The 144,179-nt window shown below is 38.8% G+C and overlaps 2 protein-coding genes across 6 annotated transcripts; both read right to left on the bottom strand.

Moving 5' to 3' along the window:
- Window positions 1-20,502: 20,502 nt before the first annotated feature.
- Window positions 20,503-61,767, bottom strand: LOC145994098 (actin-binding protein IPP). 5 transcript variants are annotated; one of them, XM_083130185.1, is made up of 9 exons: window positions 61,740-61,767; window positions 58,275-58,462; window positions 42,474-42,618; window positions 39,414-39,552; window positions 36,435-36,600; window positions 30,281-30,968; window positions 28,736-28,956; window positions 26,565-26,838; window positions 20,503-25,344 (listed from the first exon to the last, which is right to left on the bottom strand). In XM_083130185.1, the coding sequence occupies exons 2-8, from the start codon at window positions 58,434-58,436 to the stop codon at window positions 26,608-26,610; spliced, it is 1,752 nt and encodes a 583-aa protein (XP_082986311.1). In that variant the 5' UTR covers window positions 58,437-58,462; window positions 61,740-61,767; the 3' UTR covers window positions 20,503-25,344; window positions 26,565-26,607. The 5 variants fall into 5 exon arrangements, with proteins under 5 accessions (XP_082986311.1, XP_082986324.1, XP_082986314.1 ...); XM_083130198.1 differs by having other exon boundaries at window positions 20,503-25,341; XM_083130188.1 differs by lacking the exon at window positions 61,740-61,767 and adding an exon at window positions 61,562-61,730.
- Window positions 61,768-89,478: 27,711 nt separating this feature from the next.
- Window positions 89,479-140,117, bottom strand: LOC145989205 (uncharacterized). The gene is made up of 12 exons (XM_083124545.1): window positions 139,664-140,117; window positions 137,343-137,441; window positions 127,485-127,703; window positions 124,698-124,895; window positions 122,474-122,611; window positions 118,273-118,431; window positions 106,938-107,119; window positions 95,277-98,097; window positions 93,955-94,080; window positions 93,002-93,312; window positions 91,779-91,926; window positions 89,479-89,995 (listed from the first exon to the last, which is right to left on the bottom strand). The coding sequence occupies exons 1-12, from the start codon at window positions 139,853-139,855 to the stop codon at window positions 89,732-89,734; spliced, it is 4,857 nt and encodes a 1,618-aa protein (XP_082980671.1). The 5' UTR covers window positions 139,856-140,117; the 3' UTR covers window positions 89,479-89,731.
- Window positions 140,118-144,179: the final 4,062 nt, after the last annotated feature.

Below are 144,179 nucleotides of genomic sequence, written 5' to 3'. Positions count from 1 at the left end.
GACTGTAATGCACTGGGTAATATTTAGTTCTTCTAATGAAAGCTATTTTTGTAAATCTTGTAAACCAGATTTTGATCTTTTTTTGTTAAAGTCTTATACAAGTACAGTGAATCCAAACTTGGACAAGATTATTGCTGCATTTCAAGTTACGGTTACCCAAAGTTTGCAGCAAAATAATGAAAATCTTCAAGAAAAGTTGCAACAGAACATTCGCTGTGAATTACAACAAAATAATGAAATGTTGCAAAAGGAGTTGCAAAGGGAGTTGCAAAAGGATATGCAACAAAATAATGAAATGTTGCAAAAGGAGTTGCAAAAGGATATGCAACAAAATAATGAAATGTTGCAAAAGGAGTTGCAAAGGGATATGCAACAAAATAATGAAATGTTGCAAAAGGAGTTGCAAAAGGATATGCAACAAAATAATGAAATGTTGCAAAAGGAGTTGCAAAGGGAGTTGCAAAAGGATATGCAACAAAATAATGAAATGTTGCAAAAGGAGTTACAAAGGGAATTGCAACAAAATAATGAAAATCTGGAAGAGACGTTTCAAGCCATTCGAAATGAATTACAGCAGCATAATGTTAGGTTTAACGGCCGGCTTGATCATATTGAACATTCGTTACAAGATGTTGCCCAAACTTGTCAAAATGTTAGCAGTGAGTTGAGGTGTAAATTGGATGAAGGTATTAGTACAATGCATGTCGAAGTTTCAGTTATTCAAGAACAAATGAAGAGTCTTGACGGAAAGTTGGCAAGGTTGGAAGTCTGCAATGAGGAAATTATGGAGAAATTTACTCAACATGAGGTTAGGTTTGAAACATTAAATGCGGAATTAGATAGAATGAAGGTATTTCAGACTGCTACATGTAGCTCTGAAACCTTGGTAAATGACCTTAGAGATAGGGTTATTTCTTTGGAGCAAGGCAATGCCATCAGCAACAGTGTTGCTAACGAAACTTTGAATGGAAGACGAGAACTGAGCGAAGAGGATGGAAATAGTAAACAAACTGAGCATGTGGCTTGTCAAACAAATAACGCAAATTCAAATCGAAGATCACGAAATGTTAAATTTCGGGATAGTGCTCGAAGTGACAAACGTGGTGTTGGTTCTTCCGGTTATGATTCATCTGATATTGATGTACCTGTAATTACTAAACGTAAATCAGGTCAGAACGCTTCTTTAGGAACTGATTTTACCTACAGGCTTTCCAATACATCTTATTTGTGGGATCCTCCATCACGTGACGAATCACCTGCTCATTTCACTACACATCCGTTGGCCAATAGGGACGTCGCACTTTCGGAGAATACAAATAGAGTGCATTACAATGAACCTTGTTCTACTAACCATTATGGTTATGGAAGTCCTCTGAATGCCAGTTTTCATAATGAAACTCAGTGTTGTACAACGAAAGCTTATTCAAATAATCCAATTTCACAAATGTGTTTTCAGCATACACCTTCATGTGAGAAGCCATTATATACTGTGGCTGGTAATACAAATGCTACAACTTCAATGAGTCCGATGTTTTGTAATCAAAATTACATTCCCAGAAATGACATTTTGAATGATCCAATTAACATTGCTTCTAAGAATTATCAGTCTCCAAATTTTGAATCAAACCAGTTTTGTAAACCTGCGCGTGCAGAATGTAATACAAATATTTCTGCAAGAAACCCATTTGGAGAATGCCCGGGTAAAGTTATTCGTGTAAATGAGCTAAGCCAGTTACCACGTTTTGGAGGTGACGTCTCGAAACAATCAGCTAGGGAGTTTATAGACCAGCTGACAACAATGTTAAATTTGATTGGTGTATCTTCTCAATATCGCCTGCAAGTTATTCACAAATGTTTCTACAATACTGCAGCGTATTGGTTCAATAGTGAAAGACGGAATTTCTCATCATATGATGATTTTGTGTGCAAGTTTCTTGAACAATTTGCTTCGAATGATTTGTTAGAAAGCCAACTGACAGTTTTGCGTTCTCGTAAATACAACCCATCTTCTGGTTTATCATTAGAAGCGTACGCATTGAAGGTATATTCATCTTATTGCAACCTTGTAGAAAAGCCTAAACAAGCTGAGATAATAAGAGTAATTCTGAAGCAATTGCCAGAAACAGTTTCTAAGAATGTGGGTTGCCACGAAATTTCCAACCTTAAACAATTAACACAAAAACTCAGGGCAATAGACTTATATTCTAGTGATAAAACCAAATCTTTGTCACTACCTGGTGATTATATAAGTGGGGAGTACAACTCGAATAGGTTCGAAAAATCTAGGCATTTTGTAAGGCAAGTGTCTATGGAAAATAAGTCATGCAGCGATTCATCTACCCAAACAGTAGCTTCAGAGAGACTTATGGGCCAACCAGCTGCTAGGAATCCCAGAAACAACTATAGGCAATCTGGAGCTAATCAAGAGAGCTATAGGCGACAAGGTAACGATCGAAATTTGTACTTTCATAATAATAATCGAAGAACAAACACTCAAAGGAACGCTAGTAATGGCAATAATACAGATGCACCTAGATACAACAGGAATAGAAGATTTCAAAGTCCGACCAATACAGAATTGCGAGGTGACTCCATTAACATAACTCAGAGATTTCAGCAAGGAACAATGGAAATTTCCGAAATGGAATGAATTGCAATGACATTAGTTTAAATCAAGAATGTTCCTCAGTAACTAATGCTACTAGTGGGAGCCCTCCGAGAACATTAAACAACTAAGGCGGGGAAATGCGCTCCAATTCGCCCTGCCAAAGGATGACCACATGGAGCTTACTTGTAATTATGATCCTTACCTTTTGCATGTTAAGTCTTGTCTCGGTGACTTTAATAGAGTTAAATATTTAGGCGTTGATAAAGAAGATGTTTTACCTGTTGCATTTTTGCTGGAGTGGTTTGATTCAGAGCCTGAGTGGACTGTTACAGATAAAGGGACTCCTACACCTTTACTTGAAGCACCAGAAATACAGGGAAGAATTTGTGACTTGTTTCTTAATTGTTTAATTGACACTGGTAGTCAATGTAATTTGTTGGATTACAAGGTTTGGATCACTCTAAGTTCTTTATTACCAAGTATAAAGCTGGAACCAATAGAAGGAATTCAGTTGGCTTGTTTCGCCGGTGAGCAACGTATAAAAGTTGTGGGTTTTAAATATGTCATTATGCAGTTGGGAGATGAATTTTTCCACGTGGGTTTATATGTAGTTAAACAATTACATGCCGATTTGATCTTGGGAGCACCATTTTTGTGGCAGTATAAGGCTATAATTAATTATCGTATGTCTACTGTTGAACTAATTCATTCAAGTGGTAAGGAAGTATCAGCTCCTTTTGTTCCGAGTTCCACAAATAATACTTGCTCGCTAAATTCCGTAATTGAATCTTATAAAACTTTGACATTTGAATCTTCTCATGTGGATGATTGTGTTTATGTAGCTTCTAAAGAAGATATTCATAAGAAAGTTTATGGCAACGAATATTGTGAAGCTGAAGTTGATTTATTTAATTTATTGCTCAAATACCAAATGTATAATTTAATATTTGGGTTACTTACAAATATTGCTTTGCTTAAAGGAAGTTAAGAACAATTTTGTGAACTTGGCGTCTTTAGTAGGACCAAAGATAAAATGTAGACATAATTTACAAAATATCAAACCCTTCCACTGTTCATTGGAGAAGAAACACGAGCTGTTGTTGAATGTTAACAAATAAGTGCGCAAGGGTAACAACGTAGTTTTGAATTGATTGTCATTCTTTGAAAGATTTGTTATAGTATTAAATGTTGTTTTGAATGTTGAATATTTTAAAGTTATGTAACTGTTCGATGTGTATATTTAAAATCTTGTATCTTTTTAAGCCATCAAAGTATGATGTCTATATTTTCTTCACCCCAGGAGGGGAGATTATTGTGACTGTCATCTTTTTATAACATTCACAATTAAGTTGCATTAATGATAAAAATCTTTGATAAGAAGAAAGACATTTCATTATCACTGTTACTGTTCTAATTATGTATTATGGGATATAGTGTAATATACATCAATTCGTAAGTAGATTTCAGTATTTTTCTTTCTTAAAACAAATAATATATTTGTTTTAGTTGCTAATACAAAACTAACAGCAACATGTGTTACACAGAAAGGTGTCCGTGTTCTCATTTAGCATTTCATCATTTTCTAAATCGTATTATATTTTTTTTTAAAAAAAGTCACCTGTTGAAGAAGAATTATATACATAAAACAGTTAAAAAGAAATAATTGATTGATAGATTTAGTTTATTTTACTTGGCTTTCTGCCATTTTTGGCTAATTGGGAAGATGAGAATAAGTGATATGATGATAACATTGACGAAGGGACACTCACAAAGAACACCTATGCCCAGCTGGGGATTCGAACCTGAGGCCCTTGTCGTAGCATGCTGTTATAACCAATCTGCCACGGAGGTCAGCATTAAAAAGAAATAAACGCTAAGTGACGATTAAGTGATCCATTTCTTTAATGCAAGAAACATTTACAATACTGTTATTGAAGTAGGAAATAATTTTTACGAGCAGCTTTAATCTAACAAATGTAAGACGGCTGGGCCTCACAGAACGGCTTTTTCATTGGGTGACGCGTGGTCAGAACATCGAGTCCCATCGTCACTGTTTTCTGACCTTCAAGACAGAAGCGCCTTTATTCTCGGATATCTAATCGAGACTAGATTAAAGTAGAATCTGAACCAAAGCCTCCAGGGGGAATCGAACCTTCTACTTCTTGATTATAAGGGGAGAGCGTTAATCACTAGCTTATCCTTTACAATCACTATCCCGACTTTTTCGAACAGTAGTAGACGAGATTCAGGCAATATGTTATCTTTTATTTTCTAGGGGCTATATTTTAACATACTACTGTTAAAAAAAATCACATCTTCCCCTCCCCCCAATCCCTGCTCCGTCCTGTGCCTACCCTTTCAGAGACAGCATGCTTCGCCACTGCTCAATCCTACCACCAAAATTTCCATGCCAATTTTCGACTTACTGTTAATATTGAAGAGTGGACATTGCCTCCTACAAAAAAATAATTATCAGTCTCCACACCAGAATTTCTGCAACAGTCTAAGACAATAGTAATACACAAGAATTGGATACCCCTTTAATTTAATGCTCAATCCCCCTCTAACTAAAATATTCACCATAATCTAAGACCTAGAGTTGGATACTGTCCCCCCCAAAGTTTAATTCAGAATCCCCATCAGAACCCACGTGTCAATTAAGGCCTAATACAGAGTGTCCGAAAAGTCACACAACCCGGTGTTTACGACCGTATAACGGAATAGCGAAACGGAATTAGAAGAAACGCTTTCTGCCAAGAGAATGCCCTGTATATTGGGAAAATTTAGAGAGACAAACATATGTAAGAACATGCATGTTTTAATAACAAATAAGCAAAGTGTTGCCAAAGGCGGAAAAAAAATATTTGCAAATCGTGTGTATTGATGCACAGAACTCACTGAGGTAAATTATTGCAACATTTCACAATACCAACGAACGATTTGGATGGCCATCTATTGAATTTGACAGAAAAAGAACTTTGACGAAGTTTCAAAAACATTGCAGAAGGGAATAAATGGGCTGTTCCAAAAATCGATGTTTTCACAATATTACGCAGGACACTGGCAACACTGTTGGTGTCACGTGTCACTAACAGACGTGTTTCACCTCAGGCTATCACACTAAGGCACTTTTAACGACAAAGGAGAAAGTTGGTTATTCTGGAACATATGCAATAAATTACATACACCTTGCAACCCTGAAATGTGGGTACAGAAGAACGTGTATCAATGTTATGTTTTCTGTGCCTTAGGTGGTTGCTGTTTGCCGCGAACGGCATTCCAGATTGTGTCTACTTATGCTGACGTCGTGTGTGTGTTTTTGATTTGATTTGATTTGATTTAGTTTATTTTACTTCGCGTTTTGTGCCTCTTGGCTAATTTGCGAAGATGGGGATGAGTGATGAAATGATGAAATTGATGAATGGACATTCACAAACAACCAAGCCCGACCGGGATTCGAACCCGGGACCCTTGGCGTCGCAGCGCGATGTGCTAACCACTCGGCCACAGGGTCGGGCGTGTGTGTGTTTTTAAAATGCCATATTCTACACAGGAAAGAGTGTTTATTGTTGAAGAATATATCCGAACATTGTCATATTCTTGGGTAAGAGAAGCATTAAGGGATACCCACATTTCAGGGTTGCAAGGTGTATGTAATTTATTGCATATGTTCGAGAATAACCAACTTTCTCCTTTGTCGTTAAAAGTGCCTTAGTGTGATAGCCTGAGGTGAAACACGTCTGTTAGTGACACGTGACACCAACAGTGTTGCCAGTGTCCTGCGTAATATTGTGAAAACATCGATTTTTGGAACAGCCCATTTATTCCCTTCTGCAATGTTTTTGAAACTTCGTCAAAGTTCTTTTTCTGTCAAATTCAATAGATGGCCATCCAAATCGTTCGTTGGTATTGTGAAATGTTGCAATAATTTACCTCAGTGAGTTCTGTGCATCAATACACACGATTTGCAAATATTTTTTTTCCGCCTTTGGCAACACTTTGCTTATTTGTTATTAAAACATGCATGTTCTTACATATGTTTGTCTCTCTAAATTTTCCCAATATACAGGGCATTCTCTTGGCAGAAAGCGTTTCTTCTAATTCCGTTTCGCTATTCCGTTATACGGTCGTAAACACCGGGTTGCGTGACTTTTCGGACACTCTGTATATAGGAGTTCGATACACCCTCCTTTGATAATACCCTAAACACTTTCATTTCTTCATCTAATGGATTAAATATGGTACATTTAAGGTGTAAAATCTTTACATATATTTTGGAAAAGATATAAATGTTGAATTTTATATTATTTGAAGGGAAAATATCCCCCAAAAATCTCAATGGTGCAATCTGCACCATAACAACCCCTTGTGGGCACCCCTGCCAGGATTTATCAACAAAAAAATCACGATAGCAACAGGTTAAACTTGGCAAATTTATCAACAAAAAAAATCACACAAAGAAAGGATTTCTGTTTGTTGCTTTAATTTTGGACTCTTTCATGCTAAGTAATTTTACTGCCATATGGTAATGATAAGCAGTGTTATAATTAGGTGAACCTAAATTCTTATTCTTATTTGTGTGTGCTTCTTATAAATTGTCACCTTATATTAAGCAAATTATAACATAGATTACAATTATCATTTACTCTGGCTGAAAACTTTTAACCAGATTACTGGTTTGGAGTGATAATCGCGCCGAAACATTGCCACAAAGATAATACAATAACTGCTTAAGTGTAAATTGAGTACTTATTAATTTAAAATACCCAAGAAGGGTAGGGTGAGACTTTTAAAATTATTTACCTACTTAGCACATAATGAACATGGTATGTTATATGTTTAATTGCATAATAGTTAGAAGGTATAGACTCAGAAAAAAGCACAAAAACTTATATTTATGATAATAGATTAAATAAATAAATGAATTTCAGTTCATTACAACTTCAGGAATGTAACTAAAGGTACAAATGAGTTAACTTGAAAAAGTAGACTAAAATACAGGAACCAGGTCAAACTGATTTTTTTTTGTATTCAATTTAATACGAGTAAATGATTATGAAAAATGCAATAATCTGCTTGTCTTATGAGAATCATATTTACTAAGAGTCAACTAGCTTCATCCGATGCTACATTATGAACTGCATTCGACTCAGAAATTTCAGCCAAAAATGCAGGCCTGACCAGGACTCGAACCTGTCTCTTTAGCATGGAGACTGAGGCACAGAGCAAGCTCTGGTTTCGTCCGACATTATAGTGTGGTGGGTTCTTTAATATTGATGAAATGCATCCCCAAATCTATTTGTAGTAGTGAAAAATTGCCTCGCTTTAGCCCTCCTCACACAACGTGACCAATCGCCACATGTTGTCTGTTAAGTTCCAAAGTGGGCTTTGGTGACTAGGAGCCAAAGCAATCATTAGCTGGAGTGAGCAACTGTTCATAACTTTCTGTCACACTAACTGTTGTTCTTAACATTATTTACTCTTCAGCTGCTTTATGCACGCCTTTCTATAAGTCTGTTTTGATAAATGGAGGCCCGGAGCATCTTTTAATAAGTTGTAAATGGTTTGTAGACCACAGAGAAGTGATCTTTGTTCTAAAGATAGCCTTGAAGATTTAATGTAAAAGAAGTTGTTGCATCTACTGTTGGGACGTGGGATTTTACTATTGAGAAGAGGCAAGAGTTCGCTGGTGAAAAGTTGTCCATTCATGATTCTGAAAAGAAATGTTAAATCTGAAAGTTTTCGGCGAAGAGAAAGGTAATGAATTTGTAGTGTGGATAGAATTTCATGTTTGGAGGAGTTTGCAAGCGTTGGACATCTGTGTTTGACTATTCTGACGAAAAATTTTATATTGCTTTCACATGCCATTGACCAAAATATAGGAACCATATTCAAGGATAAGAACAACACACATTGTAAAGTAGGTTTTGAGGGCAGAAATGCGTGTCATGGCTGTAAATCTGTAGATTAGTTAAAGTGTTTTCATCGCTTTCGAAGTTATATAGTCTATGTGATGGTTGAAAGTCAGTTTGCTATCAAAAATGACACCAAGATCCTTGTGCTGTCATACGAACGGAATAACATGGTTGCATAATTTGTAGGATGGTGCTGTGCTATTGGATTTGGGGTAAATCTCATGACAACAGATTTTTCTGGATTTAATTTGAGATTCCAGTCTTCGACACAAGCATTCAATGTGTTTGAGATTGTCTTGGATATAACATGTGTCTTGAAGTGAGGTAATTTTGATTGACTTGGTGTTTTAAGTCCACTTTATGCACAGTAAGGCTAATCGGGACTGAATCTACAGTTTAAAATGGGATCCGAACCACTATGTGCCTCCACCGGGTATCGAACCTGGGACCCCTTGATTACAAGGCAACGACACTACCACTGCGCCATCGGGAGGCCCTGAAGTGAGGTAATGTTTCGAAATAATTTGCAGTCATTAGCATACAATAATAATGAACATTCGGAATAAATATATTTGTGAATGTCATCCATGAAAAGAGTGACACAGGGGCCCTAGAGAACTTACTTGAGGCACACCGGAAAATACAGGAAGCCACGATGAAGAGCAACCAAATATGATAATCTTTTGCTTTCTATTGTGCAAGTAGTTTGAAAAGAGGTCCGTGAATATTGAATCCATTTGATAATTTGTGGATGAGTTGCGTGTGAGAGAGAGAGTCAAAGGCTTTGGAAAAGTCTAAGTATACGATATCCCCGTTTTGCTTGGCATTCAGGCAGTGAACCACTTTGGTAAGCAAGCAAGCAAGGTTTGTGTTTGAGGGAGAAAACTGTGTTGAGTGGGAGAGAGAAACTGAGAAACATGTGCAAGGATACAATTAGAAATCATTTTTTCGGCTAGCAGTGCAAGTGCAGGAAGTAAGGAAATCGGGCGATAGGAAATAACATGAGTTTTGTTTCTGTGTTTGAGGATAGGGACTATATTTGCTTGCTTCCATGGACTAGGAAACACACCTTCGGAAAAACATTTATTAAATATTATGCTCATTGGTTTGGATAAAATATGGGCTAAATGTTTCAGAAATATCACAGGAATATCATTAGGAGTGGTAGCTTTGGAACTTGAAACAGATCTTAATAATTCTTGGACTTCATTGCAATTATTTGAAATTTCAGTTTGTGTGTAGGGAATAATGGACCTTTGAGATTTGAGTGTGTGTGTAGGGAATAATGGACCTGACTTCCGGTAGTGTGGTAGCCGTGTTTTTTGTAAAGTTACTGTGAAAGTACGAGTTAAAAAGCGATGAACGCTCATCCTTTGTAGCAGACTTCCCGTTCCAGGAGACTTGAAGGGGAATACAGTCATGTTTTCGACGGGAGTTAATTAGCATCCAGAATGTTTTGGGGGTTTTTAGCAGCACTTTCTGTTATACTTTGAATGTAATTACTGTAGTCTCTTTGAATTAAGTTTTTGCTATGCTTCCTTAAGAGTGGCCTGGAGGTTGGCATGAAAAGAGTTTTCCTGCCCCGGCGCGATACAGAGACACCTAGCGACATATCAGGGAACTAGCAACTTCTCGCTTGTGTCCTAAACTACTAGAGGAAGAGCACAGGCCGGGGGGCAGAGGACCTCCCCCCTGCCTTCACCAACCCCTCTCCTTTGTGACCGCTGCGAAAGGGCACCACCTGTTTCATTTCATTCTGGTTCTCGCTTCTTTCCAGATTTCTCCACTGGCAAAATATTTACTGCAAGGGAAGTGGAAACGGCAAACAGTCAGGACCTTCACAAATGAGATTTGGATTGAATAAATGTTGTTGATTACAGTGGCTGCTATAATTATGTGGAATTTCTCTTTGTGCGGTTGAGATTATAAATTGATAGTAAAGAAGGAGGTAGAGATTATCAGTTGAAAGTAACGACGAATCAAGTAAGAATAACTAATTGAAAGTACGCTGTGTAAATGTATAGCATACCAGTGGCAGTGATAACAAGGCAGAGGCATACTAGTCGCCATTTTTTTTGTAGGGGGTTTCGTGTTGATACAAAATTTGTATCTAATAGTAATAAGCACAAAAAATAGTAACAGTTATTATTTTAACTACTACGAACAGTGCTGATAATAATTCGAGATGGACGGAAGCGAGACTATTTCGAATTTAAAGGAAAAAGTCTCGGATATGTGGAATGACCTAGGGATAATCAGAAGACTCGAAAGACAAACCAATGGAACAAAATGTACAACTACAGTAGTAGCAATGATGTAAGGTAACGAATAGGTAAACATTGAACTTACAGTTTATGTATTACCCATCTTAAAAACAGCTCAAACGTATTTGAAACTTTCTACATGTTATCATTTTGTATCATTATGACACGTGCTTTCCCTCGAACTAATATTTATTGTTGTTAATTTCCTTTCTCGTTGCACAAATGTTTATTGCTCTTTTAAATTCTAGAAATATTTTTAATGTTATTCGTAATACCTTTAATTTGCTGCGTGATTTTTGTGTTAGTTAATATTAAGACCTATTACTGATGATGTCACAGAATAGTGACTCACCTGTATGTATATATCTTGTAAGACCTGATGCTATGGTAATTATGGACTGTGTTTAGTTTTTAGCTTTGGCTTTCGCACCCCTCAGGATAAGTCACGTATCATATCTGGTCATCTTGCTCCGAAATAACTACAAGTATTACGGTCACAATGGCAGTCTTACGGATGACGTCAAGATGGAATGTTTACTGGAATCCGAACAATTGAAATGTAACACCACCGAGAGTGTAAATACGTTGATTGATTGGTTGATTATTTTTCGTCGCTTTCTGTCACTTTTGGCTAATCACGACATAAAATGGTGATTACATGGAATTGATGAAGGGATACTCGCAAAGAACATCCGTGCCCTGGCAACTTATAATCCCCACCTCCCCACTTCTTTCAATTGATAATACGCACCTCTCCATTACTATCATGAGTGAATATATTTTACAGTATTTTTCAATAGTTGTTAACTCGACATAAATCTTCTTTACTGATTTGAGTTGATTTTTGTTATTTAGCGTCGCTTTCCCGTCACTTTTGGCTAATCGCGACGAGTTTAAAATCCTTTTTACACCACAGTAAACCATCTTATGAACATGGACGTCCGCAGGATCTTTTCCAGGGCGCGGGGGGGGGGGCAAAGAAGGCAGATTTTCCCCATGATAGTGATGCCCGCTCAAAATAACATTATTTCAGTCTGAAATTATCACGCTCCTTAAACACAATTATAATGAGTAACATAAATTACTGTGATGGAAATTAAATTATCTGTGAAAGATATATATATAATTATTATGTTTACATTCATTCTCCCGTAGGGGGGACATGACCCCTCTTGCCCTCCCTTACGGACTCCCATGCTTATGAAGGCACAGGAACTTTTTTCCTAAAGAGAAAATAAACTGAATAAATAACAAGCAATAGCTCTGTCATTGACAGCTAGCACTAAGTTCCTCTGCTTGAATGAGAAATGGATATTTCTTGCATGCTTTAGTGTATTAAATTTTATATGTATGTAAAGCAGAGGAAATATACCATCTTGCGTGAATAATATATTGTTAATTTCATACAGAGTTTATCCTCTGCATATGTTTCTAATTATACATTTTCGTAGTTGAAAATTACACGTTTGATACGTCTGTATTTGTATTTTATTTTCTGCTTCTGCCACATTTGACAATTAGCGACGAGGAGGATGAATGAAGACACGCACGCACGCACGCACTCACTCACTCACTCACTCCCTCTCTCTCTCTCACACACTCTCTCCCTCTCTCTCTCTTACACTCTAACACTCTATGTCCAGGCTGATGTCACGGCTGGAACGTGGAACCTTCCATGGTCAGACCATCGGTCAACTGCTGAGCGCGCTCGGCCACAATTCGCGAAGATGGGAGGGAATGAGTGATGATATGAAATTGATGAAAGAAAGAACACCCCCCCCCCCCAATGCCCAGGCCTGGATTCGATTGATTGGTTTCAAACTGAAATTTCAGTCCAAGTAACGATAGTATGATCTTCGAGATGAGCACTATACGTGTTACAAAGTACTCTTAAAGAATCCCCAGTGAATTGGTCAAAATAAATTGACAGAATTTCGAGGAGAGGTCGAGCCGCTGTAAGACCACACCTTACGCCAATATACATAAGTAAACCCGTGGCGCAACAGCCCGTGAAGGCAAGGGCCTACTCACTCACAAGGGCCGGCCTCACTCGCACACCAATCAGTTACAGGGTGACGTGTGGTCAGCACGACGAACCCCCCAATCGTTGTTGGTTTCCCCAATCTCCTCAACAGGTCCTATAGACCAGCCATGTCAAACTCAATTCGTGAGTAGGGCCGCATAACGATAATGTCAAAACTTTCCGGGTCACACATCTAGAACCCCAACACCTTGAAGTCCAGAAGTAAGTGGTTCGACCCAACGGTGCCGGGATTCCAGTGATTATTATTGCAGCATCGATATGTTAGTCTTGTCCTTCTACATTTTATGTCACTTTTGTTATTGTTATGGAGAATTCAAATTAATAATTTGTCTTTAAATCTCAAGTTAGCAAGTCAGCCAAAATTATGTTTTTATACTAAATTTTAGATTAATTGAAGATTTGCAAAGAAACAGCAGACCTTTTCATGATCCTTCCACTCCAAAAACAAATGTTTTGTAAGAGTCACATCAAGTTTATGTTTGGAAATAGTGAAGTTCTAGGAACTACACACACACACATATATGTAAGCAACATCGATAGTAGGCTATTGTAATTTGGAGAGGATATGATTTGTGAGCGGAACAAGCATGGGAATTTAACGAAGTTCCTTTGCGAATCATCAATTATGTGTGTGTGTGTGTACACGTATTTCCTATCTGCACCGTTGACTCACAAAGTACTACATGTGAGGTAAAACTATCGAAATGTAAAAAGAGGAAGCGCTACCACCCTCCCCGCCTTTTCTACATTTTATTCAAATCGAACACCAGGCAGGTATCGAGATATATATTTTGGAGGTGCGTCCTAACGTAATGTCTCAAAATAATAATATTAATAATGTTAAATTAAAATAAGTATAATTATATTAAATTAATTAATATACGTATTTTTATTACATTAATAGATAAGAAAGCGATATAACAACAGTGATACAGTATAACATCACGTATTCATTATCTAGCTTACGTGTAGTTAAGGTCGGCAAAATTTGTAAATAAATAGAAACTGCCCTGGCAAGGAAATTAATGCCAAATAGATAAAGAATATAATATTTGTTGAGTATGAAAAAAAGATGTTAGATCCAGTTGACGAAAGTAAAATTCCTGGTAATATTTTGCATGTTATTATAAGTAGTAATAATTCTTGCATAAATCTTCTTTGGTACTGTCATTCGAAGTCGTATTGCTTTCCAATATTTTTGCGGAAATAAACAAATTGCGATTAGACAACAACCTTATTTTCATTACTTAATTGAAGTTATTTTATGATCTCATTATTTAATTTTTGTACTTGGTAAGTCTTTCGGGGGGAGGTTGGGACTCCTGGACCCCCCTGAATACTTCCTTCGCGGTAGGGATCGAGATAAATTTACTGTGTCACTGGTTCCAATTCACGGTAAATATGCTCTGCTTCTCTACACTCAAACATACACAAACTCATGGCCTTCCTGCTTTCTTGGTTTCTTGACTGGGAAAGAGGCAATAAATCAAGCTGTGACAGCTACGGGACCTTCTGAGGAGGGGACGGAACCCAGCTGTGCAGAGGATTCAAACACCCGCGCGAAATAGCCCTCCCCGTCCCCTGGGGGCAATTTTCGAAGAGAGACATCTAGTGGTCAAGTGGCGAACTATGATGAATGAAATTCGGCTGAAGCGGCCGTATCTTTCGCCGTCGATAATACATGACATTTTTAAACAATCATTTTGGGCCGTGCAAGTGACTTTTGAAAGAAAAGCCCTCCCTAGCTTAGTCATAGAAGGATTGAGCATTACGTTAGTATGCATTATAATGGCCATTTTCGTTGGTGCTACCCACAAATCCTATAACCATTCTGTGCTTATTTACGTATTTCCTTATGGGAAATTGAAAAAAAATAATGGAATTTGTGCACATTTAACGAACTGAAATTGCATAAATGTGTCATGTACTCAAAGTTTCATAAACTAAGTTCACATCCACTGCGTGTTTTCCGGCAAATTTTTGCCCTAAAACGTTATATTCAACAAAATGCAAAAAAGCCCATGTTAAATTTAAGCGCTTTCCACGGCGACCTTCGCCAAACTCCACCTCCCTCTTAAGGGAAACTGTTCTGTGTGTGAATGTTCGGAATTTGTTTTTTTGTTCTTCAGCGTAAGTTTCGTCTCTTCACTATACCACAGTGGGAATCGGGATGTTTGCTTTCCTTAGGGGCACGTGATCTTTAATTACAGCCTGCACACAGTCGATGAGGAACTCCACTGCTTCTTCCGTGGGGAGCAGGTCCATCATTGTCCAAGGAATGAGGCTGGTGAAAAGAGAAAGCTGCTCCCAATCGACATTTTTTTCTAGTTGTAGACTGGTCTGGAGGAGGGAGGGGGCCTGGGTTCTTTCCAGGGGCTTGGAATTCGGCATTCACAGGGGGTGTGGTCCAAGGCGACGAAGTGCTAACCTGGCATGGTGGCCTTGACCTGTGTGTGCGAGGACAGCAACAGGTCGAGAGTTTGTGTGTCATGTGGGGAAATCTACAAATTGATGAAGTCCAATTGCTTTGATATAATGATCAAACCACCTGTCATCATTGTCTGTGCAGAGGCCAGAGTTTGACGATTACCATTTTATGTGAAGGTTAAAATCACCCATAAGAATAATGTCAGTTTCCTTCATAGCATTCAGTACAGAATCTAATAATGCTGACAAGGTTGCAGTGTCAGATTTAGGGGGTCTATAAAAACAGCTGATTAAAAGTTTATTTCAGCCTATATTTACCTGAGCCCATATTAACTCGCATGGCGTTTCGAGATCCAGACAACTGATGCAGGGCCACTTGTTGTTTACTAGTAACATTACTCCACCTATACGTGAACCTCTTATCGTTGCGAAATACCTGAAATTCCTTCAGGAATATTTCAATATCGTCGATCATCTCACTGAAACCAACCATATCGTATTTGTTAAACTCACTATAGAACAGTTGTATTTGCAGCTTCCTCAAACTGTCCACACGAGGCTCCGATCCGAACTCATGGCCGAGAAAGAAAATTGCCTGTAACTGAGCAACCAGTCCTCCACACACTTGCAGTTGTCCAGCATTTCATTTCTCGCAATATTACGAGTCCACGTCACAAATAACACAAACACAACAGCACACAAACAACCCCAAAACAGTCGAAATTCCGGAGCAGTAAATGCGCGTGTATGAGGCTTCAGCGTCATCTTTGTTAAAAATGTTGCACAAAAAATGATGTGACAATCGGTCAAGACAATAGATCCCCTTGACTGGAAAGAGGCTTTGACTTTTTGAGCAGCGGAACTGAAACCCTGCTAAACCTTTAGTGGACAGATGGTACATACATGTGAACCTTTGAGGGCAACACATTATATTTTCAAAAACTACATGTGATACTTCAGTTCTGTTTTTCTTGTTCATTTATATCCATATGAAGATATGACATACTCGAATTACAATGCTATACACGTATTGTGCCTTCCTCAAAAGATGTTTTTATTTTCTAATCAATGCAAATTTTAAAGAGTGGACTTTTCAAATATGCAGATATATTTTTAAAATCATAGAACTATTTGCTGTAGAGCAGCGTTTCTAACCCGGGACCTGGCATTAATTATACCAGGCTGTGAAAGGTTCATTAGATCCAGTGGTTGACAACTAACTTAATTCTAATTTTATGTTTGTCAACAAGCCTAGACATAATCAAACTTTACACTTCATTTGTTTCATTTTTCATTTGATTTAGTTTATTTTACTTCGCGTTTTGTGCCTCTTGGCTAATTTGCGAAGATGGGGATGAGTGATGAAATGATGAAATTGATGAATGGACATTCACAAACAACCAAGCCCGACCGGGAATCGAACCCGCGACCCTTGGCGTCGCAGCGCGATGTGCTAACCACTCGGCCACAGGGTCGGGCTTTACACTTCATAACTATGCCGTAATTCATTAATATTTAATTTCAGGTTTGTATATAACTTTTTGAAAAATTAGAAACGTATTTACCAGCAAAGTTGTCAGCATCAGGGCATCAACTTTTCAAAAAATAATTTAGAATGCTGCAGTATAATAAAGGTTGAGAATCACTGTTGTAGAGTGGAAGTTGTTCATTTGGATGGAATGGCCATTGCTTTCACACAAAGGGAATTATTGGCATTCTACCTTGATACACGTGCAATTTAAGAAGAAACAAGGGTAATTTACTCCAGAACTTCCATTATGGGAAGCTGGCCCTCCACAATAAACAAAAGTGAAAGAAAAATTTCAAAATTTAGCACACTGCTATATACCTACAATGTGATGTGTGTAGTTGAAAAGTGTCCCATGATTTATCATTAAAAAATAATTAAAATGTATTATTTCATCTGCTCCTGTTTGACCCCTACTTTCATGGGATCATGTATTATGCACTAACAAAAAAGTAATGTTGCCAACTATCCTCAAATAGGCTATTGGTTCTAGCAGTGTGCTATGTAACCTGGAAACTTGAATTATATAGCACAAAATACCACTGTGAGAAAATATTTTATCTTTTATTTTCTTTGGAAAACATTGCACAAAGTAGAAAATAACTAGCTCCCCAATGTATTTTTTATAACTTTTGTCTGTTCATTTTACCTCTACTGCAGTGGCGGCTGCTTAATACGTGCTACCGTGCTATAGCACGTTGCTAAATTTGTTAAAATGGAAAGAAGAAAAAAGCAAATCTCACAGATGCAAGAAGTTTAATGAAGCCCCAAAGTGAAATGAAACTTCTCATGTTAAGAGCCTCAACATTTACCAGCGGCGCCACGTATTTCCCTCACGATGGCTATAAGGAATAGCGTACCGTGCTAAAATCTCAACAGCACGTTTTCGCCCCTTTTTCATCCCTCCGCGCATGAATACTGTACACCCCCACTCCTCGATTTGTACGGGGGATAGGGTCCCCGCTCGAGAAAAATCGTCTGCTAGCATGCTACAGGAGGAATCAGCACGGTAAGTGTGCCATCTCAGGATAAGAAGAAAGTCTACGACAACCTATTGCCTCTGTCAGAACAACGTTTCTTAATGTCATTTTCAAACGTTCTGTACGTTATCAGTGTAGAGTTATGTAACGTTTGTAGCATGTCGTATACATTTGCAGCACCTGCAAAATAGTTGGAACGCGAATCGACACTACCCCTTAGCCTTTAATCTATTTCGGTGGTAAGTTGTAAAGATTGCAACTCTGAAACTATAGTCCGTGCCTTTTTTGCTTTCGAAAGTGGATTCTGCTACGTAATTTATGTTCAGGAAATTCTAATTTTATATTTTATCTAAATTGCCTGTTTTTAAATGCTAGATATTTCCTTGTTTATGTAGCACTTCAATAGTCAAGAAACAAACTTACAGAGTACCGTCATTTTTTCCCGGCTTCCAGACCCGAAAATTTTCCGCGCGGTTCATTGTGTTAAAATCGCGTGGCACGTGAAGTGGTAGTCATTGTTGTGAAGGATTAGCTTTTTGTTGTTGTTAGAAGTGAAAGTGTGTGTGTGTTAGTGTACCATGAATTTGGTGGATTCTTTGTTACAGCGACCTTTCTCTTCAAGAACACTTGAAGAAAAGTTGGAAATAAAAGCGTTAGGATGGCCGTTGCCAGATTTGGATCTATCGCAAAATCCAAAGGGAGGTAAGAACGCTACGCATAAAAGGCGATTTAATAGAAAACTGTAATATAGTGTAATATAGCTTTGTGGGTGTCAAATTCGAAATGCATTATTCTGTTTTCCTTGCATACTTTTTGGAAGTAATGATTCGTGGTCTGAAGGAGGGGTAAGAGATAAAAGATCTAGGACCTTTATGTGAATATATGAGAAAGCATAGTGAAAGCAAAAAGCAAATGAATAATGAGTTAAATTTTGTCTCTCTCGGAACTTTCAACATAGCAACGCAGTTAAGCCACGTTTATCTAGAATCTCATAATGCACAAGTTGAAAAAAATCGCCACGTCTTGTCAAAAATCATAGACTGCATCAAGTTCTGGGAGCTTTTGAGTTGTCCCTGCGTGGCCGGCCACGATGAAACAGATTCCTCCGCAAAACCTGGGATATTTTTTAGGGCTCCTTGATTTTGTCAGTAGTTTAGACAATACTGTTAAAGAACATCTTGACAACAGCACTGTATTTAAAGGCACTCGATCTCGCCATCGAAGTTCCGGGTTGAAATCTCGGCCCGGGTATGGGTATTCTTTGTAATACTTTGTAATAATGAAATTAATGAAGGGGCATTCACAAACAATACCCATACCCGGGCCGAGACTCCAACCCGGAACTTCGATAGCGAGATCGAAAGTCGACCACTTAATGTTCATGGCCACACAGCCGGCACGTATGTGTGTGTGTGGGGGTGGGGGATAGGGTGCATTATAAGTACATGAAAAACAGCATCAGTTGTAGCACACATCTTTGAAAAGTCACGAGCCGCCGCTGCTCTACTGACATGGCAAGGATTACTTTTAATCCAACAACATGTACCTATCACACAGATAAACAACAAAAATTACCAGCACGAATCATGTTTGTGTTTTTCTGTATTGCACAGTACAAATAAATATTTTCTTAACAATAAAATATTAAATGATTTTCGACACATCATCTTAGAATTTTTTTTATTCACTTTGGCTTATTGTGGAGCCACAGGAACTCTTCCAAAAGGAATTTCTGACTAAAATTTAAATTGTCTTCTTCTTTGTTCTAAATGTGTGTTGGTAAGTGGATACTAAAATTTCCTTTGTAATTTTTTTTTTTTTTTAAAAAAAAAAAACTGTCTAGTTATCATTCCATCCTGATAGGCTTACAGGTTTTAACTCTGAGAATTTAACTTGTTATCAATTTGCATGCAAATGTTGTAAGAATTATTTCTTAGTAAATCTTTCTCTCTCCTCAGTCTTTGAAATTCTACCCGAACACATTAAGTGCGTTCTCAGGTAGAAGTCTCGACCTGGGCATGGTATCTTTTTTACAAAATCCTTACTCTAGGACTGATATACTTTTTTCTTAAATGTGTTTAAACCTTTCCTTAATTTGAGATAAATATGGACTTATCAGAATAAAATTGTCCTTTGCTGTATAGTGAAAGGAATATTATTTGAAAAACATTTAAAATGAGATAAATTCCTATTCTTCTGAAATATTAGTATTTTTATTATTTCTAGTGCTCAGCCATTACCAATGCCGATGTATCATTCTTGGTCGATACCAGTGGTATCGGTTGGAATTTATTTACCGATACTTTTCTGGCATTTTTGGTCTTTGATGGACTTCGCAAAAATGCTGCTAGGCACTTTATCCTGGAAATTAGTCAAAATTCAGTTTCTTTTTATTGTGCACCAATTTTGCATGAAAAAAACTGATTTCTGTAATAACATTTAGTAATCTGACATAATTCATGAATGTCTTTAAAGTGGAATACAAATATTAACCAATATTTTGAACAACTTTAAATTTCTAAAGTATCGGTATGGTAGACATTGGTGTGATTATCGGTATCGGCTCAGCCCTAATTATTTCCTTTGGGTTTAACTGATGTGGAGGGTCACTCTACATGTTTGACGTTCTGCAATCATTATCTAACCATTCAAGACCACACTGCCATTTATAAATTCTGCCTACACTTCACTAGTCGATATTGCAAGGTACAACAATGAAAAAAATATATATAAAGTCTCACATTATTTTATATGTGAATAATAAATTACAGTATTAACAAGTAAGTTAAAGCATAAATAGATAAAAGTAAATGTGAACATAATTATACAATATATAAAAACTGGATAAAAGAAGTAATATTTGTAACAGAATACAATGACTAGTCAACACCAGACTTTCTATAACTTAATTGCAACTACATTAAATGTAAATGCATACATGAAAATAAACACACTACAAAAGAAAAATGTCAGAAATTAGAACATCGTATACAACAAATGCATTGCACAGTTACATAACATCATGGGATTATTTAAAATGTTAATACAAAAAGTTATTCATATCACACATCTACATTAGCATCAAGTCATGTTCCCCTGAAAAAAAAATGCTGCATAAGCAGAAAGCTGCCTAAAACTGTCCTTTGGATTTTTTTTTTACTTCAGCTTCCATAATCAGCCATACACATAAATATAATTTCAGCAAAGCAAAATTTTCCCAGTAATTTTAAAAATTCTTTCTTACAAGATAAATATTCATGTAACTATGACCTATGTTACTAAAAGGTGGAAAAAAAACAATCAAGTATAAATCATTCACACAAAAAAATATATAATAGAGACAGATCTTATTTAAACCCTGTATAGTATATATTGTAAATATTTTTGACCTCCCTGATGGTGTAGTGGTAATGTCGTTGCCTTGTAATCAAGAGATTGTGGGTTCAATACCTGGTTGAGGCACGTAGTGGTTCGGATCCCACTTGAAACTGTAGGTCGAGTCCCGATTAGTCTATCTGTGCATAAGGTTGACTTAAAACAGCAACTCAACAACAACAATTGTAAATATTTCTTTTACTGGTAGTTATTGATTTTACAGTATGTAGTTATAAAAGTAATAATGAAAGACGAATATGAATAATATGATATGGAAATACAATTACTATTAAAGTTACTAATCACTAATTACGTACCAATCTGAAATATAATATTAAACATTCTTGGTTTGCAACTCACTCAGTTTCCTCGATCAATCCTAGTTCTGCACCTCTCAATGTTCACTCTAAAACTGCCCACAGACCTTTATTGTCACAGATTTTACTAAGCAATGTAGAGTCAGTCACCTGTATCCTCTACCTGGGTTTCACCTGTTTATGCCTTTGGTGACCCAGTAAAGCTTAGGTAATATCTGACACTGCATTCCTTATTGACAAGTTTGGCCAGTGTCTGGGATTTTGAGCTGTTTTTAATCTAATGTATTTTCAATATTTGAGGATATATATATTGATTTCATTTTGCCTGTATGTGCATTAGAATAGTAACAGGATTTCTAATACAGTGCCCGGTTCGATACCTGGTGGAGGCACAAGTGGTTTGGATCACACTTGAAACACAAAGTCAATCAATCTAATACAGTGGACCATTTTTAATTAAAACTCCCAAGGGGACATGAAAAAGTTCCAATTATCCCAAATTTGAATTAACAAACACATTATGCCATTAAAGATGGTTTCAACGGGAATAAACTTCTGTTCAAATTGCCTAGTAATTTAAATTAAAGATAGTCCACTGTATTTCAAATAAATAAAATAAGGGGGTATATGTGTCACAATAAATTGGTACCATCCTTACAATATTGATAAGAGTGGCATTTATATTACAATAAAAATGTATACAAAAGATTCCATCTATACATATAGATTTCAATACTACAACCAGTTGTAAGGCAAGTACTAATTCCTACTATGTATTTGTATCCAAAGATTACACAAAATAAGCACAAAGTTCATGGCCAATGTTTGGTGATACACATAAAACATTATTATACTATTGTGATATTTTATAACATTTTGTCTTTGTTGTCGAGGTCTAGTTATACACTAAACGTATTCTTAAATAATAATTAATATATTATTTTAAAGGAAGTCAAGGACAATAACTGAGCCTTACGAATATTAAATCGCTGACACCTCAGTGACAATAGAAATAATATAATTTTATTTCCTTTAAAATATTAACATTGCTGATTTGCAGAAGATAAAAAAATATATTTTAATACTGAAGAGTATATTGTACATTTCAGCTCACAAATGAGAGTTCAGTTTTCTTCTTGGGAGCTGAAACTTGATAATGTACAATATATATGTATTCTTGGCTTAAAACTTTTGCAGTAAAAATGTCCAGCTGTTAAACAGATCATAGAATACAAAATCATACAAAATAACATTTGTAATATTATTATTACATTTCACAGGCAAATGTTAACTAGAAAAACAGAGTAGCACGGACAAGTATTGTATGTACACAGAAATAATGGGCTTACTGCAGCCCAACAATGGTACAGTTTCAATAGTTATAATTTAATTGTTACTAACTGATTTACTATTAATTTTAAATTGTTACCAATAAAATTTTCTCCTTATCCAATTTGAAGAGGCCCATATTCAGTGCTCTATTCTTCTTTGGTGAAGAAAGGTTGCGGTTCGGTACTCTTCAAGTTGGTTTCTTATTATTACCATCACAAGAATTATCGTGGTATGTTCATAAATGCTTTACTTACATAACTAATCCCTCTCTCTCTCACACACACATACACACAATCATTCACTCTCTCTCTTCTATCGTTAAAATAAAATGATAGTTTTATTTACATCTACATCAGAAAAAAACAATTTCTATATTAATTATAATAACCATAACAATATTATTTTTATATTCAACTTTATTAAGGCTAGGGTTTTACTTTTGTGGGCATGTGTGTGTGTGATGTTAATATAACTTTCAAAATCTTTGCAACCAATGTAGTGTTTGGATTAATTTCAAGATGCTGATTATTTGATTACACAATTAGTGCAAATGTTTACTAAACCAATGTAAGGGTTTTTGGAACTGTTAAAGCCTCCCATTATAAATGGCCATGCAGATGATAGAAGTTGAGACGAAAAAGTAGTAAATGTGAAGATATGCAGTGTTGGTATAAATTGTTTTGTTGTTATGCATTTTGTAACATGAATTATAATAAATCATGTTGAAGGGTAAAATTTCAAATTCCTACTGTTATAATGGTATTAATTTGTATTGTGTAATGATTCCAATGTACTTTGCTTTAGAAGAATTTTTTCTTAATGGCGAGGCACAGACTATTGCATCCCGAGTCCTTCAGTGTCAGCAAGAGAGGATACTCATTGAAGAAGCGGAGGTCACCCCTAGAAACTTTGCAATCTGCATATTTTACAGCAGAGGAAGATACAAAAGATTGAATCAAATTTCGGAAGAGGATTACGAGGATCAGTTTGACTTGTAAGTACAGTGTAACCCCAATTTTACATTCCCGGATATTACATTTTCCTGCATTATACATTCAATCTTGATCGTCCCAAAATAGGAAAATCTTATAAAATTTTCCTAATTTTACATTTTTTCAGCCTGGTCCCTTGAAAAACGTAAAATCGAGGTTCCACTGCAAGTTACGAAACTCCATAAATGACATAATGAATAACAAAACATAATCTATACCAACGCAGCAAGCGACACAGTCTATCATTATATTTACTTCTTCTTTTCTGTTAAATGGGAAAATACTGTATGTTAAGGTCGAAGCTCACAGAACTGGATTTCCAGAAGGAATGCCCTAGTTGGTGCTGGACTGAAATAATGGCTGATAGACTGGTTTTGACGACTAGACCACGTTCTAATTGCAACTGACTTTTTCTGCTAGATTCTGTAGAAGAGCAAATCAGAGCGAAAGTTTAGTCATTTGAAGATAATCTGTTAGTTTGGCAAGGGAAAGTTTTTTGTCTGTGGTTTCTGAGTGTTGGTTGCTTTGTTTTTGTTCGGTGCTTGATGAAAGAAAGAGTTTAACAGAGATGATGTACATTCCTGTTTGTTATTATCTTTTTAATAAATAATACACAAAAATCTATTTAAAGCGATGAGATTTGTACATGACAAATGTGCTTAGCTGATAATGAAAATCCTTATTATTACCAGTGTATTAAATGTTTGACATATTTAGTTCAACAAAATATTTTTTTTTATGAATGAATCCTGTGAATCTCGTGTATCACAGTACATTAAAAAGCTTGTTGAGTACATCTTAATTACCATATTTTCTTTCAAGCAAATTTCTAGCCCATACTTTTCTTTTAATTCTAATTTTTAATAACAGCAGTAGCTACTATTCTCCTACAGTGTTCTTCTAATCACTCGTCCATCTTTGAACTTGTCTGCTCTGCACCTTGTGGGAACAAAAGTATACCAGCAAATATGGTAACAAGTATTGTGTGAGGCAAAAACTAGCAGGTGAGCCAGTACGACTAGTTCAAATCCAACTGGACCCAGCAGAAAATCTAGCCTCGTGAGATTCAGGATAAAGCCAGTCACAAACAAGTGAACATGCTAAAAATAGTTGGCACATAGCATGAGTTATTCTTTATGGAAAGTTTTGGAGTGTTTCAATAACGTAACCCAAATGTATATGAATAAATTGATTATGAAGTACCAAATTTTGACAAAATTAATAAATAAATAAGATTTCACTCACAAAATTTCAGTACCATGGCTACTACAATGACAAACAAATAGGCATTACATTAGCAGTTTACGTAAATTACTGGTAAGTGCTGATTATGGGAGCAGATATTACACCAAATTGAATTCTTGCCAGCTGCTAGCTTATACACTGCATTATAATTTCCAAACAGAAGCTAGGTCACATGACAGAACAGGCATGTTGATTCCTTCGATGCATTACTGACTGTTCCAGGAAGAGCTTGCATTTCCACGGCAGGAATCAACAACTTTCAGCAGGAACTTGACCAACATCTGCATCTCTTGCAAAGGCCTTGGATCAGCAGTCTTCTGAACATGAAAACAATGAATAAAACTTTGTCCAGGTTCAAGATAAACACCAATTTTACATTCACAAATTTTTCCATTTTCTCACAACACACAAGGTTTGTTCAAAAATATATGTTAGCATCATTTGCCCCCGGAAACCAGTTATAGATCAGTACCAAAACATACACTTTACTTCACGTGTGTGTGATCTTTCAGTCTGTCCAAGTGAGTTAGTTGGTACCAGGTAACTCTAGATTCCCCCTCAATCTGGCAAAACAAATTCCCTGAATTTTCCAGTTCCTTCATGCAATTTTAAAATAAATTTTCAGACTATTCTGAGGTGCTTTAACATGTTAACTAAGCTGTAAGTGTTTACCTCCACTTGCTATTTGAGAGAATCAAGCTGCCCAACATTGTTCAAAATAACAAAAGAAAATAAAAGAAAATATATATGTAAAACTTGTCTCCAGGAAAAATTTGAATTTACTTTCATTTCCAAATCCTTACAAATACAATCAACACTTGATAGGATAGATCACGAAAAGTAGTCCTACTCCATAAATAACAAAATTAATGAACTTGAAAATCATTGTTTCTAATTGGATTAAGGTTTAAATACATATTTCACTGTCAAAATATTTAGCATCTGTAGCCTACATGCTTCACAGAAAAACAAAATCAAACTTTACTATATTTTTAAAGTGACACATATGTAACATATTTTTGTTAATGTTTTTCATGTATTCAGGATAGTTTTTTTTTTATTTGTTAGACACTGTAAAGTACTTCTTAATTCTATGGAATCTGTTTAGTATGAATATTTTAATACAATCGCATATCTAGAACCTTACATTCTGTGTGAATGTCACACACAAAACGCTGGAATGTCCCTGATATGTTCGGAATTTTCCAAGTGTTTTTTTCCTTCTTCTTCCACTGACTTGGTCAGGAAAAGGCTACCATTCCCCACATAAGCCTGCATTCTCACATGGACGTAGCATTTTCAAAAGGAAGTGAGTGAATTAGTAAGTGCCTATGACAATCTCAAAATAGATTGCTATCCAGTAAGCTGCATTCTTCCTCTCCAGAAAGATTACATCTGATATAATTCAGTTGACAATATTGGAAAACTAGAAACAGTCCAGCAAAAACACTACATGTCCATGTACGGTATAGGGACATTAAATACATCAGCCTTATTACTCTTACAAATTAAAGAAGTATAGTAACAGTTTACTTACCATCAGGTTATCACTTCCTCGTGAATAATTTCTTCTTTGCGTATCATACTACCACTGCCCCTGCCTCTCCCCTGCTCTCTGGAAGAGGAGCACAATCGAACCACGCCTTTTCCAGAGGGTCAAAGTATTCGACAGAGGCTATTGTGATTTGGGCACGGTAGAAATTCACCTCATGTGTCTGGTCACCACCTATCACATACAGCAAACCGTCAGCTGCTGCAACAGCTGGACTGGCTCGCCCAACTTTCATGGCAGGAATTTCCGTCCACTTGTTCTGGCAAAGAGATGGTGAAACATTTGATTAATATCAATGGTAATTATTTGTGAAAAAAAAAAGTGGAGTTAACAGATTCAACACCACAACAGGCAGTGATATTTTTCACTCTATTAATTATATTTTTTTGCTTGTTTGTTTTTAGTACTATTATTACTTCAACTTAATAAAAACATGTAAACTATGGCTGAGCCAATACTAATACCAAGGTATCGGTCAATGGTATGGTATTGGGATGTATGAGTAGGAATTTAATAATTGATATCTACCAATACTTTTATAGGAGTCCAGAAAAATGCTGCTAATACGGAGTCTACATGTTCTTGAAATTATAAAAAATTTCAGACACCCTTGTATCTCACATTATATATACGAGGGCAATTCGGAAAAAAAAAACCCGTTTGCACATGTCGAGAAATAGCCGGGGATAGCGACGTCAGTTCTGTGGCACTGTGCACAGTAGTTTGGTAGGCAGTGAGTAGTGAAAGGAGAAGGTTGAGTTGCAGTTGACTCGTCCGCTTTAACAACTGAAAATGAATACTCTCAAAGAAAATCCCACTAAATGTGAAGTGCGAGCAGTAATATGATTTCTCTGTGCGGGGAGAAAAAAAAAAAAACTTTTGGCAGCTGCGATTCATCGCGACCTGTGTAATGTTTATGGACCAAACATGATGAGTGAAGGTGTCGTTCGTGAATGGTGTTGCATGTTTAAAGATAGACGAACTGACGTGTACGATGTGGCAAAAAGTGAGCACCCATCTGTAGTCAGCAATGAACTTGTGCAGGAAATTGACAAAATGGTCCGTGAAGTCCGTCGGTTCGCGATATCTGAACTTTCGCTTTCCCCAAATTTTTCGGACTGTTTTGTACGAGGTGACAGAAAAGTTGGGATACCACAAGTTCTGTGCCCTTTGGGTTCCAAAACTCCTTTCTGAGGAGCACAAATAACACCAAGTAGGTTCTGCTTTGGATTTTCTCTCGCGTTATGCCGAGGAAGGAGAACAATTTCTTAACAGAATTGTGACCGGTGATGAGATTTGGGTGTTGTATGTGAACTCTGAAACCAAACAGCAATCAATGGAGTGGAGTCATAAGCACTCACCAAAGAAACCCAAAAAAAGCTCAGCAAACATTGTCTGCCAGAAAGGTTATGGCAACAGTCTTCTGGGATGCCAAAGGAGTACTGCTAGTGAAGTTCATGGAGCATGGTTCGACCATCAATTCAGATGTCTACTGTGAAATGTTACGACAACTCAGACGATCCATCCAGATCAAGTGTCGGGGCATGCTGACTTAGGGTGTGGTGTTAGTTCACGATAATGCTTGCCTGCACACCGCTGGACGCACTCAAGAACTTTTGGAGCAGTTCCGTTGGGATGTTTTTGATCATCCTCCCTATAGCCAAGATTTGGCACTAAGCGACTACCACCTCTTCAGGCACATGAAACAATGGGTTGTGTCGCACCGCTTCAACAATGACAATGCTCTACACGATGCTGTTCGAGGATGGCTTCATTCCCAGGTGGGAGATCTTTTTGGAGAAGGAATTTCAAACCTTGTGAAACATTATGACAAGTGCCTCAATTTGAATGGTGATTATGTCGAAAAGTAATGTAATGTTGTACTTTTCTAATGTGTCTAATAAAAGTTCTGTCTCTACGACTGTCTATCATTGATAACGAAATGGTGTTTTTATCTGAATTGCCCTCGTATTATTAGAATAAAAATATGGTGGCACAAGACATTAGCTATGCAATTATACAAAAAAATATTTTGGGCAGCATATTTACTAGTTCTGTTAACTAAATAGTTGAATACTACAAATATTCAATCTAATAAGTTTTAAAAACTTGAACAATTACATCTTTGTTGTTAATATATTCATGTAAGAACTCACTTGTTCAAACGAATACCGCTCTCCTGAACAAAGAACTTCATGGTTACGATTTGTTCCACCGACAACGTACAAATAACCATCTAGTACCGCAACACCCATCTGGCTTCTTGGGACCAACATGGAAGCCAAAGAAGTCCATTCTCCAGTTATCGGATTAAAATTAACTAAGTCTTGCAAATGACGTCGACTATGTGTACATCCACCGACGATGTAGATCAGGCCTGTAAAATGCAATGAGCTTGAAAACGTTTCCCATATCACATGTAAATGCTTTACAAGATATGCTTGATACGGTTACTGCAATTTCATGTAATCAGAACAACTAAGTTTAGGCACCGATATATTCCTGTGGTTGGTCTACACTGTTCTCTTTTCTTGTGTGGCTAATGCTGTCGCCTTGTCATCGGTTTGATTCCAAGTGATGGTACATTGCAGTACCTTGTATCCCATTCGAAACTGTAAATTCAGTCCTGAATATCTGGGCATAAAGTGAACACAAACTTTACCAAACTTCTCAGTGTCCTGTTTAATCTATTTTAAGTAAGTAGGAATTGTGTTTTCCCTGGCAACGTGATTCGAACAAGTGTTCTCAGGTTACCAGCCAGGTTAATTTGGCATTAACATCCAACCATCCTGCCTCAGTGACCAATGATGGTCATATGATGGCATAACTGACCTCCACTTCTGTGAACACTGTGTAAAAACATCTGCAAAAGTGTACCAAGCGACAGTGTTGGAGCCACTTGTGAAATCGTTGACCTGCACCATGTTCAACAATGAGCCATGGAGCTTCCAGCATGACTCAGCACCGGCCCACAAGGCAAAGACCACACAGGAGTGGTTTCAGAGAAATGTGCCTGACTGCATTGCTCTGGCTGATTGGCCCTTCAGCAACCCATTAGACTACAGGTTGTGGTCTATTTTGGAGGGCATGGTATGTAGGACGAGGCATCCAAACCTTAGGAGTCTCAAGTGTTCTCTTTCCCCTCGAGACCGTGCGTGTTGCAATCGATGACTGGCCTCAGAGACTTCGGGCCTGTGTGAAGGCCAGAGGTGGCCATTTTGAACAGTGATTGGTGCTCTGTGTTGGCAAGACCTGTACCTTTGTAACATCCAAATATTAATACATTAGCTTGCTCACTGTGCCTGTAGTTCATTATTAACTTTGTAACAGAATTTATATGACTAGGTACATAAAAATGGGTATATAATAGGGATGACCAATATGAAATTTTGGCCTATACCGATAAAGTTTCAATATAAAATTTATCGACACTGATAACCAATATTCTACCGATCCAATATAAAAATCCAAATGGTCCATTGACCCCCTTAATAAATGTATCTTACCAGGTGAACGAAGTTTTTACAGTACAAAAAAAAGTGCCTATTTAGACATTTACTTTAAGAGAAAGTACAGAAAGGAGTTTATATGTTTGTATATTAAAATTATAACAAAATGGCAATACCAATACACCGATACACTGGTATGTCTGTATCAGCTGATATAGGTAGAGTACCGATTATATTAGCATATAATATTACCTTGATAAGACACCACACCCATGCTGAAACGTGGTTCTGGCAAATTTCCTTCCAGCTGCCATTCGTTGGTAACGGGGTCGTATCGTTCAATACTACCACCTATGTCCTCTCCTACCCATCCACCAACTGCATACAAACACCCACCAAGCGCGCACAAGCCAAACTCACACCGAGGCACCACCATGCTGGCCACTTTACTCCACGTATCCTCTCTAGGATCGTACACTTCACCGTTTGCCAATATCTGAGATTCTTGTTCGCCACCGACAACAAATATTCTACCATCGAGATTCGCAACACCGGGAAGTATTCGTCCGATCCCCATCGGAGATGCTTTCCTCCACTCTTTACGGAACGTGTCAAAGCACTCCACAGATTCGTATGTACACTCGGAACGCGTCCACGCACTGACTAATTCTCTTTTGGAACCACCTATAACAAAAATGTTCTTCTTCGCACAGAGACGCGGCTGCACACACAGACGAACGAGACTTCCCTTTTTCGACATGACGTCCTTCTTGATACTGTGCAGGGCTACTTTGAGACTGATATCACAGCATTCCTCGATGGATTTCTCTAACAGGCAACTGGATAGCAATGGAAGACGAACGTGTCCGAGGATTTCGAAAACGTAACACCTTCGGCTGGAGATATCATGTGTGATCCACCTCATGGCAGCTTGAAACACCTATGCAATAATAGTAATAATATAAGAACATTAATTAGTTTCAAATAGCAATGATTCAGTGTTTCAATTTTTATTTATTTATTTGAAAAATCCTGAATACAGAGAAAATCAATTTTATATCAGGATATCAACAGAGAAAAAAAGAAATGAACAAATGACAAGCACACACACACACACACATATATATAAAACAAGAATAAAAACTATAAAACAAACTGTAATGTGCAAAATTAGTGCAAATTATTAACAAGAACTTCAAATGATGCAGTCAATTTGTGTTTCTAAAATAAGGGTTGTGAATTTATTGCTAATAGTGAAGAAAGGTCAGAAAATTTACTTTGAATTTGTATTTATTTCTTCTCTGCCTCTGTGGGTTAATTGAGACGAATGATGAGTTGATGATAGATGTGAAGCTAACTTTCATATTTAGTGCTCGTGCAACTTACTCACGTGGAATAAGTTAGTATACAATAAAATGTAGATACTGAAAGGTACTTACGATAGTGAGTATTGGTTTAAATGAAAATTACGTTTCAGGATTCCACTGATCCTCGTAACCAAACTAGGCCAGTGAAACTACACCTTAGCCGCGTCAGATATGACAAAGACTTAGGAATTTATAGTGAGGCTGGGTAGAATGGACTAAAAAGGAACATTTGGTCATCTGACCCCAAATATGTAAAACTGCCATGTCGCAACTGCAAAACACTTATTTAAAAGGCATTTGAGCCCAAGGCTTATCACACAAACACGTTAAAAGACTGATCTAATAGGCCGGGTGAACACAGGGCTTGACTCACAAACATGTTAATGTTAACACAAACAAACATCAATATCTCAAATCTAGGACCCTGGTTTCATAGCAGGCCATCCCAACCACTTCATCATGAAGGTAGGAACTTTCAAGAGCTTTCTAATTGTGGTAGTACGTAGCATACACAATTACAGTTGTACTGAATATAAAAGTTACCAACATAAGGCCTGATAAATAAATACGGAGGAACTGGTACTCACAATGTTAAGTGCTCGATGCATTGTAGTTCTGACAATATCAATTGAACAGGTATGTACAGTCACGGACACTTTTGGGTTGTAATTACCACATTCCCTTTCAATGGAATCATAACAACCCATAAGTATCCATGACTGTACAGCATGTATTCAAAAAGTTCCAGGACCATAGTTACTATAGATGCATTATCTCTGTGTCACTACTAGAATTACTTAGCATGAACTTTCCTCCACCTTCTATGAAAATTTCATTGCATATGACTCATTTAGTAGTGAAATAGCAGGGGATGAAAGTATGCACAATTTAATTTGTTGTCACACTTGCAGAGTTGGAACAAAGAGTCGTTCGTAATCAAATCAGATTTTGTTTTAAATGTGTTTTAAAAGCACAACGGATACATTTTCGATGGTGCAAATTGTGTACCAAAAGGCCTGTTTAAGCCTTAGCAAGGTATGCACATTTTAACAATAATCATGAGTTACTGGAAGAAAATCCATGAGAAGGGTACACCTTCATAAGCAAAACTGACGACAATGCAATGCATGTCTCAAAAGGTGTATAGAGGGGAAGGGATGTATGTTGAATATTAAACAATAAAACTGCATTTATTGAAAGAAAAAAAAAGTTCTCTTAAGAGGGTAAAAAGGTAAAAGGTAAAGTGTTCCCCTGTGCTTAGCACCATGCCATGAAGGCGTATAGGGGGTGTGGGGGTAACGCCCCACACTTTCTTGATCCGGTCGTGAGTAGGGGTGATGTGATCAGCACCACGCCCCTGACCGCCTTAACCCCCCAGGGTTTCCCCCAGGTACCCATGTTATTCGATGCTGGGTGGGCGCCGGGACCGCTTCCAACCGTTAGAAAAGTTCCCGGATTTGAACCGGCCGGGGATCGAACCCGGGACCTTGAGCATGGTAGTCAGACGTGTTACCGACTGAGCCACCTCTTAAGAGGGAGAGGGACAATTTCACCAAGGTCTTTCTCGCTGCGGCAGCTGCCGATCACTGTTGCCAACTTCGCTCTTTTGGAGCCAGATGTACTCTTTCATGTACTAGTTTGGCTGTAAACTGTGGCAACTGGCCCCTGCCCCACTATGATGCCACCACTGGCTCCGGCCCACAAAGACCAACTTTTGCCATGAGTGTACATTTTGCATGTGACGTGATATTGTTACATTGGTTGTGTTGCTCACCCCCCTCTTCCCTCCACAGCTACTTTTATATAGCACCGTGGCTAAGGTGAAGATGACAATATTATTATCTGGGAATTCTTTATTTTCGATTTCATATAAGCATCAGTAAACTACCTAAAGTAAACTTGATAAAAGATAAAGACGGTGATTTTCTTGCTGACCCAAGCGATATTCTAAATAGATGGAAGAACTACTTTAATGACCTTTTAAATGTCCATGTAGGAGATAAATCAGAAGTAAATGAAGTCCAAACAGCAGAACCTTTAGTTCCTGAACCTAACTTCACTGAAGTTAAAGATGCTATTAAAAGGCTAAAGAATAACAAAGCATCTGGCATTGATTTAATACCAGCTGAGTTAATTAAATATGGTGGAAATTCATTAATATGTCAAATTCATAAATTAATTTGTTTAATATGGAATAAAGAAGAAATCCCTCAACAGTGGAAAGAATCCATAATTGTTCCTGTGCTTAAAAAAGGTGATAAAATGAACTGCAATAATTACCGTGGAATTTCTCTACTCTCAACAACATATAAAATATTATCTAACATTCTTTTAACAAGACTAACCCCATATGCTAATGAAATTATACGTGATTATCAATGTGGATTTAAACGTAACAGATCAACTACAGATCAAATTTTTCACATCAGACAGACACTTGAAAAAAAGTGGGAATATAATCAAAATGTCCATCAGCTATTCATTGATTTCAAAAAAGCATATGATTCGGTCAAAAGAGATAAATTATATAATATATTAGTAGAGTTTGGAATACCTAAGAAGCTTGTTAGTATGATAAAAATATGCACCAGTGAAACAGAAAGTAAAATTCGTGTGGGCATTAATATGTCTGACAAATTTACAATTCATGATGGGTTAAAACAAGGAGATGCATTATCTCCATTGCTCTTTAATTTTGCCTTAGAATATGCAGTGAGGAAGGTAAAAGAAACTAAAGAAGGACTAAAATTAAATGGTGTGACTCAGTTGTTAGCATATGCAGATGATGTAGACTTACTGGGGGATGATGTAAATACAATTAAGAATAATGCTAAAATATTTTTCAAAACTGCTAAAGAGATAGGTTTGGAAGTTAACAAAGAGAAAACTAAATATATGCTTACAGGCCGAAACCAAGTGTTAGGTAATAATCAAAATCTAATTATTGATAACAACTCGTTTGAACCAGTTTCCAAATTCAAATACTTAGGAGTAATATTAACAAATGAAAATTATATTAAAGAGGAAATAAAAAGTAGGCTTAATTCAGGAAATGCATGTTACTTTTCTCTTCATAAACTTTTGTCTTCTCGTTTTAATATCTAAGAAACTACTAAAAGTTAAAATATACAAAACAGTAATTTTGCCTGTAGTATTATATGGGTGTGAAACTTGGTCCCTTACATTGAAAGAGGAACATAAATTGAGAGTATTTGAAAATAAGATCCTTAGGAAAATCTTTGGACCTAAAAGGGATGAGGAGACAGGTGAGTGGAGAAGGTTACATAATTTAGAACTACAAAATTTGTATTCATGTCCAGATATTATCAGAATAATTAAATCAAGAAGACTTAGGTGGGCAGGCCAAGTGGCACGAATGGGAGAGGAAAGAGGAGTTTACAGGATTCTTGTTGGGAAACCTGATGGTAAGAGACCTGTAGGAAGGCCAAGACGAAGATGGAGGGACAACGTTGAGATGGACCTGAGGGAAATCGGTAGGGATGGAAAAGAGTATATAGATCTTGCTCAAGATAGGGACAGATGGAAGGCCTGTGTTGCTGCAGCCATGAACCTTCGGGTTTAAGAAGGCTAGAGAGTTAGTTAGTTAGTATAAGCATCAGTGGATTATTGAGATGGGTGAAGCTGCCAAATCTAGGTGGTGAAAATTAAGAATAAATTGCCATCACTTTAAAGCTAATGGTAATAGCAGCGCCCCCACCCCTCTGACACCTAAAATTACCCTAGGAGGCACTTTATGCAGCCTTCGTTAATCTAGCCTTGAAAGTCATATTTAGGTCTATTAATGGTGAAATTTAGCTCTTTTATGCACATCAGGTTTGGCAACACTGCCGAGGCAAGAAGAAATGCATTAGGTTTATTGGACCATTATTTTATTTGTTCTCTCGGGAATATCAAACATCCAATGATGTAGAAAAGTACATGGACAGAAAAAGGACACATTGAACTATGTCATAGTAGTAGGAAAAGTCGAAACTCCCATTTGATTAGCCGTAACTTGAAGTTGATTTCCCATAAGGAATACATGGGATTCTGTAAATATTTATTAATCATATTTTTCAAACACGTGTCTAGTTTACTAATCATTTTGAAAAACAGTTTCAACTTGCAACATGGAGAGAAATTCATACTCTCTTGCATACTAATCCCTTTTTTATATAACAGTGCCCAATTCGACAATATTGAAATAAATGCACAACTGGTGATTAATTATCCCTCTTCGCCTTAAAAACAATATTCCTGAAACTTTTTGATGCACATTGAATATGGCAATTTGCAATTTGGCACAATTCAATAAATTAGGGATGGGACCGATTAATCGGTACTCTATCGGTATCAGCCGATATAGGCATATCGGTGTATCGGTGAAATTACCGATTATTTTACCGATCCGATATATCAATAAATATGATAATTTAGTGCAAAATTCTGCCATTTTATTGTAATTTTTATGGATAATCTCCATGCCCTACTTTCAAAAAAAGTAAATGTCTTAATATGTAATCTTTTTCACTGCAGTTACCTTGAAACACACATTTATTAAGGAGGTCAATGAACCTTTCAAGTTCTTTGAGAATCATTTCTAATTTTATATCGGATCGGTAGAATATCGGTTATCGGTACATTTTATATCGGTACTTTATCAGTATCGGCCAAAATTTCATATCGTCCCATCCCTACAATAAATACACACAAAAACAGAGGAAGGGAAAAATCAGGCAAAATAAGGGCTAGCTCGGTAGTTCGGTTGGTAGAGCAATGGTATGCCAGGGATCCACGTTTGATTCCTGATCAAGTCTGCATTTTTTGGCTGAAATGTCTATGAACTACATAAGACTTGTTCATTTTGATGTTAATGGCATGTCGTAACTGCTACATTTCAATCACTTACAAAATGGATCATACACAGTATTGTTCTCTGTGACTGAAGTATTAGTATTAAGAAATTAATTGCTACTGTTTCTACAACCTAGTAATAAAATTGAAATGCAACTGTGGAAATGTCTCAGAAAAATGTTTACCTGGAATTCACTATCAACTCTCAGGTGTTCACTAGAAAGGAAGACTGCTAGTTGATCTTTTGGTAATTCGTAGAATTCCTCTTCGTAAGATATCTGAGGAAAGTGACACTGGATAAACTCCATTGCAGAATTCGAGAGGTCTTCACAGTTGTGACCGTCTGCAAACCTAAAAGAAGGACAAGGTTGGATCATCAGTAAATGCTTTCACTAACAGCAGATGCAATGACTATTGCCTGAAATCAGTGGGCAGATTAACAGGGGGTGGTATGCCAGGAATTTCCCCACACATTTTTTTTATACCCAGCAAAATACATTAATTTTCATCCATGCCAAATTGAATTGAAAGCTTACAGTATACCATTTCTTAACTATGTGCATTAATGGTCCAGCCATAGAAGATATCCCTGCTGAAAAGTATGCAGCCTTGTTGATTAAAGGAGGCATTCTACAACTGACCAACCTGACAGAGTAGACAACAGCAAACTCTTTTTAACTTAAGTTTTCATTGCACAGTGCTGATATTTTACATATATTAAAGTGTTCACAAGATTGGTTGATTGATTTGGTGTTTTAAGAACACTTTATGCACAGTAAGGCTAATTGGGACTGGACCTACAGTTTAAAGTGGGATCCGAACCACTTGTGCCTCAAAAGGGTATCGAACCCGGGACCCCTTGATTACAAGGCGACAACACTACCACTGCACCATCGGGGAGGCCAAAAAAAAGTGTTCACAAAAAACTTATAGATAGTTTAGAGGGCCGTAAAGTTTGAATTTACTCATAAAAGTTTTTAGTGTTACAAGTTCGATAATTCTTTTGGCATATTCATTTCAGTTTTCTTAGAATGTAAATGTACTGTTTCTAAATTACATGTAAATGTTATCCTAAGATTGAATGACCTTGGTTAGATCCCTTATACAGGCTACACAAATTTGCATACCCAAAAAAACTACCTCCCAAAATGAAATCCCAAATGAACCACTGAGTCGGGATCCCCCAAAATCAAAAAGCTCAATCCACACAATGCCTGAAATGTTTTCACAAATTATATTCCATAGCAAAACAGGCCACTGAAGACCAACAAGTGTCAAGTAGCTTTTCACTGGGTGATGCGTGGTTAGCATATCAACTTCCATCAGCATGTCCTCACAAATACTGTGTGTGTAGCTCCAGTGATCTAGTCGGTATGGCATCTGACTGCCATGCAGGAGTCCCAGGTTCGATTCCAGGGGTGGGTGATCTAAGGTCAGCATTTTTCTGGCTTTTGTCCCCACATAAAGCGGCTCTGGAGCCCACCCAGCCTCAAATCAATGGGTACTTGGGGGGAGGGGTTAAAGGTGCCCAGAGCATGGTGCTGATAACATCACCTCCAAAATTGAAGAGATCGAGAATGTGTGGGGCCCTGCCCCCTCAATCTCCTAAATGCACTTTCATGGCATGGTGCTATATGCACAACCAAGGACACCATTCTAACCATTCAGCTACATGGAAGGTCAGAAATGTTTTCTATGCATAATTTATTGAGATGACACTGACATAAAATATTGATTGATTTGGTGTTTTAAGTCCACTTTATGCACAGAAAGGCTAATTGGGACTGGACCTACAGTTTAAAGTGGGATCCGAACCACTATGTGCCTCCACCGGGTAATTATGCCAATGTATTGCTATTGAATTCGTTGGATTTCATTTACTGATACCATTTTTTTTGGCAATTTGGTCATTAGTGGGGTCTGCAAAAAATGCCACCCAGCACTTCAGTAGTGTCTAATTATCCTAGAAATTATGCAAAATAAAAGTTTCATTTTATTTTACCCGATTAATGTGTGGAAAAAACTGTCTCATGCAATTCTTGAATATTTTGAAGAAAAAAATCCATAAATTGATGTTTGTAATTTGAGTGCCCCCACCCCCAACTAATATTAACCCTTCGGTGGGCACACTATTTTTTATAACAAGAGCAGGCATGCGGGGGACTTTGTCACCCCTGCCGTTTTTCGTTTAAAAATTTGCTTGTTTTAAATTTATAGTTGAATAATTTTATTTAGACATGTTTTTACATTATTTGTATCCTTGAATGTACAAATATTTATTTTTTATTTATTTGTATATTTATATTCACCCATACAATGAAAAGTTGTTGTTCTCACATAATACATATGCATCTTTGACTTTATACATATTTATTTATTTTCGCATGTAAAATAGTAAGATTATTGTAAACTTTATTTGTGTTTTTCAGTTTACAAATGTTTATTTTTTCTCTTTGCACTTACACAATAACAAGTAGTTGTTCTTATATAATATATTTTTATCATTTAGTTTAAATATTTTAATTATATTTCTTTATTTTCTCTTGTACAATAATAAGGTTCTTATGCACAATGTTTGTTTCTTTGAGTTTACAAATGTAAATAAATGTGTATTTTTTATTTATTTTCACGTATACAATAAGAAGTTGTTATTTATCCCATATATGGCATGATGAATCTATATAAATATTAAATAACAATCAAACTTTATTGCTATAATAGTGATCGGTGATAAAATCAATAATAGATAAAAATGTAAGCATAAAAAATAATAATTAAAATTTTAGTTACATGAGAAGGTGCATGGGGTGTATGTTATGTAGAGAAAGGTAGACAGAAGAACGGGAGGTAGCAGAAACTCCAATTGAAGAATACAAGAGCGGATGGCAGGGTGGTGCCAGTCATGTCTCGACACAGCAAAAAAATGTGGTTGTGGGGTGACAAAGTTCCCCAGCATGCCCGCTGGAGGGTTAATCAACATTTTTGACAACTTTCAATTGTAACAAATTTCATGTACTGATGCTGAGAATTGTATAGAATATTGGATTTGGTACCGATTGGTTCAAAGTCCTAACAAATAGTTGTAAAGATACCTAGCAGACATAGTTCAATAAAGTTTTCTCTGGAAAAGTTCAGAAATGTTGTCAAACCTTGTAATACATTACCTGTATATTCCTATAGCATTGGATGGATGAAGTTCTCGTTTCAAGAAGTCTGTACAACCCAAAACAACTTCCTTCAGTTCCAACATATCGGCTGCGACCATCAAATCCTGCACATTTTCTTGAAGAATGCTTATTTCTCCTGCAGAAAGAGAAGAAAAAAATAAGATCTTGAGCATAAAGAGAAATTTACCATTTCTGACAGTTTTATTTTACCACAAAACTTGACAATGTTGCCAGATCCTTTGAACATTGAATCCTGGTCATCCTGTGTTTACAAAATGCAATTCGTGATGGCTTCTAACCACACATTCACACACATTATTAGCATTTTACCAACTAGGACAATGTTTACAAACGATGAAGTCAGTGGCAGCTTGTAACCACACATTCGGAATTATCTCAAAAAAGCTCGTTTGCAGAACCCACACCCTGTATATACATATTTTTTAACTTAAGGCAAGCAACCTAACCACACTAACAGAGCGTTCCAAGCCTACATTCTGACTTGGGCACTACAGAAAAAATCAGAAAGCCATGAAATGAAAAAGTTTGGGAACCCTGCACAATGTTGGTGCAAAAATAATGAAAGTTTCTTCCCTATTTCAAAGGACATTATTATTAGACTCTATGAAAGTACTGCACACACGATAGATCATCCCCATTAATAGAACAAATAATATTCTTTCACGACCACACAATACTAATTTTAATTATAATTACAGTATTAGTAGAATATTTAATAATATCATTATTTAATAACAAATTAACCAACCGGATGCTACTAGAAGGACAAGTCCTAGAAACAGTATGAACAATTATACCAGCAATCACTTTAGTTTTTATTGCACTTCATCTTTGCAGACTCCACAGAAGTATTGATGATTAAATTCAAGTCGATGCTTTCTGCTACAGATACAATAACTTTTGGTTTGGTTTATTTTGCTTGGGTTTTCTGCCACTTTTTGGCACAGTCCTATTATTACCATAACTTCAGGTTAAATACGCATACTTGCCATAGTACACTGGTTTTTACCATGCAATTATGAAATACAGGGTGTCCAAAAAGTCACACAACTGCGACTTTTAAAGAACATACTGTAACTTTTGTACAAAAAATGATAAGAGACATGAACCTTGCACTGGATAATAACTTTGTGTTTTATTCTTTAATCAAGGGGTCCCAGGTTCAATACCCGGTGGAGGCACAAGTGGTTCGGATCCCACTTTAAACTGTAGGTCCAGTACCGATTAGTCTTACTGTGCATAAAGTGAACTAAAAACAATAAATCAATCAATCAATTTCATTCTTTAAACATCAAAAAACAAGAAAATGATTGACTACATGAACATTCAGTATGGTGAAAAGTTACAAAAATGTAAAAAAGTTTTTGTAAAGTTAAAAAAATGGATAAAAGACAGCTGTGGAGTTGCTTGCAATAATTTTCGATGTGTATCGATTATTTATTGAAACGATAAAATTATATGTTTTTAATAATTGCAGCCATTTTATGTGGTTAAGCCTCGGCTGAAGGTTGAAAGGAATCGCGATTTCAAGAGTGTCGTTAGTCCCTTTCCTAACAATAGTACGAAGAAGTGCGAGGGAGGCGTTGGCATCGCTGTCTACGAATTTCCCTCTGTCCCTATCAGACGCCTCCCATTTTGCTGCAGACTTTCTGCAACTGGTCTCACTTATCGCACCAAATTAAAACCCCTTCTTGGTCTAGCTCCGTATTTCGTCTTCTGAGGCCAGGCCAGGTTAAATGTTTTCGTTATTAGAGTGTAATTATGCTGAGAGATTTAAACTCACAAGCCTCTCTAACCACTAAAGCATTCCGCACTTACGTCAGAAGATGAAATACGGCAAGTGACCAAGATAGTGTTCGAAATTGGTGCGATGAACCATACCCTTTCGGCAAATTGGCCCCGCTGCTACAGGGCCTTGTACTGGGGGTTTTACGATCTGGTAGGTAAGGGAAGAAAAGGAAGAGGGGAAGGGGCAGTGAGGTCACTTGACAGATGTGCTGGAAACATGTTTTCTTCAGCTGAACTTTAGTTTTCCAACTTGCTTTGAGATCACCAGACCCTTTGCGCTGTGAAGTTGCTTGTTTTAGGTTTGAAGGTCCCAGATGTAACTTGGCGAGGACAAGGGGTTTTGGGGGATGAATTGCCCCCCCCCCCACAATTTTTCAGGCTATTAAAAATTAAAAATTTACAAGTTAAGGATATTTTTGATAATCTCCTGTGACGTAAGGTACAACGAAAGGAGCCACTGAAGTCCCTTGATTTCATAAAGGTCTCTGCCTGAACAACACAAACTCAGATGGTAAAAAAAGATAAGCTTACAAACTGGCGGCTGAACCCCCCCGCACTGAGAGGGCACATCCTGCAGATGCGAGAACCGCACAAGGAGGGTTGTGTGTTGAAAAACAGCAGCAGCGCTACAAGAGGAAAATCCTCGAACTTTCAGAAGTCGTGGGAACTGAATACTTGTATAAAATTATGTAATTTGTGTTGAAAATATTGTGCAAACGCTTGGGATTATCTATATAAATTCATGACACTAAGATCCACAATATGGAACCTAAATTGTATAAAATTTTAAAACTCTTCAAACACCCCATTTAAAGCTGCTCTTCAGAACCCCTTAATGCTGCTTTACTATTTTTTGTACGCCAAACTAGAACCCCAAATTGATTTTTAACACTCTACATCACTTCGTGTATCCTTCTAGAAAAGCCTTGCAGAGTATCACCGAAATTGGAAGCATATGTTAGGAAATTTTGTCAATAGAAGGAGAAGCAGTTCTCAGCTGTTGAGAGAAACATCCAACAGAGGCTTAATTATAACATATTCACAAAAAAGTGTGTTTTTATTTCAAAATTACAAGTTGTACTAGCAACATTGGTCATGCCAGAGGGCAGTACCAGACGTGCCAACCAATGTCCCTTACCTACACCTTAGTCCTCAGTTTTGTGTGTGACTTTCTAGACACCCTGTATGTTCCATTAACTAACAATATATTATTTTTCTTTCATCACAATGTACAAGAAGTTAGCCTACCTGTGTAAATAAAATCCAAGAGACTATTCAAGATATTTGCAGAAATTGCATGTAGTTCAATGGTGTCCTGTTGCTCTTCAGCCAATCCAGTGGTAAACATTGCTTGGAAGTATGGGCTGCTTGCAGACAACACTGCTCGATGAGCCTGCAGAAAAGGATGGATGCATAAAGTGCGTAAATTTTATTGCAATATTGTTTTATAATACATACAAGTATTTGAAGGTAAATTCACTAGCATGCAATATTAATTGGACAATTATAACACTACTTTTCGAGAGAGCACCTCTCCTCTTGTTTCAGGTGAATTTCTTTTGCTGGTGGTGGAAATCGAACCTCTCTGCTCCCAAGAGAACAAGCAAGAAAACTGAAACTGTTAATTAATTAAAAGCACAGCCAGAATCACAAGTGAACAAAATATTTAACCCAGCAGTGTGACCAGCGCACATCCAATTCCTCCCAACTGGCACCACTTTCTAAAATGTTAATTTCATTCTACATGCGAAAAACATGCAAATTTGAACAATTTCAAAATGATGTAAACTTACAATGAGCATCAAACGTAACTCTCCTAACCTAACAATAACATAAAACTGCTCTCAGCATCATTCCTAACTCTTAATTTTAAGTGGAACAATCTGACATTTTCAGTCTGCAAGCATCAGGATTGCATTGAGTTTAAAAAAATATATTTTAAAAATGAAATACATTTTCCCACTGGTAGTAATGTATAGTAACATTCAATTTGTATTGTTTTAGTTGACTGAATCAAGAACTATTTTAATATTTCTGTTAAGATATTGTACATAATGGTACTCCACACCGTATCATGCCGAAGGCATGACTTTAATCCGGGACCCCGGTTGCCACAGTCCGATAGTCTAATCATCCGGGTGCCATAGTCCGATAGTCTAATCATTATAAAAAGGGCCAGAGTATGAAAGAATCTGGAAAGAGTTTCTTTGAAGCAAATGCCACCTGCGATCTTCAGCGGATGTAAAAATCTGCTGATATGAATTCTTCCGGAATTGCAGGAAAGATACTGCAAACACAGCTTTACGCTGAAAGCACCGTTATTGAGAGACGCGGTCTCTCAACGGCCGAAGTTCGAATTTAGTTTAAATAGCTCGGGAGAATATTTCTACAGACACGGCATCTGAAATCTATTGCGTGAATAGTTGTTGCCTCCGACTTAAAGTTGGATTACTGAACGTTACAAAAGGAGTTACAGCGAGGAGTAGTACGCTGTCGGAAAGGAGTTTCATTTCAGAAAAGTTTATCAGAGTTTCATCAACGAACCAGCGAGTCGGTCGTCACTTCGAGATCTACAGGTAATAAACATTCCTAAAATCCTTGTCTATCATTCTTTCACACCCCTGCCAGACCAGTCAATTGTAGTGTTTAAAGTTAATCGTGAGTGTAGTTTTCATTTCACGGGGCTAACCCCCTTGCTTTGTTAAGTGTAGACGTATCCTTTGCATGTCCCTTCAACAATTTAATCATATCATCACTCATTTTAATCCTTGCAATTAGCCAAAAGTGGCAGAAAAGCGAAGCAAAATACACCCAATCATAGAAGAGAAATGCATATGTGTGTGTGTGTACTTGGATGCATCATCGCTTATGAACATACCACAATCACAATTTTGAGTAGTTATGATGAATGCATTAACAAAAAACATAGTAACATAACAAATCAGCTTGAATAGTGCCGGCACCTTTCTTCCCAGAAAAAAAGCAATAACTAACCTCCTTACAGTGAGACTTTATATAAGTTCATATTTTGTGCTACTCACTATTGCAGCTGCAAGAAAGCAAACCGGACACCAGGAGGTGAACAAGGAGAGTGTGTTTTATTTAACGTTTTAAGCTTTTCAAGTTTGGCTTTTAACACATAATGGGGTTTTATGGCGTGAAAATTTTACAGAAAGGGGCTGATGGGGCTACAGCCCCTCTGAAATTTTAAGAAAATCACATTTTCAAATAAAAGCAGTGAAGAACTCGGGGAAAAACCAGACTGCAAATCCCCTTAAAATGATGCCCAATTGACATTTCTCAGAGTAGAAAATTCTAAATATATAAAATATATTTTTGTGTATACCGTTCCCTAGAAAGCAGCTACGTAAAAAAAAAACAACTTAAGTGACACTATAACATTGTGAGATTTACGTTTTTCAATCTACGAAAATATAACAGTCAAATATGAGCATAATTTAAAGCTCTCGCAAGACATGTTATATTGGTCTGTCATCCACTATCTTTAAATATGGACCAATTTCTCTCACATACAATGTGAGACCAATCCTTCAAGTAATCTTGGAACTGTAAAAATTGCAATTCAAAAGCTTTACATCTATGGTAGTTATCATAAATACAATGTTTGTGATTTTATCACACCACTCCTCTCCTAAGCTCTATGAAATATTATTTTAAAAGTTTTACTGCAAAATTGCAGACCAATGAAATCTCTAAAATTACACTTTAATAACTTAAACTCCGAAAATGTATTCTAGACAGTTTTGAACAACCAACCATGCCACAGTGTTGGCCCATGGGGAAAATCAGTCTTTCATGCACCATCTTGAAAAAAAATTGTTCAATTTTCCTCACAAGGTTTCTAGCTGCATAAATATTTTTACCTAAATTATTCTAAATTTACAGCAGTTATCATGGTCACTTAATAGATGACTTCTCCTTCTATGCCCATCCACCCTAATTCATGCATGGGTATAGAGTTCCTAACCACATATAAATAACATTTATGCATTCTTGCATAGGCAAGCACCCCATTATGATGAAAAATTGGAAAAATCATTTGAAGAGTGTTTTAATTTAATTATGCCACAATTAAAAAAAATCAATAAAATGTACTAAATTCTCCCTTGTAATGCGTTAAACATTCAAAAATTTATTGTATCAATTGATTGTCACAGGTGGAAACTATGATGTGCCACTATAGAACCCCCTCCCCTTAAGAGCCCGTATCAGCGTCACTCAAAAAACGCACCGGACAGATGTCAAATTTTCTTCCTAGTCTTGCCAATATTGATTCCATTTCCCCCTTCGAACGCAAATCCATTGCATGGTAGACCGTTTGAGACTTTACTGGTGGGAGGGTTGCTGTGTCGAAAGAAACAGAAGACAAGGTTCCCTGTCCGCTACTCCCCCCCCCCCCCCCCCCCCCCGCGGGGAAGGTCAGGCTCTGACTATAATAGACCTTTCTTTTGAGCCCGAACGTTTATAACTCCTCCGAGCCGAGAGGGTTTCTGTGACAGGACAACACATGTTCCGAGTGTCTGAAAGAAGAAAAACACACATTGACGAACATCGCAATACAACTTACATGTAATAGAGCCAAGGACTATTTAGGGGAGGCGGGGTGTCCAGGGAGTCCGAATCTTCCACGAGAGACTTACTAAAATTAAATTATGTAAATATGCTTGTTTTGTTTAGCATCTGTCGTATAATCGAGATAGGTGTATTTCCGTCAAACTTATTGTAAGGGAAGGATTACATTGGGGTCATACAACTTTGGATGACTGTATCAAAGAAGATATATACACACCACTACCTAAGTAATATGCTTAAATATTAAATTAAGAGCTTTACTTTTCGTCAAATGGATCTAGCATCCTTTTTCGTTATTCAATAAATATTCAATTCCTTATCTGTTTCACAATCACCTTGCCAGGTCAGTTGTTTTTATACAAATTGAAGCGATCTTAACTATTCATGAGCTAGATAATGAATACGTGCTGTTATATTCCTATTCTTATGCCATCTTTTCCCATTCATGTGATAACAATATTAATTAATATTTTAATATTATTAATTTAATATTACTGTTATTTTAACTTGTTTTTATTATTAGAAGAAGGTACCAACATCATAGGCGTGCGCAGATCCTCTGATAAGGGGGGGGAGCAAAAACCTTGAAAATTAAGTCAGATCGGCAAAGAAAAACCTCATTTTATCTCACTGTTTTAGTTTTTTGCATTGATGTGATATATATATGTGTGTGTGTTTGCGCGCGCGAGTGTGTATATTATATATATATATATATATATATATATATATATATATATATACCTAGGTATTAACATATTATTTAAATACATTACATAATCTATTCATCCGCCCCTTAACAAACCAACAGCAAAATTTATATAGATTGTCTCTGAAATGTGAGCGCTCGTTTTCCTCCAAACCAAACTGTTATAGCAGCAACTGTATGAATTACTTATTCGTTCTTACTTTCTTTCTGGTAATTTACAATGTATTGGAGAAAAGAAACTGCGAGCGAAGCGAGCAAGAAAATTTTTCGATCCAAATTTTTGAAAGTTGAAAACAGTATTGATTTAATAGGGCGCATGGGACGGCATGGCATTCTTTTTTACAATTTTTCTCAATCAGATTGTTCGGCGCCCAGTGCCAACTCCCGCTACTTCCTAGCTACGGCTCGGAAGTTGACAAGACTGCAAGAAAAGCAGGTACCCCGAGCGAAGCGAGAAAGAAAATTTTAAGAAATGTATTTTTATTTGTATAAAATTTAAAGTCGAGGGGACAATTGTCCCTCTGTAACCCTCTGCAAGTGATCCTGACCGTCTGGAAGAAATAATGAAGATGGACGTGAAAACTAATTCCGTCTTGAGTATCCTTTTGTCCTGCTACTAGTAGATTCTGCTAGTCTTGCTTTCTTTTAATTCAATGATTTCCGTCCAAGGTTGGAAAAAGGCATAAGCAATGCCCCCTGTCCCATTGTGGTTGCGCCATTTCCTTTTAGAGTATAATATTGTTTAATAACATCGACAATATTGCTCTCCACTAAATTTCTAGGTGAAAGTATAATAATATAGGGGCATGGAACGTCTGGAAGGGGGGCAAGGATGACCACACCTTGAAAACGAAGGTCAACCTAAAAGTATATATTTCACAAGTATAATTAGATTTCAGTCATAGTAATTTACATTAATTATTATGTAATGGGGACGCAGGAATGCGATAATTTCAAATTCAAGTGGTGTTTTTTGAGAGGACAGTACTAGTATCGGGGTAATATGCCCAATGAAAAAATACCTTTCTTGTCCCTTTGTGGAAAAATCTGCGAACGTCCGTGATTAGGGGGCAATCAACCCCCCCCCCCCGCCCGTGCGCACGCCTCTGACCAACATATATGGAATAGTTTATAACATCGAGTAGCAGGATATCTCTCCTGTATGGTGCTGTAAACTAGGGAAATAATGACGATGTTTTGTAGTAGTGCATAACTATTCACCCTGTTGCGACACATGTGCAGAACAGGCGGAAGACATTCTATTGTGTTTTCTGCAGTTGGTGAATTATCCTAAGTGAGATGATTTTGATGTTCTTTCTTTTCTTAACGTAATAAAAACGTGTCTTACAACCTAAGGCATCATGCTTTGTGCTCCGCCTGAGGATGAATTGTATGATGAAACTGATGAACGGACACTCACAAAGAGCATCCATGCTGGGATTCGAACTCCCGGATGTGCTAACCACTTCACCACGGAGGCCAGTGCTAATGCACATGAATATCAATCCAAGTTAGCCATTTGGGATCATTGGGAAAGTCGTGTAGTTAGTAAAATGTGTACTTTTAGCATTTTTGATACAATTAAAACTATTTACAGCCAATGCATATTACTCATATTGAACCGGAACGACGAATTTGTGAATTTACTACAGGACTTTTCAAACATCCGCAGATAAGGCTAATACAGTTTCTTGTTCATATCTATCATAGTTATCCTGAAATACACGTATGTCAGTTTTCACGCAGCTTACTAGTTTCCAGATATGCTTGATTCTGTTAACTGTACACTCCTCTTATTCATAGTTGCGAACTATCTCTCCGGATCCGAGCATGCATGTGAAAAAGAACTGAATCACTCCGCCACGGGGGGCAGCTTTTCTGATTGTAGTTTGTCATTCGAGTATTTGCAATGAACATAATTGTCAGCGATGTTTTCTCAATCCTTTCATCGTTACATCGTTATTGAAAATATCCGAGAGGCAAAAATATGACATTAAGGAATTAAAAGACTAAAGAAACTAACTAACTCTTAAATGTTAATAATTAGAAAGATTATAAGTGAACCTTCCCGCCTCGGTTAGCGGTAATAATGATGCTTTGTAATCGACGGGTCACGAGTTCGATCCACGGTTAGGGACATTTAATTAAGTGGCTCGGATTCCACTATAGGCTGTAGGTTTTGTCCCGATTAGCCTCTGTGCAACTAAACATTGCAATTTAGTGCAAAAATCAGCAAGCTTGGGCAGTTTTATTCCTTGTAAGCCTAGGTCTTCATGTTAATAAATTATTATTTATGACGTTGGAAAATAATTTATGCCGAGTGGCCAATTTCTATTCCATGGAGAAGAATCAGATGTGAAACATATATAAAACTATTGGTAGTTATTTTCACTACTAATCACATCTGCCCAGTGCGAGAGCTGCAACTGTATCCATTGATTTATGTCAATGATATTGATAGTCAATGCTTTTGTCTCCTAGTGTAGGTGAATTTGCACTGAAAATATGTTTGTTCTCTCAGTGTTACCTTCACAATACAATTGGTAACATCCTCCAACTTATAAAAATTAATTTTTAACACTCGCTCCAAAAATAGTGACATGATTTACATAGGATAATAATTGTTATCATTTAACTTCGTAGGCATCGTATTATCATCGTTTGACCCTCCAACAACCAAACAGCAATCCCACAGCCTCTGAACACATCCACCTACCAGATAGGCAGCAGAGTATCTGTAAATTTTTTTGGCAAGTTTGGAGACTTGTGATTTAACAATTACTTAGTACGTATTAAATAATCAATGTCCGTTGTTGATCCATGCAGATCTGCAGCTGCCACCTCCAACCACGATTTTACGTACAACACGTTGCAATAATCTTGCGATCTTATAAAAGCAGGAAATGTACTTGAACATAGCAATGGCCTTGCCCTAAGGGAAGTTTTATAATGGAAAATATTACGTAAGATAGCTTCTACTTCTTTAATTTTCGATCGAAAGGCGTCTACCGTACTATAAAAATCTGGGGGGCTACAGGGAGCTTAGATATGTTGTTGGGGTTTCATCCCTCCTGACCTCCTTGTAGCTCCGTCCCTGGCTGTATGTATTTCGTCCAATGAGTACAAGCTAGCAAAACTGTGAATTTCAACAAGTTTGTAGGTAATTCTGCAGCTGTTCATAAAAACAGACGTATATTATTAGTTTCTTGCTGTGGTTCACTTTCCCATTTCAGCAAAAAAGTATTCACACTCTTTGCATACGGTGAGTAAATGGGGGGGGGGGGAGGGAGAAGTTGCCCCTTAATAGCCTCACTTAGAAATTTAGTGCAGAAGAATCTAATAACAGTTCTTAAACAACATTATGCTTTTATAGAAATAAAAGTAAATACTATTTTCAAACCTACGAAAGTTCCAAGTAACTACGTAAGGAAAGGGTAGTGTATTACTTCCTATGTAATTGGACTCTCCCACTAGCAAATTTCTTATTAACACCTCCACATATTTTATTCTTTAGTTGTATTATCTGTATGTGTCTGCAGAATAAATTGCCCATATATTGCACATGAATAAATTATGTGTAGTTCTTTTGAATTTGCGGTACTAAACCACGTTTATACGTACAATAGTCTTTGAACAGCAGAGATGGAAAATAAAGCGCCAGCAGAGAACAATGGTGCCACTGAAGTTGAAATTCATCTAATAAAGTGATTTTAGATGCGTCGGGACACACACGACCCTGTTTTGTTCCCATCAATGTAATAAAAACAGTGAGATGGAATGAAGGCTTTATTTCGTCAGCTGAACTCTTATCAAGGCCCTTGCTCCCCATAATCGGAGGATCTGAGCACGCCTAAAATTCCTTATACAGAAATAGTGTTATTTGTCGTATATCCAGAAAGTTGATTGATTTGCTTTATTTTACTTCGCTTTTTGTGCCACTTTTAGCCAATTTGCGAAGAAGGGAATAAGTGATGATATGATGAAATTGATGAATGGACACTCACAAACATCCGCGGCCAAGCCGGAATTCGAACCCGGGACCCCTGGCGTCGTAGCGCGATGTGCTAACCACTCCCCCACGGTGGCCGGCCCCAGAAAGTTGAAAGTGAATGAAATTTCTATGGTGTGTTTTGTATGGTCATTATCAATAGTAAGTCTGTCATATTATTCAACTAAATAATGTCTTTGGAAAAGAAAAAACAACATATAATTAATGTATTTTATTTTACATAAGACCTATGCCTAAAAGTATTTTTGTATATGATGACACAGAACTATCTTATGTTGTGACTTCTTTGGGTCTGACTGTAATATATATATATATATATATATATATATATATATATATGTAATTGGTGATAAAATAACGCAGTAAAGTATTAAGTAAATATATTTTATCCCCCTACTTACAAATCATGAAAGGAGCCAAATTCGAAATTAAGTTGAACGGACGTTCAAAATGTTTAAAAATAGCACTATTTCCATCAAGTATTTTTTACCATTGACCCTCAGAAATATCTCAAACTGACAATGAACGTTCATTGAACTTATTTATGATCGACAGCTAAAAAGTCATTAATTTGCGTTACTGGTTGATAATCCACCACCAGATAGAATTTACACAATATTTACCTAAAAACTTTGAGTAAAGTCACCTTCCCCCTAAAAAAATCCCTTGGTAATGGACTTTCGTGTTCTCACAAAAAAAAAGTTATAATTTGGCACAATTTTTCTTTTGCAGACAAACCTTTTGTAAAGGTGTACTTGAGTCTCTGTAACCAGCCCTTCCCATTCGTGAACAATATACTGGAGAAATCCCCCGTTCTTCACTGTTGTCATTGCACTACAACCCCATCGTGATTTAGTATTAGGATATAGCGTAGTGAAGAACTGTTTACAAGCATCGCCCAAACCATTGATTCCCCCCAAAACCTTTCCCTGAATTCTTTTTTCTTTTCCTAGCTCTCAGCATGCGGTTTTCTTGGAAGACCGGCCGATTGTGAAAGAAAAAAGGGCCGTGGAGGGGTGGGGGGGGGTTAAGCGCGAGCGGTACAGAGGGGGAAACGGCTAGCGCGACCAGCTTAGAAACGTCAAAGTTAGAATTTACATACATTGCTCTGTACGTCGACGAACTACAGACATTCTAAAGAAAATTATGTAAGATCAGTTTCATTTCTTTGCTGTAGAAGAACAGTAGAAGCTTTCTTGTTCTTTAAAATGTTGATTTAAGTTATTACATATAATTGGCGATCAAGTGAATTTTACGAAATTGAGATAAGGAAAACTACGTAATAAATAATGTATTTAAAAAAAGGCTTAACGACATAACAAATTTCATATTTGATCTTTAACTCAGTAAAATTTAAATGCCACACACTTGACTGTTCGAGCACAGAAGGTCGACGCAAGAACCTATTTTTTAGGTATCGTCACCAGCAGTGATACGGGCTCTTAAGGAAGGAAGACACTGATAACTAGGGAAAGGAACTTTAGGTAATTAAATGTTTTTTTCTGCGATAAGATACAGACCCTCATTTTTGCCAAAATTCTGATTATAGCCTTATATGTCAACACAGCAAATTTTATTTTACATAAAAACACATATTTTCCAGTTTTCCATATGTAAATACATATTTTGCGAATTTTCATTTTAAATACATAAAATCGCTCATTGACTTCATCCACCTCGAAATCCTCGAAGGAAAAATGTTTATAGGCTACTCTGCACCTCTTTCATATCGAGAGTGCTAGGTTTGTTTTGTCTTTGAACACCCTCGCTGGCAGACTTCTGGCACCTCGCCTACGATCCTATTGGGAGAAAATAGCTGTAAGTAGTAGCTGGGGCTGGCTACACGTAATGATAGCAAGGCTTTTTAATGAAGCAATGCAGCTATTGTGGCCGGAAGGCATAACATTTGACAATGTTCTTCTCCTCGTGACAGATGCTGCAGCATACATGAAAAAAGCTGCAGTAGGCCTTGCCGTTAGCTACCCCAAAATGGTGCACGTTAAATGTGTGGCCCATGCGTTGCATAGAGTATGTGAAAAGATAAGAGCTCTTTATCCCAATGTCGATAAACTGGTTTCAAATGGCAAGAAAGTTTTTATCAAGTTGGCTAGAAGAATAGACAATTTTAAACAAAAATGTCCTGAGGTTCCCCTTCCCCCTACACCTGTAGTTACGCGATGGGGCACTTGGTTGGATGCAGATGTTATGCCCAGAAGTTTGAAAAAATTGTATCTGTTGTAAATGATCTCGACAAAGAAGAATTCTGCAAGAACTGTTGATGGAGCCCTCCGTAAAAGTCGAATTGGCATACATCTCAACAAACCTGTCCATTCTCTCTAATTCCATATGAAAGCTTGAATCGTCCGCGAACACTTTGGCAGCTTCCATTGTTAAAGTCCGTATAGTAGAATCGAAACTGCAAGAACTCACTGGATCTAAGTGTCTAAATGTACAGAATTTTTTGGGAAAAAACAAGGTTTTCAAACTTTGTGCCAAATTGCATGTGTTTTGGAAAGTGAAGTAGAGGAAGAGGAAGCTTTGGAAAACTTAAGCGTTAGTGACATTTCGTGATTCAAATATGCAAGAATTGTTTCTTGTGACGTGGAGCAATCTTTCTCACAATATAAGATGCTTTTTAGAGATAATCGTCACAGATTTACAATGGAGAATTTGGAAAAAAACTATGGTGATCCACTGCAACTCTTCCAAAAAATTGCTCGCTAAGAGGTAATCATTTAGAAACTAATTTCAGGTGTTTAAAATGCATGTTATAGTTTGTTTTTGTTACCAAATGTTTTTATTTTTGTCACATATTTTCCTGTTTTTATCACATATTTTCAACATTTATGACACATAAAAAATAAATATTTCTGTGTTTTTTAGCACATAAAGTTCCGTTCCCTACTGATAACTAGACCCCGGATTTTTATGTAATACCAAAGTACAAAATATGTAACAATAATTGATAAAATATGTACCTAAATATGTATTATCAAAAGGATATGTAGTATCAAAGAATATGTAATATTATTAATAATAGAGTATTGAAGCAATTTCAAGACTTCTGCTAGATATTTATTTTATTTGAAAATATTTGTTCAAATTAAAATTCGTATCAAATTTATAAACTCAAGAAAGAACAGCAACGTGTACACATTTAAGAAACCAATTTTGTGAAGTATTAATTATTTTTTACATCGCAAATTATTGTAGAATATGTAAATATGTAGGAGAGCTCCTTGTAACCTTTCGAAGGAAATTGTAAAAAAAAAAGTGTCTACAGAAAGAACAATCGAATGAAAATACATAGCTACTTTTGTACTTTTTTATACAAGGGAACATATTGTGCAACTCGCTATGTACAGGAAAGTAGCTTTCTTGTTCACCGATGCCAAGTTTCCAGGTGCTTTGCCTAAACCTAAAAACGGAACGGAAATATGTAACCAGAAAGAGGGGGGGGGGGAGAGAAACTCCAGCATCTTTCAATAAATAACAGTTCCAGTATTTTTTTTTCTTCAGCCGGTCTTTTGACTTGGCAGTCAATTGTAGGTGATCGCACGTAAGCACTATGCATCTCATTGATTAGAAAATACATCACATGAGATACAAATTTTCTTCATCATGATTGAGAGATTGAAAATACAGGAAAATGAATCAAGAAGGGAAAAAATTGCTGAAATATGTTGTTTTATGTAAAGTAAATTAGCAAATATGTAACATAAATCTTATGTGAAATGATTTCAGTTACATAATTTGTTGACATTTTTGTGTTCAAGGTATGTATCTAGAAAGGAATAGAATATGTAATTACTAGAGTGCGGATCAATATGCACTAAAAAAGTGGAAAATACATGCATCTATGCACTAAAAACAAGTACAATATGCACTCAAATATGCAAATTATGCACTAAAGGAAAAATATAGGCACAAAATAAATTCTTCGAAATACATTTATTTTTTAAAGTACTACACCCACATAGTGACCATTGAAGGTAAAGACGAAATAACAACAGCTTCCATGTCCAGTAAGGTTGCAAAATCTTGTATTAAATTGAATTTACTATTTCCAGTTGTTAAGTAGTTTTGAATTTATGTAAATTGCAGTGCACTACAACATATCTCTCTAAATTGGTTAGAGTGAAATTTTTCCGTTTATCAGTTAGTATATCCTTGTATGAAGACAAGGTGCGCTCCACACTACAACTTGTCACTGGACAATATTTCAATGCAGCTATGTCCTCTGGCGTGAGATTTTGTAATAGTTCTGTTGAATCACCTTGTAGCACAGCTTTCACTCAACCTACCTCGGAATACAGTGGACCAATATAATTCTTTCGTAGTGTTGACTCGTCTGGAACTTTTTCCTCGCAATACTTTGCGAGGAAGCTACGAAATTCAGAATTGCTGACCTTTCTTAGAAGAATGTTAGCTGATATGAGCGCTTTGCACAGGTCACCAGCGAAACCATCTTCACTTGTTTTTTGTTCATCAAGTACAGTTTCTATTGTTTGCTGTTTGCAGGTCTTGCTAGAATTTCTTAGGTGGATGGCAGTCTTCGTGTGCTGAACTACTTGATATTTTTTGTCACATGGTATCTGAAACAATACAAAATATTTTAATAACTTCTGGATTCACACTGTTACGGTTCACTAAAAACAAAGAGACCAAGTTGAGTATAAAAAAGAAAAAAATATTATACTTACTTCCTTACAGCATACTCTGCAGAAAATCGCTCTCCCGTCCGTTTGTAAAGTAAGCTCTCCTATAATCCACTGTTTCAGTAAAACAATCTTCGATGATTTTTCCTTCTGCATCTTCACACAATGCAAACTACACTAATTCAATGGAGCACAGACTGTTTACGAGCAAAAATCTCCGTTGCCTTATATAGGCCAAAGAAGAAGGCTGGGGGAGGGGATGCACGTGTTCTGTGTCATTGCCAGGTATGCGCAGGGGAAGGGGGGTGGAAACAGTCTGCCCTGCAGCGCACAAACAGAGGTTTTCGAACACCTGTGATTGAAAATTTTACTCTCAGAAACAATCCACACACGAAACATTAACCAAGTAAACAAATATATTTTCAAAAACTATCAATTTAATGATTTTTTCACTTAATATGCATTTATATGCGCTTACACAGAAAATATGCATGAACACCTTAAATATGCATTTATATGCACTTTAAAACCCCCCTACTTCAGTTCGGAATGCTCTGAAACAACTTTAGAACCTGGTTGCATATTAATATGCAAAATCCGCACTCTAGTAATTACATATAAATCCAAGCTCTACTGATAACAAAAGTGCTAACACATTTCACAATTATAAGATTTGTTCAACTATGCTGCATCAATCAATGCAAACATTTCTTCTAAAAATTTCTGAAACCTTTCTTGTTAGCATGATTTAAGGAAAATAACCTGAAAAAACCCAGTGAGACTTGAATTTCATGAATTATTTTTAGTATTACAAGTTCTTTACAAGTTTTCCAAACATTTTAACAATCGTAGAACCTCACAAGTATTTAACCTTTTGCTGCCCAAGCATCTCGAACGAGATACCCAAAAGTAACCCTCACGGAACCAAGCATCTCGATCGAGACGCTGTGTCAAGGTCGTAGTTTTTACGTTATAACTTTTCTATTTTTGGCTAGAATTTCGATTTTATTTTTTTATATTGTTCCTAACACATGTATTTAACACAAATGGTTTTTTGCATTTTTTTTGTCTTCATGAAAATGGAGGGGGAAAGGCGGGGAAAGGGACTTCTCTTTTGCGTCTCTTATCAAGGTCAATTTTTTGCCGACAAAGGAAGACCGGCTTTGTTGTTCTAAAGCAATGCTTTTCACTCCCTCCTGCTAAGTGCTTTCGAAGGAAGCTTGTTTATCAGTATCCGATGTCAAAATGAAAGTTTTCCGTGAGGGTGTGGGGGAGGGGGAGACTGGTTGTTGAATCTGCCTTGTGAGAATGGAATTTCGAAGCGTGCTGAAGGAAACCTTTGCTTTTTTTTTTAGCACAAGTGTCTACAAGTGGCAACAGGGATTACCCAGCATTGTCTAAGAATAGAATTTCAAGCAGCTGTAAGAATTGGCGCTCATTTGTCAATACGTTCTAGCTTTTCGTCCGTGAATGTTGTGCGTAGGTGTCGTTTTGTGCCCAAGTGCGAGGACATTTTTTGGGTGAAGTGACAATTTTTTAAAATAATTTTTGGGGGTTTTCTCCCTTCCCCCTCCATATATACACCAAATTTGCATAAATTTTGCATTTTGACATTTTTTCGGGGGGGGGAGGGTGAGGGGGGAACACCATTTTTTTTATGAAAAGTATTTTTGAGGGGATTTCCCCCTTTCCCCCTCCATATGTACACCGAATGTGCATAAATTATATATCGCCTGAATCTGTGATTCATTCTGCGTACAACGGTATATCTTTCATATCTCTAGGGTATTTAGTTTCTGAGCTATAGTCATTTCAAGGTACCGCTGCATTTTGAAGCTTGAATCAGTGGCCATTCCTTTTGGGGGTACAACTCAAGTTACATTGGTCATACGACAATGATGCAAATATTTTTCTGTTTCTTACATGCCTGCGATAATTTCTATGTGCATTTTGAACTTTTCATATCCTTTTTTCGGAGGGGGCGAAACCCCATTTTCTAAAAAAAAAGTATTTTCAGGGGATTTCCCCCCTTTCCCCCTCCATATATACGCCGAATGTGCATAAATTATATATTGTCTAAATCTGTGATTCATTCTGCGTACAACGGTATATCTTTCATATCTCTAGGGCATTTAGTTTCTGAGCTATAGTCATTTCAAGGTACCGCTGCATTTTGAAGCTTCAATCAGTGGCATGCCGACCATTCCTTTTGGGGGTACAACTCAAGTTACATTGGTCATATGATAATAATGCAAATATTTTTGTGTTCCTTACATGTCAGCGATCATTTCCATGTGCATGTCGACACTGTCATGTACTTTTTTCTTGGGGGGAGGGTGGGGGAACCAAATTTTTTTGTGAAATTTTGGAATTTTGAGAGTTAGCCCCCTCCCCCCACCACATATACGCCGAATTTTCAAAAATTTCATATAGTCTGACTCTGGTTCATTCCGCGTACAACGGTATATCACTCATCTCTCTAGGGCAATTAGCCTCCGATCTACACTCATTTAATTGAAACCCTGCATTTTACTCAAAATCGGCTCGGGCAATAGAGGCTTACCTGTGAAAAAGGCCTTGGGCGGCAAAAGGTTAAAGCAATAATTTACAACATTTTCTGGAGAAAAAAAAATGACATTTTTTTTTTTTTTTGAGCATGCAACACCAGTATATAACAAGCCATATTAATGTGACAACATTTCAACAACTAATACTCACGATAATCCTAAACAACTAATATGATAATTCTATACTATGTACAGTGAACCATAACATAAGCACATACAACCTGTTTTCTAATACATCTCCTACTACATCACATGGAGTTGGCAACAATGTCATGGTATCATAAATGATTCCACATAAAATCACTAAATAAATGCTTTATAATGCATATCTGGAAGCTAAAATGTTCACAAAGCATGCACAATTTTCCACTTTCTTATGGGTGAACGCAGGGTCACCAGCACCCAGTGACACAGCTTTGTGGGGTATAGCAGCTACAGCTACTTGTTGGTCAACAATTCCTTAATTTATAACTTAGAATCAATAATCAAAGTACATGGCAAAGTGAACATAATTACCTTCATAACCTTTCCTTCGGCAATAATACTGACATCACAGAACCTTGAATTCTGTCGAAGGCAATTCAAGTTGTGAAGCACTTTCGTAGCATAATGGTGGTGGCAGTACTGGTGGTTTGGTTCAGAATCTGCAGAGACCTCATTGCTTTTTAGTAGAGGCATCACAACGGATACTCAGGTAGCACCTCCTGGAAATAAAAATAAAATTATTAAAAACAAACACTGCAACACACTTCTGGTTTGAAAACAGATATTTTCAAGCACAAAATACAAATTTTCAGTTAGATTTCAGGGTAAGTGCTTCCTTCTTCGGATCATTATTTCAAAACAATAATTTTTTTGTGCTTGTAAATAGACACTTGCACAATGCTATCAAATGCAAGGATATGAAAAATTGTGGGGATGAATGAATTGAACATAACAATCTATTACTAATGATAAATATATTTAACTAGATATATAACATTGCACAGCAATGCATATGACCATAAAAGATAGTTTTTCAGTTGTCACAAAAATTTACTACTTGAACAATATAAAACTTGAATCAACTCAACATTCACACAAACCAAGATTTATGGCATGCATGTTGCTAATTTTGTGTGAAATGATTGAAGCTATATCTCTGATGGTCCACATGCATAATATGCATATGCCTACATGTATTTAAGAATACCAAAATATTCTGTAACTTTCCTGACATTTTTAGTTCAACTAGATATTTAACCCTCCGGCAATCAACCTTCTTTTGTAACATAAGCAGTCACGTGGCACACTTTGTGCACAGGGTGGTTTATGAATTAAAAATTGAGTTATTTTATAATAATAAATGAATACTTTTATTTAGAGAGGTTCTTTGCTTTACCGTACAAAAATAGTGGGCAATGTGTTATTTGTCAAATAAAAGTGTTTCTACTTAGTGATCGCGGTAGCTCAGTCGGTAACGAGTCTGACTACCATGCAAAAGGTCCCGGGTTCGATCCTCGGCTGGTTCAAATCCGGGAAATTTTCTAACGTTGGAAGCGACCCTGGTGTTAACCCAGCGTCGAATGACATGGGTACCTGGGGGGTAAAGGCGGTATGCCTTCATGGCTTGGCCTAAGCACAGGGGAGCACTTTACCTTTTTTTCTACTTAGGTAGACAAATGGAGATGTAACATAGATGGGTAATGGTTCCGATTGTTTTATGATTTGTTTATCAAATTCTCCTAGCAGGAAAACTAATTATTACAGCTGAGGCAATCTCTTGATTGGCTTGTTTCCAAGTGACATGTGTCGCGTGTTGCTTCGGTATGAAAGTTGCCTTGGACAGAAGGACCCATGTCGCGTTTGGATACTTACTAATTTGGGCCTCCTAATCACGAATCTAAAGTTAAAATTTGGCGCTCACGTATAGAAATTCCTAAATTATGTGGAATTAACACCGGTATGATTGTCTATACACTATTGTGGTAGCCATATTTGATGTGGACAAGTGAGGTTCGGTATTCGTTGCGTACTTGTTGCTGTGTCTACAGCGTTGCCGCATTGTTACTTTTTCATTTGAGGTATGAAAAGGTGGTTTGAATTACGAATGAACCGGACTTTGGAATTTTGTACAATCCAACAAGCTCGGAGGAGAATGGCGATAGTGACGATGACAGTCTGGAGGGAGATGATGTTGTGGAATGCGGCTTCGAATAGAGGTAAGTTTGGCAAAGGTGCGGTTTCTAGAGTGTTGTAAGAATAGTTATACCAATTGCATGTGAGAAAATGGCATCTTCAATAGTGTGGATTAAATGTTTGTTCCATGATTCATTGACGGTAAGGATAGGTTACGTTAGTTAGAATAACGGAAATATCTGCAATTTGTTTGAAATTCGGTGTAGCCTACTTACAAATTTTGGTCTGGTAATCATGAATGTGCAGTTGAAATTTGGCACTTATTTGGGGGCAGGTGAAACCGGCCAATTTCTAACATACCTTTAAAAGGGACTCTATAGTGAAAGCTGGGTAGCCGGAGCAGAGCGTAGCGGAGGCAGGGCCGCAGTAGGATAATTACCCCAGGGGTGGAGCCTGGAATCGGTGGGAAATTTGGACTCAAAAATTTCAAACGGCAATATCTGAACTTCAGTCGGCTATACATTGGTAAATAGTTCTTTCCGTGCTCCAGATTTATGTTCTTCACAATTAGCATTACACAATGTTCACAAAAAACAAAACAAAATGTCCGAAATAGAGGGTGTAGAAATAAGCACTTAATTTAGATTATTTTGCTATTCCCACGTGTGAGTGCCAAATTAAGGGGCCAAAATTACTGAGTATGCCAAATTTCAAACAAAATGGAGAAATTCCTGGTATTGTAAAATCTCTCCGGAAAGAGCTTGTGTCCCTATTTTTCGAAAGACTGCATTGATTACCAATGGCTCGCTTGCAAGCGACACTTGTGGTTTGTCGCCTCAGTATGAAATATCTCTCAGGATACTATTTATATTCTAATAACATAGAAAAATAAACTCTAGTACACAATCCAACACCTGACGTCCGGAATCACATTTGCGATGTTTTTCTTGTGTTAAGCATGCTATTTATTTATTAATTTTATTTTACTTTTCTTTCTAAATTAATGCCATTTCGTGACTGCAAATCACTCCACAAATATAACTATTTCCATCAATTGACGTACCGTCTTTCAAGACAAACAAATCTACACAATATATTCCAAAAACTAACTAAGCCGCATTACTTTCATAAGAATATTAACAGCTGTGCTGATCGCACTGCCATCTATGTTGTCATCGTCTCGGGAACCAGTTTCTTGGGTCGCTTTCCACACTACGTTATTCTAGGCGCTGTACTAACGGCAAAAGCATAAATTGATTCCGCAGTATGTGTTAATAGAAGTAAATCGAACCATGTTAAAATTGCATTCGTAGCATAATAAATTTTAGGCTTGGGCCTAAAATTATTCCAGGATACAAAGAATTTCACACGAGCATACTTCGAAGTCGAATATTTTGTGTGGTTTCCGCATCTTGAAGTCAGTTTCATTAAAAGTAAAACACCAAAACCTGTCGATTAAAAATAAATGCAATTTTCGAAGGTGTAGAGCTGGCCACTGGTGAATGGAACATTCAGGTTAGTCATATCGGCAGACACCTAGCACAAAATCGATTGAAATGAATGAATAGGCAGACAACATTAAACAATGCTTACGGTATACTAAAATCCCTCCTAAATTTTATATATTATTTCCATATTTATTAGAATGGCTTATTCAGAACAAGAAATAGCGAAAATACATGTACTGAAATAGTAAATTTCACTTACTACACCTAACACCTCTAATCAAATGTTGACATGTTAACTGGTGAGATGAAGTAATGTTTTCGGTATTCCATTGAAAGTAATGGATATAACGGTGTGATTATTTCAATTTCATTATTATTTAAGAGTGTAAATTGAAGAAGATGAAAAACACCCTACCTCCGTCATACTCCATGCACAAACAATAATCTGTGCAATCTGGCATCTACGCACATTTCTTCTTCTTCTTGACCTTATCAACTCAAAGGTACTGTCTTCTTCTTCTTCATAATGGACGTCACGGCCTGCTTTATAAAGGCCGGAATACTGAAATGTACCAACGCTACGTATCTCGCCGGCCTAAACATCCAAATATATAACATTGTTTTTCGTACATGTAGAATTTCCGAGGAAAAAATGTCATACAGTATGTAACATTGTTATTCGTACACATAGAATTTCCGAGGAAAAATGTCATTACTATTATAGTAAATATAATCAATGTCCTCCTCCGTAGCCGAGCGGGTTAAGGCGTTCACTCGTCTTGAGATCGTTCGCTGCGGGACGGCGTAGGTTCGAATCCGGCTCTGGTCGGAATTTATTCGGCCTACGTATAGGCACAGAATAGTAGTAGTAACTATTCTATGGTGGCCATTCCCACCATCGTGAGGAAATTAGCGAGCTCCGAGTGAGTGAGCGCAATCCGGTCGCGAAGTCCTACAACGGCTGGGGGTCGGTCGGGCTGACCACCCGTCCCCCTAGACTGGCTGCAGATCTCCCCTTGGTGGCTCGCGTGGAAGGGAGGCCAGCAGTCGGTAGGTAAGCCTTGGCCCGATATTGGGCTGTTGCGCTATTGGATTTAAATATAATCATTTTCATATGTACCTGGAAATTAATATTAATGAAGGTTTCACCAACAAATGTCAATAAAAATGTAATTTCAAAGTGTATAAACACAGCATATAATTTGTGTGAAAAGAGAAAAGCACGCTCTGTTTCATGCAACATTGTTATTCTGGCGATTTCGTGCAGTTTGCAACTTCGTAACAAGGCTGTGTCCGGATTGGCAAGCGCTCCGTCCCGTTCTCTCCCTTCTGCTGCCGTACGGTGCGCCTGCGCCCCAGAGCGCGGTGAGTGAAGTTCGGGCTGACACCTGGCGGGAAAAGTGACAACCTTACTACAAGGGGACATGGTTGGCATGTTTAAAACAAAAGTGTTTAAAACACTTTGTTTTAAACGTTTAAAACACACGGCTTTGTTTTTTACAAATGTTTTAAACGTTTAAAACAATCTGTTTTAAACATGTTTTTTTTACAAGTGTTTAAAACACATTTTGGTGGTAGATATTTTATAGTCTGTGATAATTTTTTTGTTTGGCAACCCTGTTTTTCATTGAATCTGTGTCAATTAATCCGTTCTTTACAGGTCTCACTTATCGCACAACACTTGAGCAACCTTATGTTCTGACGTCACGGGAGAAAGCTTTATAATTTTAGGCTAAATGCCTATGTTGTTAGGTTAGGCAGGCTAGCAACGTATGCACAAGGTAGCAAGATTGTTGTGCGACAAGAAAGACCCGTGCTTTACTGTAGAAATCGAAACCTCTCAGTTCCTTGTTTCGTATCGTCCTGTAAGTTTGAGACTGGTGGAAGCTTGAAATGGAAACTAATATCTAAATACACAATGCGTGATTTTGATCGTGACGTGATTTTTTTTCTTTTGCGATACGATTCATTGGTTTGTATAACTGAATGAAGCGCAGATGCTTACTTTTGGAAACATAATTTTGGACTTTGAAAAAAATCATCTGGAGAATCTATTATGACACTGCAGGTTGTTTTCTGCTATATAAACTGTTCAGGCAACAGGAAATATTTCACCGTGATTTTTTCAGGACGAGGATAGGAATTCTATAATATTTAGTTTCTTGAAATTTAGATGAATATAAATCCTAACCTACTTCAGTAGTGGCGGAAAAAGGGGGGCTATTACCCACAACTTTTGTCCCTGCAGTCACGGCCGCCGAGTTGTCAAAATTATTGGGGGGGCTCTGATCACTGAAATAAATTATTGAATGACTCACTCTCAACCTTTTTTAAGTTTTGGCCACAGTGTTTGGAATCTCATAAAAGTCCGATCCGGACTTCGGGAAATGATTTCCCGAATTTTCGGGATCCCGTGCAGTCGGGAAATACCGAATGCTCATTTGAAAATGTCGTTATTTCTCGACGTTTTCTGCATTGTCAATTTCTGGAACTTACCGTAAATTGTTAGTTTTTAATCCAGAAATCACTTAAAGTGAAAATGACGTGTATAATTCGAGATTTTCAGAGCTTTGGGAAATTTTGAACATTTCCCGACTCAGTAGGGAAATTGAAAATTTTTCCCGTCCCGCACACCCCTAATAAAAGCCCATGAATTCCTCAAAAATGTCATTTTTTTATTCACAGTTCGAATGCAGAATATTAATTGTCCACGGTTGGATATGTCACAAGTTTCGTCAACCATAATAGCAAAATATTCCCGACTTTTATTATCTGCTACCACGGAGCGCAAAACAGATCTCCCTAATATATCAATGATCTCGCGATCATGCGAGAGCCATTTGTAGCCCGAACGTCCCATCCACTACCCTAGTTCATGCACATCGTCTTTTGAAACTCATGTTTAGTAAAAATTTTAACAATACTCATAATTACATACTTAGTATATACTAGTAATAAATCATGGGTTTTGCTGTCTCTGGTCATAGCCTCCCCAAAGTTGATGGTTTAGCGGTTTTAGTCCACCAAAGTTGATGGTGTAGAAAATTTTAAATGTGTATTAAAAGTTAAGTTCATGTGGCACAGTTCAGAGTAAACTTTACAAGAGAAGCAAAATAATACATTAGATCCTCTTAAGCAAAATTATTTGGGTGGCTCTGCCCCCACATTGTTAATATTGGGGGGCTCGACCCCACCCCCTAAGCCCCATGGAGTCGGCGCCTATACCTGCAGTAGAGGTGTGCGAGATCCCGAAAAGTCGGGACCGGGATCGGGAAAGAAAATTTCCGTCCCGATCCTGACTTTCCGACGTTTTGGGATCCCAAGCAGTCTGGAAATTCCGAATGGTCATTTTAAAACGTCGTCAATTCTAGACATTCTCTGCATTGTGGTTTTGTACCAGAAGTGCAAAAACAAGCACTTAAGATGGAAATTACATGTAGAATTCGAGATTTCAAGAGCTTTGGGAAATTTCGAACACATCCCGTCCCGAAAATTTTCCGACTTTTTTGAGAATTTTCCCCGTCCCGACCCAAAAAATTCTGTACCCCACACCCCTACCCTGCAGTATGGTAAACCTTATCTCCAAAGGTAAATAAACTGTCCTTGTCGCCATTGTACTCATAAAAATGAGTATTTTTTCTCTTTAACGACTTTAACTATAATTTACTGGGAAAAGGTTGAATTTGTTTTGTTTAAAACATGTTTAAAACATGTTTTTTTTAACTCATGTTTAAAACTATGTTTAAAACAAAAAAAAACATGTTTTAAACACACAAAAAACTGTTTGTTTTGTTCTTTTAAAAAAAAACACAAATTTTGCCAACCCTGCAAGGGGACATGTAGATTCGGACGACTTGGATGTGACTTCGACGGCACGCGAGAGCAACGGGAGTGAACGGGACGGAGCGCTTGCCAATCCGGACACAGCCACAGCGAGTTCAAACGTGTATCTGTCGCGGCTCTCTGCTCTCCCCTCCGACTCCACGTCTGCCGCGAATTCGGACAACGGAGGTTGGCTGAGTCCGCGGATGGAACGGTGTTCTAGGTGACATCTGCTGCCGATTAGGACGCGGCCAGTTTGAACATGCAGGCGCGATCCCCGTCAAGCGGAATGCTGGCGTAGGATTAAAATTAACCGATATGCCATCTGGTGGGACTTTTAGGAACTAGTCTAAGTAGGATACACGTTCTGTTGAAGTCGTTTCAAGCATGGGGAATATACGAAAGAGTAAGGTCTACTGTTCAGGTTTTTTTGTGCTCTAAATCGTTTTATGGGTCAGAACAAATGAAAGTTTTCATGCATTTCCACCCCGTGGAATCAACAAAATTAAATTTGTAAATGAATCACGGGAAACGTAATTGATTGACAGAAGACTGGCATGGGGAATAACACTGTAATTCGGCAAGGAAATTACGAAGAATGCACAAGTCTATTCACTTTATTTTTCGAGAGATTGCCATGAAAGTAAAGTTTTAAATTGTACTTTATAAATAAAACTTTTCATTTTCGAAAAGTCATGAAGTGTGTTACCCAATGCATTCATGTAGGTATTATGTATGTGTGAAATTTGGAAAAGGTTCAAGTCGATTAAGAGAGAAGATGAAGAAAATAGTTTGAGTGAGAATGAATTAATGTCAAATGTAACCAGAAAAAGAAAATGCAAATGCTAATGTTGCTGCTTCATTCAGTACAATCTTCTTTTTCAGTGAGGATAACCTGGACATGAAATCGTGAATATTATCGAGAAAGAACTGCAACGATATGTTCACAATTTTATCCTGCCAGCTTTTCAAGTATAGGTCAATTTCAATTTCTTTATTTTCAAATAATTCCCGAGAATCCCAGTTACAACATGAGGTGCAAATGATACAGCACTGCTTTGAAGAACCAGTGCGCATACATTACTTTCGTCTGAGTTTTCCCTGTTATAATTAAATTAATATCACAATTAAATGCTTCATTCTCATCACAGCTTCACCTTCGTTAGAGTTCCTGGAATTCACATCGCATTCACAATATTTAAAAATATCGCGTAATTTAAACGTTTCTCCTCCATAGCAGCCATGACAACACGCTGCTGTTTCGTACTACTGCTAAATGTAAACCAAGAGTTATCCTACTAGCGCCCATATTGGAAGCGACACTAGCGCTCAAGTGGTAATTTTAATTCGAAATGCGCAAGGTGAAGGAACTTAATTCCGATCTGAAGGATGTTATTATAAATTTGGCCCTTAGAGGTTATTCATTGGACAAAACAGCCAATAAATCACACTCCACAGTTCAATACATAGTAAACGAATTTAGAGAGGAAAGTTCAATACAGAATGTGCCGAGAAAACCAAAAGAGCGACGGTTGAATAAACGTGATGAGCGCTATATTTTAAAAAGAGTGCGAGAAAACCCCCGAATAAGTTACGATTAGTAGAAAATGTTGCTGGCAAGATGATGTCCGATCAAACTGTCCGACGTTCCTTGTGAAAGCATGGATATCATACCAGAATACCACGAAAGAGGCCGTATGTAAATAAAGTAAATCGCAGGAATAGGCTTTCATTCGCGAAAGAGCACATCCACAAGGACCAGGAATTTTGGGATAGTGTCACCTGGTCAGACGAGTCCAAGATTAATATATACGGGTCAGATGGTATAAATAGGGTCTGGAGAAAAATCAAATAAATACAATGATCACTAGAGACCGGATGTTTAGGCACTAAAAACATATAAAGTAGGCAGGCAAATAAGCACTTATAATTTTCAAAATAGGCATTAAAATACAAATAGGCAATAAAAAAGGCAATGAAATTTAACTCAAAATAATGAAGATAGACGTACAAAAAGAAATAGGTGTTTAAATTATATAGAAACATACCTGTACATTCTTTATAGTTGCTTAAAATGAACCAGGAGCTCATCATTAGAGACAGCAGTCCAATATTGTACTTAATAAATCACTGCAAACAGGAGTCACGTCAGCCCAAAATTTCCATTGTATAGTGGCTACACACAATAGTCTGACAAAAGAAATTGTTGGCTACTTCCAATCAGTAGGTACGCAAATTATTTAAATATACACTTTATCACTGCACGCAGAGTTATTTCAGTTAAAAAAAATTACACTATATATTCCACACAGCAGTTCGAACTAAGAAACTGTTTAAATGCATTTCAAGTTTGTACTGTACGGTTTGGCAGTCTCTGAATAAGAAGCACTAATTGTGGTTGCATATCACAACAAGGTATTTCTTCAGGTGATGAACCGACAAGTTATGTCTGCGATCGGACAACACATTTTTTTGAATTTAAAAGATCTTTCAACCTCCACAGATATTACCGGAGCATACTTAAAGCACGCGAGAACATGTGGATCTAACTCAGTTTGTATATTTTCACCTTTCAGAACTTGTTGAATTGCCCTTAATTTGTCCCAAGTCCTTAATAGCTGCAATAACTCGCTAACTGTTATTTTTAAATTTCTTGGAAGCATCGGAAACTAATCCTGGGAACAGGAAATTGTATGCACCGAGTTCAGTCATGTCCCAATTTTAAAGAAAATGCCTAAAATAGGCAATATCTGGCATTTATGAAATAATATGTGACAGTCAGATTTACCGTCATTATTATTATTATCATTATTATTCATGTATGTAGCGGTAAAAAGACGTGTTGATTCAAAGTGTTGAGTGTTTCAATTTGTAAGATTACATATTTGATTTTTGCCAAGCCGACGGGAGGAACGAGACGTTAGCGTGTGTTAAGGGCGAGCACCTGAAGGGTCACGCTATGCGTCTAAAGCTTAGGAAATTCGACCGTAATGACAAACATTTAAATATCTCGGTTTCCAACGGTCAGATTCATGTGAAACTTATACCAGCGCAGCGGCATATGTGCAAGGACGGATATGTGGAGTTTCGTCACGATCAAGCGACAATTACGGACGCCAGATCAAATCGGTTCTAATTGATCAGTTTGTGGACAGCGATTGCAATTGAGCTATGGGCGACAGCCAGGCGGAAGCTTAATCCGCACGAACTCAACTTCGAGCACGGCTCGTCCCACTTGGGAGACAATAGAGCAAAGTGGACTGACCTCTTCGGAAGGTCACTCCAACGTGCGCATAGCGTCCTTTTTCAAAATCCAAATAAAACGAAGGACATGGTTTTTCGTTACACAGTCTTACCGCGATCCTTGTAGTGAGAGCAGCTCCGTGCTAACTCTCCATATACAGTCTTACCGCGATCCTTGTAGCGAGAGCAGCTCCGAGCTACCTCTCCATATACAGTTTTGCCGCGATTCTTGGAACGAGAGCACCTTTGTGCTACCTTTCGTGTACAGTGGACTTTGTTGTGTTGTGCGAACACCAGTGTGTGTGATAGGCAGTAAGTCTACACGAGTGCGCCTACCTCAACCGCTGGGGGAAGTTGAAGCGAAACCGTGTTTCCGTGATTACCTTACGCCATTTATAATTTTTGAGAAACAAGGAACACCGGAAACTATGGCGGGCTAGAGGAAGAAAGGAGATGAGGGCGTTACGTCGATTCGCCCGACGTCAGAAGAAACTACGCCGATGATGCCTATCCGCCGCCATGGAGAGAGAGAGAGAACGTCGAACGCCGCCCTATTGATACGCCGACGACGCCTACCATCCGCCACGTTGACGCCCTACGACGCTTACCAGCCGCGACAGAGAGACGTAGAGAGAGATGTTGACGCCCCGACGACGCCGACGACGCCTACCAGCCGCGACAGAGAGATGTAGAGAGAGATGTTGACGCCCCGACGACGCCGACGACGCCTACAACGACCGCTCAGATGCGACGTCCGAACCGCGTCATACCACGGAGATCCACCGATCCCGAGAGGAAGAGGAGCCGGGGAACTAGGTGTTTGGATCCTTTTCGCATCTTCATCGTCGCGATCAAAGAAACCTTTCGCGTGGATACTATGTGTTTTCAATCGCCCATAAAGACGCCAGGATGCACCCCGGGAGCTGAGAGATGGTAAAGTATTCATCTGTGTGAACCTTAACACGTGACGGCCCGATTGATTTAGAGAACGCCCTTGAAATTCGTCGACATGTTGAAAACGCCCACTCAACTCGAAATTTTACATCAAACTCCCGTCGCGCTTGTCATTTGTAATCTATTCGTCTCAGGTCAATTTTTCTTATTCCTTGTGATATTTTTTTATGATCTTAAATTCATTGTTGTTTGTGCTCCTTTGTATTTGTTTAAAGTGCGTACTATTAGAGTAAAGCGCCGCCCGCTTAATTGCATATTCTACTTGGGGTTTGTTCATTTTTATGTGTCAGCGCTGTGTCGCTGCTAGCTATGTCCGGTCGCATATGTGATTATTTGTTAAAGTATTTGCCTGGTAATGTGAATTGCTCGTCGCGGCGAAGTGTTTAAGTCCCGCCTGCTAGAGAGTACATGTTTGCGTCACTCAACGGAGGTTATTTGTTATGTTTGAACCACGTGAGGTCTTGTAAAAGGAAAACGCCCGCCCACGTGAATGTAGTTGCCGTTGAGACGCCTTTGTTTATACTGGTCAAGTAATGTATGGTCACCGCGCCGACTAGTTTCTTTTTAAAAAACAAAAGGTGAACTTAAGTAAGGGCTGGCTAGGATTTAAGTAGCACTGGAGCAAAATCACAAATGACCTGATTAGACAAAAAGTAAGATAAAATTAATTGAGAATGCAATAATTAGGGCTTGTCGTCATAAAACCTGTACTGTCATGTATAATTTCTAGTGTCGATAACCCCATGAGGATTGAATCTGAGAGAGAATGTGAGAGTGCAAGTGTGGGGACCTGTAATAGTTCCATTTTTGTTGGTTATGAATAGAATATACTTTTTATTTTCATGTTAATTTTGGGCTATATCATTTTCGTATGCATGTCGCTACCCGTGATTTTCAGGTATGCAGCTAGCCGCTTCCCGGCTACAGGTAAAGAGGTGGTAATTTGGAAGTACATATGTCTTTGTTTTTATTCGATATGGCTTATTACTATGCACTGTTGGTCACCGGTTCCTACACACGAACTTAACCTGGACCGTAACGCTATTTCGCTTGTCCGAGGGAGATTTTGCCGCCTCTATCTAGGTAGTGGTAGCATTTGTCTTCCCGGGCAAGGGAGGGCGTAGCATACATTTTTGGCGCCGCGAACACAGGGACCGGTATATTTTAAATCGAAAGCACCCTCAGTGCAGAAGTATATGTCGTTTTTTGTAAGGGCTACGTCAGGCGTATTTTGGTGTCATGTAACTGAGTTTCATTGTGAGATTTTATTGTTTTATTTTTGACGTGAGGTGGTAATTGAGACATTAGGCGTTTATTTTTGTCAAGGTAGTAGGGCAGCTACTTAAGGCGTTAGGCATTTTAAAATTTTTGTTTTGGCATATGGCATTAGGCGTTAAGTTGAGTTCTGGCAAAAGGGGAATCGACCGCCCTTATCTTTTTTCGTTTGTGAATTGTTTAAATATATATATTGGTATATATTGTGAGCGCTCACGTTTACGCTTGTCAGCGAGCATTGAGAATCGACCGAGGGTTGAATATTTGATTTCATGAGATTGCGCAACCGCCGCATCGAGAACTTAAACATGAGTGACGTAAGGGTGATTTGCGATGTCTGCAGCGAGGAGTTCCCAGAAAGTGAAAACGTCGGCACAGCTAGCCAGGTTTGCTCCCGGTGCGATGTCCCGTTAAGTCCGCGTGAAGAAACCAGTCTACCGAACAGCGGGGGGCAAGCCAATGAGACCATCGTGCAACAGGTATCTCTGGGAGAAGCAGAACGGGTCAACGAAGCAGCTAGCCTCAGTGGTACCAACTCCCAACAGATCATCGAGATGCTACTGCGGATGGGAGCCTCGCTAGAATCCAAGATGGAGGCTACGCGAAGCGGAATTGAAGCCTCGCTCGAAGCCAAGATGGAGGCTACGCGAAGCGGAATTGAAGCCTCGCTCGAAGCCAAGATAGAGGCTACCCAAAGCAAGATAGAGGCCATCAGCACCCAGATGCGAGTGACGGAAGACCGCCTCCAGGAAACCATCCGTACTTCCGGTGAGGTGATAACGCAAGAACTCGTCACTCGGGTACAGGAATGCGAATCCCGTGTCGAAGCCAAAATCACCGAAACCAACTTACGGATCGACCGGCAAGAGAACCAGATGGCAACACTGTCTCAGAGCGTGCGCGACCAGGAGGAAGGTATGCAGCAGATGGCCCGACAATGCGTGCAGCTGGAAGCGACATGTGACCGTGGCATAGACACCCTGGGCCGACAAGTGAGAGGGATTTCAGTTCGAGCCGAAGGGAATTCGGAACGGATTGAGGACCTCGAGATGAAAGTGCGTCAACTGAGCATGACTAGCAGCGGCACTTCACAATCGTCGCGGCAGCCCAGATTGACGTCACCACCGGCAGCCGACGTCGCCACTTGTTCGAACGGGGAAAGCGACCAGCGAGCTCCAGAAACGCCCCGCCCCCTTCGAAGAGAAGACACTGCGTCACCACGGTTGAGTCCGCGCCGCGAGCAGAGGGACGAGGATTTACAGTTACTACAACCGTCCGCCAGGAGAGCTCTGTTTCCGCCCGAATACCGGAAGCACTTCAAAAAATTTTCGGGTGCTGACAGAATTCTTCCTTCCACGTACCTCGAGGAATTTAATTCTACCGCCCGTGAGTTAGGTCTGACGGACGAGGATAGGCTTCTGATTCTGAAAGGTTTAATGCAGGACCGGGCCAAGAACTGGATGGACAGGAACGAGGGGAACTTCAATTCATATGAGGAGTTCAAAGAAGCGTTTCTCACTTATTTTCAACGTCCCCTGCAGGTCGAGAGGATGCTAATGCAGGTGCGAAACGAACGATACGACAGGGGCGGAGGACTCACGTATGCCCAGTACTTTTGGAAACGGTACAATGAGTTCAAGTCTCTGCAACCCCAAATGACCACGGCGGAGATAATAGCCGCTCTGGTGTACCATTTCCCACACGAGATTCGTCGTCACCTCAATGGAGCATGCGTGTTTGACGCCGACGCGATGTCCCTCACGCTGGAAAATCTGTTTCAGTGCGAGGAGGAGAGGCAGAGAACCAGGGGTGAGAAGTTTAGCAAGCGGCGCCGACCGGAAGATGATTCGTCGCACCGGAATAAACACCCGCGCGTTCATCTAGTCCAGCGAGGATGGAGAGGACAGCACCACGCTCCAGGGGCTGAAAGGAACCGCCAGCTGCAAGATCCACCTTCACCGCAACGAAGACGCCCGTTCAGAGGCAGGAGACGGCGTGGAGGTCCGACTCGTGCGTCGCCAAGGAGAAACGACGGTTTTTTTCAAAACGGCCAAGTCCGGGTTGGATTTTATCAGCGCCACGCGGATAGCAGGTCGGTCAGCCCGGAGTCAGATCGGGGAGATGCAGGACGCCGTGGAGCGAGAATCCCATGGAGCCCAGCGAGAGACACGAACAGGCCAAATTCGAGACACGGTTCGCCCAGGTACGAGAGAGAGAGCGACGTAAGAATGCGAGCTGACACGTAAATGCTCACATCTTGTTCTTGTTTTGTACATATAATCTTCATATTATGTTGATATTCAGGATGTTATTATATATGTTGTGTATCTGAAAGGTCGCAGTGTCCGTGCCGTTCAGAGAGTAAATTTCTATATACAGGGTGTACATGTATTTGCTTGTCAATTTTTATATACAGGGTGTTCATATATTTGTTTGCCAATTTTTATATACAGAGTGTTCAAGGATTTGTAACAAAAAAAAATTCTGTCCCTGTGTAGAGCGAATTTTTCACGCTTACGAAATCCTTGGAAGAAGGAGAGGGGCGAGGTTGTGACAGTCAGATTTACCGTCATTATTATTATTATCATTATTATCCATGTATGTAGCGGTAAAAAGACGTGTTGATTCAAAGTGTTGAGTGTTTCAATTTGTAAGATTACATATTTGATTTTTGCCAAGCCGACGGGAGGAACGAGACGTTAGCGTGTGTTAAGGGCGAGCACCTGAAGGGTCACGCTATGCGTCTAAAGCTTAGGAAATTCGACCGTAATGACAAACATTTAAATATCTCGGTTTCCAACGGTCAGATTCATGTGAAACTTATACCAGCGCAGCGGCATATGTGCAAGGACGGATATGTGGAGTTTCGTCACGATCAAGCGACAATTACGGACGCCAGATCAAATCGGTTCTAATTGATCAGTTTGTGGACAGCGATTGCAATTGAGCTATGGGCGACAGCCAGGCGGAAGCTTAATCCGCACGAACTCAACTTCGAGCACGGCTCGTCCCACTTGGGAGACAATAGAGCAAAGTGGACTGACCTCTTCGGAAGGTCACTCCAACGTGCGCATAGCGTCCTTTTTCAAAATCCAAATAAAACGAAGGACATGGTTTTTCGTTACACAGTCTTACCGCGATCCTTGTAGTGAGAGCAGCTCCGTGCTAACTCTCCATATACAGTCTTACCGCGATCCTTGTAGCGAGAGCAGCTCCGAGCTACCTCTCCATATACAGTTTTGCCGCGATTCTTGGAACGAGAGCACCTTTGTGCTACCTTTCGTGTACAGTGGACTTTGTTGTGTTGTGCGAACACCAGTGTGTGTGATAGGCAGTAAGTCTACACGAGTGCGCCTACCTCAACCGCTGGGGGAAGTTGAAGCGAAACCGTGTTTCCGTGATTACCTTACGCCATTTATAATTTTTGAGAAACAAGGAACACCGGAAACTATGGCGGGCTAGAGGAAGAAAGGAGATGAGGGCGTTACGTCGATTCGCCCGACGTCAGAAGAAACTACGCCGATGATGCCTATCCGCCGCCATGGAGAGAGAGAGAGAACGTCGAACGCCGCCCTATTGATACGCCGACGACGCCTACCATCCGCCACGTTGACGCCCTACGACGCTTACCAGCCGCGACAGAGAGACGTAGAGAGAGATGTTGACGCCCCGACGACGCCGACGACGCCTACCAGCCGCGACAGAGAGATGTAGAGAGAGATGTTGACGCCCCGACGACGCCGACGACGCCTACAACGACCGCTCAGATGCGACGTCCGAACCGCGTCATACCACGGAGATCCACCGATCCCGAGAGGAAGAGGAGCCGGGGAACTAGGTGTTTGGATCCTTTTCGCATCTTCATCGTCGCGATCAAAGAAACCTTTCGCGTGGATACTATGTGTTTTCAATCGCCCATAAAGACGCCAGGATGCACCCCGGGAGCTGAGAGATGGTAAAGTATTCATCTGTGTGAACCTTAACACGTGACGGCCCGATTGATTTAGAGAACGCCCTTGAAATTCGTCGACATGTTGAAAACGCCCACTCAACTCGAAATTTTACATCAAACTCCCGTCGCGCTTGTCATTTGTAATCTATTCGTCTCAGGTCAATTTTTCTTATTCCTTGTGATATTTTTTTATGATCTTAAATTCATTGTTGTTTGTGCTCCTTTGTATTTGTTTAAAGTGCGTACTATTAGAGTAAAGCGCCGCCCGCTTAATTGCATATTCTACTTGGGGTTTGTTCATTTTTATGTGTCAGCGCTGTGTCGCTGCTAGCTATGTCCGGTCGCATATGTGATTATTTGTTAAAGTATTTGCCTGGTAATGTGAATTGCTCGTCGCGGCGAAGTGTTTAAGTCCCGCCTGCTAGAGAGTACATGTTTGCGTCACTCAACGGAGGTTATTTGTTATGTTTGAACCACGTGAGGTCTTGTAAAAGGAAAACGCCCGCCCACGTGAATGTAGTTGCCGTTGAGACGCCTTTGTTTATACTGGTCAAGTAATGTATGGTCACCGCGCCGACTAGTTTCTTTTTAAAAAACAAAAGGTGAACTTAAGTAAGGGCTGGCTAGGATTTAAGTAGCACTGGAGCAAAATCACAAATGACCTGATTAGACAAAAAGTAAGATAAAATTAATTGAGAATGCAATAATTAGGGCTTGTCGTCATAAAACCTGTACTGTCATGTATAATTTCTAGTGTCGATAACCCCATGAGGATTGAATCTGAGAGAGAATGTGAGAGTGCAAGTGTGGGGACCTGTAATAGTTCCATTTTTGTTGGTTATGAATAGAATATACTTTTTATTTTCATGTTAATTTTGGGCTATATCATTTTCGTATGCATGTCGCTACCCGTGATTTTCAGGTATGCAGCTAGCCGCTTCCCGGCTACAGGTAAAGAGGTGGTAATTTGGAAGTACATATGTCTTTGTTTTTATTCGATATGGCTTATTACTATGCACTGTTGGTCACCGGTTCCTACACACGAACTTAACCTGGACCGTAACGCTATTTCGCTTGTCCGAGGGAGATTTTGCCGCCTCTATCTAGGTAGTGGTAGCATTTGTCTTCCCGGGCAAGGGAGGGCGTAGCATACAAATATAGGCAATATCGTATGAAATAGGCAAAATTAAATTACCTTTAAATGAAGCTAATCCCTCCCCCTGGCCATCGCAACATTAGTTTTCATCATATCTCTAACAGGAAAGAATAGGCATTTTGCCTAACATCCGGTCTCTAATGATCACATTAACACAGTTCCAACAGTTAAACACGGTGGTGGGTCATTAATGATTAGGGGCTGTATGACGTCCAAAGGTGTTGGTACCATCCAGTTTATTGATGGTATCATGGATGCATATGTCTATTTGGAGATATTGTAGAACAATGTAAAGCAGAGTACCCTAAAAAATGGACATGCCGCATATCTACAGATTCCAACAAGACAATGACAGTAAGTATAAGGTGCGATTTGATTTGATTTGATTTGATTTGGTGTTTTTAAGTCCACTTTATGCACAGTATGGCTAATCGGGACTGGACCTACAGTTTAAAGTGGGATCCGAACCACTTGTGCCTCCACCGGGTATCGAACCCGGGACTCCTTGATTACAAGGCAATGACGCTACCACTGCGCCATGGGGGAGGCCCTGTATAAGGTGCGAGTTAACATGAATTAGCTAATATGGAATGTGCCCAAACTACTACAAACACCAGCTCAAAGTCCAGACTTAAATCATATTGAGCATTTATGGGCAATTTTGAAGAGGCGAGTCCATAAAGCAGGCGTCAAGTCCAAACAAGAGTTGAAAACTGTTGTGCAAGCCGAGTGGAATAAAATAAGCTCTGAAACATGTCGGAAACTGGTTAATTCTATGAAGAACAGGTGTGAAGCAGTAATTAAAGCCAAAGGATACGTATCAAAGTATTAGAACTGTCAGTCAATTTGCTCTGAATATACTTTTTCTTTTATATTATTAAGTGTACGAATAGAAAAGTTGTACAAAAAATGGCATGTTTCTCTTTCAGTTTCATTTAATTTATTATTGTCATTGGTTATACAGAATTTGGGTAAGATTTTATGTTCCTAATGATATTAGCATAGAATAATTAGTAGTAATTAAATTGTAAAGAAACAATTTCAAAATAGTGTATTTCCTTTCAGATATTAAAGAATTTTCTTTGAAAATCCGTGTGTACGAATAAGAATGTTACATAATGTACATAGCATGGGCGCGAATAGCAAAATTGATGTTGACTCTTAAAGAAACACGGGAATCTTAGTAAAATGTTTTCCTTTTTCCAAATCTGGACAGAAGATTGACATTACGATGTAAGTGGAAAACATACATTAACTATTTAAATATAAATTTGCCGTTAAATAACTTGAAATAAGCAGAAAATACAATGCCAACTTTGCATTTCATACGCAGTATCAAGCAGTGGCGGCTCGTGGTGAACCAAAGTGGAGGGGCGACAGCTCATAAACTTGCTCTACTTGTACTGTGAGTTTAATTGATTAATTTCGTATATAACAGCCAACATGATAAGAAATTGATATATTCGTCTTTACCGAATATCATGCTTTGCACGTTTGCACATATTATGATAAATTAATAATTATTTAACAGTAATGCGAAGATTACGAAAGATGGAAGAAGAAATAGAGTTCTAACAGATTTAGTTGTTTGTTTTTTAACTTAACAGAGGGGAAAATTGATAAGCACAATGACGAATATTTACGTGCATTGAGCGTGAAAATTTCTAGTAAAAATGTTACACAAAAAACGTTTCCTGTCCAACATGACTAATTGATATATGAAATAGGGCAGCAAAGTAAATATCTCACTGGAAAGGTGATATCTGCGTTACCAGAAGCTCAAGCTCTACAGTAAAAACTTCAAACTTACCAGAAATCTTCATCAGACATGCTTGTTCTAGATTCAAATTCGGTCTAGGCCGGCCTAGGTTTTTTATGTTTATTTTATTCATCTAGACTTCTGGGAGAAAAACTTCGCACCAACAAGTTCTCCACATAGCTCATCGCAACAAACGCACAACTACAGCACACTACCGAAAAAGCTTCACTTTTCCATGGAAAACGAAGAAACAACAAGCAAAGAGAATCGAGTATTCTCTTTGCAACAAGTGTCAATGCTATCGTCTTCCCATGCAGTCATTTTATTGCCTCGGGGTTGCCAGACAGTTTTGCCAAATTTTCAGAATTCGTAGTACACAGGTTCCTGTAGCGGCTCTTGGTGAGTTTAGATGACTAGTTTCTAATTTATTTAACAGCCGGCTTGAAAATAAATTGTGAAACTTTGTCACACTATCAGGGTTTTTTCAAAACGTGCTAATCAAAACATGTAATTAAATCTAATTTTGTGAGTAACACGAAGCTGTAGCCGACTTCCGTGGCTATAAAAAGCCATGGATCCTGGGTTCGAATCCCGGCCTGGACATGGGTGTTCTTTGTGAGTGCCCTTCCATCATTTAATTATCACTTATCCTCATCGTCGTGATTACCGAAAAGTAGCAGAAAGCGACGGTAAATAACAAATATCAAGCACCTGTCTGTACTTTTTCAGTTACCGATATTTTCTTTCCTCATTGGAAATTGCATTATTTATTGCTCTATGGAATACAGAATGATTTCTTTCGTATTGGTAATTTTCTTTCTTACGTTAACTTCATTGCTTCTGGCAACTCTTCATTGTTTACCGTTCTCCGGAGAGAGGGCCAGTTTCGGACGACAAACCCTCCGTCCTCCCAGCCCATTCCCAGCCACAGATCCCGCGCGTGTTATTCCGCCAGTTCCCTCGCCTCTTTCCCCTCGCGGCAGCGCCTGAAAATGTTCTACGTCTCGTAAGGTGGGAGGACGCCGCCCTGCCAGATCTCTCTCGAAGTTCCGTATTCCCCCGCACGGTGGCCTGCAAACTTCGCAATTGTCGCGGAAGAATTAATACTGAACCGACTAACCAACGATCTATAAGCAACGGAATATTTGTAATTCAGACAATGTAAAAGATAATATATAAATGTTAAAGTAATGTTTGTTCACTTGTGATTACACACGGCAGTGCGGCGTCCGTATCGTCCTTATGAGCAGCCGCCCCTGGTATCAAGTATGGAAGTTTCCAATTGTGTAGCTTGCCGCCTTGCCCTTATTTTATTTGCTAACATTTCGGAATGACATTCGAATCTAACAACTAAATATTTAAATGATGGACGATCTAACACACTGGACTTAAAGTTCTAAAAGTAGGACGTACAAAGTATAGTTGTGGATGTTAGATTCCTTTGTGCGTAAAACTCTTGCATACTGGAAACAGAGGGAATCATTATGAAGCATGATTTATAAAGGTCTCCTTGAATCAGTTCTGCAGAGAGGCCCAAAGCTGTTGGTACATATTAATCGTCTATTAACATTATCGACCTGTAAATATCAAGTAGATACAGTCCCTATTAGTCTATTTATGTTAAACTTTATATTCTTTGGCAATCTGGAAAGGTCATTATCGAAATATTGCTATTTGATGTTGCTCGATTTTTTTTTTTTTTTTTTTTTTTGTTCGTTGCAGTTTCAAGATATCATCCCTTTTCTGTTACTTATCTCTTTTGGAGGAGGAGGCAAGTGCCTATGTGTACCCTACTATATCTGCCAATGCGACACAATATATTAAAAATTTGCCCCCTGTATGATTGACTTCGCCCCCGTCCTTACAAATAATTCCTGACTACGGGCCTGGTTATAGTCCTTCGACGTCGCTAATTTATTTTACACATGATAATTGCTTTACTTAGGAAAAATAATACTCAGTACACTAGCGAATACAATTTGAGCAAATGAAGTTATTACGGGATGAACAGGCTACATAAAATCATTACTTTCTTTACTTTTGGACGTTCATTCTCTAATGTTTCTTCCGAAAAACATCGGCCGGCTGATGTCACGGTTTACAGGGTTGCCAAATTGAAGGCTCCAAACTATTGTAGGTGGCAGCACCCCTGTTGTGTCCCCATTCATGGGAAATTTGATGATGAACGTGCTGCTATTACATTAAATTAAATTGCAAGTTTAATTTCATCTTAACCTCAGAAATTGCGCCCCGCACACCCCTACTGCTATGTCTCGTCTCGATAGGATCCTTAGTGGTGAGGTTGTGAATCAACCAATTACTGCGTTCGGGGTAAAGAGATGAAGCTGTGTTTTTCGCAGTACAAAATTCAAAATATATCGTACCATTTCAGTATGGGATATAATGTTATACACATATAATGTTATATAGGTCACGTAAGGGGTGGAGGTTCAACTTTTGGAAAAATTAGGGTTGCTTTATTTCGTAAGCGAAAATCCAAAACACTGCTGGCCGGTAGCTTGTTGGGGAGTGGGGTGCTGGACCCGACAAAGGTGTGTCACTGCGTTTTTAAAAACAAAATTTCTTTAAGATGACTCGAGGGGGAGAAAAATAACTGATTTGAAAGTCTGAATGCAGTTTCTTATCGCAGACATTCCGAAACTATCAGGAAATTGCAGACATTTGGTATGCAGTCCCATCTGGTGTGTGGAATTACTTAATTTCCTTCCCATCCGTATCCCGTCCCACGTCTCTAATTTAAGTGAATGAAATAAGTCCGAAGAAATTTTTATGAATAAGCGGATAGAACAGGTAATCTGGTAGCCTAATTTTACTGAACCAAAAGGGTGGGGTTGCACCCGTTGACCCCCCTTAAATACGCCCATGGTTATACACATTATTTCCTTGTAATAATTATGCATAAACTAAGTATTGATATGTACTGTGCAAATGAAGTAATCTTCTCAGTGTACGATTTTCTCTTATCTGCACAAAAAAAATTGATCATAATTTGCTCAACAGAAATGAAACACAAACTGAAATTACTTTAGGGGAAAGAAAGTAAAATAGACTTTATAAATAACGTGAAGAATGTGAAAATTCTTATTTTCCACTACATACGTTACGGTAAATTTCGATAAATATAAGTTTAAATATATTTTTGAAAGTTTGGTCAGCAACCAATTTTACAAGCAATATTTTTCGCATGACCTGAGAACACGCACGGAGCAGAACCCTTTCATTTATCTTGCACTTGAGCAGCAGGGATATTTCATTGAAGAATGATCATTAAAAGCATAGCTTTCCTTTCCACTATCGCTCCTTCTTCCATTATTTAAATCTATACCGATTTGTAAAACTGCTGCACAAGTTCACTCACCGTGGGCTACCCTAACTAAACTGGACGCTGGAAGCAGACGACAAACGAGCTCTCTCTAAGTAGTGACGTATTAACATGGCGGGGCGTGTTTTCAGCGCAACGCTAACCTCGCAACTTTGGAAGTCTCGTTTTGGCCTTAAACTGAACGCAGAGAAACGCGGCAACTTGCAGGGGTTGTTTTTTCAGGGTGTAGTTTTTAAAATTGCTGTAAAAGAAATTGAGAAGAAATGTCCATTTAATTGCTTTATTTCTGTTAATCTGATAAAGAATAATATACAGGGTGAACAGAAACTATAGGGACAAACTTCAGGAGGTGATTCCTGATAAGTAAAGGAACAAAAAAGTTCGTATCAACATATGTCCGGAAACGCATATTTACCAATGTACGAGGGCGGGCTGAAAGTAATGCCTGCTATTTTTTTGTGGCGGTTTAAAGACATTTTGGATTTTGAGCAACCATGCTCAGACTTTCCCCCTTCTCCATTCCAAGTTTCAAACTTCTATCACCATGGGTTGTTGAACTAGAGCGAGGAAAATGGCAACATGTAACCATACTATGTCGGTGCACCTGAAACTGTGGGTTGTGACCGAGTTTCTAACTGCAGACAATGTGTCCCCCAATTGACAATCATCAGAGAATGAAGGCTTTTTATGGCAATTAATGTGTAACGTCAGTACTTGTTGGTTGATTTGTTGTTTTAAGTCCACTTTATGCACAGTAAGGCTAATTGAGAGTAATTAAAGTGGGATCCGAACCACTTGTGCCTCCACCGGGTATCGAACCCGGGACCCCTTGATTACAAGGCGATGACGCTACCACTGCGCCATGTAACGTCAGTACGGTTTAAAGACATTTGTTGGGCTGTTCCTGCTCACAATGAAAACCACTGCCGAGGAACGCTTAACTCTCAAGAAGTTCCTTGTCTCAGACAAGGACAGACAGCAGGGATGATCTATTGTTGAGAATCCGGTAAAGAATAATGTATAATAATTCCGCAGGACTGAAACTTTTATTTTTATAGTTGTTTTTAATAACTGACTTTTTTTCACGTGATATTATACTTTTCCACGTAGCTAGTAAATATGGTCCTTTGTTTTATATACACAAATTTATCGTCAAGAATAGTTATTACAAAAAATCTTTTTTCTTCTGTTTCATGTCTCGCAACCTTTAGGGCTATCTTATTTACACGAATTATAATTTTAAAATTGTTGTTACCAAGAATAAGAAGAACGAAAATACGAGGGGAGAATATCTGCTTAATATAATGAAAACATACGTTAATATTAAATTATCGGATAGGGCATAATCTCAGTCATAATCTATAACAATATATATCATGCGTTTACGCACTTAATACATTTTTTCTTTATAATTTTGCGAGTTTCTTCGATTCCTACCCGCCGTCGAATTTCACATGCTCGCATTCAGAAAAGAAACAAAGCATAGTGTAAACATTCAAATTTTTGTATTTTCGACCCATGGCAGCTAGAGACGACCCAAATGACATCAAGTTAATGTTCTTTGTGCATAAACGTACAATATTTAGCTCATTTTCGGAACCATTCCGTTGCGCTTAAATATATCAATTCTTAGGTTCAGGACAATGTAATTTTCGGAAACTTATGACTGGCTACATAATCTTTAAGCTTTGCTAACCCATTTTTATTATCGATTTACACGAGATATTGTTACCTTCATTGAAAATAACGTTTGAATAGCCATCCCATCGGGCTCCAATGTAAAGCCTAGGACAACCAAACAACGAACGAAATTATTTAGGAACACAACAGAAGTGGTGCCGCCACCGGAAAAGTTTGGCAATGAACAGCCCCATAGCAGAAACGGTGTCCAAAGTCGACAGGATTTTGTTGACAGGGTCATGATAAAGTTTTACCCAGAAGTTTACAAATGGACACAATAGAAATTAATCTATAATGCAAAATGAACATATATCTAAAGCCTATGTCTTCAAAGCAGCTTTTGAAAAACAAAATACTTAAGTTGTATTCCTTGGAGTATACCTATTGCAATTGTTACTATCAACAGGCAGGAGCATATTCTAGTCCTTCAGATGTACTTCAATGGGCCTCATTGAACAATTAGATGATTTTCCCTGAGAATTTTACTATTTTCAAATTCCCTGAGATTTCCAGGTTCTTCAGGTGTGTGGGAACACTGAACTTATCTTGGAAAACGTACACCATATTAATAGAATCCTTCCTCCTACAAGAAAAACTACGATCACCACAACCGGTTACTTCTACAAATCATAACACAAGTCCTTTATACGAAGGGAGTTCAACAATTATTGTCCCTAACATAGAAGGAATGATCCGAAACAACTGAATTGTTTTGTGTATCATGTATAACTCTTTGAATGGTTACACACAAAATTTCAGCCATGTAGGGTCAATAATGTTAATGTCATGTTATGTTTTTCAGGACATGGTGAGCCCTGACAGAAAATTATAAAAATCGGAAGTGACAGCCGTCATTAGGTACTGCTTCAGTCTTGGGAACAAGTGAAAGTCACTCAGGGTAAGATCTGGAAAGTAGGGAGGGTGCTCGATTAGTTCAAATCCAGCAGCAGTAACAGCGTCGGCTGTAAGATGACTTATGTGGGCTGGAGCATTATCCTGCAGCAGCAACACTTTCCTGTGACACATCCCTCTGCGTTCCTCCTTGATTGCATCCCTCACTTTTGGAATCATTTGCGAATATTTGTCACCTGTGATCGTATTTTGGCGCTGGAGGTAGTCAATGAACAATACTCCCTTGGCATCCCAAAAAATGGTGGCCATAAGCTTGCTAGCTGATGGCATTGTCTTGAATTTCTTGGGGGCGGAGAATCATGGTGGCGCCACTGCATACTCTGCTGTTTTGATTCATGGTCATAATGGTTTACCCAGGTTTCATTTACGGTCACACATCTACCAAGAAAGTTACCCGGGATTCTCTTAAACAAGGCCAAATTTGTCTCTGAACAGCGGTACTTAATGCCGGCTCTCACTTCCGATTTTTTCCATTTTCTCAGTCAGGGCTCACTTTGTCCTGAAAAGCATAACATAACATTAACATTATAGACCCTACATGGCTGAAATCTTGTGTGTAATCATTCAAAGAGTTATACATGACACATAAAACATTTCAGTTGTTTCGGATCATCCCTCCTATGTTAGGGACAATAATTGTATAACAAGCACCAAACCAACTAGCTATAATCCCTCAAAAATACACTGGAGGACATCAGCATGCGAGAAGCCTAAGGCAAATCTTAAAAAGTGGGGACATTTTTTTGACCTAACCCCAACTTGTGATGACCGCACATTGGGGGGGGGGGATCCATAGCACAAGCAAAAAAAAATACCTTCAATCTAAACGTCAAGTCTGAATTGCTTACTGCAACTCTACTAACTTACATGAATCTATCTGGAATGTATGGTACACATTTAACTACATTAATTATAATCAACGTACACCCCACACATGAATGATAGACAACAGTTCACATGACAATTCTTTACCATCTCTCATTCCTCCCAAAATCCGAATTCACTGAAGACTTCTCCTTCATAACCCAAGTAGAATTATAAACCATACTGTCTACCATTAAAAACACGACACCACGAATTGATGGCATACCATCAATCGAATGTTTACCAAATACAGAAGTAGACATAATTGTTCAGAAATGCAATGGCATCTACAGACTTCTTGTCATGATACCTGAATGAAAAAAACAACAGTTATTCACATTTTAAAATCAAACAAAACTACCCATCCCAACTTCATACCAACCCATAGTATCGATTTCAGTATTAGAAAAGTTATTTGAATGGACACTGCAGATCAGACTCACTCTGTTGCTAGAAATAAGACAATTTTTTTCACCCCACTCAACTAGGATTCCTCATAAAACACAGTGGCCAAGAAGCCGTTGCAACTTTAAGTGACTCCATACAAAACAGCATTATAACTCATGCATATTGCTACAAGATTTTTATAGACATAGAAAAGTCTATGTCCTCAATATTTATAAACTCTTGTCATTAAATTAAACAACTTCATGTTCACCCATAGCTCCCTACTATTCAATGGAACCTCTACACCAATAGATATTTACATGGCTGCTTTACTACACCTTAAGTGTTCTACAGTATGTTGATGACTTGATTTTACAAGATTACTGAAGTTGCACAGTAGATTCGACTATAATGCACAAGCATAGGCACCGACTCCATGAGGCTTAGGGGGCTCGAGCCCCACCAATGTTAATGATGTGGGGGCAGAGCCCCCCAAATAATTTTGCTGAAGAGAATCTAATGTATTATTTTTCTTCTCTTGTAAAGTTTACTCTGAATTGTGCCACATGAACTTAACTTTAAATACACATTTGAAATGTTCTAGACCATCAACTTTGGGAGGGCTGAGACCGCTAAACTGTCAACTTTGGGGGGGCTATGACCGGAGACAGCAAAACACATTACTTATTACTATATACTAAGTATATAATTATTATTTACTATTATGCATATATTAATGAATGAAAAGGCTGGCCATACTGGACTGCGACCACTTTGCTCTCATCGGTGGACATTGAGAGCCTCCAGTATGCAACAGATATTAAGGAACTATGAAAACCTTCTCAATTTTCTTGAGAAATGTTCTGAAGAAGATTCTACTGACGCAGCATCAAAATGTGCTGGATACCTGAAGACAATGCTTCACTTCAAGACATTTTTCTTTCTCTCCCTCTACTGCCATGTGATGGGTCCAATAGAAGAGGTAAACTGTAAGATTCAGTCTCCACGCATTGGTGCTACAGAAGTGGAATCAAAACTAAAATACTTGACTGACATCTTTCAAGAAAAGTGAATGTGTTTTGAGTAGTTCTGGTTGAAATGCACAGAGGGCAAACCGAGCCTCGTTGATGAGCCAGAATTGCCCCGGCAACGTCACGTCCCTAAGAGACTTTAAAATCCTGATGCTGCCAAACATCACAAGTTATATACTCCAAAATAGGATTATAAATCAATATGCACTGACGTGTGTGACACAGCAAAATCATGTGTTAAACAAGGACATGAATCTACATGACTACAAAAAGTAACAGCCGTAGAGAAAGAGTGCATCTCAGCTGTGAACAGTTGCACAACAAACTTTCAGCAAACCCGAGAATTCTTTCGCCAAGATTTGGATGCCGATAAGCTCTCCTTACACATGTCCATGCTTGGTGATATCGCCAAACAGAAGAAAGTGGTTCTAACTACCATGCGTGACATAAGGAAGTTTCTTTTGGAAGACAGCACCCTCCAGGAGCCAAATTCATGATGGTCCTCCGCACTGTGCCACTGACGACAGCCACAGCCGAAAGGTCATTCAGTGCTATTAGCCAACTAAAGACATATTTGATATCTACAATGAGGCAGAAGAGACTAAGCAGCTTAGCGGTACTCCACATACATCAAACTGTGCTTGAAAATTTGTACCTGAGACCGCTCGTTAATGAGTTCATAAAAAAATAACCCACTGCGTAGAGAAACTTTTGGTTTATTTTTAAATCATGTTCATATGTTTTTGTTGTGTATGTCACTTTATATCTTAGTGTGCATGCTATTTTTTTATTATTGCAAAATTAAATTTAAAAAGTAAAATATTGTAGCAAGAACAAGAAAGTAAAATTATTTTCCTGCGATTTCCTGTTCGCATTTATGTAAATAATTAAATAAAACTGTTAAATATTCGTTATTTTATGGGTTATTTGCAACCCATCACATGTCTGTTGCGGACATTAAAACACACCCATGCCCTCGCCGGGACTCGAACCCGATACCTCTGGATCAAAGCAAGTTGAGTCGACCACCCAACAAGCTCGGCTACCGAGGCCGGCATAAAACTGTTAGGTTGGTTGTTCTCTTAATGTAAATACATACTTTTCAATAAAAATGTTAATTGTTATCTAAAAAACATATGAGCAGACACAAAAGACATAAAGAGACTTTGAAACATTTTCTAAACGTTTTTCATGTTACATTTCATTTGCATGAGGAATATAATAGCCGCTTAAAAACTGCTATAGGTGAGATTTTGTTCTTGTGCAGAAAATAATTTCAATATATCACATTAACAATACTACTTAGGTGTTACTGATTCCGGATTTTTCCGGGGTTCGAACTACAAAAATCCATTGTCGGATAGTCCCAAAAACCATTCACGGATAGCCCAGAAAACCATTGACGGATAGCCCCAAAAACCATTCACGGATAGCTCCAAAAACCATTTCCGGCAAGGTTAGGTTAGGTTCGGTTAGGTTAGGCAAGCATAGTTTTCTTGAAACATACATGTATTTGTGGTCAAATATATTGAATGATGTAAGAAAAATACATCCACGGCTTTCCAACAATCTATAGAAACTCAATTCCGTAAGTACTCCTGCAAAAAATGAAGAAATTCGTTTATGCGAGATCGAACCGTTACCTACTTTTTTATATAGGCTGCGACTATTTTCACCAGATGGTGAGAATAGCATTAGGACTATTTTCACCAGGGCTCGACGTGCGTGTTGCATATTATTGTAGGCGCGCCTCCTCGCAGACGGGTTTTTTCCGGGTCTTGTGCAGATCTCTAGGTAGGATTTCGTAGCTTTTGTCGCCCTCGTATTGTCTCAGTCGCTGTGATCATGCAGTACACTCTACGAATTTTCATGGTGCTTGTTGACGAATTGAATGGCATAGGCATTTTCAATGGGATGGCTCTACGTGCAATGTACCAAGTGGATCAGTCCTTGGCCCTGATCCAAAGTGTGAGGTCCGGTTAATTTCCTGAAACTTATGACCACAAGATTGCGTAATTTGACACTCTCCATCGACTTCTTCCTGTGGGGGTAACTTAAGAGGAGGAGATACAGTTACGCACCAATTGTGCATTTATTTCAATATCGTCCGAATGGGCACTGCTACTAAAGAGAAACCCTGGTTGTATCCAAAAGTGAATTTCTCCCCATGTTGCAAGTGGAAGCGTTTTTTATGTTGATTTTTAAGCTGGACACGATGTTTGAAAAAGTGATGAATAAGAATTTTCGGAATCCCATGTATTCCTTATGGGGAATCAATTTCAACATCAAGTTACAGCAAATCAAATGGAAGTTTCGACTTTTCCGCTGGTGAAATGCATCTTCAAACTGCCGTCTTCCCGTCGATATATTTTTCTATTCCATCGGAAGTTTGATATCCCCAAGAGAACAAATCAAATAATACTCCCATAAGCCCAATGCATTTCACCTTGCCTCCTACGGCCATCCTGGCAGTGTTGCAAAACCTGATCCGCATAAATGAGCTAAATTTCACCTTAAATGGAGTTAAAACTGACTTTCAAGGACCTAGATTTACGAAGTCTGGATGAAGTGCTTCCTAGGGTAATGTTAATTGTCAAAAGGTGGCGCGCTGCTATTACCGTTAACTCTAAATTGATGACAATTTATTCTTAGTTTTCACCATCTAGATCCTGCGGCATCACTCATCTCATGATCGTACGAAATCGAAAATAAAGGATTCCTCGATAACGATATTTTGCCAATTTCACGTCAACACGGCACTATAAAAAAGTAGCTGGGGAGATAAGAGGGAGTGGGGCGACGCAGCCAATATAACAATATCACGTCACGTGCAAAATGTATAATCATGGTAATAGTTGGTCTATGTGGGCCGGAACCAGTGATGGCATCATAGTGGGGCACGAGGGCAGGCGCCCCAGTTCACAGCCAAATGAGTGCACGAAAGAGCCAGATCTAGCTCCAAGAGAGCTAAGTTTGCAACACTACCACGGGAGAAGATCCCCGTGGAGACTTTCTCCGCATACCCTTAAGGAAATGGTGTGCGCTGCACACCCTAGGACAGTGGTAGAATTGAAGGAGAGCATTACAAACAATATCATCGGTATTGACAACAGCATACTCGAACGAACGACCAGGAACATGTAACGACGTGTCACGCTGTGCCTTCAGGATGGAAATCTCATAGCGAAGCAGAACACGCTGCTGCGAAGGCTGGTATAACCAGTCGCTTTCCCCCCTCCACGTAATCCCATTCCCTCTCGCGTGTTCATTGGTGGAGCCGTCTCGCGCCACTACTTGCGCAGAGATTTGTTTTCGTTCGCTTGCTCCAGAGATACCCGGAACTTAGTTAGTACATCCTCCCCTTTTACAAGTCCGTCCCTATCCTTCCAGTAGCACCACGCATCACCATTGGTAAATACGTAACTGATCTGTTCTCTGATACCGAACGATAATGTATTGTGGGCTCGTAATTTGTCAGTGCGATAACGTGCTCTTGTATAGTGGGATGCATAAGTATGACCTAGCAAGTTGTTCATCACCATATTTATTCTCCGTTTTAAGCAATGAGATTTTCAGGAATTGAAACAAAATGCTGAAAATCCCTACAGTAGTGTACATAAAGATCCACGTACGATTTAAGAAGAATATAATCAAAATAGTTATGGACACTTAGCCGTGCAATATTTGTACATCCCACAAGTATTTGCTTCTCAAAGAAAAAATAAAACCCTTTATTTTCGTCTGAAATGCAATCATATAGTTATGCAACATATTTGCACTATTTTTTATTCCTGATAATATACACTAAATCGCCTTCTACATAATAAAAAAATACAATTCAAAAATTATATTTCCAAGTAATACACTCCAGTCTATTTATCGAAGCTCTTCTGATTTAAAAATAAAATAACATGTATCTTGTCACTATAAATGCCTCAAAAACTCTCTGCAGATTTGCAATAAAAAATCAAGATTTTCCATCTTTACGCTTGCCTATACGAGAAAAAAATGCACGTGGACACAGAAACACTATTTTGCCTGCTGGAAGTCCTGAAATACTGGATGAGAGAACCAATCAGAGAGGGCCAGCATCCTGTATAAAGTAAGGGGAAGCGCCGGAAATACTCTCAGGAAGTATTCTTGCAAAGAGCTTTCAATTCTTTCCAGATGCGCCTTCGAAGCAGTTTCTTCCCTTACTTGCCTGCGAATGAAGCTGAGTAGGCCCGTGAGCGAGTTATTCCTCTCTATTTCTTTCGCAGTGAGGTTGTTAAACTTTAGCTTCACTACCGACACCTAGAAAGAAAAAAAATAATAATCATATGCGGTGCCTTCGTGTGGTTATTGTGCCGCTCGGGCACGGCCCATGCGGCGCCTGGACTTCACGGCGTGCCGGTGACATCAGGGGCGAGTCGAGTATCTGAGTGGCGTTCGTTGAGCAAAATTTTATTTAGCTGAGCAGCAGAGGCGTCTCGTGAATACACGCGGTGCATGCTGCGCATGCGTCAATTGTGGGAAAAAGGACAGCTTGCTCTGCGACGACATTAATGAGCATTTCTACATTCTAATTTCTTCATATAGGAGAAGTATTTATTTTACACGAGAGCGCTGAACTAAGCTTTCAGTGGCGGCTGGCCAAGTGCAACAAGTGCAGATGTTTTCACCTAATTTTCAAATTAATATTGACATTTTTCATTTGCTTGTTAAATTAAACTATTTCCCAGCAGAATGCACACGATAATACTCAAATAATAATGAATAATGAAAATATACACTAATATTTTACGCATATTGTTACAAGCAGTAATATACATAAATCTTCTAATGTACTGTTAATTCAAAGTCGTATTATCCCATTCTAATTCTTGCCTTCCAATACGTTTGACGGAAATAAATAAATCTCGATTATATAACAAATGCCAAAAAAAGTACACTATATAGCCAAAAGTCACCGGGCACCCAGTGCTGTTCATTCCAAAGACCTCCCTTCGCTATTATTACAGCATTTACTCTTCGGGGCAGGCTTTACACTAAGTTCTGGTATATTCCTGTTGGAATTATTTTCCATTCGTTCTGTAGCCTCGTGAATAAATAGTTCATGGGTGTGTGATTGCCTAGGGCTCATGTCGAGGCTCCAGTTAGTGGATCTATAATTTTCGAGTGTCGAGTGTGTCTGGCACGCAACCGACGCTCCAGTTCATCTCAAAGCTGTTCTATGGGGTTCCATGTGGGCATCATGCTATTGTCTAAAATGTCCTCATATACACCACTGTTCATGTTGCCATTGACCAAAACTAATGGCCCGAGGCCAAACCAAGAAAAACAGCCCCATACCATGACACTACCGCCACGTTCACTCTGGTGTCCAGTGACTTTTGGCTATATAGTGTACTTGTTTGGCATTTGTTATATAATCGAGGGTTATTTATTTCCGTCAAACTTATTGGAAGGCAAGAATTATAATTGGATAATACGACTTTGAATTAACAGTACATTAGAAGATTTATATACGTACATTACTGTTTGTAACAATATGCGTAAAATATTAATCAGGAAGTATACTTTTCGTCAAGTGGATCTACATTTTTTATTATTATTCAATAAATATTCAATTCTTTATCTTCTTGACATTAATTTCCTTGCCAGGGCAGTAGTTTTTATGCAAATGTTGGACATCTTAACTACACGTAAGCTAGGTAATGAATACGTGCTATTATATCTATATTTTTATAGCATCTTTTTAATTATACATGTATTAATATAATATTAATTAATTTACATATTATTATGAATAGATCTATAAATTATATGAACATATTAATTTAAACATTTATATTTTATTATTTCCGAGAAATTTGTCTCGGGCCCCTCCAGAAATATATTTCTAGATATGCCTAGGCTGGAATTCGAATCTAGGAGACCTGACTTCGAAACTCGCTACAATAGCCACTCTACCATATCCGGAAGATTGAATTTCATTCTTCGCAGACACTGCTCATCCCCTTACCCTTCCATGAGGGTGGATGCATCTAAATCTGTGGTATCAAAAGAAAAAGTCACTTGAACAGAGAAAACGTACCCAGTCTCCAGCTAACCTATCCTGAGCAGCTTTGGCTTCCAGAAAGCTTAAAAACGCCTCAAGAGGGAAGGGTACAGGATTCTCCATGAGACCACAGCACGCTAGGACCAACTTCCACCTTTTACTCGTGGGCCAAAAGAAAATGTGCCTAAGAAAAGCAAAAGAAAAGGATGAGAAAGAGTGAAATGAAGTGGAACTTTGATTATATGTTTTTCAGGGATCTAACATTAAAGAAAAAACTTAAAGTGTGAAATACGGAAACGTAATATCGGGGTTCCACTGTATGCGGTTTAAGTAGCACTTAAATCATGAGACTCGCGCACACCACGGCCATGTTTTGGGTTCCTCAATTCTCTTAATTAATAACTCTGAAAATATCAGCATTTATTGTCGGAGGAAGGGAAACGAGTAAGTACATTCGATTATTTTACGAAAAGTTTATAACGTAACGACGTGTGTGTACGGGCTCAAACTATTATTGTCCATTTTCTTAATAATAAACTCTGTAAGTAATATCCGTTTCAAAATAGTTCGAGCGACACTAAATTTGCCATTTTCATATTTTCAAACATATTATTGGTTTCCGTCATTCACTGCAAATTCCTACTTTGCTTCTGTAATAAATTCTGACGCTCATATTTTAAAGGAATAAAATTCAAGCATAACTCACTCACCGTAGTTTTCGGAATGAAAATAAACCTTTCTTTAAGTTCCCTAGCAACGTCCGTTTCCGTAGTCAAGAACAAACATGGCAAACTCGAAATAATTGTTATACCTCTAAACATTTTATTAAAACAGCCACGATGTAGATTTTGAGTACCAATCTGGACTGAATATCCTTATGTAGATGTCACTCTTGTTTGAATCACGTTTTCTAACTAAGAATTGATTTGTAGGACAATGTAGGATTTTTTGCCCCCAAACGGACGTTGCTAGGGACGTAAAAAAAAGGCATTTTCACACTTAAAAAAGGGGGTAATTGATTTTTGAAGTTGGTAGGTGTTTCCAGACACCTTGCTCCTGGGCTTCCTTCATGGAGAACATTTATGTCAATGAGTAAGTGAGTGGGTGGTGTGATTGGGGCTTTATATACGTATGTCGGTTTAGTTTCCATAACTGAACCAGATTGGTGCAAATGGTCTTATTGGCAGTGGTTGATGATGGATGAAACTTTAAGTAAGTAAATAAATAAATTAATAAAACTAAGAAGCTGTGCCCATTACCTGAAGACTTCAGTGATGGTAGGCCTCTCGTAAGGGTCGTGATGCAGCATCCACGCTATGACGTCACTCGCGTTGACGTCCGTAATCTTGATGCTAGCAACTCCTCTGCCCAAGTTCTCAAGTATGTCATTGGCTCCAGAGCCGAATGGATGCAGTCCTCCACTCAGGACAAAGTGCACCAGCATTCCTCCCACTTGAATATCTGACTTCAGGGTGCATATCAACCTCCAGCTCTTGTTGTAGTCTTCAAACGTTTCCCTGGACCACCAGATCATTGAAGATGCCAAGGGTCGATGATGTTGCTGCAAAGTCTGAAAGAACAATGGTAAGGATATGCTTAGGTCAGGTTATTGATTAAGACTAAATTGAAGGTCATGTCACCTTAGTTCTTCAATGACATAAGTACGTTAAGTCAACATGGAAAGTGGGTAAGTTAAGCAATAATTAAGGTAGTAGCAAGTCATATCACTGTTTCATTTTGGAGTTATCCTTACACGATATGCAACTAGGTGCACTTTACTGTAAGTTGGTTACTTAACTATAAGGATGAAATTGAAAATGTACTTGTTCTTTTCATGAGCTGAGTCCACTTTAAGTGGTTATCATACAGTCACGGACACTTTTCGGTTGTAACAACCCTCTGACTTTCAATGGGATCATTATAACCCAGAAGTATCCGTGACTGTACGTGATTGAAATTTATGAAAAAGAAAATGCGACAAATGAATGAGTTAAAATTTTTGAGTGCTTCTGTACGTATGGCCATTTTACACCCTTCAAAGTACACGACGAAAAATCATCTGCTACCAACAACGCATTTGATGTTTCAAACATGGCAATGTCGCCATAGCAAAAAGTGATGGACAATAAACAACAGAACAAATACAAATGACATGAGACTTACAGAATAGCCACTAAGTAAAAATTAAATAAACATCTTGTTCACAACTCACCTGATACAGTCCAAAGTCGGAGAGCCTTAAGGATCCATTCTCATCTATTAAAACGTTGGAAGGCTTTAGGTTACCGTGAATGATTGGCTTCCCTCTTGTGTGCAGGAACCGAAGGCCTTCAAGAAACTGTTCAAAGAATCCATGCATTAATCTGCTGTGGATTTGATTATAGTAATTTACGAACAGGCTTACTTGTTGTTCTTCCAACCCGAGCTACGACTCCACAATTCCAGAGTCAATTGGAAACCAGATAATATTATCCCCTACACCGTTGACACATTGTAGTTTAATCCCTAAATTATTGTGTCATATCGGAAAAGTTTGTTTTGCACTAAATAGTGCGGCGGTGCTTATGCGCTGACCATTTGAGCATTACCGTGTAGCTAATTGGTATTCTGTCTTGCCTACAACATGGCATTCTAGTGGCGCGTGTCGTCAGTGTACACAAATTGTGGGAAGAACAACAAGTTAGATCAAACTCATTTAGCTATATCTAAATAATCAATACAAGTACCATAGCCAGAGGATGGCATCAGTGGCGTGCCGAGGAATTTCGTAAGGTGGAGCTATTATTAGAAATGGAGAAGTTACTTTGATTTATATATAAATAACATTCCTTCTATGGTATAACTTTTCTTTTTTCCTCGGCGTTACGATGGCACATATTTTTCGGAACATGCTGTGATAAGGCCTGCATCATTAGAAATTCTGTTATCTTTCATCCTGTCTGGCATTTCTAATGGAAATAAATATAATTTTGTGCTAAATCCTTATTGATTGATTGAATTGGTGTTTTAAGTCCACTTTATACACAATAAGGCTAATCAGGACTGGACCTACAGTTTAAAGTGCGATCCAAACCACCATGTGCCTTCACCGGGTATCGAACCTGGGATCTCTTGATTACAAGGCGACCACGCTACCACTGCGCCATCGAGGTGTTAAATAATTGTTGTAAAGTAACTGATATTTTTATTACTATACGACAATAAAAAATGGCCATCTGTTTACGTTAGGTAGCTTAATTCAATTTATACACAGAACAATTGTTCTAAGTTTGAATTTACTAGGGGCATTACAATTTGTATGCAACTTAGCACTTCAAATAAAGTTATTTAATTATTAGCAAGATATAACAGCTCACTCGGGTTAAAGCCTGGCATCGCTCTGTCATTATTTTAAAGGTGATACTTACTTACAAGTGATGTCACTTTCTGAAATTGAACATAGATCTATCAACACACATTTGGGAAAAATAATAGGGTTTGCGTTTTATTATTTCCTTATTCTAGCTATAAAAATGTACACAAAAACCACTTTACCTGTCTAACCAAGTCCATTGTTCGAGGCTCCAGTGAATTTGTAAGCTTCAGATACATAAGATATTCACCAAGATTCCATTCACACAGAGGCGTGATGAGGTAGATGTGGTCGTCCTCTTCTATGCATGTTAGATAGTGTAGTATGTTATCATGCCTTAGGGGAAGGAGTGGTTCAACGCACTTTTTCAGAGACACGTAAGTGAGGCCGGCAAACGAGTACCTGGGCACATTCTTAACAGCGATTCCCTTTCCAGCACCATCGAGAGCCAGAAATACTTCTCCAAACGTTCCCTTGTCGATCACGAAGTGTCCAGATATCTTACTCAGTGTTAGCCCTTCCAGGACCCGCTTCTGCTTCGCGGGAAGGTTCTTCAGGGCCGATAGAAGCCACCACCATCTTCCGTGCTCCATTTTCGGTGGATTTTGCACGCCTGTTTTTTGCGACGCTGTTACCATCGAATTTTGAAGTGAGGAGAGCTTGCCTTGTGTGTTTTGAGTATAGAGAGTGGGAAAATTGGAGTACATCACAACAGGAGCACCTGTTGTGTTCATTTGCCAGTTTGCCTGATTCACTACATACTGATTTGATGTGCTGGGAACACTCTGAGGAGAAAATCCAGGCGGTACAGGTACATGTCTGTTAGGCTGAGAGGAATTGTACATTCCTATTCCCTCCATTGTTGGATACGAGAAATTAGTTGAGTGTTGCCCTCTGCCAGAATTTGTACATTCTGTAATAGGAGGAGAACTTGTTTCTGACGACTTCTTCGCATCCTGCTTGTAGTTGGGAGCAGGATAAGCATACTGGTTGGAGGAGGAAAGCTGCGTCGAGGTTCCTGGAAAAGATACGGGCGAGGTGGATGTCTGGTACTGATTTTTAGAAGTTGACGCCGACGTACACTTAAGGGACATTTTCTTTTGGTTGCTTGAGTCAAAGTACAACATCGACGAATCCGAGTACCGTTCTAGATGAAATGTCATCTCGCTTGGTTCTTGAATCTGAACCTGGGATAGGGAACTATAGGAATATCTTGAATAACCGTCAGATTTTGTCTCTTGGTTGTATCTCAGGCTCAAGTCTGAAAGATACATATCCGGAGTCATCAGTTCTGGAGTTGTCTTGCTAGTCTGCTCACTGCTCCTCGGAGAAGCGGAACAATCAGCTTCAAAATTCAATTCACCAGAAGTGATGTCGGTGTCCGTCAAATCTGTCGATTCGTGTTTGCTGTACTCCTCTCTGCTCACCATGTAGTCTGCAGATCCACTTCCCTCGCGTCTCTTCGCTGTTGCACGATCCTTCTCTCTCTCTCTCGCCAACGCATCCGTCATGTCGTCCAGACGGACTTGTTGCTTCAGAAGCCTCTCCCTCAGATTCACCACCACTCTTCTGTAACACCGTTCATCAATATTATGCTCTCTTGCTATCCTTAGTTTCACCATCAATGACTCCCACTTTTCTCTAACGCGGCGGTTGTACTGTTCCTCCAAGTCTTGCAACACCATCTGCAACTTCTTCTGAAAACGGGTGTAATGGGCATTGTCGCCTTCTCCTCCCCTGTTCCTATTCTTCGACATCATATGAAGATGAGACTGTAGTCTTAGTGCATGTTCTTCTTTACGTGCTTTCTTGTATCTCGTCATGAGATCCTGGAACATTTTCTGAAGGTACAGCAGTATGGCATCAGCCTCGTTCCTATTGGTGCGGGTAAATCTAACGGACGAACCATCTCTCACAGTGGAATCCAAATCGTCCACTGAACGATGAGAAGTTCCCGAGCTTGAAAATTGAGACCTCTTAGTGACCGATCGCCTCGTCTGAATACTTGAAGGTCCGGATGAGTATACACTTATGGCCTCTTCGCTGAACGATCTCTTAGGGCTAGAGCAGTCGCCGTCGTATCCATTAGATGACAGAAGCGTTAGAGATTTGCATGGTTTGAGTTCAAAGCCTTCAAACGAGCTGACACCATCTCCAGCTCCGCTAGTTTCAGATGTATTCCTGTCAACCCCATTGTCTGGTTTCTGACATTCCAGATAGGGCGATTCTGGTTCCTTTCCAGACTGAGTGGCCGATTTTGACAAGGAAGCTTTTAGCTCTTCGACGGTCGAGATGGATTTTATCAGGTCCCAAGGAGAGGACTGAGGCCACTCGCCCACCTCGGAAGAATCCGAAGTAGTTTGGTTAGAGTCCGATCTGTACGACTCGGAGAAGCTTGTTTCGTTGCGGTCCAGCAAAGTCTGACTATCGGTCTCCTCCACTATGGTCGGCAACTCCACAGCCTCAATCTTCTCCGACGGTTTCTCGCTCTTCGATTTGCCCTCAGAAGGCTTTGGAACAGGTTTCTCAACTCTGACGTGCAATTCAGCTATCATCTGAGCCCTCATCTTAGCGACTTTCAATTTGTTCGCCTTCGCCTTTCGACGCATCCTTTTAGACACTGGGAAGCTCATACTTGCAGGAACAATTCTTTCAATTTCTGCACCTCCGTTACTTATTTGAGATTCTTTTTTGAACTCTCCTCCACTTTCAACATTCTTCTTAATCTGCTTCTCCTGTGTAACAATTGTCTGGCCGCTTTCTAACAATTTCATTAACTCTCGAAACTGCTTCACCTTTGCTTTCACAAGCCTAATGTGATAATCATCAGCGTTGAAGTTGTAAGTAACAATGCACATTTCTAAGAATCTTCGGTAGTAAATGTGAATTTCGTGATAGTGCAGCTGAAGCCAACCTCGAGCACAGTTGCCCACCGGACAAGCGACGAATAAAGGCATCAAAGCAGCCGCCATAATCCAGGAAGTCGATGACGACAAACCATGTCTGAAGGAAGACAAAAAAACGAACAAATCTATTAATGCTCTGTTTGGGTTACTTTCTTGGTTCTATGTTCATATTGTTTATCTTATTTGCACTTGTGAGGTTTGATAGTGAGAAGGAATAAGTGAATTTGAAATCCAATATACCAAAGAATAATGGTCCAGTAGTTTTGTAGCCACATCTGCAATTGTAGAATTGCAAAATTATGGTAAAACGTAACGGGAAATATTTTCAACTCGTCTATGAACCTCTGGACGACAACAATCAACAGCACACAGTCACTTACTGGCAAAGGCTTATGCATGGCATTCAGCTTGGTGCTTATTGTTTACATTCAATTCTCGGATGTATTGGAATAAATTATATTAGAGGCAGTGTGCTGCTGCACACGTCTACAAAATTTCAGCTGATGTTGTCGCAGCACATTTTTAAAATTACCGGTACATCTGTATATGATTCGCTACAAAATTCGTGTTGCTTGTAGTGAAAATTTCGCCATAGCTATATTTCTTCTTGTAGTTTTGAGGCACATTTTGTCAGTGGTTACAATGTTTAGTGATAGTTTTTTTCAGCAGCATAGAAACAGAAAAATATGAAATATCGACACGTAACTGTGTTTCGTGATAGGTTTGATGTTTCTAGTTCAAAATACTGCCGCTAAGCAAGGGCATGGTAGGAACAGAGCAGGCGCGGCTCGTGCATAATTTTTCTGGGGGTTCACCAAAATTATGCAAAGTGGACTTATCTAAACCTTTTGAGACACTACACGCTTTTGTTCGTAGAGATAGTACTGGGAAAATTATCAAATTTTGGCCGGTAGATTACTGACAAAGTTAATTTGCTTTATGTTCAGATAACAGTGACAGCACCACACAGTGTGTGTGTAGGGGGCGATCATTTTAATTTAAGATTTTCGTATGGTATTGTATTTAGGGGTATCTCAGAATTCAGAAAATATTCTCGCCTCAATTTTGCCTCTTCCACTCTTGCCAACTCTTTTCTGGTCCCACCACTGTCAAATAGACTATATTATTGGAACTGGATCCTGAACCTACAGTTAAAAAATACAAATCTCTGCCTGCTAAAATGAGTATGTATCAGTAATCGAACCCAAGACCCCTTGATTACAAGATAATTCTTATATAACTATTCGCGACGCCAAGGGTCCCGGGTTCGAATCCCGGTCGGGCTTGGTTGTTTGTGAATGTCCATTCATCAATTTCATCATTTCATCACTCATCCCCATCTTCGCAAATTAGCCAAGAGGCACAAAACGCGAAGTAAAATAAACTAAATCAATCAATCAATCAATTATATAACTATTCGAAAGTATATCGCTAAATCAAAGCGATTAGATTCTATTCTATGCAATATGTTAACTTCTCGCACAGCAACAACTACACTCCTTCCAATACACAATCCACCTCACTTCACTCAACGTATCACTATGCCATATATATTTCAATCACCAGCCATGCACTTCAAAACAAACTAACAAGTATGGAGACAATGACACGTAACAAAGTTAAATGCGCGCGTCCCTTCGAACACCCTCTCGCGCTAGAGTATAACTGATCGCACGAAACCCAAACAACTTTTTGGTCGTCTTCTGACGTAAGTGCGAAATGCCTTCATTGTTAGGTTAGGCTTGAATAAATAGCAAATATTACAATTTTGGTCAAGCTAAGACAACTAAACCTAAAAAGCCTAACATGTCAACGAAAGCATTTAGTCTGACGTAAGAAGACCAAAAGGTTGTTTAAGTCTTGTCCGATAAGCAACCCCTCGCCCTCGCGCTATTTTTGACTTTTCGGCTCCTTCCACCTGAAGTGTTTCCATCTTAAAGATGAAAACTCTGAAGGTGTAGGCAAGTTGTTTTCTATCATATTTATCTTATTTGTCCCATCATCTTTACTTCTAGCTTTCGTTCGGTGTTACCTCTACATTTATATTACACCCTCTTCATTAATCTAATAAGCCTTGTAAAATATAAAAATACAAAGAGAATGCCAAATGAATTCAAATTGAAACACACAGTGCAACACTGGAAGAGAGAAGAGCGTGATTCACTCCAGCTCGCTGGTGATCCTACGAACTGCGCATTAGAGGTCTGCACGGGCTCGGGCCAGGCCCTCGGGCCTAGGCCCGGCCCGGTCCGCGGGCCGGACTCGGGCCATAAATAACCAGAAATTCTCGGGCTCGGGTCGGGCCCGGGCGTCGTGGCTATTTTGTTAGCGAATATTGTCATCGAAAAATATTTTTTAATTATTGAAATTATGGTTTACTTCGAGAATGAGAATAGGAGCACGAAGTACAACAGTGCCCATTTTTTTTTCAAATGCTGAATTGGAAAGTAATTTTAATTATGTTTTCGGGCTCGGGCCGGGCTCAAGTTTACTTATTATAGGACTCGGGTCGGGTTCGGGTTTCATTTCCTCGGGCCGGGCCGGACTCGGGCCTTACAATTTAGGCCCGTGCAGACCTCTACTGCGCATGACCGTTTTGACGAGACGGCCTTCCTCCAGTCTCAGACTGCATGTATTTTCGCCATATGTACGCGTCGAGCTTCTGCTAGCCGTCCTAAGCTTTTAGCATGGTAGGGGTTGGCTTGCGGAGGTTCAGCGGAGGCTTTGCACGAAACAGAACTAGAGGGGAGCTGAGTGGCTCTGGCCCGCGGTTTCTCCTTCTCACTAAGAGAATTTGCCACTCTACGCTTATGAACTTCTCAGTTATTGTTTATTTTGTATATTACTGGGGGTTCACTGCACATTTGCGCTATACAGCCAACCGCGCCTGGAACAGAGGGAATAAAATCTAAGAAATCCGACATGGTTGCTAAATGCCCCCACTTCACCCCTCTCTTGCACAAGCACCACGCTCGCGATATTTGTTTATGCAGATGGTTTGTTGTGTATAATCCCTCTGCTGTTGTCGGTTGCTGAACGGAAGTTACCACGTCTCCTTCTCCTATCACGATGGTGCTACCGAGAACTTGACGTCACACGTTGACCTACGAATGTATTTCCTGGGACGCGTCAAGTATCTGAGCGCTCAGCGAGCAAAGTGATCGCTCAGTTACTTGACGATCAAATAGGCGTTGTTCCGCGAGCGCTGCTCAGTTGATCGCTGAGCGAACTTGAACCTTGCTCGGCACAGGTTTGAGCCACAGAATATAGCGTTTTATGTTTCGATCTCGTGAGGCAAAGGAAAGAAGAGGAAAACTGTATGATGGCGGGGTGGCGAGCCGCGAGTGGCGGACCAATGAGGTAATATTTTGATGAACTGAACGGCTTGCAATAGAGATATAGCGTAATTAGAGAGGAAGTTCAAGTCACAGAAGGTGATGTAATATTCCAGATTTTTAAAAATTGTATTAAAATGAAAGTGTTGTTTATTCCAAATATTAAATATACACCGTAGTCTTGGAAAGTTATGCAAGGGTGTGAAAATTAAAATTTCGACAGTTTTGTTCACATCAACTATTCTATTCCCATAATTTATAGCTTTTCAAAGCACCGAAATCTTGTCCACTCGACGTCGAGCGAACCACATTCATCACAGATTATTCAAGACACTGATATTTTGATCAATAGACTGGGACAATTTTAGAAAATTCTGACTGTAGGAAGCATTTTTGAGGAAAAGCGGGCAAACATTTTCTGAATGTATTTGATGTGCTGATTACGAATATTTTGTTTTCCACTCTCGATTTTGGTGTTATATGCTTCAAATCGCTAAAAAACAAAATGGCGGCAATACGAAATGAGTTCCTATTAACTTTTGAAGGAGCAGAAAGAAAATAGTGATCTTGGTGTCAAACATTATGTTTTTGGGTATGCTGAATCCAAATATTATGTTTTCTAATCTGAAATTTTAAGCTATGTGCTCCAAATAGCTAAAAAACAAAATGGCGACAATACGAAATGAGTTCCTAATAATTTTTGAGGAAGCAGAAAGAAAATAGTGATCTTGGTGTCAAATATTATGTTTTTGGGTATGCTGAATCCAAATATTATGATTTATAATCTGAAATTTTAAGCTGTTTGTTCCAAATCGCAAAAAAAAAACAAAATGGCGGCTACGTGCATCCATGAAATGTTTCGTATCCATACTTTTGAACTAGGAATAAAACAGTGTAATAGTAGGTTTTTAATACAGAAAAAAGTATAGAACATTGCTAAAGTAAAGATGCAAAATAATAATATTATTCAAAGCATAAGACCATATTGAAATATTAACAGTACCAGTGTATGATAAATCCGCACGTTACCCTTATTCAACCTTATTTTGCCTACAAAAATAGTATAACATTTTTCTAGTCACGGATATTCGTGCACTCCTTAGTGCCAGTATATGCACATTTGCAAGCTGCAGTACATACAAGCTGGCCTTTCCTGCAGGAACATGTAGCGGATATACAACCACCCAAACATCCACAGGTGACAATGTCGTAGCAGGGTTGTGGAATTGGTGGCAGCGATTGAAGTTTTGGAACGATCTATCCATCAACCATTTTCCATCTCAAGATAGTAGGTGGTGGGTGGTAACACAGGTTTTGGTATGACCGACTGCCTCCACATCATGGCTTGATAATGGGCCCGTTGTACATGAAACCGTAGAGCATCGGTAGTGGGGGGCAGTGCTTCTGGTGCTTTTCCTTTGCTGAACAGCTTTACTCTAGCTTCATCACAGCTGCTTGCATCCGGTACACCATACAACTCGCATATGAACTTCTCTGCCTTGTGTGCTGTTTCTTGTTTCAATTCGTCATCACCAAGATTTAGTAGATCATTATTATTAGTGTTAAATATTTTCCATGCTGTCTTCTTACTGATCCCAGCAATGTAGGATACTGTGTCGCATCCTGTTATGGCGTGGAATGAGATGAGAGTTTCGAAGACAGGATCCGCAAATGAAAGCTTCTGCCTGACTTCATGTACTGGAATGTATTTTCTTTTTTATATATATATTCCTCCTGCTCGCAACCACAATTTCGTACATCTAATCTTGTGAAATAACGCTACCAATTGCACTAAGACATCTGCATCACGTGCTGAGACAACAATGTTATCAGCACCAGAATGAAGACAGTGAAGTACAATACGCGTGTCCGCCTATTCGTGGTTTGCCTGCAATCCTTCAATAGACAAATCACGATTGTTTGTTCGTACGTCATCCTCCTTGTGAAATCCACCGGAAACCACAAATATTTTGTCTTCAGGAGCATTGTCGATAAAATAATTAGAGAGAAAACAGGCCAAATCTTTTTTATTCTCCGAGTTAGCAAGAAAGTCACTGAATTTGTTGGGGATTGGCACGGATCCATTATCTATTACTCTCCTTACTAAATGAGCATGTTTCAAGCGCCTATCCCTTTTTCCAGCCTTGATTGAAGTTGCGTTATACCGATCAAAGGTGACATCAATCCTCTTAAAGCTTCTTCCCATAGAAAGAACAAGGTTAAGAAATACATCTGCCAGTTGACCAAAGTTTAAAAACTCCTGCAGGCTTTCCAAGTGCAACAACTAATGCTTGACCATCTATTATAAGACATGACGCAGACGGAATTGATACATCAGGTGGACAAATTACATCCTTGGTCATCACATCAGCTAGAATGGCTTTGTTTCCTGTTCTCAGACTTCCGTTTGTGTTGGCACGGGAGACTGGAATTGGCATTATTTAATGACACAAAATGCGATTTAGATCCACATTACGACCTGCCTCATAGGTAGTTACGAGGCGCTGGAGAATATTCGTGTCAGTTTTCAAAATGGTTTCCTTGCCACTTACTACCAATTTAACTTCATAGAGGGACTTAAAGGTCTTTGCATTTGACTTATGTAGAGGATCACTTAACTTGACTTGTGTGTGACTTTTACCAGGGGCCATCATCCTTTCCTTCACGAAGGTGTCTAGTGTTTCAGCTTTGAGGAGAGTATCTTGAATATCTGAAGTAGCTAAATCCTTTGTTTGTGGCAATGTTCTGGAGGAACTGATAAGAAACATCTTAAGATGATGGCTCAAAGGTGCAGGTCTTTTCAAATTTATAAGTGGACCCATGGTTCTATGTTTCTATCATTTTGAAATAAAGTAAAAAAAGAAAAAATAGATTATAGGTTTAGTCATTTTTGTGGTTCTTTTGTTTACAAAAGAGGAAAAACTACAACAATTTTCAAAAATGTCAGATTAGAAAACATAATATTTGGATTCAGCATACCCAAAAACATAATGTTTGACACCAAGATCACTATTTTGTTTCTGCTCCTTCAAAAGTTATTTGGAGCTCATTGCGTATGGCCGACATTTTGTTTTTTAGCTATTTGGAGCACATAGCTTAAAATTTCAGATTAGAAAACATAATATTTGGATTCAGCATAGGGGAAGTGGGGGGAATATGACCACCTTAAGACAAAATTTATAATATTTCAGATATGTATTGAAATACAGAAAAATTGCATATTGCAAAATTTACTACAGTCTTTCCGCAATACATAGTAGTACACATGAGCGAAACTCTCTTCATGCAAATGAGAAACAATAGAAAAACAAAACTACTACAAAACCCATTTTACCCCGAGCGGTGGGGGTAATATGAGCACACTATTGGGGAATATGAGGATGATGAGTTTGAAAGTAAATATTACAAAATATACACTAAAGGCAAGTCACAATATAACGCTTAATGATTCTTCAATACGGTATATATCATAAAATTAACTTGCATGTCTCAAATAGTCCTTCACCCGCGACAAGCAGGGCAGATAAAATGTACTTCCTCCTCCTCTATGCCAACGCAATTATTATGATATCACACGGAACAGTGTTCACAACGTATCCACTCTTTACCTTCATTGTCTCAATGATACCAACCCTTGGATATACGGCACTTGCGCTCTTCACCGCTAGATGCAACTGTAGATGGAATAGTACCTGAACTTTCCATAGATCGTGCAGACACATGAGGGAGACGTTTCTTTTTGACTGCAGAAATAGTTTCTGATGCGGTAACCTCCCTTGCTTCTCTTGCCTTCTCCGGGTCACAGGTGGCTTGTAAAGAACAGGAATTGGTGACATGTGCGCACAAGTTTCCGAGGTGAATATCTTGTGCGTGCAAGCGTGTTTGCACACTTTGATCTGACTGCATTTGAAGATGTAGGAGAAGCCGCGTCATTGAGCGATCCAGGAACTGTAGATTCACACCTCTGAGATCCTGAGCAGGATGGACTGTTGACAGATTGTTCCACAACCACTTGAGAGCTTCCGCTTGGAATTGGTTGGGCCGGTGTAGTTCTACCCTCTTGGATGAACGAGGCTGTGTCGTCTTGGAATAAGGATCTTTCATCATGTGTTCTCCATGTGCTCTGCTTGCCAGGTTTGCCTATTGGACGTCCGTCTGTACGTTCGTGGCATCTGGAATGCAAGAATGAATATCATACAAAACCAAGGGACACGATACGTGGATGAATGTAACACAACTCTTAGCAAGGGCAAGAAAATATCTATCCCAGGAGGTCACTAGGATAAGAATCAGCAAAGAATAACTACATACGTAGGCTTGTTACGAACGTGCCCACCGCGAGCGAGATGGCATTTCGATACACTTCCGTTAGCAGTCCACAGTTTTTTTTTAAAGTTTTCAATTCAAACGATTCACACAGAATCTATACTATAAGCAGCAACATATCATAGGATGCAGTTTTTCTTTGTAGCGTAATGAGATTTCTGAGGTTTGGAAATATATTCTACGTCTCTGAATTATTTGTTTTTGAAATGCCCATCTTCCCCTTATCAGAATTCCTATGCCCATTTTACCCGGACTTGCTGTGCTGATATTTCCACAACTCGCAACATTTTACGTAAGTTTGTACTACTGCATTCACAACGCGGGACACCGCGTGATGCCATTTGCATTGCATGCTCCTTTGTTGTAGTTTCGTTGTTGCTATGTCAGTTTCCCGCTATTTTACGTTATGCTCTGCTCAGATCTTAACTCCAACTACTCTAAAATAACATCACGTGCATTTTTTACTATAATTTGGAACAGCACCTACCTTTCAACAGGCACACAATCTTCCTTGTCTTCAGCTGCGATGTGACAACCAACACAGATGACAACTTGGTCTCCACTGATGTTGCCAACCTGCAGTAGATTTTTTTTTCACCACACACAGCTGGTGCTGTGACGTAAAAACCTTACGTGTACCCATATTCCCCACGTGCCCATTTTCCCCCCACTTCCCCTACCCAAAAACATAATGTTTGACACGAAGATCACTATTTTCTTTCTGCTCCTTCAAACGTTATTTGGAGCTCATTTCGTATTGCCGCCATTTTGTTTTTTAGCGATTTGAAGCACATAACATCAAAATCGAGAGTGGCAAACAAAATATTCATAATCAGCACATCAATTACATTCAGAAAATGTTGTTTGTCCGCTTTTCCTCAAAAATGCCTCCTACACTTTTTACAGCCACATTTCTGAGAATTTGCACCAGGCTACAATGAACAAACTGCGTCAAGTAAATGATCTGTCTGCTGAACGAGCGAAAATCTTGTTCAGCGAGCGTCGCTCAGATACTTGACGGGCCCCTGTTTGTACCGTTCTTGCATGAATTAGTCTGTAGACTTTGCAAAGTCTCTTCTTGTCTCCTCTCGATACCACCCTTACTTCTACAAAATGTGAATTCACATACAAAAGATTTGGACACGTGGTGCATAGGTCCATTTTGCTGACGTAGTCCACCCGCATAGGGTGATTCGAAAGTCGCGCAACCCAACAACAATTCTTGCTTAAGTTTTCAGACTTCGTTCAATGTTTGTCACTGCTTTTCTGAACGTACCTGCTCAAAATCCTCAAGCATGAGTCTGCTCCTCCTGAACGAACGAAAGCCTCCATAAGCTCTTCTTCCTGGACTTGGGTCGAGCCTCCTCCCACACAGCAGTCACAGTAGCGGAGAAGCTCGAAGATCACGGCTAGTAGCGCATGCAGGTAGTCCACGTCATCAAGGTGCTTCTCTGCCGCCTAAAAGAAAGAGTGTTGCTCTTATTTGCTTTGCATTTGTTTGTATACTGTCGCTCCTTATCCTCTTAGGAAGTGTACGATTTCTTTGCTTATGAGGGGAGGCGGAGGTCTGTGTTAGTGCATATTATCGCTTTTTAGAGTCTCATCCAACAGAAAAATAAATGATAGTGGCAACCATGAATCCACGTGGTTGCATACATACAGTATAGAAAAATGACCCTTTCCAAAGGCTCGTAAGCGTTAGCATGAAAACTTGTTCACTTTGATGACCTCTACACGCTATTAAAGTTTTTGTTGGGGTTACGCAACAACACCCTGTATTGGGGTTATTCCTGAGTAAACAAAAAATAATCGATCAGACAAATCGATTATTGATGGCGGGGAAATAACTTCCGGTTTGGCGAATTTTCCAATGTAAACAAGTTGAAGACTTCTCGAGGGTTGAAATGAAGCTTACTAAACATTGAAATACTACGATTACAGCAGTAAAAGAAATAATAATAATTATTATGGTTAAAATTATTGTTATACACTAATAATATATACCTAATTAAATGAAAAACTAAATATGCTGACCAAGGCAGTAATTTATTTTATTAAAAACATAAACTAAAAAATTACTGCCTTGATCAGCATATTTAGTTTTTCATAATCATGGAAACAAGGCTTAATGGTGACCTAATTAAATAAATTTTATTCGAATTTTATTATTGTTATTATTATCATGCTATTCGATCCACACGCCGAGAGAATATCCAGCACAAATATTTTCCATTAATACTTTTACATTTCATAGTTACTATACTGAAATGCACAGTTATTGTATTTTGTTATTAACTTTTGCAAGTGTCGTTCAAGAAAAGACTTTAGAAGTTAGAAAAAAATACCCTTCTAAAAATCTAAATTCTGAAAATTGTGAAACCATTTATTCTTTGGATTAAATGGTGGAATATGAAAATATAATCTGGTTCCTGTATTTTTCACCCATTTTTTCGTTCTAATGCATATTTTACATTGATTACTCTGTTCGAATACTAACCAAGTAAACTTTATTTCTGTTATTAACAATAAAAATAACAAACTTTCAGTTTTTTTTGGAACTTTAAATGATTTGTTGATTTAGTGTTTTAAGTCCACTTTATGCACAGTAAGGCTAATAGGGACTGGACCTACAGTTTAAAGTGGATTCCGAACCACTTGTGCCTCCAGCGGGTATCGAACCCGGGACCCCTTGATTACAAGGCGACGACGCTAACACTGCTCCATCGGGGAAGCCACAGAACTTGAAATAAAGGATGCTAATTTCCAGGTGGAGCGGGGGGGGGGGGGACGTCGACGACTGACCTACCGACGCCCATGGAGAGAGCGCTTATCAATAACCAAAAGGCAAATGCGTTATAATATGATAGTCAACACATGTGCGTTAGACAATTATAATTTTCGAAAAACAAAATATTTTCATTTGATTTTGATGAAGTGCCGACTTCGGAGCCTACTCCCTCGTGTTTGTGTTTCGCTTTACTGTCAACATCCACTAATTTTTCCGTATCGGGTCTGTCTGAAAACGATGCATAGATACTGAGAACAATTGTTTGTTCCCTATCTCATGTTGAATCCAAAAGTCACACAAATATTGTCGCCTTTTCCGAAGAAACTGGGCCGAGTGGTTAGCACATCGCGCTGCGACGCCAAGGGTCCCGGGTTCCAATCCCGGTCGGGCTTGGTTGTTTGTGAATGTCCATTCATCAATTTCATCATTTCATCACTCATCCCCATTTTCGCAAATTAGCCAAGAGGCACAAAACGCCAAGTAAGATAAACTAAATCAATCAATCCGAAGAAACTGCCTTTACACCTTTGAATTCAATGGTATTCTTTTCAAAACCGGAAGTGCAGTCCCCGCCAGCGTCAAGGATGCACAGAAATGTAAACATCCGGTGAATAGCATCCATACCCACACCAGTGGTTTGCAAACGATTTGATTTGATTTGATTTTGTGTTTTAAGTCCACTTCAGCGGCGGCTCCAGGGGGTACGAGTGTACGGCCGTACCCCCTGTTGTTTCACGGACGCCGGGGCGACATGAAGGCAGAACGTAGCAGGATTTTATTTACTGAATGCATCCTTTTGGGTACACTTGTTCTGGATCTTGCGCATATTTGTTGCTATGCAACTTCCACGTTGCAAAGTTCCGACTGAAACACTTTGGAGATATGTAAGAGGAAAAAGTGCCAAAACATCGTTCCTTTTGTTTCGTTATTATTTTGCTTGCTGCTTCAATCAACTGTCAACAATCGCGCGGAACCTGTCCTCTAACGTCAACAATCCCTTATAAGATCCATTTTCACTTTTACGAATTAATTGTCGGTGTTTCTTTTTGCGTTCACTGCTTCAGAACGCGGCAGTGGGCTGTTCGGAAGGTCTACTGGGCGTCTTTTTAACATATTAATAATCCGCAACAATAAGCGGCACGATAAACATTTTTTAAAAAATAGTTCGTAGTACTTCCCTTCGGATACTCAATTATGGTCTGGTAGTGAGTGAATCGCATTCATTAGAAGAGTACGGTCTTAACAGTTTGCATATTTCTGAATTTTTCTTTCTGGTTTTCCGTTTTCGCATTCAATGAAAATGAGTCCAGCAAAGAAAAACTGTCAGGGGCAGAAAATACGAAAAGGGAGAGAGAACGGGAAAAGGATATCTTGCGTCAGTCTACTTTCATGAATAATTTTCTGAAAAGTTCGAAATCAGGTGAGTTATTGAAATCATTGAAAAACGGCCTACTTCTGGGGAATCATTTTTGCACACTTTTCCCGAACAGAATCTTAGTGAAAAAATTTTGCGATTCGAATTTCCAAACTAGAGATAGGCATTGACACTTGAATTTTGGATAACATTAGTTTTGTCAATTTTTAGTGTTGTTTTTGTCTTTGCTTCTCTCCTGGCTTTTTCTTTTGAAATCACAATAAAATATTGCTGCAAGAATTGGACATTTCTTGGTAAAACTACGTATAGAGGTAAAGGTGGTATTATGAGCCATTCATATATTATGAACCCCCCAATATCTGTTCATGGAGTGGCCTCAGCCTGGTGGCGATGATTTGAACTGCTAATTTAGTAACGCCTTTTGCCGCCAGAGAGTTCTCGTTCAGTTGCAGCTGATAGTTTATGAGTGAACGTGTTCTTTTTGTTTTCTCGATCTGAAAAACTTTGAAAGGTAAGTGTTTTGCTTTTAATTGCAGTACTTATTCATTTAAACTCATCCTAGTGCATTATTGCATTGGATAAACCATGTTTAAAAGATTGTTTTTGTGTAGATACTATGCAATTTTGCAAGTAACAAAGATTCGTTATGCATGTTCCAATTCCAATATGGCAAGGGTTGTAAAATGAGCCCCCATCGTGCTTTGTATATGAGCCCCCAAACTTTAAGGGGCTCATATTATATACACTACAGGAGTGTTTTCAACTTTGTCTTTTCAGATGCCACGAAAAGTGCTAGGTCCAAAAAACAAGACAAACTGGAATACTGAAGATATGGTTAAGGCGATCAAGGCTGTAAGAAACAAAGATATGGGATTGAAAAAGGCATTAAAAATGTTTCTTGTTCCAAGACCTACTCTTCAAAGACTTGTTCGAGTTGACAAACCACCGGAAGAAGCCGCTTTAACAAAATTAGGGAGAAAACCTATAATGGGCGAGGAGCTGGAAAGTGAATTAGTCGAGTATTTACTTATCATGGAAAGTAAATTCTATGGTCTTACCAGACAAGATGTTCGCAGAGTAGCTTACCTACTGTGTGAAAGAAATGGAATTAATAATCCATTCACAGAAGAGGGGTTAGCTGGTAGAGCTTGGTTCGACCACTTCATAACAATGTTTTATCTCTTTCGAAACCTGCTGCGACATCGTTCTCAAGAGCAAATGGCTTTAATAAAGAGGCAGTCGACAATTTCTTTGATATCCTGGAAGCCGAGTACGCCAAACACAACTACCCGGCAGATAGAGTATTTAATGTCGACGAGACAGGAATATCAGTCGTTCAAAGCAGAATCCCTCGAATCATTGGGTTGAGAGGAAAAAGCCAAGTGGGAGCTCTAAGTTCTGCTGAACGGGGCTCTCTCGTGACAGTAGTCTGTTGCATGAGTGCAGGGGAACTTTTGTACCTCCTATCTTCATTTTTCCCAGGAAAAATATGTCTGAGCTTCTCATGTAAGACGCTCCACCGGGGGCAATTGGTAGATGTCATCCGTCCGGTTGGATACAAGCAAATATTTTCACAGACTGGCTAACGCACTTTATTGACAAAACTAAACCCTCGAAAAATGACCTTGTGCTCCTTATTCTAGATGGCCACAACTCCCACACCAAAAACATTGACATTGTGAATCTTGCTCGAGAAAATGGCATATCCATTGTAAGTTTACCCCCACACACATCGCATAAACTGCAGCCTCTTGACAAAACATTTCTTGGCGCTTTAAAACATCACTACAGTGAAAACATACGCAAGTGGATGCTTCACAGTGAGAGACCTGTTGGACCCTATGATATTGCCGAACTATTGGGAAAGGCTTATTTGACTTGCCAGACCGGATCCATTGCTGTGAATGGGTTTCAGGTTACAGGATTATATCCGTGTAACCGGAATGTTTTTTCTGCTGTGGACTTTGCACCTTCCTCTCAAGAGGTACTGGATTTGGAAACCCTGCGAAAAGGCAAAGGGAAAATACCTAAATCCTCCAACAATGCAGTAAGAGGACAAAACACAGGTACCGAAACTCCACAAGAAGATAATCAAATTGCATCTGCGACGAAAAGTGTAGAATCAAACGGCGCTGGAACTGCAAGTTCAGCAGTTTTGGAGAATGTGCAAGTAACAAGATTCCAACCAGCTGCTGAAGATTTGGCATGGGCAGGGCCTTCAGGTCTGTGTAAAGATAAGGAGAAGAAGATTCCCGGACACACTGTGTCTCCAAAAGATATCTGGCCTGTTCCCGAACCAAAGAGGAAAGTGACTAACGAAGGTCCTAAACCTTCCAAGGCAGCTTTGATTACATCGTCTCCGTACAAAGATGCTCTGTTGGCTACTGGAGAAAAAAGAAAGAAGTCAGACTCAGCTGAAGGGAAGAGACAACTGAAGGATAAAAAGAAAAGAGATTATCAACAGCCTACTGAAGAAACAGAACCTAAAACAAAGCATGCAGTGAAACCGAAGCTTCATCAAGTTTTAGATAAGGAATACTGTGAATCAGATATCGATTCTGGGGAATCTGTCTTAGAAACACCAATCGGAATGGAATATCCCGGTGATGAAGAAGCAGTTTGTCTGTTCTGCGAGGGTCTATTTTCGGATGATAACCGAGGAAAACTGTGGGTGCAATGTCTCATCTGTGAAATGTTGACACACAACGAATGCGCTGGATGCGAGAAGGATATTTACATTTGCGACTTTTGTAAATAGACATTACAAAAAAACAAAATAAAACTTTTTAAATGGTTTCTTAATGACCCTTTCCATTGGTTTTGTAATGATTTTTTCAATGATTTTGTTAAGAACTCTTTTATGATATTTCACATCATAATATTTTTTTAAGGTTCTGTAATGAATAAAATGTTGTTTGTATGATTTGATTTGTCATATACTTTTCTAAACCAGTTATTCTATTATTTTTTCCTAGGGGCTCATATCACCAGCACAAAACTTTTTTTCCACAAAATGACTTGTTTTGCATTTTATTATTTTTCATATCCTTAAAGTATCTCAAATTGGTTTATATTTTAACAATAGTTGTATGAAATGTTGTAGTTAAATTTATCATAAGAATCTGAACAAAAAAGTTAAAAATCAAATTTTAAAAAATACAAAACAAAATGGGGGCTCATAATACCACCTTTACCTCTAGTAGCGGCTAACAACAACGAAACGAAACGTGAGTTCACCAACCTTTCGTCTGTGAAGTTAAGTTATTGAGAGACAATGAGAACACGTAAATCATACGCTTTGGGCAAGTATTTGAGTGAAGTAGTAGTACCTAATTCTATAGTTTAACCCATTTCTCATCCTTCCGGTCGTCTTATTAATTCTAAAAGCAAGAAATAAATTTTCTTTTATCGTCCCCCAAAGAAAATCAAATATTAGGATTAGACATTTAATTATAGGCTACTGTTCGGAACTCTGAAATTCCCGATTTCTTCTTTGTGGCTTCTAGTTTTCTTTATGTTGGTATGTATACTTATGACCAAAAATCTTAATTTTCAGGGTTAACACGGTAGCTAATGGGGAAGATGTTTGCAAAAATTATTATGCATTTCACTAAATTTCCTTCTCAGGGGCAACAGGGCACCGGAGCCACAAGAGAAAGGTAGATCTCGTCTGCTTAGAGTGTAAGGTGGATGGTAATATTTTGGAAAGGAGGACAGAAATCAATGATCGATCATAAGTTAACTTCGTCTCTCGGAACACATATTGAAAAATATTGTATGTAATACCTCGTATCATGTAAAAAAAGAAAAGTAAAAGTAAAGTGTTCCCCTGTGCTTAGCACCACGCCATGAAGGCGTATAGGGGGTGTGGGGGTAACGCCCCACACTTTCTTGATCCGGTCGTGAGTGGGGGTGATGTGATCAGCACCACGCCCCTGACCGCCTTTACCCCCCAGGTTTCCCCAGGTACCCATGTTATTCGACGCTGGGTGGGCGCCGGGGCCGCTTCCAAAGTTAGAAAAGTTCCCGGATTTGAACCGGCCGGAGATCGAACCCGGGACCTTTAGCATGGTAGTCAGACGCGTTACCGACTGAGCCACCGCGGCCACCTCGTATCATGTACTAGGTTTTATTATAACAAATACAAAAGACATTAACAATATAGAGGCATTAATTATATGTTAATAGTTTCGTTAGAAGCATATAGAAATATGCCTGTATAATATGGGATCCTGTTTACTAGTGCTTTATATTCCGGAAGTTCTTACGTTAATTATACTGTATTATTAAAATTATAAAAAAATCGTCACACAGATACTACATATAAAATTGCTAGAAAAAAATTAATATAATACATTCTACTAGAAGAGAAATCCACGAGCAAGTTTTATTGTACAGAATTATCAGTGGATCTACGGAAAAGCAGGAAATTTTAAATTTATTGAAATTCAATGTGAACAAAAATAGGCTTGCTTTTGCACTTGCTTCTCTTTTGCAGTAAATTGTACATTAGTCTGGTGTGTCTGGTGTGAAACTGTGTAATCGATTTTTTATTCTGTATAAGTACAGGGGGCCGCTGTTTTGCTTATCGTACCCCTTGTTCACTAATCCTGAAACCGCCAGTGGTCCACTTTATGCACAATAAGGCTAATCGGGACTGGACCTACAGTTAAAGTGGGATCCGAGTGCCTCCACTGGGTGTCGAACCCGGGACCCCTTGATGGTTTGCGAACGAGGCTCCTAAATTGTTTGTTAACGATCGCCCTCGCTATTCATATACAAAAGAGGCGATTACTCCACTTTGTACTGAAAATTAAGTAATCACCCCTTCCAAGACATCTATGAATATCGCTAATCATCAATTGATATAAGAGTAAATTGTCATCCCTTGCTCTTGAGGTTTAAAATTAACAGTATACTATCGTCTAACCAAGCGTACAGCTTATACGGCTCAAAGAATAACATGATTGTAACATTTAGACTGCCAAAAACAGCTTGATGCCTTCTTACAACAGTTTATACGCGGTATTAAAATGCACAGATATACAAACGATCTTATAACTGTCTTGCGATACTGGACAACAATGAGGTAGCCTAAACGTTACTGTTCTACCAGGCATAGTACTTATTGAATATCATTACAAGGAACATTAAATATATATATTCTTGGATTTGCTCTAAAGTATCTAATTTTCAGTAGATTCGTCCATGGAATCTAACTACTAAAATGTTCTTCATGATAGATACAATATATCTTTATTTCTCAATTCCAGCTTTTCAACATTGAATATTGCTTAATGTATTCGAAGTAATGCCTGAAGAGTCGAAATTTATAATACAAATATCTAATAAATGTGTACTTGTTCTTTTGCATCAATTGTTTAAAAAGGGCGTCGGCAAGGGGGGGGGGGGTCGAACCGGTCGGTCGACTCCCCCCTGGAAATTTCCATCTACTTTTTTCAAATTATAATTGCAATTTATAAACGAAGCACTTTATTTCACCTCATTTTGCGTCATTGTTTAAAAATGGTCTTGAGATATCGAATTTGGTATGAAACTTTCATAATTTGCTACACTGAAACTCTGTTAATTTGTAACTTTCACACGTTCCGAAGCTTCTTATACTACTGCGTATGCTTCTGCTACTGCTACTAATGTTAGAAGTAACTATTATGCAATCTTGGTTGTAACAAGTATTATATTATTCATATAAAAAACTTTTTGGATGTTAAAATAAAGTAAGCTATAACTGCTACTGCTACTACTGCTGCTACTAGTAATAATAATAATAATAATAATAATAATAATAATAAAATAATAATAACAATTTAAAACACCGACAATGCAATAATTTTGAAAATGAACCTTCCCCTTGACAAACTTCTGCATATGCCACTGGTCTGTATCAGAATATTTTTAAGGGGAGGGGGTGTCCTCGACATCTTCGATTTGACCCCCCCTAGGAAAATTTCTGGCGACGCCCATGATTGTTTCTTAGTTATGTATGTTAAACTCTGGAATAGGTCTAATATAAATGGAGAGCATTAACGGTTGAAAATTTAAATTATTTTTTCTGTTCCAATTGTTAATAATAAATGTACAGTTTTCTAGCCTTCCATATACCACATGGTGTAAATATTCGTCAAATTTCAAACTTCGCTTAAGTATTATATCTGGATATTTTATGATTTTATGTGTTTGGCGTACACAGAGGGCGAGCTGATGAGGTTACAGCCGTTCCTGAAATTCTGAGAAAAATCAAAATATTCAAATAAAAGCAGTAAATAACTCTTGGGAAAAAACAAAGTGGTAAATTCTGAAATCATCCCCTATTGCCATATCTATCTTTGAACTACTTGAAAAACGAAAGTTAAACATCGAAATTAAGAAATGTTTTAAGGTGCATCCCGGGCCCACTAGAACACAGCCCCCTTCCTCAAAAAAAATCCCGCATGCTCTATTGGTTATGAAGATGTAAACCAATGTATGCTACACTATTGTCTATGGAGTCTGTGGAACAAGCGAACGAAAAAAAGTCCTCTGCGCAAGTAGTAACTCGAGAGGGCTCGACCAATGAACGCGTGAGATGGAAACACGGCTGCAGCTACCAGCCGTTTACAGCAGCTCACACTGCTTTGCTCCGCCCACTCGCTTTCTCCCCTTCTCTAACGTTATGCACGGCCTTGCTCCACAGACTCCTCGGACAGAATGTACTCGATCTACAAATCATATGCATTATCGTTAAATGTAAACAGAATACGAGAGCCACTATTTATATTTTGAGCCTTTGCAAAACACTGATTGAAGTTAGGCGCGATTTGACGTTTGCACGGAATCGTCTGGCATTATTGACCATAACGTACTTCAAATGTTTTGTCAATAGCTTCATTTGTGTTGTTTATGTTGCCTTGGAGATTGCGCGACAACAATAAAATGGAATTAACTCGTGAACATTTTCGTGCGATGATTTTGTACGATTTTCGACGTGGATTATCAAGACAAGAGTGCATCGATCAACTTACTTCCACATCTGGCGATGAAGCCCCATCCTTTGCCACTGTGAAACGCTGGTATAACGAATTTAATCGTGGCCGCCATTCGCTCACCGACGACATTCGCGAAGGTCGTCCAAAATCAGTTGTTGTTCAAGAAAACATTGATGCTGTGCAAAACCTAATACTGCAAGATCGTCATGTGACATACTGTGAGATTGAGGCAACCATAGGCATTAGTTCCACCAGCATATATAAAATATTACATGATCATTTAAAAGGTAAAGGTAAAGTGTTCCCCTGTGCATAGCACCACGCCATGAAGGCGTATAGGGGGTGTAGGGGTAACGCCCCACACTTTCTTGATCCGGTCGTGAGTGGGGGTGATGTGATCAGCATCACGCCCCTGACCGCCTTTACCACCCAGGGTTTCCCCCAGGTACCCATGTTATTCGACGCTGGGTGGGCGCCGGGGCCGCTTCCACCGTTAGAAAAGTTCCCGGATTTGAACCGGCCGGGGATCGAACCCGGGACCTTTAACATGGTAGTCAGACGCGTTACCGACTGAGCCACCGCGGCCACCATTACATGATCATTTAGCTGTGAGAAAGGTATGTTCTCGTTGGATCCCACACAATTTGACAAAAACTCAAAAAGACGCTTGCGTCAATTGGTGCAAACAAATGCTCAATAAATACAATCGTGGTGCTTCAAAAGACGTATATAAGATTGTAACAGGTGACGAATCATGGATATATGCATATGAGCCGGAACGTAAACAGCTGTCGATTGTATGGGTGTTTCAAGATGAACCCAATCCAACAAAAGTTGTTCGCGCTCGAAGCACATCGAAACAAATGGTCGCCTGTTTTTTCGGGAAAACTGGTCATGTGGCAACTGTCCCTTTAGAGGAACGTAGAACGGTCAACTCTGAATGGTACACAACAATTTGTTTGCCAGAGGTCTTCGGTCAAATACGGAAAACAAACAAACGCCGTCGGATCATTCTTCATCAAGACAATGCCAGCTGTCACACATCTCGTCTAACAACCAACTTTATGAACAGTCAAAAAATCGAATTGATGGGTCATCCGCCGTACAGTCCTGATTTGGCACCCAATGGCTTCTTCTTGTTCCCGAATGTCAAGAATAAATTGCGTGGACAACGATTTTCGTCGGCGGAAGACGCCGTTGATTCGTTCAAAAACCATATTATGGAGGTGTCTCGAGAAGATTGGAAAAACTGCTTTGACAAATGGTTCGAACGAATGCAAAAGTGTATTGACCATAAAGGAGAATACTTCGAAAAACAATAAAGCAGTTTTCAATGCAAATTCCTGTTTTTTCATTGTTAGGCTCAAAATATAAATAGTGACCCTCGTATCTATAATTAAAGCCTTGTGCTTTAGATAGTAAATCATATGTTGATATTACGATATCACGTATTAGTACGTACCTCCTTGACCCGAACAAATACTTTCAGCTCTAAGAGAATTTCCAGCCCTGCTTGGATGTACTTCATGAAGAACGTCATCACAGAACGGATGATGGTGGAAATTGTGTTAGAATGGTCTTTCGCTGATACAGGGGGCTTCACCAACAGATCAAGTCTCCTCTGTAATTGATAAACATGCAATTAGTCTAAATCTTTCCTTGTGTGTACATTACAACACTTTCACATAGAGCAACGTTTATTAAACTATGGAGTCCTAGAGATCCAACTCAAGAGGGGTCTTGGAGAAGTTACTAAAGGATATGTGTGAGTGCACGTCGAGTCGAATTACTTTCGGAACATCTCCAGCGGCGCGAGTCTGTCTGGTGAGCCTAGTGGGCGTGTAGAGCCTGAGCAGGGGCTTAGCGATAGGTTCTGGGTTGAGATGACGTCAGTGGCTCGCTTCGTTGATTGGCTGCTTCGAGAGTTGTGACTCGTTCCGAAGCTTCAAATGCATAACAGCCAAAGATGTTCGCGATTTACCCAGGCATTAGAACAGAGACGCTAAATAATAAAAATCTTGGAGTTTGAAGTTATTTTTAAAGTCCATTTTATGCATGGATAGGCTAATTGAGTCTGGACCCACAGTTTAAAGTAAAATCCGAATCACTATGTGCCTCTACCGGGTATTAAGGCCGGGAATATTTTATTACAATGCAACGACGTTACCACTGTGCCATCGAGAAGGTCCTAAGTAAGCAAAATAGAAGAAGAAAGTAAAGACTGGTTTGCATTGGTCGAGTGAGCGGGAGAGTTACTGGCCTGTCTGCTAGACTCGACTCTTTTATATCGAATAGCTGTTTACACACTTTCTACTCGACTCTAGCAACGTGGAGTAGTGGATGCAGCTGTTGGGTGCTCTTTTGACAGAATGAACCTATCGACTTCGTTGACGATTTAAAAAAAAAGCTCTGAAACAGTTTACACACTTTTTCTTACGAGAAATGAATACAATAATGCACGAGGACGTGTCTAGAATGAAAACAAATTTCCTTGATTTTTCAATTTTGAATTTTTCTTGGTTGTAAGTAGAACGTAATTTCATTATTTTCAATTTTAGTTCTCCTACGCCAAATACATCAAATCTCATCTTATGAACTTATGGCCTCATACACCCGTTGCTTCTTTTGTTTGGACACTCATATTCACGGTACAGTTCTACAAACTTTATGTTGTCGCCTGTCGGACTTGGATCACCTGTTCATGGTTGATTTTTTTTTTACATACAATTACAATTAATAATAAGCAAACTCACCACACTCTACAACAGCACAGCCTCTATACTCTACTCAAATTTGTGGAAAAAATCGATGGGGAAAGAAGCAACTCGGTCGAGTCACTGTCCTCCTTGGACTGGCCTGACTACTGGAGTAAGTACTGGCTCCAGTACTCTCCCCGCTTGTTTACACGAGGAGAGTAGCTCGCTTTACCCTACTCTCCCGTCTACTCGACCAATGTAAACCAGGCTTTAGTATGTGTAATGCATGGTTCGGAAAGTAATTTTTAAAAGTGACATGCACAGTTACAACGTCCCGGGTCCCGGGTAAGAATCACGGGTAAGACATGGATGTTTGTGTTTGTCCTGAATGAGAAGAGAATAACTGGGTAAAACTGATATGGGGAAGAAGGGAAGGAGAATGACAAGGGAACTGCCCCTAAGGGTGTTTTCCTTCTTTCATTTAGAGAAAAAAGTGTCAAGGTGGTAGCGTATCTGTTTCAAGTCCGAAGGTTCTGGGTTCGATTTCCGTTCGATTGCCCCTACTTTCTTTTCTCTTATATTAATTCGAGTAACTATTTATTGCATTTTATTTAATAATTTATTGCAATTTTGATTAAATAAAAGGTTATTTAGATTATTGGGGGGGATGCTTTTCTTAATGCTTTCAATGCAAATACAGTACAAGCATTGATTGTGAATAGTATTCTTGTGTTTTGTTTCTTGACCACTTTCTCGAAAAAGAACACATATACCTTTCGCTCTACTTAATATTTTGTTGAATATAACACGTGGATAATTTAATTTGCAAATATTTGTAAAATTATGAGAACAATTTCAAAAAGTATCCTGAAAGGATTACTTCCACAATGAAATTCTTTAAAACACATTAAAAAAGATCATTCCCTCCCATTTTTTTAAAAAAATATTTATTTCGATAAATTAATGCAATAAATTTATTTATTTATTTATTTATTTATTCCTTGTTTTGGATGGCGAAGTTAAGGCACAAGCCTTTTCTTCCACTTAACCATCTCTACATTACATTTTATAAATTGATTTTTATAGCTAACTGTATGATAAATATATAAAAAACTAAATATTTAAGATACCAAGAAATGAAATCTATAAAAAACTAAGAACATTGAGATACCAAAAAAAAAGAAAAACACAAGAAAAAATAAAAGAGAAAGACGCAAAAAACATAAAAAATAAAGACAAAAATACATACACACTAATTAAAGAAATACACGTAAAACATAAACACACACGCAACAAACATAGTCAAATTACAGAAGAAGTCGGTGGGTGTTGGTCCTACCAGTTTACACGAAGGTTTAATTTTATTTTATTTCCCTGTTTTCAGTTCTAGTAAGTTGACTCCAGAAGATGATTTGTTAATTTTGATTTGAATTGGAGAAGAGAAGAAGAGTTTCTTATGTCGTTGGGGAGGTCGTTCCACGCTCTGGTAGCAGTGACCGTTAAGGAATTTCCATAAAACGTTGTCTTGTGGGAGGGAATGGCCAGCAGAGAGTTGTCTCTCGAACGGGTGGCAAAGGTGTGTGCTGAACTTAGCGGTTGAAATCGAGAAAGTAGGTAGGACGGCTCTCGTGAGTTTACTATTTTGTAGAGCGCTGTAAGAGCGTGAAAGCGGCGGCGAGTGGAAAGGTCGAACCAGCCTAGGTCCTTGAAAGCCGGGGTCAGGTGGTCAAAAAATTTGATATTATAAATGTAGCGCACACATGCATTTTGTATTCGCTGTAGACGTCTTGCTAGTTCACCGTTGAGGTCAATATATGTCAAGTCACAGTAGTCTATATGAGACAGAACTAAGGACTCCACGAGTGTTTTTTTTACTTCTTGTGGTAAAATATTTTTAAGGCGGTACAGCGAGTGTAATGCTGCGTAGGATTTTTTACATATGGCCTTCACATGGTCACTCCAAGTGAGGTTTTCGTCCACAACGACTCCCAGGTCTTTGACCGAAAGCGACAACGAAATGGGGTTTCCTTCGACAAGAATGTCAGGGATGGAGGACTTCTCTGTTGTGGAAATGAGCTGACGTGAGCCAATTAAAATGCATTTAGTTTTCTCAGCATTTACTCGCAGACCGTTTGCCTGAGACCACTTGCAGACGTTCATAATATCGTCGTTTAGGGCTTTGATGGCCATATTGATGCTTGTTTTAGGGAACGACAAATAACATTGGACGTCATCAGCGTACAGATGGTAATTAGTCGATTGAAAGTTTCCAGATATATCATTTACGTACATGGAGAACAGCAGCGGAGACAGGACGCTACCTTGGGGTACACCGCAATTCGTCGGCAGCCACGACGACTTATTGTCAGAAACGAATGTGCGTTGCTGTCGGGCTGCTAAATATGAGCGAGCCCAGTCAACAGCGGGTTGGGAAAAGTTGAAGTAAGATGACAATTTTGCCAGAAGGATATCGTGGTCTACGGTTTGGAAGGCTTTGCTGTAATCGAGGAGAACTAGCATTGTCAAATATCTCTTATCCATCGCCGACCTTACATCATCCACCACTTTAATGAGCGCTGTGCTGGTGCTGTGATGTGGGCGGAAACCGGACTGGAAGGGGTTTAACAATTTTTTCGATTGCACATAGATGGTTGCTCGAGTTAATAAAAAAGAAAAGAAAGTATGGGAAATCGCATCCAGATCCTTCAGCGCGTGAAACTGATACGCTGGCACTTGGCAGAAGGGCAATATCTTCTCTTCAAGCGGGGCGCTTGAAAAGATTCGAAATTTTGAAGCTCTTGTTCTTGGAAATGGCTGGCTAGTGTGCACTAGTATCTTTGGCATATCAATACTTTATAGGTTATTCTTCCACTACGCTAAGTATCGTCCCAAAATCAATTTCCCAAGCCATAACTACCCCTTGTAAATGATTAAAGCATTTCCTGCAAAAAGATTGTCACATCTTACCTTCAGGTAACCCTCCATTGTCAGCTCCGAATCTTCGGCATTGACCGCATCTATGAGCCTTTGCAAAGAGGTATTGGGAGTCTCCAGCCGCTTGTGGATCATGAAGGAAATGGCGTAACAGAGCGCTGTGCAGCCTTTCTACAAGTAGAGAAGATTAAGTGTTCGTAGGGAGCGAGTGCCAAAGTGTGTAAAAGGAGGGTTGAAAGGGTGGGTATCGAACCCGGGATCCTTTGTTACAAGGCCATGAGTTTGAGTTGTTAATTCCATTTTATGAACAGTTAGGCTAATCGGAACTGAATCGGCATTTTTAAATTGGGTTTGTATGGGTTTGTTTATTCACAGACAGGCTAATCTGGAGTGGACCTACAGTTTGAAGTAGGATCCGAACCACTATGTACCTCGCCCGGAAACTGAACGTGGGACAACTTGATTATAAGGCAACGACGTTACCACTACGCCATCCAAAAGCTATCTCGATCTCTGCCATATTGGAGGTGATGTGATCAGCACCACTCCCTGCCTGCCTTTACTGTCGAAAGTTGCTCCGAGATACCCACTGATTAGAGGCTGACTGAGCCTCAGAGTCGATTTATACAAGGACATTGTCTGAAAATTTCCCACATGAGGTCACCCATCCCGAAATCGAACGTGGGTCACCCGCGTGGCATCAGACGTCGTACCGACTGGGCCGCTACGATGCTATAAAGCTCTTTATGCTTGGTACCAATTTATACATGTAATTCACATGCCCCAGTGGATAACAGAGCGAAGTGGTTCGGGTTCGAGTTCCGGTATAGTCACGGGCATACTTTGTAAGTGTCCATCCATTTCGCCAATTTCATCTCTCCTTCTTAATTAGACAAAAGTGGCAGAAAGGAACCTAAAGTAGTAAATACAAAATACATGATGCAACGTCTACACTGTATTATGACATTATATTTGCAGACACATTTGTGCAATAAAGCAAGATCATCTTAGAACCAAAAAATGCATTATGCTTAACGTCAATTTTGAATGTGATTGTGACTCCAAGGGCTGACTCTTACCCCCCGAAATGAGAAAAATTGCCTTCTAATTCTTCCCTTCCTCTCCCCTTTTATTTGTAACTCTTTTTTGCTTTTTTAATTCCTCTATCTTCCTTCTAACTGTCTTTGATCTTTCCTCAGTCTTAGTTCTCGCTGTTCTTTCCTACATTTCTACCATCTTGATTATTTCATTTTCCATACTTTCTGTCCCGTTTTGCTCCTCCTTTCTCTCTTTATCTGCAATATTGCTTTCCTTCTTCTTCCTGCTTCTTAATTTCTTCCCTTCTCTCTCTCTCTCTGTTTCTCTTTTATATTTCTCTTACTCCTTCTTTGTCTCACTGCTTTGATCTCTCTCTCTCTCTCCCTCTCTTGCTTCTTCGTTTCCTCTCATTTCTTTACCATGTCTCTCTCTTTTACATTTCTCTATCTATCTTTCTCTGTCTTTTCCTACTCACGTTAGCCTATCTCTTTTTCTTGCTTCTTTATGTCTCCCCTTTTCTCTCTCGATTATTTTTCTTTCTCTCTCTATCACTTCTTTATTTATATTTCATTCTCTCTCTGTATTTCCATTCAGTCATTCCTTTTTTTAAAAAAAAATCTTTATCGTTCTCATTTTTCTTCTCATGACATTAAACATGCAGGATTGATTGATTGATTGATTGATTTAGTGTTTTAAGTCCACTTTATGCACAGTAAGGCTAATCGGGACTGGACCTACAGTTTAAAGTGGGATCCGAACCACTTGTGCCTCCACCGGGTATCGAACCCGGGACCCCTTGATTACAAGGCGACGACGCTACCACTGCGCCATCGGGGAGGCCCATTAAACATGCAGGAAAACGGGTCGCACATAACACAATCGACAAATACATCGTGTTCTGACGTCAGTACTGAATGCTTTCGTTGTTAGGTTTAGGTCTCTCAGTCTCAGCATAAATAATACATTTTAGGCTAAGCCCCAGCTAAAATGGCACTGTGTTCCCCTAGCACCCAATTAGTGTCTCTAATTCATGTACAATGTACTGAATTGGTGCCAAAATACCATGCATGTTGAGTCAAAAAAGGAGATAATAATAGGGTTTTTTCGATTAAATTCACATTCCCACCCCTAGAGTCAACATCCTAGCGTCGCCTGCCTATTATTTGTACGGAAAAAGAAGACAACATAAATTCAGAACATGAAGCAACATCAAAAGTACCTCATCCTCCCGCGAGATGTCAGCATGGGCTCTCAGGAGAGCCTGCACCATCGTAGTGTGGCTGATGGACCCTGCTAACATGAGAGGCGTTATTCCCTTTGACGTCACGCAGTTCACGTCGACTCCCTGTTCAGTGGCCGATTCCACCAGGCTGTCCCATTGGCGCCTTGCTGCATAGTGTAAAACAGTGTATCCAACCTGAAACCATCAAGAAACAAAAAAAACGTATTTTTTTAAAGTAAACTGCTAGGAACTACACCTATTTATACTTTAATTTTATGCCAACAACCTAATGTCCTGTACAAAAATGTATTGTCTGTAATATCTGGAGACACTTCTTCTGAAGACTCCATTGTTCAAAGCTAACGAAGCTGTGGCGTCTACACAGACAGGTAAGTAAAGTACGGTGCAGTGGCAGCGATTGAGTTCCAAAACTGGAGGCAAGGAGAGCTTACTTTCCCTTGGTAGATAAAGTTTAGCATAGTGCGGGGGCAAAAGTGGCAAGAAGTTGCAACTCCCCCCCCCCCCGCCTGCCTAATCGCCGCCGCTAGATCGGTGGGATCCATATGTGTTGAGGACATTTCACAGGGGCCTCCTCGGTGGCGTAGAGGTAACGTCATCGCCTTGTGATCAAGGGGTCCCGAGTTCGATACCCTGTGGAGGCACATAACGGTTTGGATTCCACTTTAAACTGTAGGTCCAGTCCTGATTAGCTTTACTGTGCATAAAGTGAATTTAAAACACAAACTCAAAGACATTTCACAGCCTAAGCTTTCGGCGTAGATATGTAAATGTTAGTCCTCATATATTTTACTACTATTGCACATAAGCAATTTTAACCAAAGTATTTTTATTTTCTTGAGTCCTTGTCTTTATCTTGTTTGATTGATTTGGTTTAGGTTACTTCGCTTTTCTGCCACCTTTAGCTAATCGCGAAGATGAGGATGAGTGATGATATGACGTTTGAATTGAATTGTTGTTCTAAGCCCACTTTATGCATAGAAAGGCTAATCGGCACTGGACATCAGTTTAAAGTGGGATTCGAATCACTATGGGCTTCCACCGGGTATCGAACCAGGGACCCTGTTATTAGAAGGCGACGTTACCACTACGCCATCGAGAAGACCCTGATAATACGAAATTGATGAAGAGACAAAAACAAAGATCACCAATGCCCTAGCCGGGATTCGAACCCGGGACTCCTGGCGTACTACCGCGCTGTACTAACAACTCTGCCACGGAGGTCGGCGTCTTTATCTTGTTGTTCATAACATACTTGTAGCAACGGGTGAAAATATTGACTTACCAGTTACAAGTAAGAGTTACTTTTTAGAGGAATTCTAATTTTAACTGTCGCTGGACCCTGTGGCCGAGTGCTTTGCACACCGCGCTGCGACGCCAAGGGTCCCGGATTCGAATCCAGTTAGGGCTTGGTTGTTTGTGAATGTCCATTCATCAATTTCATCATTTCATCACTCATCCCTATCTTCGCAAATTAGCCAAGAGGCACAAAACCCGAAGTAAAATATACTAAATCAATCGATCAATCAATCAAATAATTTTAACTGTAACTTTTAAAAGTAAGTAGGTGCAACAGAGTTCCTTTTTGCACTAGAAGTAACGTTATCAACAGTTTCCTTTACGTTAAACACTCAAATTGTTAACTTGAAAATTTGTAATGCGGGGAAGACCTCAATTTGGAAACTTCGTCTTCTCTGGATGTTAAGGTGATAGGATTTTGGTGGATTTGTCTATGTCAAGGAAGCTAGGCTTCGTTGCATACAAAATTGAACATACGTACTTTATTACAATTCATCATTTCTCATTGCACTTTGGTTTTTGTTCCATCTTATTTTTCTCATATTAATTTATGAAGACATATTATTTACGTATCACGGACATAAATGAATCACAGACATAAATGAATCACTTGTAAGTCGTCATAATTAATGAATGATCATTCGTTGTGTGTATTTGTTTGCAAGAACATTTCCAGTGGAAAGTAATTGTAGAAGTAACTTAGAGCTAGTTTTCAAGTACCAGTAACTGTTACTTTTAAAATGTAACTTTTCGAACACTGGTAATCAGAGCTGGCCCTAGAGAGGGGCTAATTGCCAGCTTGATATATATTGAACATATACCCAGTTTTGTAATATATACCCATAGTAAATATAATGAACGACGCACCAGTGACACATGGAAAATGAAGAGAATCACTAATTTAGAAACTTGTATTAGCCTTCCAATATTATTGGTCTTAATCGTCAACAAGTAATGTTTATTCCTCTTGGGCACTGGTGTACGCAGAGCGGTGCTGATGGGGCTACAGCCCTTTCACAAAATTTTAAGAAAATTAAAATTTTCGAATGAGAGCAGTAAAGAACTCGGGGGTGGGGGGGAAGCAATGTTGCAAATATAAATTTCCCTTAAAATCATGCCGATTACCTACCATTAGTGCTTTAACAACTTTTAGAATGAAGGTTAAAATGATAATTACGAAATATTTTATACTCTATGCCGCCCCTCCCAGAACATATCTATGTGATATTCACCTTTACGATTCCAGCCCCCTCTGAATATAAATCCTGCGTACGCCAGTGCTCTTAGGTAACAATACGAAATATATACATTTCTTACTTATAATCGTAATAATGTTTAAATTATGATCACTAAGGACCAAAAATCTCTTGTTTTTTTTTCGTTTTTTTTTTTTCTAAGCCCTGCGTGTATTGTATGTCCCAGTCCCCGCACCTACATAGGGACTACCAAGACCCTGCTGGCAATTACCTTGTTCGCACAGTTCGGATCGAACTTGTCGTTTCCCTTGAGCGAGTTCCAGAAATCCAGGAAGGAGTCCTGGTCCCACTCGTCCATCTGCAGCGCCATGAGAACAGCATTGTCCCCGTTCTCGTCCTGCAGGATGACGTCAGCGCCCCTAGCCAGTAGCAAGTCTATCATCTCCAGGTTCTTCGTTTTCACAGCCCACATGAGAGGCGTGAAATTGTCCTGAAAGTTATACAAGTTAAAATATATCTAGTGAGCTAGTAGACTAGTGCAGTTAAACAATCGAGGTAATGAAACATTTAATTCATTTTTTGGTTGTAATATAAACATCAATGTGACCAAAAGATTCCCGCTTCCTGAAGGATCCCTGGTTTATGTGACATTGATAGATTCCTTCAATGTACCTAGTGTATTGTTTACATGGCGGAAGTGTGCTAAGGACGTGCTGATCGGCTCCGGAGAAGATTGTAAAATTCTGCTGGACATTGGGCTGCTGGCTGATTCTTATCTTCATACAAGGAAGAGGTAGTGTCAAGGTTCAGGACTGACGTGTGCAAATGCAACTTCAACGTTAATTAAGAGAAAATATTGGAATAATTATCTGACGCTCGTCGTAAGCCATAACCACTGTGCTTCACGCGTACCAACCCAAGATGTCTCGTGCTGTGGCCAAGGAACTCGGCAACCGGCTGGAAAGCTTCGAAAAGCAGGTGCGTGGCGAGTTGGACAGTTTCAAACGAAAAATTGATAATGAAACACAGTCAAGAAGCGGGGACCCAAGTGCTACGTACGATTCCGAAGGAACGAAGAAACTCAAAGACGAGCTGAGTAAATTGGAGGCACGGTTGGAGGAAAGTTTCAGAGTGCAAAAGGACGACTTCCATTATTTACTGGATAGGATAGAATCGCAAGAAGATAGGCTGGACGATTTGGAACAGTATTCAAGGCGCGAGTGTCTCCTTATTCACGGAGTGCAGGAGAACGTCCAGGAGAACGTGGAGGAGAAGGTCCTGGACTTATTCCGAAATAAGATGCACGTCGACATCAAGAGTGACCAGATCGCGAGGTGCCATCGTTTGGGAAAACCAAACCGTAGCATGGCAGAGACCGTGCAGGAAGGAAAACGCTGCATTATTGTTAAATTCGCAACCTACAAAACCAGGCACTCCGTGTGGTCGGCGAAGAAAAAGCTAAAAGAAGCCGGGTCCCGAATCTACATCACCGAGTCGCTGACTCCAGTGCGACAGGAGATGCTGCGGGCGGCGAAAGAGAAGTTCGGTCGCCGCGCGTGCTACACGGAAGACGGCAGGATCGTGGTGCGCACCGCTACCGGGCGGAAACTCACTATTACAAGAATGAAGGAACTATCCCGATTGGCCCCTGAGCCTTACCCCTCAAAAGACTAGACCCACAAACAAGACTACTCGGACTCCTTAGCCACTTTAACATTAGTAACCGGTTTACATTGAAATACTTTTAATATTTCTTTTATTTTTATCATTCTATATTTTTTTTATTATTATTATTACTAGTTTTTTTGTTTTTTCTCCCACAAACTTAAGTGTATAATCAAAGTGTATATCCGTAATGAACACCCTCATTTTATTTCTTAGTTATATGTATTATGAACGTGTGTTTGAAATCGTTTCCCTATTATGTCCATTGTGTGTGTCTTGTGTGTCAACCATATCCCTTTACGCGAATGTTTATGTTTCTCTGCGTGCAGTGGCGTACGCAAGGGGTGGGGGTTACGGGGTTTAAACCCCCCCTTTGAGCTTGTGAAATATTATGAAAAATGCTGAGGAAAAAAAGTAAATGGCCAATTTTTCACAGTCAAAGATCTGGGACAATAATATTACTATTACTACTTCTACTACTACTACCAATAATAATAATAATAATAATAATATAATTATAATACTTTGAATTATTATTTCCATGCGGCATGGAGAAAAGCACAGCATTCCAAACACACGCGTCTTTCAGAGTGATGCCTTGAAAATAACCACGAGTTTATGAGGTTAGGTTAGGGTAACTATGATTTAAAAGAGAAAAAAGTTGTTTTGTATCTCAGTTTCAACAATGTTCAACACACTGGCGTACGCAGGATTTTTTTTTTTTTTCGGGAGGTGCTGGAATAGTAAATGTGGATAGCAAATGGCTTCGATTTGGAGGGCAGGATGCATAATAAAATATTTCGTATTTTTGGAGCTTTCCAGTCTATTAACATTGTATTCAAAGACAAAAATGGTAATCGGGATTCACTTTAAAAGAGGTTTCGCATTTACACATTTTGACTTTTTAAAGTTCTTAACGGATTTTTATTTGAAAATTCTGATTTTATCAAAATTTCGGTAAGGGCTAGAACACCATCGGCCATCCCTCTACGCACGCCAGTGTTCAATGAACATGTATTTTTTTTTGTGTGTGAACAATGAGAATTAACTAAATAAAGTTATTGGTAAGTTGTAAGAGGCTAATGTATAGACAAAGGCTAGGCGGAGAAGAATACAGTCACCAATTCGCCTTCCCATTGTATTGTTTACCGCAGCTCGTTTGAATGTCTCTCTTTAAAATGTCTCACCTTCTTGACTAGACAATTATTAAAACGACAATAAGCTTAACTATTGTAAAATGTTTTGTTGGTAAGAACAGCGAGATAATCCAGATGTGAATTATCGGGGACATTTATGCGGGGAAAAAGCCGGAAAAATTCCAACCAATTTCGGGAATCGAATCCGGATCTTCCGCGTGATTGTCACTTGTCAGACGCTCTACCGACCAGATCACCGCATCTCCTTGGATGAGTTCCATACTTTGATTATTTCAATTTATTTTAATATATTTTCTTGTATTTATGGATCTTCTTCACCCTTGAAATGTCTCGCATCGTTGACCAGACAATTATATCGTAACAAAGAAACAAAAAAATGCTCCCTGGATTTGATAAAAATCGAATGACTAGAAAGTAATTTTGTTCTATTGTTTTCATAAATACTATATTTATGTAGATCTCTACTACTTAATAGTAGTAATAGTGGTATTAGTAGTATTATTAGTATTAATTCAGCTAATTAATTAATTATAAGTATTATTAATTAATTATAAGTATTATTAATTAATTGTGATTATTATTTAATTAAAGTATAATAAAACAATGGTAATGTGAATTTGGAAAAAAGTTTTAGAAATAACACCCCCCTTGATGAAATCCTGCGTACGCTACTGTCTGCGTGTGCTCAAGTGTTCCGCAAGTGTTTCGGTGTGCGCTACTGGGAATTATTTCATACAGTTTTCTTTAAGTGATGTTTTAGCGTCAAATATACCTGTGAATCACGAACATCCAAGACTTCACAAGAAGGCAACATGTAAGTACCCGAATTTCCTTATGTCTTTCTTCTCCCAATTTGCACCTACATTCATATTTGAAATAATGCTAAAATACGCTATGACGTTATGGAAGGGAAGGTTCGATTTCCCTCAAGCTCGCAACAAATGGTACCCCTGTCTTTGTTTTCTCCCTGATGTCGACTCCACCGCATGAAAATCCTGCAACTAACGGTTTCCTCCCTCCCGGTCATCGCCCCCCAAGGCCACCCTTCCTGACCCTCGCAGTCAGTGTAGTCAGTCAGTCAGTGCAGTGTTGCCAACAGGATGAGAGAAAAACGGGCTAAATCGCACCCAAAATGGAGCTAAAATTCATATCCAAGGGGCTAGATTTACAAAGGTGCGGCTGCGCACTGAAAAAAAATCTGCTTCTTAATTCTTGGGTGTTTTGGTGCAAAATTTCTGAAACTCATGAACCACAACTAATCAACTGTCAAGATGAGGGGCATACGCTCAACCAAATTAAATTTTCATAACTTAAATAATTTATTTCCCCCTTAAATTGTGGTGCAGTAGATTACACAAAAGAATTACCCATTTTCGGAATATTCCTGCTTCATAGGCCTATATATGCAGGCACACGTACACACACACACACACGCGGCCGCACGCAAGAACTAGTGTCTGGGTGAGCCTCACTGTTACGAACGATTCGTCGATTCCGCACCGCACTTCTGTGAACTTTCAAGGACCAGATGCAATGCAACTGAACGAAGATTCGCATTTTCTGGAATCGACGCTATCCGTAATTCGCCTCGGGCTACACAGCATACCAAAACCAGAAACAAGGGGATAAAGTGACAATGTGCACTTGCTACCTGCTCCCCAGGAGGGGTCGCAGGACGAGCTTGCAGGTGCAGAGGAGGGTCGGTTAAGTGAATTCTTCTTTGCAGTTTACTGAAATACCAAAAAAAAACATTTCATTACTGAAAGGGCTAGATTTGTAGCAATATTTCTCTCTGTAGGGCTAAAAAGCCCCTTGGGGCTTTTGCTGAATTTTGGGGCTGAGTACGTACTCTAAAGGGCCAGTTCTGGCCCCAAAAGGGCCAACTTGGCAACACTGAGCGAGGCCTCGCTCAAGCGAACGTCAGGTCCTTGTCGTCACCAAAATTAGAGGAGTTGGCGACCACGGTGCTCGAGTCGGCTTTCGATATCTTCCTGGTCACCGAGAGCTGGTCTTTCCGCGAAGCCCTCGCCTCGACCTTCTCCATACCGGGTTACGCAGCAATAAAAAAGGATAGAACAACAAAGGGTGGGGGTGGCCTAATCTTGTATTACCGTAAAGACCTAAATGTCAAGATCATTCCCTCTTACAACGAAATTGACGACGAAGTCGAAATGATTAGCGTAACTGTGAAGCTCCAGCATCTAACTCTGGGAATAATTGGTGTGTACAAAGCCCCTAATATATCGTATACAAAATTATCGCGCCTAGAAACCACGATCTCGGAAGTTTTTCCACTCGTTCACAAATTACTTATTTTAGGTGACGTAAACGCAGATTTCCTTTCTCCCCATAAACCAGAAACAGTATATTTACAATCAATAATCGACTCTTTCGGCATGGTTCAGATCATTAACCGACCAACCAGAATAACGGCAACCACCCAATCACTCCTCGATGTGGTAATAACGGATGACCCGGATCTTGTACGCTCATTTAACGTAACCGCTCCCGTCGGAACGTCCGACCACTGTCTAGTAAACGCGACACTTGCCATCGAAAAACCAAAATTAATTAAACAGTTTATCAAATCTCGAAACTTCTCTACCCTCGACAAAGAGATAATCGATAGGGATGCTGCAACAATTGAATGGATGCAAATTGATAGCTTCGACAACATCGATGATAAAGTACACTTCGTTACTCAAAACGTAATTAATCTCTTCGACAAGCATGCGCCCCTTGAAACTAAATTAATAAAATCAAAAAACTCTCCGTGGATATCCGAAAATACAAAACTGCTCATGAAACTCCGTGACAATGCCCTAATAAAATATAAGCGCACAAAATCCCAGGCAAACTGGGACTATTACAAAGAACTGAGAAACTTCACCACCTCGGTCCAACGGCAAGAAAAGAAAGCATATTTTAATCATCACCTCCGCTGCAACAATAACAGCAAAGAGTTGTGGAAAAAAATAAAAACGTGGGGAGTATATAGTAAAAATATGAACAACGAGATACCTTCCGACCTGAGAAACGTAGATTCAATTAACCGGCATTTTTCTAGCGTATGCAGCAAAGCGAATGTCTCAGAAGATGCCGTTAACAAAACTCGAGAGTTCTTTGATGGTAACACTTTTAACGAAAGCGCTCAAACTTTCCACCTGCAAGAAATAAACGAAGCCGAAACAATGAAAGCGATAAACGAAATATCATCCAATGCATCTGGTAATGATGGAATATCTATAAAAATGATTAAACTGTTATTACCGCACATCTTACGTCCTCTGACGCACATCGTAAATTTCTCATTCCGGACTGGACAATACCCGACCAGCTGGAAGACAGCACGTGTTGTTCCGATACCAAAGAAAAAAGTAATAACGTCCCTGAATGAACTTCGACCAATAAGTCTCTTACCTATATTTTCCAAAATCACTGAAAAAATTGTTAACAAGCAAACTCGCAAACACGTCAATGACCTTGATCTGCTTCCGAAATGTCAATCCGGTTTCCGTCCCTCACACAGCACGGCAACGGCTTTACTTAAAGTAACTGACGATTTATTACGATCAATCGACAAGAGAATGGCAGTAGCGTTAGTATTACTGGATCTCACTAAAGCCTTTGACAGTGTCCATCATGACCTGCTCTTGAGCAAGTTAAAATACTACAATTTTTCACCTACCGCTCTTCGATGGTTTAGATCGTATCTGAACAACAGACAACAGAGAGTATTCATAAACACTGCCACGCCTCCTCTCTCTCGCACCCTGCCATTGGAAACTGGTGTCCCACAGGGATCCATTCTAGCCCCTCTCCTCTATACCATTTTTACAGCCGACTTACCTACCGTAATCAATCACAGTAAAGTTCATTTTTACGCAGATGACACTCAACTACAAATTCCTTTTCCACCGAAATCGCCAGATGCAGCCTTAGCTTTGCTAAATGATGATTTATCCAACATAAATACCTGGTGTAAAAGTAACGGTCTAAAAATAAACCCACAAAAATCAACTTTCTCTCTTATTGGTTCCCGAAATAGTATCTCTCCGATAAATCCTAACGAGATATGCATCAAACTAGACACATCTATAATCCCTTATTCAACAAATGTGAAAAACCTAGGCGTCATTTTCGATGAACACCTTAACTGGGATATTCATGTACAAGAACAAATTAAAAAAGCTTACTCCGTGCTAAGATCGCTGTACAGCTTTAAAGAATGCCTAAAAACAGAGATTAAAATGAAACTAATCCAATCACTTATCTTTCCTTTACTGGACTACTGCGACGTAATTTTCGGACCAAATCTATCCGTTCGAAACAAAACCAAAATCCAGAAAGTCCAAAATTCATGTTTCCGTTTCGTGTACCATATAAGAAAATACGATCATATCCTCCCAACCCTAAACGCAAACAAAATGTTGAACATGACCAGACGCCGAAAATTGCATCTGTGTTGTTTTATTCATAATCTTCTACAAACCAAAACACCTAGAAACCTATTCCAGAAATTAAAATTCAGAAGGGAAATACATGATTACAAAACGAGGGGAAAATCGAAACTTGAACTTCCAAAGCACACACTAGTGCTTTTCGAATCATCATTTACGTATTCAGCTGCAAGAGCGTGGAATGAACTTCCTCCTTCCATGACGTCCCTCACTAATCGCAACAACTTCAAAGACAAACTAAAAACTCTATTGTTAAATGAACAATATCTGTGTTCCAGCACTCACGAATAATAGCTCGCATTTCTGATCTAACTTCCTAATAACAAGTATTTTCATCTACATTTTGCTTGTTTACTTTTCCCCTTACATGTTGCCTACCCCTAACAATATTTTGTCCTTTCTCGCATATTAAGAACAATTATATGTTTGTTTTTTTACACATAACATTAATATTAATTTGTATTATTCTTAACCATATGACACCAAGCACAATTGTGTCAATTAATTTGTGTATCCTTGTGTATTTGTTTTCAATCTTTTTATTATTATTATTATTATTATTATTTTTAGTGTGTAGACGAGCCTTTGTTCTCAATTTTGTATTTGTTCTTTTTGTGTCTTCTTTATGTTTCTCTCTTTCTTCTTTGTTTGTTATTGTACAAACATTTAGTAGGTAGAATGTATTTAGTATGTATATATATCCATCGGGGTTAGGTGGTAGAACAGCCGCAGGCTGAACCTCGCCCTTTAATAAAGGAAAATTGAAATTGAAATTGAAATTGAAGTCCTGATTCGAACGTCAATTCGGTATCTTTGACACGAAGCTGACCGGACGCGCATCTGGTTTCGAGTCGACACCTGTTTTTTTTTGTTTGTATTTTCTGAAAAAGGCTGTTGTCGCTTTTATCTGCAGCTTTAGACAGCCATTTCATTCACAGCGACGTTATACTCCCAAGAACTCCACGTTGTATACAAAAAATAGCACAACACGATAACACGACCTAGCAAATATAACGCAACCGCAACTTCACGTCAAGAAATCTCTAAAGAAACTGAATTGGCAACATTTCATTTACTCCACGTGGACTTGACAAGAGCTGTCAGTTCCTAGAACGGACGTTATTGGTGGGAAAGGTTTGAGGAGAGGATACGCTGGGCTCCACGCGGACGTGGCGGATGGTTGTTTACTCCTGTAACAGAGGGAACTGATCTTTCGGAACTTTCTTTCAAGTAAAATGACGTTCGAATCAGGACTTCAACTGTAGCTGCTTCTGTAGTACAATGCTCAAAGTATCCTTGAGAAAGACTGTTACTGCAAACGAAAGAGATCTACGTTAGAAAGACGATCGACTCCAAGATTAGGAAATGCAATCCCGAGTTGCCTGAACAACCCCAGAATTTCGGGACTAGGTACTAATTGTGGATCCCGGAATGTATAGTCCGTGGTCGAGTAGTTAGCACATCGCTCTACGACGCAGTGGATCCTGGATTCTAGTTTCGGCCTGGGCATGGGTGTTATTTGTAAGTGTCCCTTCATAAATTTTATCGTATCATCAAAACAACAACGGGATGTATAGCGGCCACAGAACAAGGGAAAGAACGAAAGAATGCAAGCTGTGCAGAGGGTTGACAGTCTTGCCGCTACTCAATATGAAGTAATATTCTTATTACAAATACATCATTGTGCCTTCTTCATCTTTTTCAATTGGAATTCAAAATCAAATAACTGGCAAGTCAAAATAATGGCATTACGTTCTTTTCTTGTAACACTATGGAGTTTTTGGTAAGTTTGTTATGAGATAGTTTTGTTCTGATATAGGAAATTACAAATTTTGGGCCCTATCCAAAATATCACCAAAGGTTCTTTCTTCAAGTTCACTTTATGCACAGGTAGGCTAATCGGGACTGGATCCGAACCACTATGTACCTCCACCGGGTATCGAAGGAGACGACGTTCATATGAAGTTAACAGCTAGAAGAAATCCACCCCCTCCCCCTAAAAAAAACAAACTGCAGTACTCCATTTGCAATATGAGAAAAATTTCATTCATTATTTTATGCGGCGACAATACTTTGGATCGGCTAGACTGAACGCACTTGCGCGATTCTCGAAGCGAAGTGCAGCGAAACGGCAACGCTGTGGAAGTCGCCTAAGGCCCGCGGAGTCTCAGATTGGCCGCACCCGGGCATACGTCATGCACCCGTTTACCATATTAGGATATTATAGTAACATAATAAAGTTAAGATTAATTTTCAGATAACGCTTATTAAAAAGTAGATACTTGTAGCTTTCCAATGAGGTATATTTGAATTTTTTCCTACCACGGAGTACAATTTTACAAGCACGTAAACCTAGGGCTCAATATTTTTGTCACGGATAATAGGATGAATCAATACCCAACATAGATGCTTAAGCAATAAATGGTTAATTAACATGGTAGTACAAGGCAATCACACGTATAAAAATAAACTATCCATCCCCGGCATGTCTAAACCAAAAGTAAGCGATTATCTGACAGACGATGTCTATAACTAATTGCAAAGAACATGAAAAGCAACTGCTGCGATCAATATAGAAGGTCACCAATGCCGTTTTATCATCGTTATTACCGTACCTCATGGTTTTGTGTCTTGGCTTTCCTAACTCCAAGGATTGGGTGGATAATTTTAATTCAAAATTCACTTTTCAATATCTTTTTAGTCTGCGCTCAACCTACACTGTTTATGACTGTGCAGGTGTTAATAATAATTAGACCTAATACATTTCTAAACTTCAAACACCATTTTTTTGTTGTATGCATATTAACAAAGCGAATTTACGTATAATGGATATATCTAATTACTTACTGGTCCACATAAGTCAATAGAACATCCTTCTTTTAAAAGCCTCTTTACGATATCAAACTTTCCAAGAATAACTGCACCTATCAACTGAGGTACGTCACTCTGCAATGGACCAAGAAAAAAGTTCATGATAATATTTAATTATTTACTAAAAAATAAATGTTAATTTCTATGTAATTTATAATTCATTTTTGATGGATTCTAATAGAACACAAAATGCAGTTCCCTGTGAAATAATATTATAGTCTGGTGTTCTGGTTATCATAATTGTCATGAATTGTATGATTTTTGAAGCCAATATGAATCATTGCAGCGACAAAACACGTTAATACACTTCTCAAATATTTCGGATATGACTCATCGCACCCAACTCAAAAGTATTCTTGGTCAAGCGCCGTATTTCGTCTTCTGACATACGTAAGCGCGAAATACTTTTGCATGTAGGTTAGGCTTGTTATGTTTAAATCTCTCAGCATAAATAAACTACATTTTGCCTAACTATAAAAGTATTTGGCCTGACATCAGAAAGAAGAAGACGGAAATACGACGCTTGACCAAGAGAGGTTTGTGAGTTGGGTGCGATAAGTAATCCAAATATTTCATGTATTATACAATATGTTTTAGAAGTTGCGACAAGCAACAACCCATCCCTATTTAATTTTCTCAAACACCAAACTATATTTTATAAATTAGCTCTCGCTTCCCCGTCGCGGTTAAAACATTTTCACAAATAAGAGACGTTAATTGAAGCAACCAATCTAAACTAGATATCTTAGCCATGTCTTGTGTGTGTGCATTACTGTAATCAATTAATATTTTTGCACAGATAGGCTAATCGAGACTGAACCTATAGTTTAAAATATTATCCGAACTACTATGTGCCTCCATCGGATATCGAACCGGGGACCTCTTGATACAAGGGAACTTTTAGTTATTGTTTTCTCTGGGAAAGTATTTAGTTTGTGACCAGTCAATTTGCAAAAAAATGTACTTTCCTGTTGTCTTCGATAGCCTTACCAAGGAAACATTGGTTACGATATTATATTAGATTTAACTACCTACAAGCGAACACTAAGTGTTCTGCTTGTTACTCTTCAAAACGTACTTGTGTAATGAATGCCCATCTAAACACATTTGAAGTTTACAGTCTGACAATTAGAGGGGACGGTAAGAGAAATTTTACTGACATAAAAATATAGCCTGGCCTTACAGATTATGTCTTAATTATTTTGACAAATGATTTTGTTTGTTGTTAGATTCCTAGTTCATAATATATTGTATTTAAGTCAACTGCAAGAACTGTATGCTTTTACACTAAACAAAAACCTTACAGTGTTTGTTGGTGACTTTCCTACTTTTTATCAGCAACAAGAATGTCTTACCAAAACTACTTTATAAATAGTATTTCTGGCACAGAAATATTCTCTGAAAAGTTCTTTTAAGAGTGAATTATGTACACGTAGGCAGGCAATAATCGTACGACGCCAGAGGTCGAATCCCGGCCTGGGCATTGCATCATCACTCATCCTCATCTTCGCGATTAGCCAAAAGTGGCAGAAAAGCGAAGTAAAATTAACAAAATCAATCAAGCAATAACCGTGTGACAATCACGTTAGACAATTCTATACGGTAGGGGTGTAAGGGATAACCCTTCCATGTAGTACACCCAAATGTCAAACTCACTTCCAGTAGTACATCCTGGACTGCATTTTGCAGACTAACGAGGCTCTGTCGTCTGGAGCTACAGCCAGTATAATCGTCTATGAGATTTTGTTGTGTGTTGTCCACATGTTTTTGTGATTGTACATCTGCTCACAATTCATCCTCATCTTCGCGATTTAGCCAAAATTGGCAGAAAAGCGAAGAAAAATATTCTAATCAATCAATTCTCTACAGTAGCATTCACGTATACAACTTTTTTGCACTTTCAGTAGTCGAAGCACACTTATCCTCTGTCCCTGGAATCTCTGGAGCGAGCGAATGAAAACAAGTATCTGCGTAAGTGGCGAATCGAGACCGACCAATGCACTAGTGAGAAGGGAAGTGAGTGCATCTACCAGCTGTTTGCAGCAGCGCTCACTGCCTCCCTCCGCGCACTCATTTTCTCCCCTTCTCTGCCATTATGCGCGGCTTTGCTCCACAGATTCCTGGGACAGAGATAGATAAACCATCAATGCAAATCCATAAAAATAAACTATTAAAACAAATCATAACTGTGATGATGTGAACGTTATAATGATAGTTGTAGGTACATAGTTGCATTATAGTTAAACACCATTTCATTAGAATTGCATGCAAGCAAACTGAAAAGATTAAATACTCACAAGATCTTTCTTTTGTACAACAGTTCGTAGCTGGTGCAGCTCGTCGTTTTTAAATAATACTGTGACGTTTTCTTGATGTGCATCTGGGACATTATTCCCTTTCCCTTCAGTATCTTCACAACGTTCCTCCCTCCTCTCTGTCTCCTGGCGCCGTCTGGCTTCCCTTTTCTTCACCTTCTTCCCCTTTGCCATGTCACTTTGCAATTGGTGTACAATACGAAACGATCAAGTTCAACATTAAGGTATTTTGTAAAACTGAAAAAGTTAAGCTTTTCCGTGTTCAAATTTCCAATGTGGGAACGCAACTACGACGTACCCAGAAGCGAGCATTTGACAAACATTAATGACAAATAATATTATATTCTTATTCCATATCATACGGTCCTAGTTCTTGTGTTTCAGTTCTTGAAAAAAGAATATTGAAACTTCTTGCATCAAATGAAGCTGTGGTCTCAAGTCCCTCTTCTACTGCTGCTCCAAGGAAAGGTGGATTTTATACAGATGTGCCCGCCGAACACTTTTTTTTTATATTGGAATTTTCGTGTGACAGTGACATCTATTGGAGTACATCACAAATTTTACTCCGAAGACTGTTACGGAATGCTTTTTTTTTTTCAATTAAATCTTTCCAATACAAGAATAATTCAACACAAGGATTTTACATTTTTATTTAAAGTATCAGATACAGTACTGAACGACCATTTTATACTAAATTTGCATCAGCAAGAGGAACAACAGCAAAACAAAAGCAATACAAGATGGCACAGGAAAGAAACATTAAAAATATCAAAGGTTACACATATTTTGTTAACGATTGTCGGAAACTGTGTTCTGACAAAAAGAAAGTCAACATTCGGAGGCAGGCTGTTATACAAGTTGGGAAGCCAATAAATATAAAGGAGACCGTTGTACAGTCATGGACACTTCTGGATTGTAACTACACACATAAACAAAATGTAAAAAAAATGTTCAAAAAAATTATATCAAAGAATCTGACATAACCATGTATTAAATAGTACTCTTCTAGCCAAGAGTAAAAAGTACTTAAAATATTGTTTAGAATTTATTGGTAATGACTTGGTACTGTATTACATACTGCCAGTTTCACAGTAATCAGGTGTGTTGTCATCGATTTAGTTTATTTAAGTCCACTTTAGTCCACATATCAATCGTGAGGACCTACAGTATAAAACGGGATCCGAACACGAACCACTGCGTGCCTCCATCGAGTATCGAACCCGGTACTTATTTTACAAGACTGCGAGGTTGCCATCGAGGTGGCGTTTGTCATTGATTTAGCTGATGGCATTTGAAAGAAGGAATCCATACTTGTAGAATGGAATGCATACGTATTTGTTCATCGTCATCCTTATCGTTTTGTTTTACTTAATGGAGCTTCCAGAATTGAAATAAAAATCCAAACAAGCTGCTGACAATCTCTGTAGCAATATACGTAAAAACCCACTCTTTAAAAAACACGTAAGATGCAAGAGAAAAATTAATAAAAATAGTCATGTGCATTTTGCCGAGCAGTACTTATGCATCCCACTGTACTCATATCAGGAACATGTTTATGTTTTAAAATGCACAAATTTAATTTTTAATGCTAAGTACATTAACTTGCGATATTCTTCATTATTTTCCAACCATTCAATGAGATAGTGGAATTAGCAATCATTCCGCTGGTGCAAAAGTGATAATAATTATAAAAGTATTCGTTAATAAAGTTTTGTGATTGCTATAAATATTTCAAAGATAAAGAGAAATGTTGCACGTTTAAAAGGGAAAATATGTTTTCTGTGTATGGCAATACTGGCGATAAGCAAGACTGCGAGAACAGTCTTGGGCGAGCTTTGGGTCTTCAAGAGCGGCGAAAGGCAGGAGTTTTCTTGTCATGTGTATAGGAGTAAGACGTTTGTTTATAGTTCTGCAAGAGAAACTTAATTTGTGAGGCACGAGTTTTTTGGTAAGTAAAATAAATCGTTGAAGAACTATTTTGTACTATGTTAGTCCCTGTTAAGAACAACGATCACTAAGTAATTAACATTATGAATGTGTCACCACAATATGCGAGTGCAATGCGATTGTTCGTCGTTTTTGCGTATTAATTTCGGAAGGCTTCAGTTCTCGATGGCTTAAAAATCATCGCCTGACATTGAGAATTAGGCAGTTTCTACAACGCAAATCGAAATTCCTAACGATCTTCCATGATACTAAAACTTGTAAATTTATCGTACTGTGCATGCCGCCGCATTTCATATCAAGTGTAGCAAGCGGTTTTTTAGAGGAAAAAATTGAACTATGATCCGTCACTGCAAAAAAAAAAAAAACCGTTGTGATGAGATTGTTAGGATAAAACAATGGATGTTCTGGTGACATTTTAAACTGCGTACGTAAAACGGTCATTAACACGCTATTGTCCGTCGAAGTTGCAATGTCGCTGTAGAAGACACGTAGCACATGTTATGAATTTATGTAATTAGTGATTAAATGAGAAATGACTAATCAATATTTTTCATTATTTCTTATTCTGCCCTTATTTCCACCAATTCAACGAAAACAATGAGGAACCAATGTAGTGATTACTTTTAAGGGCACGACGCAACGAGTATAATAGCAACATGACAAATGTATATTTTTCATTAATCTAATTTACATATTCCGTATGTTTTTTTGTGATATTGAAGGCGCCCATATTGAGCAGCTAGGTTCGTTTTTTTCTAAACAAATATGCACCCCGGTATGCCGTTGAAAAGTTGGTTAGGTTAGGCAGCCATGTCGTTCTACTCTCTCCTCGAAAATTAACATTTGCACTTTCCACCTTCATTTTACCACATTTCAATTACGATACAATAATACTACGAAGAATAGCGTAGAAACTATGCGTAGGACAGAAAATTTCACCGTGCGTTTTCCAAATTCGTTACATCAGACATCTACACCCACGCCCCCAAACAATGTATAAATAGTAATAATAATAAAGCAACGTTTAAGTTCTCCAGAAATTTCTGAGCGCAATTAAACATCTACTTAAAAAAATGAAAAATGTCGAAAAATCAACGATGGACACGTACGCGTACGTTACGAACCCTGTTATTTATTCTATGTATTTGCATATGTAAAATGTCAGTTGTATGCACTGAAATTAAGGGGAGGGGACCTTTTGTTTTCGGTTATATTTTAAAATGCTACACAGTCAGTAAGATTATAATAAAGAGAGAAGAAAATTACGGTAAATGCAGAATTCGTTGTCCAAAGTAGTTATTTGAAATTGTGTACCATAGCGAAATAGGTACTAGATTGAAATCAAATCTGTTAAATAAAGTCAAAGCTTGTTAATAAGATTCAATCCAAAATTGTTTCAATACGATAACCATTGTTGATTCAACATGGAAGTTAAACAATGGTTCAACAATGAGGTGTAGCGTTGTTTATTTGATTGCTTGATTTTAACGTGAAAGGCGTTGTTTTTTTCAAGGCATTTCTGCGTTAGATTTTTAGAGTGCGCGTCAAATCTCCTGCATATGACCTTGAACGACTGAACAGCACCAGCGAATCACGGACGTGCAGCGTTGCCTAGTTCAGAAGCTGTTTCACCTCGCTACTAAATCGTGTACCTGGCGCTCGGATATAAATAGATTATTTCAAGTGTCAGTAGTTCAACAGATGGAAAGATAATGAATTTGCGAGTATGTACGAAAAACAAGCGTGATTGTAGCTTATACCGTTCCCTCTGTAGAAGCAATGTTATTATAAACGTATTTGCATTGTATCCTTTTTGCTCTCCCTTCGTTCCTGTTGCATTCTGAAACTTTCCGATTAGCTAAGGGAACAGGGCACGTTCGTTCCCAGTGATGGCAGAAGAAGTTGACGAAGAGGATACCGTCATTGTTCGTTTTTTTTTCATGTGTTTAGTGGGTGTGTGCAGCATGTCGTTGAGTAAACCAAGTGGTAGTGATGGCGAGAGAAGAGGGAAAAATACAGTGTTGTACGAAGCCAGGCACGACAGGTGATTTTTCAGGTGTACATTTTTTTTAAAAAAAATAAGTGTTCGAGTGACGAACAAAGAAGTAAAATTGACTTTAAGAAGTGCCAGGATCTAACAGCTCAAGCGTGTGGTGTGAATCAAGCTACCGTTTCTCGGATATGTTCGGGGGCAAAACAATGTGGATCGGGGCCTGCTCCAATGTTTCAATAACCTAGACTAGAAAGCACATTAATATACCGAAAAGAACGACAAATTTAGATGACTTTGAAAAAAGACGTAGTTCGTAGAACAGTCTTTGAAATTTACGATCGTGGCGAATTTTCTACTACCAAAAAGATAACGTACTCTTTACGGGACAAAATATCTTACAAAGGCTCTACAACTTCCACCTTGAGAATATTGAAAGAATTATGCAGTCCCTAATCAGGTATGTTCTTTTCTCCCATTATGTTTATTATATGTTATATTATCTAATGTTCCGTGCTCTCCGTGACAAGGCGTTTCGCTCGACCACGCTGTCTCTTTCCG

This window comes from Lepisma saccharinum, chromosome 1 (genome assembly GCF_977018435.1).
Source record: "Lepisma saccharinum chromosome 1, izLepSacc3.1, whole genome shotgun sequence".
Classification (NCBI taxonomy): domain Eukaryota; kingdom Metazoa; phylum Arthropoda; class Insecta; order Zygentoma; family Lepismatidae; genus Lepisma; species Lepisma saccharinum.
The sequence above is the reverse complement of the archived record's forward strand: the minus strand, read 5'-3'. Positions and strand labels throughout refer to the sequence as shown.

Bases quoted from the DNA above. Each gene is read 5' to 3' on its own strand.
- LOC145994098 (XM_083130185.1), bottom strand. From the start codon at position 58,436: ATGCCTCTACTAAAAAGCAATGAGGTCTCTGCAGATTCTGAACCAAAC. The intron at 42,619-58,274 runs GTAATTATGTTC...CCTTTTCTGCAG, and splicing joins CCGAAGGAAAGGTTATGAAG to GCTCATCGAGCAGTGTTGTC. The intron at 39,553-42,473 runs GTAGGCTAACTT...CTCTTTCTGCAG, and splicing joins CTTGGATTTTATTTACACAG to GAGAAATAAGCATTCTTCAA.
- LOC145989205 (XM_083124545.1), bottom strand. From the start codon at position 139,855: ATGGCAAAGGGGAAGAAGGTGAAGAAAAGGGAAGCCAGACGGCGCCAG. The intron at 107,120-118,272 runs GTACGTACTAAT...TCTTTCTTTTAG, and splicing joins TATTTGTTCGGGTCAAGGAG to GCGGCAGAGAAGCACCTTGA. The intron at 93,313-93,954 runs GTGAGTTGTGAA...TTGTTCTTTCAG, and splicing joins CCGACTTTGGACTGTATCAG to ACTTTGCAGCAACATCATCG.